The sequence below is a fragment of the Vicugna pacos genome, chromosome 15 (assembly GCF_048564905.1).
Source record: "Vicugna pacos chromosome 15, VicPac4, whole genome shotgun sequence".
Taxonomy (NCBI): Eukaryota; Metazoa; Chordata; class Mammalia; order Artiodactyla; family Camelidae; genus Vicugna; species Vicugna pacos.
Window position 1 is genome coordinate 11,276,126 of NC_133001.1, and position 124,289 is coordinate 11,400,414.

The 124,289-nt window shown below is 40.3% G+C and overlaps 1 protein-coding gene and 1 long non-coding RNA gene across 2 annotated transcripts; both read left to right on the forward strand.

Annotated features, from left to right (window-relative positions):
- Positions 1 to 4,482: 4,482 nt before the first annotated feature.
- On the forward strand, positions 4,483 to 97,164 carry DNAAF10 (dynein axonemal assembly factor 10). The gene is made up of 14 exons (XM_031675589.2): positions 4,483 to 4,662; positions 36,799 to 36,838; positions 52,766 to 52,942; positions 54,059 to 54,118; positions 55,141 to 55,325; positions 75,497 to 75,790; positions 76,146 to 76,385; positions 82,464 to 82,564; positions 84,766 to 84,896; positions 87,086 to 87,187; positions 89,987 to 90,102; positions 90,805 to 90,939; positions 92,111 to 92,208; positions 96,518 to 97,164. The coding sequence occupies exons 1-14, from the start codon at positions 4,624 to 4,626 to the stop codon at positions 96,723 to 96,725; spliced, it is 1,926 nt and encodes a 641-aa protein (XP_031531449.2). The 5' UTR covers positions 4,483 to 4,623; the 3' UTR covers positions 96,726 to 97,164.
- A 5,957-nt stretch (positions 97,165 to 103,121) lies between these two features.
- On the forward strand, positions 103,122 to 106,847 carry LOC140685856 (uncharacterized). The gene is made up of 3 exons (XR_012059289.1): positions 103,122 to 103,783; positions 105,140 to 105,326; positions 106,371 to 106,847. It is a non-coding gene; the product is annotated as an uncharacterized lncRNA (long non-coding RNA).
- Positions 106,848 to 124,289: the final 17,442 nt, after the last annotated feature.

Here is a 124,289-nt window from a genome sequence, read left to right on the forward strand (position 1 = left end):
CACAGAGAGAAAGAAAAATAGGATACAACTTTTTATGTAATTTTCCAGTAGTGTACGTACTTGATAGAGAAAAAACATAAAGCAATGTGTATCACACAAACAATTTTATTACCATATACATTGGATAGGCTATGAGTGCATCTAGTAGATATTGTAACAAAATAGCACACACAGTTGACCTTAGAGCATGTGACATTTTCAGGAGATATCTTCAGCTGTTTTCAGTTTCTGAAGATTTCATATTCAGTTGCATGTGTAGCTCACTATGCGGCTTTGGTGCAACATTTTCATACGTTCCATTCTTCTTCATTGAGGATGACTGACAGATCGGCTTTGCTTATCTTTAAAGTCAAATGAAGTTTTGAATGAATCGGATTCGCTATTCAACAGAAAACAGAGTAAGGAGCCACTGTCCAGTCAGCCTTAATTAACCCATATTCTGTAAGTAAAGAGTGGTTGGTAATTAACTCGATATTCAAACTTCCAATCTAACCATTGAATATGTATTTTATAATGTTCAGTATAGGAGAGATAGATTAATAATATGAAAAAAGTTCTTACTTAACTAGAAGGAGATTTATATATGAAAGGTATGAATTTTTTTTTTTACTGAAGTATAGTTGATTTACAATGTTGTGTTAGTTTCAAGTGGACAGCATAGTGATTCTGTTATACATACGTATATATCTATTCGTTTTCATATTCCTTTCCATTAGAGGTTAAACATCCATATGTTATTTTTTTCCCATGTGCAGAATGGGAAAATAATCTTTAAAAATGCCACAAAAAGAATCAAAAGTCAAACTACAAGCTTGAGAGACAGCGTCCTAACATAGGATAAGGGGATTATACACTTCACATACAAGATATTTTTATAAATCCCTACAAATGACACATTTCCCTAAGAAAAGCAGGCAATGGACAGGTACGTCACAGGGATATACTCTTGGCAGTTGAGTTAAAAGATCAAAACTTAAGAAAAATGTTCAATAGTGCCAATAAACCAAGAAAAACAAATTATGATGAGGTACCAGTTTTTTAAAAACCTACATTTAAACAAAATGTCAATACATCGTTCGTACAGCTATTGGCAAATGAGCACTGCTGGTGGGAGTCTACAATGATACAAACTTCCTTGAGAGTAATCTTGAGAGTAAAATTATATATTATAGAAAATCTTGAAAACATTTATACCTTTTGTTTCTATAATTCCACTACTATGAATGTATGCTACAAAAACAGAGATAGGCACAAAGATTTACTAAGATGTTTAACACACTGTTGTCTGTAATAGAAAAAGCTGAAAACAACCAAAATCAAAATTAAGTGATAGGAGATTCTTTAAATCAATTATGGCATACATTAACATTAATGAATTTATAAAAATTAAGAATTCTTGAAGAATATGTACAGATGTGGGAAATTGTTCCAAAATATTAAGTAGAAAAGTATGTTAAAGACAGTAGGTCCCAATTATATATATGATATATATTTAAATATATTACATATATATAAATTTTTTTTTGGTATATATACATAGAGGAAAGATTGGATACAATCTTTGGATACACATCCAGATATAAATAATGATTATCTCTTGCTGATACGATTACAGATGATTTGCCATTCTTCGTAATTTTCTGTATGTAAAACATTTTCCATAATAACCACATTATTGATGCAACAGTTCTCCTCCAACGGGCCCTTTACAATTAAGCTTTTCCATTTATGTCACTAAAAAGATCACCCAGTGTCCAGAGTCAGGCAAAAGAGAGAGCAGACTTGCTCAGAAGTGGACCGTTCAGAGTAGTTCCCTCTAGTGGAAACAATGGAGGTAAAGGACAGGTTACTAATGCGTAATATTGAGACTCAGTGCTCCTCACTCTCCACACACCCATCTAGAAAACGCCATACTACAATATGCCCCAGTTATGGTTTCCTGTGCCGCAAGGGTGTGGATTAGCCTTAATGGCACTATAATGACATCGCATTGCCTCCCTATGCCCAAGAAAAATCAGGGGGGACCTCGGAGATCTGCCATCCCAAAACAATTAATTCTTAGTAGCTGTGGGTAATAATCTGCAAAACATTGTTCTTTTTTCTAGGGATCAGCCTGTCCTGGTTTGGATACCTTTTCATATAGCAGATGGGTTAAGTCAAAGAATGGATTTTCTATGCCAAACCAAACTTCTCTTGCCAGTTTACTCATTTCCTTTCCTTTGGAAGCCCAGGTCTACCTTGAAAATTCCCCGATAAAAAAAAACTCGATGATTCAAGGAAGAGGATTCAGTCTGTTGCATGCTCAAAGTCCTGATTCAGCAGTAAGGAATGTTATTTTTAGATGGAATATAAAACTGAAACCCTGATCCCTTATTTATTAAAGCTCTCCTAGGAATCTTTGTGAGAGGACAGATTTAGAACTTTATCCTTTACACACTCTCTTAGTATTTTAAAATTTCTCTATAGTGTCCTGATTGCTACTTGAAATCTGTATTAACGCTGTGGGTAAAATATAGAAATCAGATTATAGTAAAAAATAAAAATCTTTAGTGAAAGCAAAGTAAATTAACTACTAATTCTATGCAGTTGCCAAACATTTTTATAAATAAATTTCAAATTGTCTATTATGTTGAAAAAGCCACATTAAACATTTTAATATAGAATATATGCATTTTTGTTGATAAAAGTACTGACAATATTCTTAAAATTTTTCGCTTTTCAGTCTCTCTCTAATATGTTCACAATGCATTTTTTCTGACATTAGCACAGTTTTGTTTGTTCAAATATGCTTTTCTGGGCCTTTTTTTTTTTTTTGAGTGTCTATTACACGTTTGTTCAAATGCCAAGGGCTCCTAAGCTAGTTTCACTTAACTTGTTATGTCTGAAATTCGCTCACCCTCCTAATAAACAAACAGTGTATTAGTGGTTGGTGAGGGATATTTTCAGGTAAAGGACCTAGATGAGTGTTGACTGATGGAACTTTTTGTGATGGCCAATATGGCAGCCACGAGGTATACAACTATCAAGCACTTGAAATGTAGCTACTGAGACAGAAAAACTGACTTTTAATTTTATTCAATTTTAATTGAAATGTAAACAGCTACCGTGGCTCATGGCTACCATATTACACAGCATAGATTTAGTCTTAAATGAGTATCCAAAATTCATACAGAAAAGGACTGGAGCCAGAGGTGGAGTCAGAACTAGGACCTCACCCTAGTGCAGAACATGTAGATGCTGTGAGTGTGTAAGTATGTAAGACAGTTAATAAGTATGACAACCAGGTCTTCTCAAGTACAATAATATATCTGCTTTACATTTAAATCATATTTTCTCTTATGTTTGGGTAAGTATTGTTTACACAGATGCTATAAGGTAAACATTCAGTGAATTAGTAAAATGGAAATACTATCAAAGTTCAAATAAATGGCTTTTTCTTTGTTTTCACTTGTATGTGCAAGAGGCCAAAGAAATAAGTAAGAATTCTAATTCAGAACCACTATTTCAAGACACACTCTAGGACATCTCAGTGGATACACATGAACGTAAACCAATTGCCTGCACGACTCCACCTGTTTTGGTCCCCTTGACCACACCGCTGGACCACTCCTTTCATTTTGAACCCCTCTCCTTCAGCTCCCTGAGCATCCGTGCTGGGTCTCCTGCCCTTCTGCTCAGTCCATTATCTTCTCTGTGACTTCTTTCTCTTTTGGCCACTTGAGTGTAGGTGTTACCTTTGGTTCTGCCCTTAGTCTGGCCCTATTGCTTCTATGCTGTCTGATTTCTGCCCTCTATCTCATGGTTTCAATTGTTATCTTCATGCAGATAATTACCCAAGTGACCCAATTTAATGTACTTATCATATGGAAAAATAACCAGCACAGAAATAGAAAGTTCATCATGTAAAGAGTGTAAATACATTGCCTTTAAAAACACTGGGTTTTTCCTTCAACACATGGAATTAGATATGGATTTTCGAGGTTCCAGAAAAATCTCAGGAAGTCTCATTACTCCTTTTCTTTTTGGCCCAGTATATAATATAGAAATAACTTACATAATTAACTTATCACATAGTTTTGGTGAACTTTTTCTAATTAAGAAGTATTTCTAATCTGTGTTGCATCTGAAAAGCAAATGATAGAGGATTTTATTTTGAACAGATTCAATGTTATTCATCCCCTTATGGGAATTAGGAAAGTTGCATGCAACTCATACTTAAAAAGTAGTTACGCTCAAAATTTAAAAAAAATTCCATCCAGTACTTGGTATACATTTTCCCCAAACTCATTAATTCATAAAGTCATATATTTCTAAGAGCATTGTTTTCTATCATGTTTTTAATAGCAAATATGCAGAGTTCCAACTACATTATAATTTAGGTAGGCTTTTGTAAGGAAGGCCATTGTTTACAGAACTCTTTGTAAAATGGTTTCTATGGAGAAATGAGTTTCCAAGATGGAACTTAGAATCCTTGGCTCATACCTCCACTGCTTAGCAAGACGGGAACTAGCCACTTCCCTGCTGTCTCAGGTGCCAAGGAACCTCCCCTCCACCACACCCTGGAGCAGGGGGCCGGCCCGCATCCTCGCTTTCTTCTCACTACAAAAAAGGACTCTGGGAAGGATGGCAAGCAACCTTAGTGCCTACTGCAATGGCAAAACGGTACAAAATAGTCTTTTCTGTTTTTTAAGGAGGGAGGTAATTAGGTTTTGTTTGTTTGTGATGGAGGTACTGGGGATTGAACCAGGACCTTGCGAATGCTAGGCACACACTCTACCCCTGAGCTATACCCTCTCCTCCAAAATATTCTTAAATCTGGGATTCCAGAACTTGGACATACACATTTTATCTAGGAGGAGAGGTAGATGTTTCCCCTAAACATGTACTAAAAAGGAACAGACATTACCGACAGTGGTTTAAATGGTTTCTCCTTTTTAATTGGCATTTTCTTCCCACATATGAGTATAAAATTAAACATGATTTCTCATTGACGTTAGTCAATACAGTCATGAATAAGAGTGGGTATTTTGGGGGTAATACTGCAGTGGAATGTTTTAAACAATTACAGAAACGGTCATTTATTTCTTCTGCCACTCTTAAAGATTAAGTGTAAGTAAATGCCAGTAATCAGGCCTTTAAGAATAAGGCAGATTTGTGGATATCACAATGACCTTGAAGGTCTACACATGATAAAACTTCCTGTGACACTTCTAACTTCTTAAAGATAATTGCAGAGACATTGAAGCCTAAGGCTGCCTATGGTTACACAGGACTGTAAACATTATTCTCTCTCTTTCTTAAAACTTTTCTTTCTTTCTTTTCTTTTCTACTTAGTAGCTTTATTACCATCTCTGGGTCCTTTTTCTTATCATGATGTAAGGGGGAACTTGAAGATTTCAATTTCCATCTCTGTTTTTAAGTTGACCCCCACATCGCTATTCCTTGCCACCCCGCACCTCCAGCTGCTGCTTGGGTGCTTCCACAGGGATATCTCACCAGCAACACAAATTGAGCATTTTAAAATCCAATCTCATCTCTTTTCACTCAACAGTCAAACTTCTCCCGACTTCTCTATTTTTCCCAATGCATCACTCTTTCCTGTCATCCAGATATAACTAGTCATCTTTTATTGCCACTTCTTCTTGTTCTTAACATTGGCTATATTGCACAGTGGGTCCATTTTTGCTTCATGTCTTTCCTGTTTACCTCATCCTCCTCTCGGCCATTGGTACATCTCATTACCTCATACCTGACCATTACCGATCTTGTAACTGTCGTCTCTGTCTTTAAGTGTCACTCCCTCCAGCTTACCTCCATAACTCTCCAACAGTCATCTTTTATTTGATAACTTTTCCAGGAAAAAATAATCCACTCATTAGATATGTCCTTTGCCTCCTCACTATTCTAATTACTTAAAGACATGTGTGCTTTTCACAGGACTATTTGGTACCTGTTCCTTCTCATATCAATCCTGACACCTAAACTTAAGGGGAAAAGGCAAAAAAGAGAATTTTTTTTATCATACTTTCTTTTTTTGGCCTTAGGAGAAAAATCTGGGTATTAGAGGTGCATTTTGGCTTTACCTCTTTCAATGGATCCAGATAGACTAATTCGTTTCAGTGTCAGAGATGAACCGGCTACATGTCTATGTATTAAGCAATATACACAAAGCCAGGAGAATGTAGGTGGTAAACTCTGGTAGATTTGTAGGATGGGAAGAAGCAAGTGAACTGGCCTTGTGTCTCCTGGTCTCATCACTCACATAGGCTAACCAATGTTTCACAGTACCTAGCTCTTGAATTTCTGATTTAGATTCACAATAGATATTTGTTGAATTATTACAGTCTGAATTGGCTCAAATCATGACAGAATTATGGGTTACTCTAAACCTACTGCATCCCATATAGCTCAAATTCCTTCCTAGTATTTAATCCTCAGTCAGTGTGATAATTTGATTTTCACTAAATATGCCCAAGGGACACACACACACACACACACACACACACACACACACACACAGAGTGATTATCTCTGCGAGGTGGAGTTGTGGGGGAGGAATTTTTTTTTAATATTGTACTTTAAAAAAATGAGCTTCTCAATTTCATGATGAAAAACTTATTAAAAATAATATACCTAGAACATGCAAGGCGACAATTTGCCTTGTTTTGGAATACCTATTAGCATCTCAATAGCAACATATCTAAGTCAAGCCTCTTAGATTAAATGGTGGAAGAAACGAAGTCATTTCTTGGCCTTTCCTTGACACATTCTGTGTGATACAGCTGGTCAGCAGCCTAAGTTACTTTTCCTTGTTGATCCTGACACAGAAACAAAGTAGTTCGTAAAGAAAAGGGCGGTTGCAGGGAGACCCAGGGCCCACCAGCCAAGCCTCGATTAGAAAAGATGAGTGTTTATCATACTGAGAAATAATTGGCACAGAAGAATAAAACTCTCACGTAAGGAGCTTTAACAGGCTGCCTTTAAAAACACTATGGCTTTCTATTAAACTACTCGAAAGGATTTGTCAACGAAGTTTATGACCACCCAGTGAACATTTCTTGCTCTCTCTCTCTGTCACACACACACACACAAAACACACGAAATTATCAAGATTTGAAAAGGAGTAGCTGGTTAAACCTGTTGCAAAATGTTTTCTTCATTATCTTCATCACACCTCGCCCGGCAGCTCTCCGCCCCTCGCCCCTTTTCACCAAACATAACTTTCCTCTTTAATGCTTTTCTGGACTCCATTTCGAACACTGGAGTCTGAATTTTCCGGGAATGATAATTGCCACCAAAGTAGATACAGCCCTTCTACACGGACAATTGAGCTGTCTTCAAATGTTTTTCAAAAACAAACACTGCCGCTCCGCGTCAAAAGGAAGCCTGGAGGGTTTAAGGAAAATACAGAGCTGGGTGCGAAAAGCTTTGCGGAGTGGAAGGCAGCCCCTCTACTCGGTGGTCCTGCGACTCCCCGCGCCTCAAGCTGCGGCGCAGCTCTGGCCCTCCTCCTGTCTTTCCGACCCGGACCTGACTGCCAGCCCACACTGAAGTGGGGGCCTGAGGGCGCAGCAGCGGGATGACAACAGTCTAGATGCGCCATGCATTCTGCAGGGGGTCCACGGCGATACACCTGTCTTCAAGTGCAAACCGATCCTCTCTAGCCCCACGGCTGGGATTTTCCCCTTTTTGGTGGGGAGTCTGGGTGGTTTCGACACCTCAAGGCCGCTATCTGCTCTCCTCCCCCGCGAAGCCCCCACTCCAGGGCCCGCGTCCCCCTCCGGCCGGTGCTCGCGCACCCTTTGCATTTCCTTCCTCCCAGGGCACCCTCGCATTTCCTCCTTCCCCTCCCGGCCCTGCCTCCCCTCCATCCCCTCCCATCCCCTCCCGCCTCCAGCCACAAGACAGGAAGGGCTCCACCACGCGACGTCACCGACGTCCGCGCCCCCGCCCCCGCGCTCCCCCCGCCCCGCACGCAGTGGGGCGGCCGGCGGAGGGGCGAACGTGGTCGGCGCGCTCGGCGCTCCCCAACCAGAGCTCGCCAGAGCGCCGCGGGTTCCCGGATGTGCGGCGCTCACGGAAGCCCCGCCCCCGCCGCCGGCTCCGCGCGCGCCCCCGCCCTCCGCCCCGCGCGCCGCTGCGCTCCGCTTTCCCCTCCCTCTCCCGCCCTCCCCCTTTTTCGTGCCTTGAGGTTGCGGGTCAGCGCGAGCCACTGCAGTGAGTCCGTCACGGCTCCAGCGCGGGCGCGAGCGCGAGGCTGCAGCCCCCGAGCCGCCTGGCCCCCTCTCCCCTTTCTCCTCGCCTCTCTGTCTGTCCCCCTCCTCGCCGTCTCTCCTCCCGCGCTCTCCGTCTCTGAATCTCGACGTTAATTTCTCTCCTGCCCGCCCGCTCCCGCCTGCCCCGTCACCCGGCCGGCGCGGTCCCCGCGGCGCCGCCTCCCCTCCCCCAGCCCGCACCCCCTCCCCCGCTGGCGTCCCGAGGGCCGCAGCCGCCCCAGCCCAGCGTAGCCCGGCCGCCGCCGCTGCTTCCTGCGGGAGCCCGTCTCAGCGCCGACACTCTCCTCCGCGCGAGCGAGCCGCCGACCGCCCAGCAAAATGGTGAGCCCTTGGCTTCCCCACGCACCATCCCTCCCCGCCCGCTGGTCCCAGGGGCAGGGGCGGGGGCGAGCCCGGACGCTCCTGGTCGGCTTCCCCCAGTGGAAAATTCGAGACCCGAAAGAGCCTTAGCGGCCCGGGGGCGCCGGCGGGGGCGGCGGGCGGCCGATTGACAGCATGGCGGGGGCCCCCGCGCCCGCCCCCGGGCCTCCGCGGGGCGCCCCTCCGCACCCTCCCCCCGCGCCCGCCGGGATTCCGCCCGGGCCTCGACCCCTGCTGCCCCGGCCGTCCGCCGGGGACTGTCCCCTGGTCGGCCCGCGTTACTTCCCTCCGGACTCTCCCCCACGTGGAGCCCCCGGCACCCCCAGACTCACTCAAGTTCGGAGAGATTCCGGAATCCTATGGAAATCATATGTGGCAAATGGCCTTTTATATAAGACCCACTTTCTCTTCGGAGCTGCTCTCTCTCCCACTCACGCTCTATTTTCAAGCGATGAGTCTTGGCAGGAATCCTGCCACTTACTTCCCCCTCTCCCGTTCGTGTTTATTTCATTGCTGTTTGCAACCTTACGGGTTTTTTTTTTTTTTCCGCTGCTGCTTTTCTCTCTGCAGTGGCGAACTGGAAAGGTCCAAGGTGTAGATTCATGAAAACATAGTTAAGTCGGTTCGTGAGAGACGGGGATACTTGTTTTTTAATGCTTACTTACAGCCTGAGGTTTTTCGTTTTCTTTGTTACCTTCCTAAGTCGCTCCTGGGCTGCTTGTTTTTGAATCATGGCGATTTAAATTTGTCTTTCCTTACCCTCACATTAATCCCTAGGTAGAATTCACTGCTGTAGTGTTTCAGACCGACGCTAGGGGTGTGTCTCCCGCCTCTGTCACCGTAGCCAAGAAATCAACGACGCCCTTTTAGCCTGTTACCTTACCGCTTCTCTTGCTCCGGGTAGCCGGTGTAGTTTCCTCTTCTGATCAAGAATTGTGTGCACGGTAGAAAAAGTTTGCAGTGCTTTTTCGTATGTATCAGGTATCCGAACATGTGATTCGGTGGCTCGGCTTTTTCTAAAAGGCTTTAAACAGTTGTCCGAAGATTTTTCGACAGATGGCTTGGCGTTGAGAAATTTCTTGCACCTTTTGATTGTGTCGTATTTCACCTTCTATGTAGAATTTAAGTATTTCAGAACAGCGCGGTGGGTGAGGGAACAGAGAAATTCTGTTGATTGCAACTTGAGATCAGTTTGGTGCGGTTGTGAGGGAAGAAAGTGAAATTAGTCAAGTCAGCTTGTATTTAAGATACAGGACAAATGATTAAGTGCACTTATTAGTGTACTTAAAATCCAGATTAAGAGCAGACTTCATAAATGAATACTGATTTTGATATGTAGAGGGTTTTTTTCCCTGTCAGCTTGGGAGGCACCCCAGAGACAATTTTGGCCTTCAGAGTCAAAACTTAAGCTTTTCCATGCTATTACAGAATCCAGGCTAGATCAGAGCCACTCATAGTACGGTCTCTCTCTCTCTTTTTGGACATAATCTTTTGAGTTATGAATTACACTATTAGGGCTTTAATAAAACTTCTTATACGTGTATCTTACCGGAAGGTCAGGATCTTGAAGATCTGTGTCCATTGCAGTGAATGGTTTTAACTGTGTTTATAAGTGATACATTTTGAGGAACAGTGGTCTAGCCTTGTTTATGTAGTATATAGGAGAATGATCTGGTTTCCAAATAGATTTTTTTTCCCCTGTGGTTCATCCTCCCAGCTCCCCACTCCCACCTTTTTTTTTTTGAACAACAGGCTGACTTTGGGAAATCCTCTTCTAGCTCGTAAATTTACCTTCCCAGTACTCAAATGTTTATTTATCTTTGAAAAATATTCTCAAATTACCATATGATTTTGTTTTCTAACAGGTCATTATTTCCCCCTTCTTTTCAGTTTCCTTTTTAGTATTTATTTTCTAATTCACTCTTGGCTCTTTTTTGCTACCGTCCCCTCAGTACCATTTCAGATCATAATTTGTGACAGCAGCTTCTCGACTTTAAGGACTATTTCGGTCTGCTGAATATAGCACTGGTTGGAAAATATCAAGACCATACCTATGGCTCAGTTGTGCCATATGGAATATTGATTAACTCAAATAAATTGGACTTTGGAGTGATCTGGTTTCACTTTTGTTAATTGAGCATATGGTTCTGAAAACTTTCACTCCCTTTGGAAAATCTTTATAACTCTTACTAGGTATCATGAAAATATTTAACGTTTTTATCAACAGATTTTAATTTATGAATATCAGTAATTAATTCAAGTAAGGGGAAAGTAAAAAGGCTTATAAGAATGAATTAAACCTATCAAGAATCTTTTTTGACAGGTATTAATTTTAGTTGCTACCTTAAAAGCATTCTTTTTTTTTATCCTCCAAGAGTTATGTCATTCCCTCCCTTCATCTCTATTTGAGTTTTAAACTGTTGAAGCAAGTGAGCTGAACATTATACATATGTATGTAAAAATTGAGTACTGAGCTCCTAAGAATTTTCTTTGAACCATTAATAGTCTGCTGTCTATGGTTAAACAAAGAAATAGACGTTTATTTGTTGAAATACCTAGAGAAAAAATTGTCACATACCTAGTTAGGTGCGTGTAGTTTTAGATAGGTACTTCAGTGTTACTGACATGCAGAGATAGAAAAAGAAAATAATAATGAAGTAGAATGTTTGGTTAGATCGGTCTTTGAGTAATTCCTGAAAGAGTGAATTTTGCAAAGGCATTTTTAGAAACTTTGAGTAATTCCTGAAAGAGTGAATTTTGCAAAGGCATTTTTAGAAACTTTGAGTAATTCCTGAAAGAGTGAATTTTGTAAAGGCATTTTTAGAAACATAGTTCTCTTTTCATGTATCAGATACAGTTTTTGCTGTTCTTAGTATAATTTAGAACTATGATCAGGTAATTTTCTATTTTTCTTGAAATAGGTAATACAGATTTTGTTCTGGATGCATATACATATATTGTGCATAAATAATTAGTTATTCTTTTAAATTTTATTTTTTTAGGGCAACCTTAGATTTCAGAAATGACCTTTTCATGTTTTTGTATTTTTAAGTTTTTTATTAAAATTATCTCCATGCCCATAAATAGAACCCAAAACACATTGCTGTCTACAATAACTGCACTTGGAGCTGTACACAGCATATTTTAGTTTAGATTCTGTGACCAAGAAGGGCTACTAAAAAAGGGGGGGGGACAAGAAACCTCTCTTATGGCCAACAGAATTAAAATTCACATCAGCCATGAGGTGAAAATTTCACCACTTATTATGTCCCATAGTGGATGAGAAAATTAAAAAGGTTCAGAGCACAAGGTAAAGAAGCTGACTAAGGGTCAGTCAGCAGTGAGGGGCAGACAAGTGTGGGAGGATCAGGCATGTGTCGAAAGGCAGCAGAAGTGCGCAGCAGTGAGACGTTGGCCTGGGCCAGGAGGACCGGGCAAGTCAGACAGACTGCGGGCCCAGAGGCTGGGCCAGCAGCGGGTCCGTTCCCATCAGCAAATACTTGCAGATTCCCTCCGCTCTTCACTGGTGACTGTGCTCGTCATGGAGCATACTGCGATGATTAAGGCAGGTCTCCTACCTTCATTTAAGGAGAGACTGTAAGACCAATGCCAGTAGGTGTGAAAAAAGTTAGCATGAGTTACCATATGAATGATAATCACAAAGCCGGGTAGAAATTGAGGAAAGAGCAAGATCAGCTTCATTTGGGATTAGGGAAAGTTTTAAGAAGGAGGTGACAATTGAGCTGGGTCTAAAAAGATTATTAGGATTGCCAGAGGCAGAGTTGGAAGCAGCTAGGAAAAGGTTCTTTAAATCCTAGAGCTAGGAAGAGAAGATACCTTTGGCGCACTGACACTTAAAATGTGGTTCCTGGACTGGCAGCATCAGCATCATCTGGGAACTTGTTAAGTCCCACCCTGGACCAGCTAAATCTGAAACTCTAGGAATGCAGCCAAGCGGTCTAGATTTGTATGTCTTCCAGGCAGTTCTGTTACATGCTGAATTTTAAGAACCATTGTTTAAAGAATAGCATGAAATGTATCTATTTAAATTTTAGTTGAGCATCTGTTGATATACCAGACACTGACTATACAAACAGAAGACATAATTGTAGTTTCCAAGGAGTTTAATCAAGTAGATAAACAAGACAGTTATTAAGCAGTGTGGTATGTGCTGTTAACAAACTAAACATGGGGTTCTGTAAGAGCACATGGCAGGGAAGAGACTTAATCCAAACTGGGGATGGAAAAGAGAGGTGAATGTCATTCAGAGAAAGCTTCCTGGAAGAGCTGGTGCCTGAGCTGAGTCTTAAAAGGGTGAGTATTAGCCAGCAGGAAAGGCAGTCTGGGTGGAAAGCTTTCTGTTTAAAGCCACTGAGGCACGGATACAGAGCATGGATGGAGGGTAGGGGATTAGGGCAGAATGGAGAGAGAAGGTGGTCAGGCAGAATGAGGCAAGATCGTAGAAGGGTTTGCATAGCATATGAAGGAATTAACATTTTTGGCCCTAAAGCCTGTGGGAAGGTACTGTTTTTAAGCCAGAGAATGGCATTGTGTCATTTACCTTTTGAGAGAAATCAATCTGATGGTCGTGTGGATAAAATAGGATAGATGGATCTAGACAAGGGGACCAGTTAAATTATTACAATAATGTGAGAAATAAGGACCTTAAAGAATGTAGTAACAGTGTGAATGGAGAGAAAGGGCCAGATATGAGGCATGTTTAGGAGGCAGAGGATAGGACTTGGTGACTTGGGTTATGGGGAAGGGGTGAGTCCTGCTGTGGCTTCTGGCATGGGTGACTGGGTAGGTAATAGTGTCATCCATTGAGCAAATATTTATTGAGTGCCTGTGGGATGCATGGGAAATGCTGTCCCGGTCTCAAGAAACTTCCAGTTTGCTGGGGTGACTTGTTTCATCTCTAGTGTTTCCTTATCATTTGGCAATTCATGCTTGGAATGTTGTGTTGCAAGAGTCTAAGTTCAGTAGGATCGAGTGCTGTGAAATATTAACAATGCCTGCTGCATAGACATCGTGGCCTAGGTGAGAGCAGCGGGAACCTGATAGCCTGGAAGTAGGAGGAGGCAGCATAAGCTTGAGCAGTGATTCTCACGATGTGGATCCCGAACTAGCAGCACAAGGATCATCCGGGACCTCGTTAGATGTACATTCTCTGATGGGGAGATGCCGGAGGAGAGGATTTGGAGGAGTGATGATTTCTGTTTTGGTCATGGTGAATTGAAAAGTAGTCATGGGCCATCTAGGTGGATATGGCCGACAGGTAATTGGAGAAATCTGGGTTTAGATGAAAGATTTGAGTGTTGTATGTATATGTTTTAGGTAGTAGTTGAAGCCATGAAACTGGATGAAATTCTGTTGAGAATATAAAATAAAAAGAGGACAAGCCCAAAATAACACTGCATTAAGGGGCAGGTGGAAGATGAGGAACCTGTGAATGTTGCCTGAGAATAAATAGCCAGAGAGACAGTTGGAAAATTAGCAGAGTGATGTCCTATTTGAAGGAATCAGCAGTGTCTAGATTTTGCAGAGCTCAGGAAAGAGAAGAAGATCGAAGTGTCTTTGGAGAGATCAGGAGAGTTTGGGGACTTGGCAATAGTACAGAAAATCGCCATTTTGTACTGGTAGCAAGGAAAGCCCGGATGCTGTGAGTTGAGGAATAAATGGGTGGCCAGAGATTGAGTGTAGACTGTTCCCTTAGCTTTGACTGGAGGGAGAGACGGTGCAAGTTAGAATACATTTAGGTTTGAGGAAAAATTTATTTTGGGAGTTAAGGGTACAAGCCAGGAAAGCAGGAGCAGTTGTAGATTCAAAGGGAAAGGATGAAATTGTTAATAGTTTGAGCCCCGGGGAGGTAGGAGGATGGAGGGAGGGAGGAAGGTATGAGCCTCCTTAGACAAGAAGAGAGGTTTTTCTCATCTATTAACATGGAAGAGAAGGAGACAAAAGTGAAAACTGTTATTGAGGCCATAATCTTTAAGACAGTAACTTCAGTTTAAGTCCTAGGTAATGAAAATAAGATTGCAAAGGAATGTCAACTCTGCAGAACCTTTGTCTTTGTCTTTTCATTGTTATATTCCGCATACTTGGTACATGATAGATGTTAAGCAGTGTTTGAAGAAGGAATGTGGAGGAGTAAGTGAAATAAAGGAGTAAGTGCTGAGGAGACGGTGGAGGCAACGAGTGCCAGTGCACTTTTTGAGACATTTATGGAAATAAGGACAAAGGAAGTTAATTCAAGTGGTTTACAGTTGGGGTTTTTAGAACAGGAGATACTCATTAGAGGAGAAGCCAGGAGAGGGAGCTGTGAGAAAGAGGATGATCAACGGAGTGAGCCCTCGAGGTGATAAAGGGAAAGGAGGGGCAGCAAAAAAGAGGGAAAAGTCCGGGTGAGGGGAGTAGGCTGTGGATGTTTTAATAATGAAGTTCAAACTAGATGGCTTAAAATCATCTCAATAAGAGAGATCTCGAGATAGTCTGAGGCAAGATCATCTGCTGAAGTTGAGACTGAGGCTGAGGCAGATGGGGTGAGGTTGAGGGTGAAGAGTTATGGAAAAGATTATAGTATCGATTTTGGAAGAGTTGATAGCAGGGTAGTAAGTAAATATTATTAAATAGTGGGTGGATCAGGAGATGACAACAGTGGATCAGTGACCCAGGAAGTTGATCTAGAAAAATAGGAGTTTTAATAAGAAAAGAGCTTAATATTTTGTCAGTCTTGGCATTGGTAACTTCTGATCAAATTGCACAGGTCTAAAAGGAACTATTTTCTGAGTTCGAGTTTTATTATAAGGACGACACGTAATCATAGAGGAACATTCTTAAAACTTTTTAAAAGTTCTAAACACACTATTAATACAATTACTTGAAAAAATAAAACCATAATGAAAGGTATAAAATGGAAAATAAGTCTTTCCTGGCCACCCTTTCTCCTTGTGTTGATCACTGTTAAATTTCTTGTATACTCTTCCAAGGAGGCTTTTTTTTTTTGTATGTGTGGGTTTTTTTTTAACCTATGCCAGTGTGTAGATTTATTAATCTTTTATAATGTAGTTTTTATTAAGATTACAAAGGTTGGACTTAAAGAGATTTTAATGATGTCATGCTGTAGGTTACTTATTCCGGTCAGTTTTATTCCAAGACTTTTAACCATATTTTAGACGTCAGCATTGAGTCAAAAACAAATCAGCATAATTTTTTAATCAGGTAGCAATTTCATGATGATTGATGTTGGTACTTCAGCAAGGGTCTGAACTATGACAGTATTATGAAATTACTCTTACGGAAAATAATGTATTACTAGAACATGTTTCTTACGTATTTTTGCCACTTAGCACCTTACTAAGTATTAACAAATGGGTGACAGTTTTCTTAAAAAGAAAACAACTTCGGAATGTAGTAGATAAGGCATCTTAATTTATCTCAAGCTTGCCAGGTTAAAATTTCTTCCTGACTTTTTACCCTTCCAAATAAACCTTTTCTTCAGCAGTCCAGATCCACTCTCTCCCTCTGAATTTGCTCCATGGACATCCCCAAACACCCCTTTTGTGATCATGAATTGACAGTAATTCTAGCTAGTCTATAGATGTGGTGCAGGGATAAAAGTTTGAAATGAAACGTGACTAGTCAACATGTCTGGGTTTGTCTTTGGTCTTTATAGTCATGGTCTATAAAAATATTTCAAACATTGGAAGATTTCTGTAGGAAATTCTTTACAATTTAGTACGGGTAATTCAACAAGTCATGGTTCTTACAGGTTACCTCCTCCGAGTTTTGTCCTGTCAGCTGAAGTCCTTTCTTGGAAGTACCATCGGGAGGGCCACGCCGTAGCCCTGTTGCTGCCCCAGCGAACATTTCTGTAAATGAGATGTCACTTTGACTCGTCGTTTGGGAGAATTATTAAAGTCATCTGTGCTCTAGCAAGGTCTCTTGACTTTTGTAAACAATGCAGAGAATTCGTTTTTATTTGTATGTCAGAATCAGGTATGCAGTTTAAAACCAAGGGACAAGAGAGTGAAGCATAGCAACTCACAAAGAGAATCAGACCTTTACCGTTGGCATTATTGGAACTATTGGCACTTTATTTGTCCTTTATCTGTCTAGTTTCAGAGATGGTTTTCTTTCATATCCTCCTTAGTGCGATGCCACAGTCTCCTATTATAGGCATGCAATTAGCTGGAATCCTCTAGTATCATCTGCTTGTAAGGCAGTCTTTACTAAAAATTAGAATGTCAGGAAAAACAAGTGCTAATAGGTAATAATGCAGTCTGTGATTTTATGTGTGCTTATGTTGTATCTATTTTCCTGACAAGTAGAATTTCATGAATTATAAACTAACTCAGAATTATCTTTTTCAAATAGTGAATTTATGAATGTATAGGCTTACTTCAGCTCTGCCTTCCTACCTAGCTGTCACTTTTTCTTTTTTAACCATCATGCTTGTGACTCATCTGTGTTTGCTCATTTTCTTGTTTTCCAGCCTACGACAGTCTAGATCTGTGGTGTCCAGTTCAGTAGCTGCTGGCAACATGTGGCTATTTAAAGTATAATTTGAATGAATCAAAATGAAATAAAATTGTGAATGCAGTTCTTCAGTCACAATGCCTGCAGGTGCCCAGTAGCTGCTTGCGGCTGGTGGTCCCTGCATTAGTGCGGATATATGGAGCGTTCCCATCATTGCATAAACGTCTGTTAGGTCGCGCTGAATGATTATGCATCACATGTCACTGCACCTTATCTTCTTGTGTTGGTAGTAATCTTCTAATTATCGGCCTGAGATTGGGAGTTGGCAAGATTTGACTTTAGATTCTGGTTCTGCCATTTACTAGCTATGTGACTTTGAACAAATACTGTAAACTCTCTAGACCTCATTTAGCAGATGTGTAAAATGGGAATCCCAGCACCTCAGATTGTGGTGACAGTAGAGAGTGTCTGGAAATCCAGCAAATACTCATGAAATGTATTTGGTTCTTCATTCTTCTTACTTGACTTCTTTGTAACATTGGACTTTGTTGGGAACTCTTCACGTTCTCTCCTTTTGTGTTTTGTAACGTTTCTGCTCGATGCTCCTCTGTCTCTCTGACCATTTTTAATCTTTGTTCTTCGCCCCTCATCTGGCTTTGGCCCACGGTCCTCTTAAATATGATTGTATCTTTCTCCTATTTAAACTCCTATTGTAGAGACTAAAATCCTTACCATAGCCCATAGATTTCATTGGCTCTGCTTAATTGTTTACTTCAGCTTCTTTCACGATGTTCTGCTTTCTCTCTGTATTGTCGCCCTTTCAACCTTGTTACATTTTAGGCAGCATTTATGCTATGTTTATTCTCCCATCTGTTTATTCTACTATGAGAGCCTTTTGCACAGGCTGTGTTTGGAAAGCCTCAGAAGTCCCTCAAGCAAGTAACTGGGTCTCCCACCCCTGGGCCAGGTCAGACCGTGTGCTTATGTTACACTCTTCTAGGACCTTTTATGTCTTTTGTGGCACGTGATTCATTCATTCTATAGGTGTTTGGTGGTTTTCTGTCTGCCCATGATACAATGTGGGTTTTATGAGAGTGGGCATCGTGGCTGCTCATTGCTGGCTGCCAGCATAGGCTCCTCCAGATGATCAGATTCAGTAAATACTTGTTGAATGAGTGAATCGAGTGAATGTATGAATTCTTTGTTAGTTCTCAAAGTTCCATCATCTCCTATGTGCCAAGATTCATATTTTCAGCCCACTTCTTTCACCTCTTCCCGAGTCCGCAGATCTGACTGCTTATTGAATATTTATCTAAATAAGGATGTCTGTAAGATACCTCAAATTCGGCATAATTGAAACCATGTTCATTATATCATTCTCATATTCATGCTTCGCTATTACCTAATTTTTCTTAATGGAAACAGTATTTGTCCATTCACTCCCATCTGAAAGCCTGGCCTACCTTTTACCCCGCTTCACTACTGCTGAAGTCTTAAGCAGTCCCCGGTCACAGAGGATAACACAGGAACGCTGCCTGACCTGGTTTGGGGATGGGAGGCTCACTCACTCACTCGAGGGACTTCTGCGGCTTTCCTGTCTGGCTCACATACTATCTATAAAGAGGAAAATGTATTTATGACGTTTCTAGCATATTAATGCTCCCTGCCATTGAAGAGTGGCAGCTGAATCAAAAACACACTAACGTAGCTGAAAGCAGTGAGCTCCTGAAGCATGCAGTCCTGTGTGCTCTCCATACACCGCACTCTTCCTCTCGGCTCATTTCAGCCATTTATCTATGTTGGAAGAATTTATTGCACATTTCCCCCCAGATGTTTGTGCATTTTTTCTTTGTTTTTGTAACTTAGCTTCAAATACCCTTTACATTTTTTTCTATTACAGTTAACTCTTGAACAGTATGGATCTATGAACTATGTGGATCTACTTACTTACACACTGATTTTTTTTTTTCAGTAAATACACGTACTATACGAGCTGGGGTTAGTTGAATCCGTGGATGTGGAACTGTGGATATGGAGGGCTGACTGTGTGGCGGGTCTTGGAACCAATCCGCACAGATACCCAGGGTTAACTGTACTTTGACCTGTGCCTTTAGAAAGTGCCATGCTTGTTAGTTACTTAGCACACCTTTAACTGCGTTAACATGCTTATTAGGAGTTTCACTGGTTTTGTTAGTGCGCTGGTTTGAGTTGCACAGGTGTTAGGTGTCTTTGTTACTGAGTCTGAGCTCCACTAAGGCTACTACTGAATCCAGTCTCCTACTGCTTGCTGGGTGCACAACAGACCAGTAAATCAAGAGATGAGGTGTTGGGGCAAGGGACAGTGCCTTTATTTGGAAAGTCAGCAGACGTAGAAGATGGTAGACTAGTGTCCCAAAGAACCATCTTACCCGAGTTAGAATTCAGGCTTTTAAAGTAAAAGGAGGGCGTGTGGCTGATTGTGCAAACTTGTTGGGGCTGGAATCCTTTGTTCTTGCAGCTGTCTGGCTAGATCTGGTCACAGTGCTCCTATAAACTTCCAACAAGACAAATGTTATTGTCTGTTCTGCAGCTTTTTATCTCTATATGAAAGGAAAAATGGTACACTTTTTAAAAAAATCAGATCCTTGAGAATGGACTACCCTGTATATTTCAGGCTACAGGCAACATTCTTAACTTGTAGCAAGAGTGATAGAATTCAAAAGTTAAGGCAAAAGAAACAGATCCAGTATGGAATCAGATTTGTTCTTCCCCATTACATCTTGATTCCAGCTATTTTCCTCAAGCCATGGTATTTTTAATGTGTAGCTTTTGTTTGTTTGTTTGTTTTTGTTGTTTGTTTTAATGTGTAGTTTTAAGAACATGAAGTTTTTCAGGAACATAAGTATCATGTAGTAAATGTGTCCTGTTGTTTAGCTCCCTAGCTGTCTCTTGAATCAGCTTCTTTATCCCCATTCCCACTGACATCATTGCAGTTCCATTTATTTCTCACCTGGACTATTTCTATAGCCTGCTTAATGCTTTGCTCTTTTTGCCCCCAGGTTCTTCTTCATTCTGTCTTCCATACTGCCACCAGAGTTTGTCTTCTGAAAAGGAAATCTAGTGTCACTACCTTATTTAAAAGTCAATGCCATATCTTCTAGAATTAAAAATTTAAACTCCTTTTGCTTGACATTCATGTTCTGATCATCATTTCAAGCCAGGCTTATGCTGTAACCAAGTCAAACCACTTGGTTTTCCAGTGCCACATTATTTTTCAGTTATTGGTGCCTTTGTAGGTATTTTTTCTTCCATCTGCTGTGTCCTTCCCCTTTCTCTGTCTGGCAAACATCAAGATCCTGTTCCAGTGGCATTTCCCACCTTTTACTCCCCACCCCCCCACCAGAAATTAATGGCCATTTGTAAGTAGCTTTCATTATACTACGTCCCCTATTTCCTTGTGTTTAGTTGCCTCCCCTCCTAGGCTGTGGGCTCCTCTAGGGCAGGGCGTGCGTTTTTATTCATGTCTGTAAAGCCAGCTCCTTGTGTAGTGTGTCATGGAATGTAAATGAAAATGCTGGATGGGTAGGTGGGCAGTTGTCCTTCTGGCTTGGGAAACCATCAGAGGGACGACTGAACCAAGTTGTGTCTGTCATCTAGGGCTAGAGAGGTCTTTGAAAGTCCTGTGAATAGACAGTTAGAAAGCACAAGTGTGTTAGGCACAAGGGGAAAGTTACCAAAAAGGAAGCTGCTGTTGATTCTGAAAGCTGTAGGACTTCTTTTACGCTTCAGGATTCTTTTTACATGTCTCAGTAAAGTGTCAGTTATATGTGAGAGTGTTACTTTCATTTGCTAAATGCTAAGTAAACTTTTTCATAAGTAGGTAAAACTCAATTTATAAATAACAGTTTTGTTTACTTAAGCTGATTTATCTTAACAGCTGCTAAGGGGGGCACTGTGACTCTAAATCTTTGATTTCTTAATTTAGCAAACATTTATGTTTACCTACTGCATATATCGAACATAGTGTTTGGTGCAGAGATGAAAGGAAAAAAGACATAACTCTAAAGACTTCACAACATAGATTGAGTCAGGCACATGGAGGGAAGATTTTAAATACAGTATGATGAGTGCTTCAGTGGGGCTTCTGCAAGGTGCTAGACTTCTTCTGGCCACTCTGCTTGCCAGCTTTGAACTTAACTAACATACAGCAGCTATTTGGACATTTTATTATTCATTTTGGTCACATTACTCCTCTAATAGAGAGTATACTATCAAGTAATTAAGTTCTGGAAAACTAATGTTATCATTTGTTGTTGAGTGTGTTACTTTTAACGACTTTTATTTGGTACTGTGAAATACACTGTGATGTGGTGGAACCAACATGGGATGTAGGATTGGAAGACCTCTGTTGAAGAGTTATGTGTGTATATATCGTAAAAGGGCCACAGGACTGCCTGAGTTGGCATTCTGGTGGTTACTGGGTAAGGTGGTTATCTAAGATGCCTGATAAAGTGCAAAATACTGTTCAAATTTTTAAAAACCAAACTACGGAAAACGAGTATGCAGCATTCTAGGTAGACCTAGGTTTCATAATCACTTCAGTATAATTTCTGTATGGCTCTGTTCAGTAGTGTCCCTGTTGACAAGGTAGAAAATGTATCAGAATGTTTTGGATCACAAGTGCCCTGCCAACTAAAAGTGGCTTAAATATTAAAGAATGTATTTTCACAAAACAAGAAGCCCAGAGCCAGAGGGTTAGCGGGCCGTTTGGCAGTTCAGCACTTTCATCAGAGATGTGGGTCTCGTTTGCTGTAAAGCTGTCTATGTCAGGAGAGGGCTGTGACAATTTCAGACTCCACCGTCTGGCTGGAGAAGGGCAGGGAACACTTCCTCGAGTGTCTGTACTAGAGAGGAAAAGCTTTCCTGCAAGACTCGTAAGAGGATTTTTTCCTTAGGTCTTGTATCCTCCATGTTTCTCACATACTGGAAAAAGACCAAGTTCCTTATTCTGGCAGTTAAGGTCTTAGAAACTGGCTAGCTTACTTTACATCACCCGAGGCTGGGCCTTATAGCAGTAGAAACCACCTCATCATTATTTTATTTGGTACTCTGAACAAGAGTCACAGATTTTTGATGGGAATGTTGGCAGTGGAAATTATATTTAGCTTCTGATGTTATACTGTACCTCTTCCCTCACCAATTCGTAGCCATTTCCCGGTGTTGTCAGCCTCTTAACACAAATACTTTCTGTACCTAGCTTACCATAACCAAAATTCTGCTTGCTTCCAAAGGATATCATCTGCCTTGCAGCCCTTTGAAGGGAAGGAAAGCTGTTCATTTTAAGTTAGTGTGGATGGGAGGTGTTGGCATTGTGTTGGACCAGGAGTTGGAAACCTGTCTGTAAAGGGCCAGAGGGTAAATACTTTAGCCTTTGTGCTCCTTTCAGTCTTTACTCAGCTCTGCCATTGTGATTTGAAGCAGCTATGGACAATATATAAATAAATGAGCATGGCTCTGTTCCAGTAAAACTTAACTTATAAATGCAGGTGGTGAATTCTTTCTAAAAGCACAAATGACAAAAGAAAAAGAATACATTGAACATCATCAAAATTAACTTTATGTTTCAAAGGACACCAAGAAAATGAAAAGACAACCATAGAATAGTAGAAAATTTTTGCAAATCATAGATATGATAATATACTTCTACCCAGAATACATAATGAATTTTTACAATGAACAATAAAAAGACAGTCCAGCTTAAAAAAAATGGACAAAGGATCTGGATAGACATTTCTCCAGAGGAGATAAACCAATGCCCAGGAAGCACATTAAAAGGTGCCCAACATCGCTAGTCATTAGGGAGATGCAAGTCAAACTACGGGTACCATTTCACACCCCCTCGCATGGCTATACTCGAAAGACCAGATAAGTATTGTTGAGGATGTAGAGAAATTGGAATGCTCTTGACATTGCTGATGGAAATGTAGGTTGTAGCTGCTTTAGAAAACAGTTCCTCAAGATGTTAAATGAGTTGCTTTAAGACCTAGTAATTTCATTCCTAAGTATATACTCACAAGAAGTAAAATAAAAAATGTAGATATAGATGTTCATAACAGCATTATTCATAATAGCCAAAAGAATGGAAATAGTCTAAATGTGCATTAACTGATGAATGGGTAAGTGGAATGTGGTATATCAATACAATGAAACATTATTTGGCAGTAAAAAGAAGTGAAGGATTGATTCTTGCTTCAAAGTATATGAGCCTTGAAAATATTCTGCTAAGTAAAAGAAGCCAGTGCAAAGGAACTGTATGATTCTATTAATATGTAATGTTCAGAATAGGCAACCATGCAAAGTAGATTAGTGATTACCTAGGGCTGGGGTGAAACAGGGAGATGGGAGTGACTGCCAGTGGATATGGGCTTTCTTTTGAGGGTGGTGAAAATGCTCTAAATTTAGGGGGGAGGGTAGAGCTCAGTAGTAGAGTGTGTGCTTAGCATGCAGGAGGTCTTGGGGTTCAATCCCCAGTACCTCCACTACAAATGAATAAATAAACCTAATCCCCCCAAAAAATAAGTTAAATAAGGGGAAAAAAGATAAATCTTAAAAAAAAAAAAGAGAAAATGCTCTAAAGTTAATTGTGGTAATGGCTGCATAGCTCTGTGAATGTACTGAACACCTTGAGTTGTACATTTTAGATAGATAAATTGTATGGTATATGAGTTTTATCTTAGTAAAGATATTATTTTTAAAATGCTTACAAAGCTATAGTAATCAAAACAGTATGGTATTGGCATAAAAACGGACACATAGATCAATGGAACAGAATAGCCCAGAAATAAACTCATGCATATATGGTCAACTAATTTATGATAAAGGAACCAAGTATGTAAAATGGGGAAAGTACAGTCTCTTTAATAAATGGTGTTGGGAAAACTGCACTGTTGTCTTACACTGTACACAGAAACTGACTCAGAATGAATTAAAGACTTGAACATAAGGCCTGAAATCATAAAATTCCTAGAAGAAAACATGAATGGTAAGCTCCTTGATATCAGTCTTGGTGGTGATGTTTTGAATGTGACACTGGAAAGAAAGGCAACAAAAGCAAAAATAAACAAGCGAGACTACATCAAACTAAAAAGCTTCTGCACAGTAAAGAAAACTCATCAACAAAATGAAAAAGAAACCTACCAAATGGGAGAAAATACTTGTAAATCATGTATCTGTTAAGGAGTTAACATCAAAAATAAAGAACTCATACAACTCAGTAGCAAAAAAAAAAAAGTCTGAATTAAAAATGGGCAGAGAATCTGAATCAACAATTTTCCAGAGAAGATACACTGATGGCCAACAGGCACATGAACAGATGCTCAGCATCTCTAATCGTCAGGGAGGTGCAAGTCAAAACCACAGTGAGACATTACCTTACCCTGGTTAGAGTGGCTGTTATCAAAAAGACGAGATAACAAGTGTTGACGAAGATTTGGAGGAAGGGGAACCCTTGGGCAGGTAGGAATGTAAATTGGTACAGCCTCTTTGGAAAACAATATGGAGGTTCCTCAAAAAACTAAAAGTAGAACTACCATATGATCCAGCAATTCCACTTTCTGACTGTTTATTCAAAGGAAGTGAAAAATAAACTAACTCAAAAAGATATATACAGCCCCATTCATTACAGCATTATTTACTGTAGTCAAGACATGGAAGCAACCTAAGTAGCCATCGATGGATGGATGGGTAAAGATACTGTGTTTATATGTATATTATATATAAACGTACACACATATGCAATAGAATATTAGCCATAAAAAAGAAGGAAATCTTGCCATTGGCAACAACCTGGATAAACTTTGAGGGCATTTTGCTAACTGAAATAAGTCAGAGAAAAACAAGTAGCGTATGATCTCACTTACATGTGGAACCTTAAAAACAAAAACAAAGCCCCAAAACCAAACGTACAGATAACATGTAACATTTGGTGTTTGCCGGAGGCAAGGAGTGGTGGGTGGGGAAAATGGGTAAATGTGTCAAAAGGTGTAAACTTCCAGTTATAAAATGTCATAGGGATGTAACGTACAGCATGGTAACTCGAGTTAATAATACGAGTTGCATGTTTGAAAGTTGGTGGGAGGGTAGATTGTAAAGGTTCTCACCACAAGGAAAAAAGTTTTGTAACACTGTATGGTGTTGAGTGCTAACTAGATTTACTGTGGTGATTGTTTTGCAATATATGCAAATATTGAATCATTATATTATACACCTGAAACTAATACAGTATTATATGTCAACTATATCTCAATTTAAAAAAATAGCCAAGAGGTGGTAGGCTTGATCTGTCCTGGGGTTATAGTTTCCTGATCCCTAATAAATTGTTACTGCTTATTTCCTCTGCAAAATCATTTTTCTTCTATTTGACTGAACCCTGCTTTATTTCTTCTCATTATTACCTGACATCGTTCTGGATACTCCAGTTTTTCATGCAGAATTTAAGTACCTCTGTTGTATTTTCCCTCTAGATTCCACTGTCACTTTGTCTTTATGTACACCCTTGCTCTACTTTCCCTTAACCCTCTCCAGTTACCATCCTGTGTATTTCCCTCTACTAAGACTGTGTTCTGTGGCCGTGGTCAAGGTGGTCTCTTACTACAATCCAGAAGTCTTCCACTGCTAGGACTTTATTTCCTCTGCTCTGAGATTATTTTTTTCGATTATAATTATTGGAAATGCTATGCCTTTAGGGTTTTCTGCTTTGTTTTGGTATTGCGTGTGTTTTGAAATTAACCAAATTAGTATTGTTACCTACAAGAAGCTGCTGGACAGTTTCCATAGAAAATACTTTATGTTCTCCATCCCTTTACTCCTCCTCTTCTCAGCTGTCCCCACCTATCTCGCACCCTCTTATTGTCATGTTTCTGTGATTGTTACTACTGTGTTAGATATATGAACAACACATTTTATGTTGCTATGCCAGGGTAAATTGGCGGTGACAAGCCACTTGAATTTAAGTGTTCTAAGATGCAATGAAAATGGTTTCACTAGTTTACTGCATCTCTTGTATAAGCAGAAAGGGTGTGACTTTATGACATGCTGGTAAGAATACTATGCTACCTGCATGTAAATCAGTGAAGTTAGAACACCCCCTCACACCATATACAAAAATAAACTCAAAATGGCTTAAAGACTTCAACATAAGACACTGTAAATCTCTTACAAGAGAACATAGGCGAAATATTATCTGACATAAATCCTAACAGTGTTCTCCTAGGACAGTCTACCCAGGCAATAGAAATAAAAGCAAAAATAAACAAATGGGACCTAATTAAACTTATAGGAATACTGTGGAAATTATACAAGTTCGAGCTCAGTTTGCTCTCTTCTACTACCAGCTGTGTGGTCTTGTGCAAGCTGCTTAACCATGGCACCCCTTTTTACCCAGAAGATGGTTTGGAGGATAAATGAGATGATGTATGTAAAGACCCTAACAGAGTACCCAGCACATAAATAAATTTTATATATATATATATATAGGTATTCCATAAAGTTAACTTTCAAAGCTTTTAAAGATTATGTTCTAGATCATCAGTTTTTACCTTTAAAACAGTTGATTAGAACTTAACAAAGTAGCGTTTATTGTGTTGCATGTTTAGTTTGAACTAAAGTAGTTACTGAAGTTTAGGTAAGTACATCTGAAATGTCTGAAGGATTTTAGAAGTTTATGTAAATTGCCTTAATTGGAAGAAAAGTAATTTTATTGTTAGAATAAAACTAGATAAGAAAGCCAGTGGGGTTTGTTTTGTTTTGTTTTCTGTGTCATGTGTCTGTTGCTACTCAAAAGATACCTTATACCTTTGGAAATGAAATTATATCCTTGAATATTTGGTTTTATTAATTGCTTTGAGTGTGTTAAGTATTTCAAAGATATCATTCTTACCTTTTTGGACAAATGCTCACTTTTGAGAGTTAGCTTAAATGTTGGGAGCCTCATTCCTGGAAACATTGTGGGTTGAAATAAAGAAGATTAATTGGCAAATGGACTGTATTTAAGGTTCATATACCAGTTGTTTGGAACTCAGTACATTTTTCCAAAGAAATAACAAAAAAGTTTACTTAAAGATTTACAGTGACATATTTTAATGATAATTCAGAAGTATTATTAAGTATTTTGTATGTATCATGAACTCAAGAATAGTGAAAAAACAAGTGCTTTGCTCTCACGGAGCTTGCCATGTAGTAACATAACATAATGGGAAACTGATCTCATATATGGTAACATCTCCTTTTTGCATTTAATTTAGGTGTTAGTTAAGATAGACTCTTTTCCCATTCACAACAGCAACAGTAGCTGTGGGACTACTCGGAATATATTTTTCTCTGAGGGAAACAGACCCAGAATAATGTGGTCCATCATTGTGCAATCATTTATAATACAAAAGTACTTACAATTGTATGTTATAGTAAATCAGCAGATCATTAAGAAAATTCCACCCCTTAAGATAATTTCAGAGATAGTTTTGTAGGGCGAGTTTTGGTAATTACTCTTAGTATAGCAGTCTGCATGACTTAGAGCTGTTACTGATCAAACTAAAATTATTCCTTGCTTTTAATAATATGACTCGTGTAAAGTCTGAACCTACCTCCCAAGATGGTAGTAATTGCTGTTTGTTCCCTTTGTGACTCTTTACTCCCTCAAATTTTTTCCTTATGTAATTTCTAGAACCATATAAGAATGTGATCTATAATAGAACCATAACACTACATATGTTCTCTTATAGTTTGTGAAAACATTACAGAATAATATAATTATGATAAAGCCATTAATAGAATATTAAATTACTAGAATAGAACCATATTCTACTGATTCTGTGTTTAATAATTTTCTTTGTTTTTCATGATTTTCTCGTCTAATTTTTTTTAAGTGTTAGTACTCTACTATTTTTCTTCTCATTTTCCAGTTTTTATGAACTCTTCCTTGAATGGGGAAGGCTACTATCTGTTTGCTGATAATTTCCGAAATTGTATCTCTAGTCATGATCTTTCCCCTGAGCCTCGGTTCTGTACTTGCTGGCTATGTCTAGCTGAATGTCCATAGACCCCCCCACAATTTCTAAATTGTTTGGGGGACCTGGGAATCTGCAGTGTTCATACTCTGATGATAGTTACCATATTGTATTATACATGGATGGGCATTTCCCCTTCCTCCTCGCTAATGTTTGTGTTAAAGGGTATAAATAGCAGATTCTTCATATGTAGAAAAGTACCTCAGAATATTAATAAAGCAATACATAAACAGCTACAAATTCATATAGTAGAAGTTGAAGTTACATTCAGACAGCTCAGTGAAAGAGTGATCAGATGTGTTACAAATTAGTCATAGTGTAAAATAGGAGATGAATAAATTAGACTGCATTAAAATTAAGAACTCTTCTTTATCAAATGATACCATTAAGCATTCTCCACTGAAGGGACCTAGGACTCCTTGGAGAAATAGCTGATTTCAGGACTGGGGCAGGGGAAGTACAATATGAGCCTAGAACATCTTGTGCCGGAAGGTAAGGAGGGCCCATAGAATGATGGGAATTTATTAAAATGACACAGGAACCAGCCTGAAGGGGAGGGACTCCCACTGGCCAAATGTGAGACAATTTAAATCAGATTAGGTAATGATGAAATAATTAACACCCATTGAAATAAAAGCTGTAAGTCCACGCTGAAATACATAAGTACATATAGAAATGGAGGAGAAAGAAAGTCCTTTCCCTACAGGAGAAAGCCAAGTGAAAAATGTTGAAGGAATGATGGAATTAGAAAACTACCATATGGCAATTGTATCAGTTACCTACTGCCCCGTAACAAATTACCCCAAAGTGTAGTGGCTTAAAATAACACACTTTTATTATTTCACATTTCTCTGGGCTTAACTGTGTTCTCTGCTTCATGGTCACTCAGAAGGCTGAAATGAAGGCATTAGCCTGGGATTTGTGGTCCCATCTGAATGCCTTATTGGGAAAGGATCTACATCCACAATCCTTCGCTGGTTGCTGGCAGCATTCAGTTCCCTGTGGGCTGCTGGCTGGAAGTCCCGCCAAGTTTCTTGTTATGTGGGGTTTCATGAAAGCGTGCAGGCCAAGAAGTTTGTAGACAGAGACTTGTCAGCAAGATAGAAGTCACCGCCTTCTGTAATCTAATTGCAAAGTGATATTGCCTTGATTTTGTTGTGCTCTGTTGGTTAAAAGCAAGTGCCACAAGGGAAGAGGATTATACCAGGCTGTGACTATCAGGAGGTGGGAGTCATCTTAGAGGCTGGCCATCCCAGCAGCTGTCATGATATAATTGACTCAGACAGGAGTCATCAGTGGATGTTAAAATGAGTGGGGGGGAGTTTGAAGAGTAACTCGGATATTTACATAGTCTAAAAACATCTTCCCACAAGATGCGGATTAAATGCAGAGGGGAAAGTGTAACTTCCCAGTGGAGCAATCTGGCTGACTTTATCTGAGTGATCCAAGTTAACATTACCAGTAATAGAAAAATCAACAGTACCTGCTTCCTAATGTCTGGGAAGAGCACGTTACCACCTCTGTAGTATTTTACCAGAAAGGCATAACCTGAATTTAATCATGAGGAAACATTAGGTAAACCTACTGAGGGACAGTCTTTGAAGTAACTGGCCAAATGTCAGTCATGAAGGACCTAAACAAACTGAAGAATTGTTCCGGTTTAAAGTGCACTAATGAGAGAAATGGCTGTTGAATACAGCACATGGTCCAGGATTATTTTTTCTATAAAGAATGCGCTTGGGATATATTTACATATTATGGAGTAATATAGACTATTGTTACGGAACCATAATAGAACATTAGAACAAGTAGAATCGATCCATAGTCTATTGGTTCTGTTCCTGTATTGGATTGTTAAGTATAAGTCACTTCTGCATAACTGAAGTTACGATGGATGATGGTTGTTTTAAGGGAAAACAAGCAAGTACTTAGGTGATTCATAAGCTGAACTGTCTTTTTCATAGAAGATCAAAATTTCTTGAAAACAACTGACAATCTGGTCATTCACACTTGAGTATTTGGCAGACATCATTTTCTCAAAAATGAGCTGTGAGCCTGTCACTTCAAGGAAGATGACAGGTGAAACATGAAAAAATAGAAAACCTCCCCAAAGAAATAGAAGATATAAAGATGTATCAAATGATAATTTTAGAACTGAAAACCATTCACTGATACAGTGGCACAGCGAGTGAATCAACAGCAGAACAAAACAAAGAGAAAAGAATCAGTAAACTGGAAGACAGAACAAAAGAAATTACCCAATAGAAATAGAAATAGGAAACAGACTGAAAAAAGTAATCCACAGAGCCTCAGGGAACTGTGGGATTATAAAAAATGACTTAACATTTGTGCCATTGGATTCCCAGGAGAGGAAGAAAGAGGACAATGTTGAAAAAGTACTTAAGGAAATAAGGGCTGAAAAATTTCCTGAACTTGGCAAAAATATAATCTATAGATTCAAGAAACTGAGTGAACATTAAACAAGATGAACGTATAAAAATCTACAGCAAGACACTGCAAAGCCAAGCTTTTAAAAACTAAAGACAGGTAAATGTTGAAACCAGCACAAGAAAAGTGACACTTGATATAGATGGGAAAAACAATTTAAATAACAGCTTTCTCATCAGAAACCATGGAAGTCAAGAGGAAATTACGCATTTTTTCAGTGCTGAAAGGAAAGAAATGCCAGCCCCAAACCCTGTATCCAGACAAGACATCCTTCTGGAATGAAAGAGAAAATAAGACATTCTCAGATGAAAGAAAATTAAGAGAATATGTTGTCACCTGTGCTGAGAGGGAAGTTTATAGTAGTAAGTGCATAGTTTAAAAATGAAGACTGAATCTTAAGTCAGTAATCTGTGCCCCTGCCTCATGAACCAAAAAGAAAAGGAATCTACCCAGGGAAGGAAATAAAGATAAAAGCAGAAATCATTGAAATTGAAAACAGAAAAACAATAGAAAAAAATCAGTGAGAGAAGGAGCTGGTTCTTCAAAAAGAGCAGTAAGTTGACAAACTTCTAGCAAGACAGAGAAGTAAAGTCAAAAACAAATGATCAGGATCAGGAGTAAGAGAGAAGGTGTCACCACAGACCCCGCAGGTACGAGAAAGATAAAAAGGGACTACTGTGAACAACTCTGTATACGTAAATTTGGCAACTTTGATGTGATGGACCAGTTTTTTGAAAAATACAAACCACCATACCTCACCCAATGTGAAATAAGTAACTTAAATAGCCCTATTATCTTAATGCAAAAATAAACACCGTACAAAAAAGATAAGTATAGATCAGTATTCTCCTATCAATGTAGATGCAAAAATCCTTGACAAAATATAAGCAACTATAATTAAGCGATATGCTTTAAAAAAAAAACAGCCATAAATGGTTCATTGCAGGGATGCAGGACTGCTTCACTATTTGAAAATCAACTAATATAATTCACCGTGTTACCATGCTAAAGAAGAATTATCACATGGGCATATCAGTTGATGGAGAAAAAGCATTTGATAAAATTCAGGACCCCTTTATGATTTGAGGGGGAAAAAAGAAACTAAGAAAAAGATATTTAGGGGGAATTCACTCAGTTTGGATAAGGAACAGTTATAAAAACCTACCTTATGCTTAGTGATATATTGGGAGACTCGGATTCATAAATGTCCAGTTATTAGAGAGCTTTAGATTTTCACTTTCCTTGCTGCTCGCTTTTTATAGTGAGTATCTGTTAAGCATTTATATGCACTTCAAATAAGCAAGCAGTACTTTAAAACTGAAATAATATTTATAGTTCACAAAGAGAGCTTGTAACCAAATAAGACAGTGCTGTCACCTCTTAAAGTCTGCTAGATAAAGATAAATGTCTAAATATTCTGACAGCATGCCCCTTGAAAATATTCTAAACTTTACAGTGTGCATCTATAAAATTTATTCTTATTCTCTCACATCTTGACACTTTTAAGATCAAAGTAACTCTAAACAATACGACATAAAAGAGATCCAAAAATATTTTCTTCATTTCTTTGCCAGGAAGTTTCTTCAGAAGATATTTCCCTACTCCTGATTTAATATATACTAAAATTGATAGTTGTAATAAAATTTTTAAAATTCTGAATAATGTCGACTTGAAGAAAAAGAATCTAGTGCCTTTATCTGCTGAAAGGCGAAGCTTGCCAGCTTCCCACAGTTAATATAATTGTTAAAACAAAATCAGGGGTTTTTCCTAGGACAGAAGTCACTGACCGCGTCAATAACTTCTAAAACAAATACTCTTTATTTTCAGAAGTATAAAACAAGTTTATAATCCCACAGTTCCCTGAGGCTCTGTGGATTATTTTTTCAGTCTATTTTCTTTCTATTGCTCAGACTGGGTAATTTCTTTTGCTCTGTCTTCCAGTTCACTGATTCTTTTCTCTGTTCTATTCTGCTGTTGAGTTCACTCATTGTGCTACTGTATCAGTTACTGGTTTTCAGGTCTACAATTACCATTCGATTTGTCTTTATATCCTCTGTTTCTTTGCTGAGGTTTTCTATTTTTTCATGTTTCACATGTCAGTAATTTTCTTTGAAGTGACAGGCTCACTGTTCAATGCACTGATGCTTAAAATTCCACTTAAACCAAGTTCCTTAAGGCTATCTAGCTTTTTACATGTACCTATAAAATGCTTCCTTGAATAAATTTAGGATAATGTTAAATCTGGCAAGGGATATCAAAAGACAATGAGACAATTGCCTTCATGGGCTTTAAAATCTGAGAAAGGGACTAAATAAAGGATGAAAGAATTATAATGGTCAAGATTACTATAAATAGTTTCTGGTTTCTCCTGAAACTGTAAGATTAATCTGAAAAATATGTATGAATTTGCTACCTAGAAATGCATATATATCTTGTAAAAACAAAAATCTGTGTAGCTTTTGAACTGTGAACAATAGTATGATAGGAAACTAATATTTTTTAAGTGATAAGATTTTTGTCTTTCTTAACTAGAGACTTAAATTTATGTGCTATGAAGCAATTCTATTAAATCTGGGGCTTCTTACTGAGTTTTAAAATTCAGCTTTATTGAGCTATAACTTTTCATATAATGAAGTACCAATTCTACATGTACATTTAATGTGTCTTGACAAATGTGTGTAGTTTTTTAAGCACCACCACAATCAAGATTCTGTCACCCCAAAATGCTACCTGGTACCCCTTTGCATTCACCCCCCTGCCACAACCCCAATCTTTAGGTAACTATTGTTTACCTTCATACATGGAATTTATGAATGGAATCTTGTGCCATGCAACTTTTTGTATCTGGCTTCTTTTACATAACATGGCTTTTGAGATTTGTTCATGTTGTGTGTGTCAGTAGTGTTCCCTGTTCATTACTGAGTAGTACCCCGTTGTTTGGCTACACTACGGCTTATCTGACAGTTGTTGAACATGTAGGTTGTTTCTTGTGTAGGCTGTTGACAGTGAAGCTTCTATGGACATAAGCCTTCGTGTGCACATGTTTTCATTTGAGGTCCTAACTAGCAATGTATAAAAATTTCAATTACTCTACATTTTCACCACCACTTGGTATGTCAGCATTTCTGTTTAGATACATATACTGTATGTCTGGGTGTTGGCTTTCTACTGCTGTGTAACAAATAACCATAAACCTAGTAGCTTAAAAGAGCACCTATTTATTATTTCATAGTACTGTAGGTCAGAAACTTAGCACAGGGTCTCCAGAGACCACAGGGCTGAAATCTAGATACCAGCCAGATGACATCAGCATCTGGAGGATTTGGGGAAGATTCTGTTTGCGAGCTCATTTAGGTTGTTGGCTGAATTCAGTTCTTTGCCATCTCCCTTGTGTTAAATTCTTCTCATGTTTTGAATCTCTGACTTCCCCTTTCCCCTTTCAGAAGGCTCTTAAGATTACAACAGGCCCATCTGAGCAATCTTATCCTAAGGTCAACTGATTTGGAACCTTAATTACACGTACAAAATCTCTGCAGCAGTCCCTAAATTAATGTTTGAATAAGTGGGAGAGAAATGTTTGTATACCAGGGGCTAGGAATTTCAGAAGGCCATCCTAGAATTCTATAGGACATAACCATTTGTTCTACATTTTCAGCAACACTTCGTATCTCAGGTTTCAAATTCATTCTTTCTTTCTTTCTTTCTTTCTTTCTTTCTTTCTTTCTTTCTTTCTTTCTTTCTTTCTTTCTTTCTTTCTTTCTTTCTATCTATCTATCTATCTATCTATCTATCTATCTATCTATCTACACTGAGGGATAACTACATATAAAAGGGTTCTGGGACACAGTGTGTTTGTGTCTGTGTGTGTGGCTTTCCTCTGTACATTCACAGAATTCTCAGTTGCCAGCTGGGTGTCCTACAGAATTCAACTCAATTCTGACAGTGTCTGTCTAGAGATAACATTAGATTGCACAGGTTAAGAGCTCAGTCCGGCAGGACCTTCCCTTCCTTGTTTAGATTCCAGTTGCAAGTTCAGGTTGTCACCTGAGGTTCTGACCAGCTAGTTATAGATTGGAGGTTCCAACAGCTCCCTCCTTGGGTTTGATTAATTTGTTGGTGCAGCTCTCAGAACTCAAGAGAACATTTTACTTACTAGATCACTGGCTTATTACAAAAGGATGCAACTCAGGAACAGCTAGATGGAAGAGATGCAAAGGGAGCTTCCACGCCCTCTCCAGGTGTTCCACTCTTCCTGCATCTCCATTGCTCACAAGCCCAGAAGCTCTCCATCCCGTCCTTTTGACTTTTTTTCTGGAAGCTTCATTACATGGGCATGATTGATTACATCACTGGCCATTGATGAATGGTTCAACCTTCAGCCACTCTCTCTCCCCCAGAGATTAGGTGATGGGACTGAAAGTTCCAGCCTCTGATCACATATGATTAGCTCTCCTGGCACCTAAACCCTATCATTAGGTCCTTGCCCAAAGTCACCTCATTAACATAACAAGGCACCTTTATAGCTCTCCTCACTTAAGAAATTCTGAGAAGCTCTGTGCTAGAAATGGATGAGGATGAAATACGTTTCCTATTATGTATCAGAATATATGTAGGAGTGTTACATCTTCCTAATGAACTGACTCTTTTAAAGTTATGGAATAGTCTTATTTATCCCTGGTAACATTCTTTTTTCTAGATTCTACGTGGGCCGTTATTACTAGCCAGTCTTTCTTTTGATTATTATTTGTGTGGTATATCTTTTTCTATCTTTTTAGAACTCCATCTCTGCTCATTAATAATGCCATTTTATTAATGTTTGCTACTTCTGTCTTTATTTTAATATGTATTTGGTATATAAAGTGACATAAAATTAGGTTAACCAGTTCTGGAAAATTATCTACTATAGTTTTCAAGGGAAAGACTAAGTATTGGCAACAAGGTAAGAACTGGAGATGCCAATTTACTGATAAACTTTTCTTAGACTTTACGTTTACTCAGAATAAGAGGTAATTTAAGAGTTTAAAGACTAGCCAGCCAGACTAAAATGGTATTTCAGGCTGTATTCAATAACTTCTTAGGATTTGTAAGTATATTCAAATATTTCAATGTTAATCCTGTTGTACACGTACTGCCAGACAGGGTCAAGTTTAGACAGACGGGGTGTGGGATGCGTGCTGTACTCAGTTTCATTACTGAACATTAAAAATTCAATTTGTATTACTTTAAATTCTGTAGACTTTTTTACAAGTTCTTGATTTTTACCTCATATGAGATTGTTATACTTGGAATTTTTACAGTCTTAGATTTAGAACTACTCCTGGTTCCATTAACCGAATGGTTGACCTACAAGCTACTTGACCGCCCTGGGCCCAGTCATCGAGAATTGTTCAGTGTAGACATTGGGTCAGGTCTGTAGTTCTTCTGGGGTATTTTTTCCTTAAGTAAAATTTTTGCAAAGTAGGAATTCAGGCAGATTATAGTAACTTAGAGTTTATCCATGAGCTAAGACTTCTCATGAAAAGAAAACTTTGGAGTCCAAGTGGCTGGCTGTCTTGCGTTGGGTCTACCTTCCTAGAAATATTTTTCCTGTTTCAGTTGCACACCACACAGAAAACTCTGTTTCATTGCAGGTATAAATAATAACAGGTCTTTGTTTTCTTAAAAGTTTTACAGTCTCAGGAAACTCTTCAATTAAATAGAGATGGCAGAGAGGGGAGGGTATAGCTTAAGTGGTGGAGTGCATGCCTAGCGTGCACAGGGTCCTGGGTTCAATCCCCAGTATCTCCTCTAAAAGTAAATTAAACCTAATGACCCCTCCCCCCCAAAAAAAAGAGATAGCAGGAGGAGCTTTATTCTGATCTCTACACAAAAATAAGTTCCTCTAGCAGGACAAGTTTAGAGTATTGACAGTCTCCAGTGTGTTAAAACTTGATACTCAGTATATCTAGGGCATTAATTTAAATCAGACGTTTGCATATGTCTTAAGTGGCAGAGCCACTTAAGGCCTGTTTGAGTCAACAGCTCTTTCTATCATATTGTAGTTTTTTTCTTATCAAAAAATATTTATAGATCCAGGCACATTAGTTTATGTCTTATTTCCCAGTGTTTTGTGACTCAAAGTATTTAAGTATAATCTTTTAAAAACATTTGTGCCAATTGTATGACTAATTATTGTCATTATTTTTTTTCTCCAGGGAAATGAGGCGAGTTATCCTTTGGAAATGTGCTCACACTGTAAGTCAAATATTCTTACCGAGAACTTCTTTTATTTTCCCATCTCTGTATATGTTTGTATGTAAATCACATATTTCTATACATCTGTATAGCAAAGTTAGTCCTTAACACTTTCAAATGGGTAGTGGATTTGACTTAAAGTCTTTATAAGTTGCCAGAATACGGAAATTTTTTTTATAAACCTCTTTATTGTTAGTATCTGTGCTATGTTGTAGTTACACACCGACCCTCAAATCTCAGTGGCTTCACCCAGCAGAAGTTTTTCAGATTAACAAAGCTTCAAGTAAACAGTTAACTTACTATAACTTGTGATTACGTAAAATAAAGTGCTTATTGGAGGCAAAACTGTGGTAGACTAAGGAGCTATTGGCACACCCTTCCAGGCAGAGTGAGGAGTGTAAGAAGTGGGGGTGGACTGATGATTTCTGACTGTCCTGGAGAACATGAAGAAAATGACAGTCTTGGGAATTCTTGAGTCAAGGATCAGAGGACCAGGGAGCTTAAATCATAACCAGAAGGTCTCTTGCGTGGAAGGACAGTGACGGGGAAAGAGGGAGGTCATGAGAATTGGAATGGGGCCCCTTGGTGAATTTGGATGCCGTGAGGTCCCAGGACTGCCCAGCCGTTCTGAGCCTCGCTTGCCTCTCCTGCCCTTCCTGTTCGGCGAGGCTGGTCCTGCCTTGTTTGCAGGCATCTGACCTTGTGATGCGGTGTCTCTTCTTTTCTGTCTCATGAAAGCCATTTCCCCGTTACCCTTGTTTCGTTAGTCTCCTTTGTTTTCCACAAACACGTGTCCGTTTCTTTCGTTCTCGTCAGCACCTCTGCTTGCCTGTGGGCTCTGGGTGAGCGGTCTCCCGCCAGCTCCTTAATGGCTGGCATCCTCTCGGCGTAGACATCCGCTCTGCGGAGGAGTTTTCCCTTCCTCTCTGCTCTCCTCAGGTTTCTCTCGATCATGGGTAGTGCCCTGTTTATTTTCTTTAGAGCAGTTCCCATAAGCTTAAGTTACTTGTTTATTAACCCACTTTCTCTTCCATTTTGTAACTTCTACAATTTTTTAAACTTTTTTTTTATGGTGACACTCTGGCCAGTAACCCACAATTCTGCCATCCCAGGTGCTATTTACACTTTATTTTACTCTTTCCTCCCAGGCTTTCCTTTATGAATTTCTTGTATAATTGTGATCACACGTAGATGTGTATTGCTGTTTTAAACATAAAGATAAAATGTTGAATCCAGCATATTAGAATGGACTGAAACCAAACCTGACTATGACTGTAGACCAGAGGCTGGTAAACTACCATCTGGCGACAGTTTTGTTAATAAAGTTTTATTGGAACACAGCCATGCCTGTTTGTTCACACATGGTCTATGGCTGTTTTGTGCTACCATGGCAGAGTTAAGTAGTTGCAACAGATCACGTGGTCCATGAAGCCTACAATGTTTACTGTATGAGCTCCTACAGAAGCAGTTTGCTGAATCTGTTACAGAGTGTAGCTGTCTTCTGGATTTGAGAACTGTCACTTCTGTTGCTGCCGAATCTCTCAAATATGGTCAGGATAAGAGTACTTACAGACTAATGCCGAGTGCTATCTAGATCTGATTCTTGTCTGTGTCACAGTTAATGTGTCAGGATGGTTTCTTTAGAATTGGAAGGGTTCTGCTCGGGACTGTGTCTTGCCGCTTGCTGTTCAGCCGGAGCCTGCGGCGTGATCCCCCCTCTGCCTGCTAGTGGGCAGGGAGGAGGTGTGCGCGTCTGTGAGTGGCTGGGATTCAGGCTGCAGACAGAGTTGGGGTGGGCTGTGTTGGGAGTACAACTCCTAACAGGAATGAGGTACCAGGAAGTTAGTTTTTGTCTCTTGGTCAAGAAACAGAGGTCCTAAGGGGACAGTACGTCCCAGGTTCTTACCGTCTGCTCTCTCTTTACATTTGGGACTAAGGATCATTTACCTGACTGCAAAGAAAAACATACCAGGGCAGAAGATAAGGTGGACGTTCCCTTTGGTACATCCAGGATGACAAAAGCCAAGTTTTTAAAAACAGGAAGTGTTGGAGTAGATTTCATACACTGGTAAAGCTGTTTCTTTCGATTTTATCTGCAGAACTTGGTAGGTCTTCTTTCTTATGACTTCATCTGTGCTTTGATGAGACTTGAGCCTTGTGAGTAAAGGTCTGTACTTGCCAGTGATTGTCCAGCTAGCTGTCAGGCAGTCTGAGTTCTGTGATCCAGTGTATGTGTAGTTTTCCTCTGTATCCTCTTTGGTTCACTAGAGTATATTATGCTTGTCTTTTATACATGATTTGGATGAATTTGAACTTATCCACATTAAAACTGCCACTTTTTTCCTACCCACACATTGTAGTAAATCTTTTTTGCTCATTTGCAAAACGTCTTTATTATTGGAAGAGTTAAGTGTTCTCTGTAAACAGTTGCTGTCGTCCCTAAAATGTGAAAACCAGTCTTGGAGGCACTTTGCTGTTTCTGCCTCCCTCTTCAGGTGCTGCCTTCCCGTCCCCTTGAGACCTAGCTCCAGAGTCCCTCTGAGTCCTCTGTGAGCTCCTGTGTTTGCCCAGCCTGCCAGAGTCCTCCCCACTCCAGTCTGTGTCCTCCCCACTTTCCAAGTTTCACTGTGTCTTTCATTCTTTTCATATTTACATTGTGATTTAAAAAAAAAAGGTAATCAGATTCTGAATTATATGCTGTAAAGTACTGTTTTCAGCCCTGTGACACACAGGTAAGTACCCACAGAGTGCTTACAGTCTGAAAATAAGAGCAGTGCATACATTTTTACGGTGGAGGTAAAACCATTATAAGACATAAAAGCAAAGGTTCCAAGGAGGGAAAATTACCTTTGGTTAAGAAAATTAAGATAAGCTTCGTGGAGGGGGTGATATTTGAAATTATTTTTGAAACCTACATTAAGATTTGAATGCTGATTAATTTTTTTTACCTGTCTGATTATTTGTCCCTTTCAATCTTCTCAAATTCCATCCAGATCTTCAACATTTTATCTCAACCGCTTGCATAATTCTTTCTACTGTGCTGCTTTTAATCAGTGATTATTATCTTCTAATTCTTAAGAAAACAGAGAACATTTATACGTGTTCACCTCGTCGCCTCCTCGCCCCCCGCCTCCCACATAAAGACATTTGGCCATCACCTCACTCGTGCTTAACTAACTCCTTGCTTTCAGTGTCAGAGTCTGGGTTCTGCCTCCCGTATTCGAGGTCAGCCTGTGCACTTAGGCCTTTGCTCTCGTCCCCTCTCATCACTAGGACCTTATTTTGTTGGCTTTTTCTGTTTTTTTTCCCTATGTCTTCAGCTTCTTCATCTTTCTTCAGTTTATTGACATAATCAACTCCCCTTTGATCCTGACCCTGCTCTATTGAAGCTTACTGTTAAGATCACTTTTAATTTATTGATACATTGCCTAATTGCTAAATCTGATGGATTCAAAAGTCATTTGTAGTGTTTGGGAAATCTTGAGCACTGATCATTTTAAATCAAGGAATTTATTAATAATGAACGTTTCAGGTGTAATGGTATTGTCATGGTTTGTATGTATATCTTAGAGATAGGTGATAACTACTGAACAGTGACAAGGCATGGTACGTCTGGGATTTTCTCTAAAATAATTGAAGCGACTGTGTAAATAGTATTTCTACTGTGTTAATCGTTGAAGCTGGGTGATAGGAATGTGGGATTCATTACACGGTCTCAACCTTTGGATGTGTTTGAAAGTTTCCTTTTATAAAGTTTTTTTTTCCCTTGAGTGGAAAAAAGAAGCAGGAAATAGCTGAGAGTAATATGAGGGAGAAATAATAATTTCATTATAGTTAAGTATGGCATGTAACACAGAAAGCTTCAGGGCTGTTAAGCTGACTTTCACCAGTAAAAGAATCGAGGTGTTGACAGTGCAGTGGACGTGCAGCGCCTGGCATCGCAGGTGCTGGATTACTACCTGTTGGCTGAAGAAGCTCGCTGGAGCTTGGAGCTGGACTGTACAGACAACTGGGTGGGGAATTTTAAAGGTTGTCTCTTAAAAAAAAAAAACAACAACAGTACTTACCCCAAACCCCATTTGTTTTCCTAAATAATAACAAGTAATATGACATTTAACACGTGCTGGGCAGTGTTCTAAGCACCTCCATACGTTACCCTTTCTCATCCTCACAGTAGCCTCGTGAGAGAGCGGTTGTTACTCTCCCCACTGTGTAGATGAGAAAACAGGCAGAGAGAAGGTCAGTAACTGGCCTCAGATCACGCAGCAGCTAGAAGAGTAACAAAGCCATGATCTGATCTCGGGCATGTTTTTAATCACAATACTCCAGTAATATATATTTTTAAAATTTCATTTATCTTGGGAGGCGGTAATTAGATTTATTTATTTATTTTTAGAGGAGATATTGGGAATTGAACCCAAGACCTTGTGCATGGTAAACAGGTACTCTGCCGCTGGAGCTGTACCTTCCAAGAGTCATATTTTTTTAATCACAATACTCAACAGCTTCTCTTATAGTAAACCTTACAACATTAGTGTTATGTTTGTCTCCATGAATCATTTTAGGTAAAACCGGACTTGTCTAGGACACGGTTAGGTATTCTCTGAGTTTTTTTTGCAGGGTAGGGGGATGGTCTCTCTCAATTCAGTGTTTGCTTTTTATTGAGTTAAATTATTCTTGTTCATTGTGACTTTTGTTTGTTGGCTAACCTGTCTGGACTGGGAAATGTATACTCTGTTGGGGTGATTTGCTTAAAGTTGAGACCGTGGTTGTAACTTGGCATGTCAGCTTGGAAAAGTGGCTGAGTGCGAGATACTCTGTTCGATAGGTTCCACGGAGGGAGGGCTAGATTGAAAGTCTGAGTGGAAAATGAGATTAATTGTTTTAATTTGATAAAACCGATAGAATTCTGAAGCGTTCCAATAAAATTGGTAAACATAGGGCCTATTTTGTAGACTGAATATAGATAAAAGACTTATTGAGTCTTTTATCTAAAAAGATTTCTGAGTTTTCTTTCATTAGAAGGTGACCCAAGAAGAGCTTGGCAGACTCTGAAGGAACGTTTCCTTTTGCAGAATGAAGTATCTGTAGAAACCTTGAAGATGTCTTTAGCCATTTGGACGCTGCTCTGATTTTGAGTAAACAGTCTCTTGTGCTAGCGGTTTTGTTTCGGGCTTGGGTATTTTCAAGGGATTTGAAAACCTAGAGATACTGACTTGTGCTGTTAATTTCTGCTCATGATCACATTGTCTCAGGGAGCTTACGTGTTTATATTCTTAGACTAGGGTTTTTCTTTGTTTTGAAAACAAGACTTTTTACTTTTTCACAGGAAAAGTTAATCTAAAGTTAATTTGATTTCCTCCTTCATTTCTGCGTTCCATTATGTTTCCTTGCTTATATGGACTAGTTTAACTCACTTTAATTTTTCGGCAATGTGTATTCTGTGGAGTAACTTTTGGTTTACTCCCAAATCCTTCTTCTTCATCTCAGAAATCTTTGGAGGAAACTGTTTTGATATCAAAATTTTATGTCATTAACTTTGAAATTGATTTGTATACTTGTTACTTTAGATTAAAATCTTCATAAACGTATCCCGTGATTCATGCTTCTTGAGCAATCTACCAGCCCTGATTTATCATTTACGTGGTGGTTAGTGATCCTGAGCTCTGATGTATCTCACCTAGTCCACTGAGGGCTGCTTGTATTCTGCTTTCTTTCAAGGAAGTTTGTTGCCAGGTGATGCAGTCCATGAACTTAACACCTAGGCTTGAAGTTGTTACCTTGTTTTGCTGTTATACATCTTTTTTTTTTTTAATCCCTGGATTGTCTACTATATTCTAAGTATTTCAGGTTTTTAGGTGAGTGGGCTTAATTAAGAAAAGTGAAGTGTTAGCTCTGCTTTCTTTATCTGTACTGTCAAAGTGTCATGGTAGCGCTTACAAATTTGTAGCTTCAGCAATGAAGTCCATGACGTAGAGTAATTTGATAGTCTAGTACAAATTTGAATAATTTTGTATCTAGTATATAGGGAAGACAGTTACTTCAACTGGTGGTGAAAAAGCTTCACTAGCCATTTAGCAAAAGTATAAATTGTTGGATCTCCCTCAGAATGTTAGAGCAAAAGATATGAAAAAACATACGAAAAAAAAACTTGGGGAACAAATACAGAGTGTAATAGCATCTGACTAAAAGACATCTTAGGAGATGTATTGGATAAAGTAGAAGCAAAAACAGTCAGTGAAATAGTAGGAGAAAATTTTCCTCACATGAAAAATCGAATGTTCTGATTGAAAGAGCATTCTGAGAGTCAAGAAGTTGGATGAAAAAAGATCTACACTTAGTATCAACGTCTTTTGTAATTTTAGAATTCCAAGAGTAAAAAGGAAACCCCAAAGTTAGCTGCTAGAGAGGGGAAAAGGTGACCTCAGAAGAATAAGTCAATTGGCATTGGATTTCTTAGCAGCAGCAATTCATTCAAAGTTCTGAGTTCCTAAATCCAGAATTTGATAGCAACCAAATGATTACTCAGGTGTGAGATCAACTTGAAGACATTTCCAGAAATTTAAGGACTTGAGAAATTTACCTTTCATAACTTCTTGAAAATGTACCCAGAAAAATGAAATGGAAGTTAGAGAAAGACGAACTGAGATCCAGGAAAGTAAATCTCTAAACCGCCAGTTAAAATCCCAGGATAACAGCTATGCCAGGGGCCGAGAGAGCAGGTGGTTCACATTAGAGCAAGAAGCAAGAGTTGTCTGTGGAAAAATGTCTTCAAGAAGAGAGTAAAAGCCAATATATAAATTATGTGCTGGAATTTCTTCATGTTAAGATGAAAGGCAAGTCGGTAAGAGAAAAACAAAAACAGAGACTGGGGCTGCAGTATTCCATTCTTGGCCATAAACCAGCCTGAGCTCTGGAGCAGCCAGAAATACGTCTTTTGATTAATTGGTGCTGGAAGTAAAGGAAGACTCCTGAATATGCATGGTTTTGTGGAAACATCATATCTGGGGGGAGTGGTACAAAGCTGAAGAAAAGTAAAGTAACATGTTTAAATGCAGCATGCGAGAGGGCTGGGTAAGGTACAGGGAAAGCGATGAGAAAGGAATACGACAGGTTGGGGCTGGATTTGACTCACAGAACAATGGAAATCTTTTGTGAGAGCTGCATCTTTTGAATAAGATACGTTACAGACGTACACAAAATACTTAGATTTAAAAAAATAAGCGTATGATTTTTAAGGCAGGGCTATTAATAACTTAGAAAACATGAAGATGTGTTTTTATGATCTTGTAAATATATGCTTTTTCATTAGTTTACTTAGTATTTTGATTGGAACCACAATATAGATAAAACCAAAAGGGGAAAACTACAGTACGATACAGTACACCTTCAGCAGGAAAAGCAGTGATAATCAAGTTGGAGAACAGCTTAGAAATAATGTGGTTTGATTTGTATCTACCTGGAGTGGAAATGTTCTTATTCCCTTTTCTCCACACTTAGCCCAGGAATGCAGGGTGAGGATCAGCGGTGTCTCGGCGCTCTTAGCCTGCCTTCTGCATTAACTCTTCAGATGGAACTAACATATGAAAAGAAATTATATCAGGAAGCGTTTCAGGAAACCCTGTTGCCCAGCTTGGCCATCGAGGTTCACAGCATCGAGCAGTTTACTGAGCTCTGTGGTCCTTTTCCTCATCTGGAATTTTTCACCTCCACAGTTCCTTCCAACTCTTTACATCACGTGGCTTATCTGTGACAGATTTTCTTCCAGAACTCAATGAGCTCTGAAAACAATTCTAAGAATGTATTTTCAGGATTAAGTGTGTAGCTTCTTTTATGACATTTTTGGACAGTACTCACTTGCCTGAGAAAGTTTTGATGTGCTGGATCATTTTGGGCCGTATCTTTTATATAAAGTAGGAGGAAGTTAGTGGTACCTAGCATTCACATTTTGAAAGAGCATTCTAGAAGAAAGAAAGCAAACACAATTACCAATATCAGTAAGAAAAGAATAACAAGGGAATATTATAAACAGTTCTGTGCCAATAAGTTATACACTTTGGATGAAATGGACAAATTCCTTGAAAAACAAATACAGGCAGACCTCATTTTATTGCACTTTATTGTGCTTCAGAGATACTATTTTTTATTTTATTTATTTATTTATTTTAAATGGAAGGTTTGTGGCAGCCTTGCATCAACAAGTCTGTTGAGGGGGTTGAGGGTATCGCTCAGCGGTAGCGAGCCTTTTGAACAAAATACCTGTATTTTTATATGGAGTTAAAGTTTACTCTTAACCATATTTATATACAAAACAACAACATGGATCATAAATTTAAACTTAAAAGCTGCAACTATAAGACTTCTAGAAGACACGGGAGAAAATCTTTACGACCAGGATAGGCGAAGATTTTTAATATATTTATAAAACATGAAGCATAAAAGAAAAAATGGGTTTCATCAGAATTGGAAGTTTTTGCTCTTTAAAGACAGCTTACAGACTGGGAGAAGATACTCGACATGCCTACGCCTGACAAAGGACTTGTGTCAATCAGCGTAGAGAATTGCACAACTCTCTTTAACACAAGCCACTTTTTAAAAAACGTAGAAGATTAGCAGTCACTTAACAAATGAAGGATACATGAATTGCTAATAATCATGTGAAAAAGATGCTCAGGATCATTCATCCTCAGAGAAATGCAGGTTGAAAGTGTAATCACGTAATGCTGCCTTCCACCAAGATGGCCAAACTTAAAAAGACTGACTGTACCTCAGGCTGGCAAGGGGGTGGAGCTGGGATTCTCATGTACTGCTGACGGGAGTGTAAGGTGGTGCACCGCTTCAGGAAACTTTCTAACAGTTTCTGAAAATTAGACATTGTATTACTCTGTGACCCAGTAATTCCAGGAACACATTTGTTTACGAAAAGACTAAGTAGAAGATTCTTAATAGCTTTATTCCTAATAGTCCCAAACAGGAGACAATAGGAATGTCTATTAACGGGTGATTTCATGAGCTGTGATGCAGCCGTACAATGGCATACCTACACTCCTGTGCTGTAAAACAGAAGCAGCTGACATGTGAAGCAGCTTGGATCAGTGTAAAACACTTGATGAGAAAAAGAAGATAGACACAGGAGGGCATATGTATGACCCCATATACATGGAATTCTAGACAGAATTTAGTTACAGAAGGCAGAACAGTGGTTGCCTAGGGTCGTGGTGGGGAGGAGGTGGGGCGTGATTGCGATTGACTGGAAAGGGCCGGGGAACATCTTGGGATGATAGAAATGTGCTTTTTGTCTTGATTATAGTGATGCTTAAATAGGTGTATACATTTGTCAAAACCTATAGAACTGTAGTAATGCATTTTTGGATTATCAGTTATTTCTCAAAGTTGGTTTAAATTTTTTTATAGCATTTTGATTACAGCTTGGTAATTCTTTTGTTGGTGTGCAGGTCTAACTTTTGCATATTTGATAATTAATACATTTTAAAGTATGTAATAATTATAATTTAGAAACACCAAAAGCACATGTTGCCACTTGCATTAGGAAATTATGATACACCCCTAAAATCTAGACCTTTCAAGTGGGTGGAAGTTTTTCGTTGGTAGGAAAAGACCCAGCACAAATGTCCATATTTCATAATAATCTTTTTTGATTCTCTCAATATTGGTAAGGTGTTTTTTGTGCTTTGTTCTGTCGTCAAATCATTGTGTGCAGAATATAAATATTAGAATGCTAGTTTATACCCAAGGTCATTAAAAATTTGGGCAGTTTTTGGAGCTGCTTATGCAGTTTTATCTGTGGTGGTCTCTACTGCGCCCCCTGGTGGTTTTTATTTCTTTCTTGTGATAACATTGGAGATGTTTTGTAGGAGATGGATTTTACAACAGACTTTAAAACTTAATCTTTATGCTGAAAAGCTACCCAATAGCTTCTGTTGACAGTGCTATAAGGCTTTATTCTTGTGGTGGTCTTTACAAGAGTTACTTGATACATGTTTCTCCATAAGTGATTTTATCCTGTCTGGTGGCTCTTTCCACAAAGCCTCTAAGATAGAGGTTCTGAGATCCCTAGTTAGGGATCTGTAGTTTTCATTTTATAGTGTAGTTCTAAATATCCTGCCATACAAAAGAGGCTGGGGAATCTCTTCTTAGAAATACATAGTTAGAATGGGACTGGAACATTTAAAATATGATGGCAGAAAATAAGGAAATGCTCAAAATGGGGATTATTGAAAAATCACACAGGAGCCAACTTCAGATAGTACGTAAGGAACAAAGCTGGAACAATTTGACTAATAAATAGTGACATTGGATTTAACCTATAAGATAGAATAAGGATCCCCCGGAGTCCATGCTGATATGAGTAATTGATAAAGAAATAAATGGGGGGAAAGGGCAATTTTTAGTTTCTGTTTTTTATCAGGAGCATTCCAGTTAATAACGTGGGGAGAAGAAAATCATTTTTAAGCAAGTACCACAGTAATAAAATTTTGCAAACAAAACCCACCAATGGATGCTAGAATTAGATCAGAGTTTGAGGATATTTGCACAGTCACAAAGTATACCCCCACCCCATAGGTTTTAACACAAAGGGAAAGATGGTGGATTCATAGTGGAGAAATCCGGCAGAAGCTGTGTTGGCCAAGTAAGCAAAAATAACATCACCAGTGAAGAGCCGTGTTGACATCATGAGCCCTTTGTGTGAGGCACTGAGAAGGTCACGTCATTTCTGTGGTTTCCTGCGCCCGATGCCCAAAAGCATTCTGATCGTGAGAAAGCACCAGCAAGCTCAGCCTGAGGGCCGTTTCGCAAAATCCTGGAGTAAAGGTTTCAAAGTCATGAAAGGCAAGGGAGGAATTAAGAGCTGTCACAAATTGGAGGAGACTAAAGAGAAACTACAAAAAAGTTGCAGAATTAATAGAGTTCCCAAATATCCCTCACCCAGCTTCCTCTGATGTAAACCTTTTGCAGACTTACAGTGCAGTTTATCAAAATCAAGAAATGAACATTTTTATAAAACTGTTCAACTATATTTTAGTGAAAACAGTGGTGACATTTGAAAGGTTTTCTTTTTCTTTTCCAGGATTCTATTCCAGATCCTACATTACGTTTAGTTGTGTCTTTGAAAATATTATTATTGCTAGATGGATTTGATCAGACTTTGTTTTTAAGTCATTAATGGACTACTAGGTAATAAATTATAAAGTGCTTATTAAAAAATTCGAGCAATAAAAAAAAGAATTTGAGCAATGGAGCAAGAGCCTTGCTGCTTGCTTGTTACTAGTATACAGTTACTAGGAATGGGCTAAAATTTGAGGGAAGTTTATTTCTCTACCATTTTGCTCATTTTCCTTTCACCTAAAAGAGCTTAGATATAAAATTGTTTTTCCTTTTAATCCTAACAGTGGAGCAGCAGCTCGGTGTGTGTACAGTCGTAACAGTACCTGGAGAGCCAGGGGCCTGCATCTCTTCCCTTCTGTTGGGCATCTCTTGTGTTCTTTTTTTCTAAATGAGAAAAAAATACATCTGTAATAAAGGGAGATGGTTAATGTTCTTCATCTGGGAGGACGCTGAGTGAACAAGCAACCTTCTATCTCTTAATATTAGATGCTGTGGTATTAATATGTCCAGTTGAAAATATTTACTTCAATTTCCTGTAGCAACACGAGCTCTCTAAAAGCAACTTCTTAATTCTTGTATGTGGTGATATTAGGAAGATTCTTGAAATCACTTGTTAAAATGAGTAACCATGTAGATTTCACATTTATTCCCAAGTAGACTCAGGAAGCGTTGATCTGGGTTAGGTCTCAACAGTTTAATTTGGTGTTTTCTGGGTAAACGTAATAATAACTGTATTTTATAAACTCAGGCTAAGAGATCTGAGTTCTTAATATCTTGAACTTCAGAGACATATGTATATGTGACTTGATAAGATTATCTGTTACAGTGCTTTGTCTATTTAAATTAAATATGTAGGCATTTTCACCTACTAAAAAAGACAGTGCTCCCAAAGGTATCCTTACACAAAGTGGAAAAATAACTTGCATTTCAACTTGGCAAAACATAGAAAAAAGTATCTCTGAGTCACAAGATGAGTCAAGAGGGTGAGGTTTGTTTGTTTTTCCTTGTTCATCTGTTTTAAGAGAATATGATCCCAAGCAGTAGGGAGAGTCTTTGATGAATGTTGGTGCCCAAAGTTGGAATTTGTTCTTTAATATTCAACTTGGACTAAGTGCAGATCTGAAGTATTTAATGGTGCTGCCAGGATGGGTTTGATCTGCTTCAAAGATCTGTGCCTGATTTGTAGGAGGTGGGTAAGTGCTGCTGTTTCAGGAACTGAGCCCCTACTTCAGGGGTGCGTGTGACCCTGCAGCACAGCTCGTTTACCGTCCTGCCAAGTGGGAGCGCTGAGAAACTGCTTCTCTGGAGGTAGTAACGACCAGATAAGTCCCTTTGTTCCATACCTAAAAGGACTATTTGCTTTCTTAGCTCTTGGCTTTAAAAAATAAACATGGTATTGCCTTCCAAGCTAGCCATTTTAAAACACTATCATTATTTAGGCACTGATTCCTCCGGATATTCAGCTAGCCTTCACTGGATCACCAGTACTGGGTAATCTAGACTGTGTCTTAACTCATCGCCGAATCCAGGCTGGAAGCCAGGGACAGGAAGGGGTGGTTGGAGAACAGATGCTGCCTCCTCTCAAACCACACTGGCTTCTTAAAGCAGCTCCGGGTGAGCTCTGGCTGCGTGGGCTACGTGACAGTGGTGACAGGTAGAGCGATGAGACTGGAACTCGAGCCTCCTCCTCATCCCTCAGGGGCCTTTGCAAGCCAGCGGTTGTCAGGTGAAGGTGCAGGCTCTGGCACGTTGCTTTGCCTTGGAGGAAGGTTTTAGCTATTTACCCAGAATGGGTATCAACTATTTTATATTGTTGCATAAGATATTTACAGCAAGAGAAAGTGAATGGATTTGAAATGTTGCTTTAAGGGTTTTTGCCAGAGAGTGAGTTAATGAGATTCGTAAGTACAGGGTATGCAGTTAATAATCTCCCCTTTTTAAATCAGGGAAAAACTGATGGGGGTCTCGAATGGGGAGTTCAAGAGGAGAAAGATGGAAATTTAAGTTGAGGCTAATATTGTTAAGGGCTTTATACTTTTTATCCTGTTTGCATTAAGAAGCCACAAGAAGTTTTTTAAGCACAAGACGTAGCAATTTGGCTGACTGTGCCTTTGAGAAAGATTCCTGTTGGCAGTTTTAAGAAGGGTGGATTGAACCAGGTGTATTTATTTGATGATTTATGACTCATCTATTATTTGTGATACTCATTCTTTCATTATGACTGTGGAGTGCTGTCTTCTGGGTCAGTGGGGTTTTCCAGGTAATTGAAACGTAATCCTTCAAGCACCTCAGTTTGAAAATACATTATGTAACTTTCTAAACTGTACTCATGTCCCAGCTTCCCTAAACAGAACCTGTCAGATAGTTTCCGTAAATATTACGGTACTACTTGCTGCCTTCCCTCTTTTTCATTAATGGTACACTCCGGAGCTGTTGCCACGTGCGACGGTCCCGGTTCGCCCGGGTCCTGTTGGAGGAGACGTTGTCTTTCCCTTTCTACCCGCGATCTGCATTAGGCACCCATCGTGTTCAGTTTCTTCATCACCTTTTCTGGTTCTGTGGTTGCAAACTAAGGCAAAACTAAAGATTGCTAGAAGAAAACAGGTAACTAATCCTTCCTTGGTATGTTGTAAAACTAAGGCAGGCATGCAGGAAGGTAGCTCTTCAGCAAAATCAAGGAGCTCTGAGAGACTTCTGAAGGGTTTGATGAGTGGTGTCTAGTTAGGTAAGTAGAGTTTACTTTAAATACTGATGATATTTTGATCAATAGGTTTTATATCCAAAATGCTTAGAATTAACACTCATTTAAAACATCTATTGAACCCCTGTTACATGCGGTGCACAGAACACCAGTGAAAGTCATGGGCTCTGCCCTGAGGTGGGGAGACATGTAAATAAATGAGGTGAAAAGCATTCGTGGGACAGAATTTTTTTTCCCTCCAAAAGTAAGGGTATCTAATTTCATAACAGAAAATAGGAAAGGTTTGTTTGAACAGTTTGCTTTTATCGTCTATTCCATTAAAGAAGGATGAATGCTCTATGCAGTTGGTGTTATCATGAAATGTATGTTTGAATTTTGAATTGGATTATTATAAATAAATGTATATTTTGCTTGAATATTCTTTGAAGTGGTGTCCATATGAATCATTGAATTAATTGTAAAGGTACTTACGCTGTAATATAACACGTGCATTTCTGAAAAACCTTGCGTGCTGCAAAGTCACATGTCTGGGAAAAACGTGGAGAGGGTGGACCACTCGTTATCCAGCTTTGTAACGGTGCTAATGCAGACAGTAGTGGTCTTGAAAATCACGAGCACGAATCACCTCTGGCGTTTGTAGTTAAGACCGTTACTGTTCACTTCCTAACCTTAAACTGGGGTTCGTGTTTCCTGTCTTGAGGTACAGGTTCTTGAGGGCATCTGTTTCAGCAGAAACTAATTTTGTAAAAATTAAGTAATGGGCCAGGGTATAGTCGCCTTTATTAATCGCTTTTGGTGGGGGCGATAGAAGGAGGGGAGGGAGACAAGGGAAATCATCATGGAAGCTTGTTTGGTTGCAGCCCAAGTTTTCACCAGATAAGGTGAAGCCTTTAGGTTCCTGAAGCCACTAAACTTGCTGTTCTTGTCTCTAAGGAAAGCATTTGTTGTTTTCACCTTTTATTCCTTAAGGTTTTCATAGTTTACTAAGACTTTCTGTGTAATTTGAGAAAATGTGCCCCTGATCCCTTCCTGGCATACTGGGGACCAGTGACACTTCCATGCTCTGCGGACGTCACTCCCTTCTTCATCAGTTGCGTGGGAACTGATTCATCTTAGAGCAGCGTCTTATAATTGTACGGACTATACTCTAGGAGTGCAGATAATTATAGTTCTTATTCCATTTTGACATAATAGTTTTATATTCAAGAAATATATACTTTAACTTTGAAGTTTTTATGGTGAGGATGCCATCTATTTGAACTTTTAAAACAGTTTACAGTTTTAGTCCCTAATATTGTGGGCCACAGTACATATATACTCATGGGCAATGTAACATTTGACTTGTTAAATTTTTTAAGTTGGTGGTTGTATTTAAATTTTTAACATATTTGTATTTCTGTTAAGCCATGGTCAAAATTATATGAATTAACCATATTTTAAAGAAATGATAACAGTAGTAGAATTTAGAAGATGAAGAAACCTTTTTCAAGAATGCATATGAGACCTGGTACTGAATTTTTACATACTGATTACAAACTAATACAAACTTTTCTTAAGTTGTTTAGTTATTTTGTTTCTCTTTTAAAGCATTGAAAAGTGAATTTTGTTAGCTGTGATTCTTGCAGTTAAAAAAAAAAATTCCAGGTTTCATTTGCTCATACTTGCAAAGAATATCTCTGGAAGAATATTCAAGAAACTGGCAACATTGGAGGGAGGCTATGTTCAAATTTGGAACCGTGAACTACGTTAAAATTGAAAAAGATACGTGAAAATCAGAGTGCTCTGGTACATAACAGAGAATGAGTCAGCCTGCCTGGTAAGAACCACCTGACTTCCGTGATCAGCTTAGCATGGTCAATCCTGTAATATCTTGGTGGTCAGCATACAGTTGGTGTATATTATGGCAGGTGCAGGCAGACAAAAGGGTAACCTAAAATACATATTTATGTTATATTTTCTTTGTTATAAGAAAGTAATCAACAGTAAATGTGACTCTTAATGAAATTGGAAATTAAACTATTGGGTAACTGCTGAATTTTTTCCTGATGATTATCATAAAATAATTTGGTAAATCTTGCTACCTCTTTGTTTGCTTTTAGTTGATGCTGATGAAATTAAAAGGCTAGGAAAGAGATTTAAGAAGCTCGATTTGGACAATTCTGGGTCTTTGAGTGTGGAAGAGTTCATGTCTCTGCCTGAGTTACAACAAAATCCCCTAGTACAGCGAGTAATAGATATATTCGACACAGACGGGAATGGAGAAGTAGACTTTAAAGGTAAGAAAGTCGTTTTTTTAAAGCTACAAGTTAGCCAATCTGTGAGTAGTCTTGCAGCTCTATATATGAAAATGTCTGAAAAATTTAGTTTTTCTTGAATGTCTTTACATTATTGGTGATCAGATTATAATAATAGACTACGTTAAAACCTCATAATCTGTGGTATATGAACCTTAATGAACTAACAGAGAGATCGTTTACTTTTTGGTTCATAAGTGATTAAATTGTCCTTTAAGGTAATTTAAAAATGGGATTTACTATTCCTTTTGTTCTTAGAAAATCAGTCTTTTTTGTTGTTGCTCAATTTCCTCTTTTTTTTTTTTTTAGAAAATCAGTCTCACTTTAGGAAAACTTAGCATATTAGAAGCTGCATTTTTAAGGAAACCTTAAAGAATGAGACTTACACTTGAGCCAGCAATAAAAAATAACCTGTAGTCATCAGGATCTGAGCATTATCGTAGGAAGGATTAATTTAGTTAATCTAGATTTTACAAAGACACTTGGTAGTGCTTGTGCTAATATTAACGTGCTACATAATTTTACATTTGATTCTATAAAGTAAACAAATATTTCATTTCACTAGGGAATCAACAGATTTTGTTATTTTAGTTTTAGGAATGAATTATAAATGAGGGTATGGGTATGTAAGACTGGTTATGATTTAGTGTTTAGCAGGCAGCAAAGAAGAATGACCCTTTGTCACAAAACTTCCAATAGTTTATTTAAATTATTCTCAATTTTGGAACCAGAAATCCAAAAAACTTTTTTTTCTGGCGAAACAACGTTAATCTTTTCTTAAAGTCCCTTTTTATAGTCATACTCCAGGAAGAAGGAGTTAAATAGCCTAAAGGAAATAATGTTTTTGAGTGTTATGCTCTGTCGTAGTTAATGAATAAATATTTGTTCAAAATGACTTTACTTTAGAGAACTCTAAGTTCAAACTGAAAAAATAGAACTTTGTTGAAGTTCCAAATTTGGCTTTTTCGAACTTTTGCAGCAAGAAAATATCCTTTTGTGGGCATCTAGGGTGTTTTGGTTTGTATATGGGTGTGTATGTGTTTTTCTTTGTAAAAAAATGAAACTTCTGATTTGTAAACTTCTTTTATCTTTCTTCAGAGTTCATTGAGGGAGTCTCTCAATTCAGTGTCAAAGGAGATAAAGAACAGAAGTTGAGGTGTAAGTGTTTCTCTTCTCTGCATTCATTCTCCCTCTTAGGTCACTGCATTATGACCTCTCTCTGTACTACAATATAACCTCCTTTTAAGATACTTTAAAAGATGTCTTTTATTCTAGATCCTTAGTAGACATGACAGAAATTTTACATTCTGGAGAAAATCCTTTTAGGACGTTTGCAACTAGTATTTTTTTTTAACGATGTGTCATTGTTGCTTTTAATTGGATTAAAGGAAGATAGAATTTCCTTTTACTGAAAACAGCCATATAAACTACATGTCTTGGGTAAGAGATTTTTTTTTAATTGAAATACAGTTGATGTACAGTATTTTGTAAGGTACAGGTGTTCAGTATGGTGATTCATAATTTTAAAGTTTATACTCCATTTATAGTTCCTATAAAATATTGGCATGAAAGTGACTAGAGATGCTCTAATGTGATTAGGGCAAATTCACTGATACTCACTGTATTCAAAAATATTTAGCCAGAAGTCCACTATTTTGGTTTACATAGGCTGCCTCTGTTATAGTGAACATCTGATGTCTTTAAAAAATACTCAGCTCTTAACCAGAGAGGTGCATTTACTAACAGTTCTCTGGGGCATAGGATACATGCAGCATCCTTTGCAATGAACTCTTGATATAAACGAGGTAACAGCAGTAGCAGCTGCTGCCTCTGGTTGTGCATTACCTCAGTCAGTGCTCTGAAGACCCTGGGGGGCGGGGACAGTTGTTAGCCCCGATTTTATATGTACAGAAACTGAAGTTCGGAAAGTGAAATGACTTACCTCTAGGTTACACTAATCGGACCAAGCAGTCTTGAATCCATAGCCCATAGACTCTTAACTATTTTCACCTAAAGGCAACATCTCTGTGTAGAAAGGAACCGCCCTCACAGTTATAAGTCTAAGTGTTTGACAACATACGGTTTTCTTTCTGATTGAAAGTATTCATTTGTGGTTGCCTTATAATTGCCATTGATTTTCTTTACTCTTGTTTTTTTTTTTTTCCTTACTCTTTTTTTAGTTGCTTTCCGTATCTATGACATGGATAAAGATGGCTATATTTCCAATGGGGAACTCTTCCAGGTGCTGAAGATGATGGTGGGGAACAATCTGAAAGACACACAGTTACAGCAGATCGTAGACAAAACCATAATAAATGCAGATAAGGATGGAGATGGAAGAATATCCTTTGAAGAATTCTGTGCTGTGAGTACAGAGCTGGGTCTTCACAGTGTCGTTTCATAAAAACATTTTTAAAACCACTTAATAGAGAATTCCTTATAGTTATTTTGCCCTAGAAATTTGTATATTTGATTTTGCCTACAGCCCCATATTCAGTTTTGAAATATTCTTTGTTGTAATTGTTAATAATTACCAATTTTTATTATTCTCAAGAAGTAATATTCTCAGCGACTGTCTGATAAAGTGCCATGAAAATGGTACTAGTAACTTTTACATGTTGTTGGTGTAGTGTCCCAAATTAACAACTGATTTATTTGAAAATACTTTTTTTTTTTTTTGGAAAACACTTTTGTGGGAAATATATGTTCATGAGTTTTGGCTAGGAATCCAGAGGCCGGGCTTCATGCGGATGACAGCCATGGAGTCGCTGTCCGCTCTGGCCTCGGCAGCTAGGTGTCGCCCAGCTCCTTTTCTAAGCTGGTGGTGGGTAGGTCTTGTGATCTGGGGCAAGGGCTCTGCGGAGGCAGAGGTGGGGACGACAGTTCTGGGAAGCCCTGGGCAGCAGCTCGAGGTGGGAACTGGGGCAGCGGCTTAGCTCCCAGTTCACTGCTTCTCCTCCTTACTCCTGGCCTGGAGGCACAGGCACTAACTTTTTCATGCATTATAAGGAGTTTTAACTGCATGCTGGAGATACTAGAGAATCCGGAGAAGCGGCAAAGACAAAGAAAAAGCTTTGCAAATTTTCAGTCACCACCAGATGCTTCTATAGGAAGATTTTTTCCTCCTGTTCCTTTCATTTTTTATTTAAACCACACAAGGGAAAACGAATGACTCTGGTTGTATAAGGACCTAAGAAGCTACTTTGGCATTTAGGTAGACATTCACACTATCCTGTAAGTATCTTCTTTCATCGCAAGGGAATCCTATCTTTGCATTTTGTTTCAAAAAATAGGTGGTGCTCTAGTCTAAAGGACAGGCTAGGTCTTTTTGGAAGAGGGTTAGACAGGCTGGAGTCTGCACCTTGGAACCACTGCCTGGTGGTACTGCTGCCCCAGGGGCTTCTTACCCCTTCCGGCTTCCTCCTTCACCATCACTGACCGTCACTGAGGGCCTCCCATGCGCTGGCATCAGATTGTGTGTGACATGAGGCCTGACTCGGAGTGGCATTATAGATGGCAGCCAGTTTTCAGACGAAGGGGAAAAAAATTTCAAGCCTTGAGGGAACAAAACAAAAATGGAAGACTCTTTGGCTGGAGTGAAATGGGGATGTATACAAGTGAAGACTACTTACACTTAGTAAATATAAAATGTAACTTAAAATTGCATGTGGATCACTTACCAGTGGAAGGAAATTAAAGTGCGTCTTTAGGTATAGAAATGATGCTGTTTACACTGGAGGCGTAAGCTAAGCTTTGAGATGGTTTTTCAGTATTTCTGATAAATTGCATTTAGTTCTGTTTTTGGAGAGCATAGTTGAGGAAGGAAGAAAGATGTTTGTTTTGTGTTTTAAACCAACTTTTTTGACCATTGAGCAAGCCTATACCTTTGGCTCTTTGAGTTCTCTTTATTCTGATTTCTTAAGCTGTCACGGTGAAAGAGAATGGAAATGTTACTTTAAAAGATCACATACTATATACCTACTTTAACATTTTTGGAATTCTTTATCTTGCAAAAATATTATAAATGATTCATGACAGGATTAAAGTTGGTGGGTTGAACACGTATTTATTTTTGCTTCCTCTCAAAACTCCACTGAAATTAAATAGATTAAAAAGAAAGGGTACAAATCCACAAGGACCAGGTGAAGAGCAGGGAGGACAGTAACTAGATGTGGTGGCTGCTGAAGCTGAACGGCTAACTGCTTTAGCAGACAGGACGGAAGTTCTAAGCTGTCAGCTCGGAAAGCTGAGAAACGTTACAATGCAGAACCCCTGAGAGGCTCAGGAAGGTGATGTAAGGTAGCTGAGAATGGGAATGAGAGTGAGGCTGACAGAAGAGCTGCTGAGAGAGAGAGAGAGGAGAGAGAGAGAGACAGAGAGAGAGTGTGTGTGTGTGTGTGTGTGTGTGTGTGTGTTAGGTGAAGAGCATTTCAACACCTCCAGCCATCTTCTTCCCTGACCTGATGCCCTGGCAGCTGGACGTAACCCCTCCAGGCAAGAGGTGGGGAAAGCCCTCTGTGGGAACTCTGATCTCCAGAAGTGGTCCTGCCAGATCCCTCACAGTGAGGCCCGCGGTTAGCATCCCCACGAGGTATGTGGGATCACCAGACATTCAAGGCAAACCTCTTAACGTTGATTACAGAGGTGAAAACAAGCCTGAAAAAGAAGCTTAGAGAAGCAGGCTATGCAAAGCCAGTAAACACTTTAAAAGTAAAACAAAGATGTCATTATTATCCTCAAGCATACGGTACATTGAATCTTTGAAAGAAAAATTGGATGATATATATACAAGAGCTCTTGGAAATTAAAATTTTGAGGTTCATTCTAGGAGGTCTTAACACCTCAGTGCTAGGGTTCCAGAAAGAAAATGGAGGGAAGGAAGTCATCAGAAATGAATCAAGAAAATACCTCAGAATCAAAAATAATGAGTTTCCTTGATCAGAAGGACTTACTGAGAACCCAGCATAGTATATAAAGGTAATCTGGGCTTAGGCACATTGTCAAGAAATTTTAAAACAAAGAGGTGGTTCTACAGACTTCCAGAGAGCTAAGTTGGAGGGGCCGGAGGAGGCTTCATACGAAGATTCGAGAATCCGTATGGCGGCACATTCCTTCGTTAGCGGAGTTGGAAACTAGAGACAGGGGAGCACTGTCTTTACAGTTCTGGGGGCATCTGTTTCCAAAGGGAACTTTCAGTAGACTCAGTTACACTAGATGGTAGAAATAAAGACATCTTCAGGTTTGCAAGGCCTCCCTGTTTTGGAAACTACTGGAGGATGTGCTCCCACTGTATTAAGCTTTTAAGTCAAGAAAGAAGATAATGTGGAATCCAGGAAGCAGAGGGCCCAGCATGAGAGATGGGGTCTCCAGGATGATGGGGACGGGGATCTGCAGGTGACAGGCGTGGACTGGAGCAGGCTGGAAAGCTCGGAGTGATTTCAAAATAATAAAATTGATAGAAGTACATAATATATTTGAATGTATTTAGAATAGAGGTTTAGGGTTGAATTAATAATAAATACTCAGAACACCAGCAAAGACAAAGATCAGAGGGTTATTAACTGTAGCAAAACAAACATGCAGGAAAGAAAAAGTAATCCTAGTACACGGTTCTATTCTGCTATAAGGAGTATTTTATATAGTCATAAATAAAATGCTGAATTTCTGTCAGATCAAAAAAAAAATACAGCTATTTGAAGTGTGAGAGAGGTGGGAAGTATCTGGGATAGGAGATGGAAGGGAGAGATTGTGTGAAAGTTAAATCTTCACCTTACGTGGTGAGAAGTCAGTGGATAATGCCTAAGCTTTAAATCTGAGAAAAAGCAATGCAGGAATGTTATTTGGAGACCGTAGGTAAATACTGAAAATTACAGAAGATTCTGGATAATTGCATCTAGGTAAAAAGAAACAGAGAGTGAGGGCAGGGTAGCAAACTGCACCTTTCATAGCAGGAGTTGTAGAACTAGTTGGTTGTTTAAGCTTTACTTTTCAAATAAAAACTAAATGTTTACAAATAATTATTACAGACACAAGTATACTCAACAGCATGGATTCATCTCGCATACATAATGCTGAGTGAGACAAGCCAGATGCGAAAAGCTTCATTTACAACGTATAAAACAGATCAAGCTAACCCATGGTGTTAAACTCTTGCTAATGACTGCCTGTGTGTCGTGGCCTGGCCAGAGGGAGGTGGCCGGTGCGGGGTGGGGGCCGTGGGAGAGCCCTGACGACGCCCTGGGTGCTGGTCACTTGGGTGTTCAGTCTGAAAATTCATCGTGCTGTGAACATTCAGGATGGACTGACTTTCTCTGTGTAGGTTATACTTCAAACTTTCAGAGTGCCCTGTCGTTATCCACTGAGCTGTCTGTAACAACCTGCGTGTGTTGACTCTGGGAAGAGAATGGGCAGAGAATTTTATTCATCGGGTACTTTTTGGTACCTTCTAGGACAGACCGACAGTGAAGCTCATACTTGGTTTTTTACATTTTTTATGGGAACATCTGGTTACCATTTAACATTAAATGACTAAGGGCCATGTCGGCCTGCTAAAGAGTGGGCCAGATCCTGCCTGTGGCTGGCTTTGTATGTTCTTGAGCTAAGAAAGTTTTTTACATGTTAAAATGTTGTTTAAAAAAAAAGTAGAAGAAAATTTAAGAGAAACTCTACGTGGCCTACAAAGCTTTAAATATCCTACCTGGCCCTTGACAGAAAATTTTGCGAGCCCTTGTGCTAGAACACAAAAAGATGCCTGTTATCCTGGGAGAGAGAAGCTGTGAGAATTCCACTAGAAGGCAATGCAAGCTTAAAAAACAGCAGCAGCTTCTGGAAATGGCTAAAGTAGTAGGTTTTTTTTTTTTTTAAACTGTAGTTTTGATAAGGTGGTTAGACTAGTAAAAAGGAGTTCCTGGGACGTGGTCAAGTGTGATTTGTTCCGTCTGTTGCAGGTTGTAGGCGGCCTAGACATCCACAAAAAGATGGTGGTAGACGTGTGACTCTTCTTTAAAGAGTACCGCCCAACACTTTTGCTTTCTTCTCCATCTCTGAAGATCTGCTCAAGATGTCCAGCAATGCTCTCTGTGTATTTAAATGGAAGTATTTTTCTCTGTGAAGCCACATTTTCCAACATGAGCCTCATAAAGCCAACTGTTATTGAACTCTTATCCTCTCAATAACTCAGTGTGTAGCACTTTAAGGTCTGAAGGACAGCACCATGAAAGGAGCATATCAATGTGGTGAAGAAAGGGAAGGGGTTGGCTTTTTAATTTATTTTTCTTCATCTTTTATAACAAGAAAGTATCTATATATACATATGTAAATATTTATATATAGATATATGTAGCTTTCTATATGTGTAGTAGGTTGGCTTTAATTTAATATACTTGATTCAGAAACAGAAAATGATAGAGTACAAAAGTGCCAAGCAGAACATCAGACACCCTTACTTTTATTTCACACCGTTTTGTGTGTAGGTGGAAGACTGTACAATGTGAGCCGGGGGTCAGGCCAGCTGATTTCTTTCTCCTGCGCTTTCTCCTTTGAGAGATTGACAAAGCATTTGTTAACATCTTATCATTTACCTTGATGACTTTTTTGTAACCGAGGAGTGTGTAGCTTTATTTATACCTGCGGTATCCTCCCCGGGACTGGGCCTCACCGCCGAGCGGCTGTCACCGCGTCTCTGCTGGGGGAGGGCGTGTGGCCGGCGCCACCGCCGGGAGCCCGCTCCTGTCCGCTCCCAGCGTGGCTGCGCGGAGCGTGCGGCCGCTTCATCCTGTCACTTCACGGCTAGGAGCCATCACATGCTTAGATGTCCCCGAGTGAGCGTAGCTTAGTTGTGATTTGATTCGTAAAGGACAGAAGCTGTCCGAGGCAATCCTGATTTATCTTAGACAACAACTTTTATAATAAGAGTTCCTGAAGTAATCATGGAACTGCTTAGGATGTCTGTTTATTTGTTTCATTACATGGATGGCAAATTGTCATTAAGCTTACGTTTGAGCCAGAAATTTCCCTTCTGTGTTTCAAGAGACTTGCAGCTAATCTGAAAAACTGGTGATACTTACCATGCATGTATCTCCGTTCACCCACATATGCTTAAGGCTTGCGGGAGAAACCTTAGTAATCTGTATGCCACAAAAGAGCAAAATTATGCCCGAACTGATCCCTCTTACATTTCTTTACCACAAGGCATAGGGAGAGTGCATGGGGGTTTTCTTGATTTGCCCGCATATGTAACAGGTGACATCATAAATGTGTGTGACATAAAAGTAGTGAGCCGTGCTCCACCACTTGGTACCATCCCTTCCCTCTTCTGCAAAGGTACTGTTGGCTGGAAGACGACATTCTGGTTAGCTTTGTAGAACTGTAGTCTTTCCCTGTAGACTTTTCTAGGAAACTGGTTTTCTCATCACGAGTGGGGAAGGGCAGGTCGGATCAAGGTGAAAGAACGTCACCCTGGGCACACCCGCCTGCCCGCGCTGTTCCTTCAACTGAGTGCTGCACGCCGTGGGCTCTGTCTGGGAGAGAAGTCCCGGTGCTTGGTGTCCTTGCATGACATGGAGTTTTGCATGTAGATCGATTTCAAATGTACCTCTTGTTTACATAATTTGCATAATTTTAAAACGTAATGTTGCCAAACTTTGGAAATGTTCATGTTCAGACTGAAAATCTCCACTACACGTAACTTTCTTCCTCTGGATCAGTACGTGGCTTATAACCCCAGCCAGTGGTTTGATCTGTTCCAGTGTCAACTGCCATGTGCTCTGCTTCAAGGGGGGACTAGTCTTTTGTGAATTTTTTGTACATAAGTATTTGTTACAAATATTTTAGCAAATGCTTTCTATTTCTCTTGCTTGTGCATATCTTGGCTGGCGTTACAGAAAAATAGTGCAAACATTATTTCCTTACTGGGGAATGGGGTTTTCTTTCTTTTTTTTAGCGTGTGTGGGTGGGTGGGGGAGGGATGGTTTATGTTGAATGTTTAGTTTTTCTTCTGCATGAAACATCATGTTGTGGGATCTTTAGAAAACTTCATACTGTATGAATAAGAAAATAAAATATTTGAAACTTGGTTGAGTGTATTCACAGTGGTCTTTTGGCTTCCCTCCGTCATTGAGGATAGGCCTTTGTCTTTCTTTTGGATTTCTTAAAACTGATCAGTTGACATCTGATCCTTGACTGTAAGCCATGAGTAAGACAAGTGTGCTTTGTCACTGGGTGCAAACACAAGTTTGCATGACCTGCGGAGCCCAGCCTCTCGCCATTCTCCATTCTCCCTCCCTCTGCCCCAGCCACCTTGGCCTCCTTGCGCTCCCAGGAGCCTCTGGCTTCCTTCCCCCATCAGCTTTGCACTGCGTCTTCCGCAGGGGATGTGCCCCAGCCGCCCCAGCCAATGCTCCCAAGGCTTCTAGCGATGTCCTGGCTCAGCAGGAACTCTCCCGGCCCCCCCGTTGAAACATGCCAGTACACCCGATTCTCCTTTATCCCACTTGGTTTTCTTCCGTAGCACTGATCTCTTCTGACATGATTTATTTCAGTATTTTCATATTTGTCTTCCCCGGTTATTAAATGAAAGCTCCCCAAGGGCAGGGATTTCTGTCCCTTGCTCACTGACAGACTTGTCTAGAATTCTACCTAGCTCTTAAGTGTTTGCTCAGTAAATAATGACTTAGGTAATGAGACAGCTTGTTTATACAGGTTGTGGTTTTACATTAAATTCTATTCAGCACTTTGTCATTCTTCATAAAAGGTAAAAATCAGTACTCTTTGGAGTCATTCATTCCACAGCCTTGCAGGATTCCTTCTCCGTGCTGAGCACTGCAGTGCATACTTGAGATTCTTGTACGGAGGAGAGACGTTCCTGACCCAGATGAGTTACGGGTTGCTGGGGGTGTTCATACCCACAACACCCGTATTGTCAGGTATGCGCTTGTTCCGAGGCACTGTGTTCTTTGGCTCTAGATCATCCTAAGAGTATAGATTAGTTAAGCTAAACTAATAGATACATTTAAGCCCTAGGTCTCCCTATCCTTACCCAGTTCTAGGGGTCTTAAGAGGAGAAAAGATGACTTAAAATGAAGCAGTAATCTGCAGAATGGGAGAACATATCTGTAAACCACATACCTGGTAAGACACTGCTGTCTAGAATATATAAAGAACTTCAACCCCAAAACAAAAAATCCCACCTGATTAAAAAATGGGCAAAGGACTTGAACAGACATTGTCTCCAAAGAAGACACACAAATGGCCAACAGCACGTCTATAGTAACGCAAATAAAACCCACAAGATACCACTTCATACCCATTAGCTTTGCTGTTAGCAAAATAAAAGTGTTGGTAAGGAGATGGGGAAATTGGAACCCTTGTGCACTGCTGGTGGGGATGTCAAATGGTAGTCATTGTAGGAAATGGTACAATAGTTTCTCAAAATATTAAACACAGAATTACCATATGACCCAGCAATTCCATTTCTGGGTACATACCCAAGAGAAGTGACAATCGGGGCTAGAACAGACATTTGTACACCCATGTTCACAGTGGCATTATTCACAATAGCCAAAAGTGTCCATGACAGATGAACGGATAGTCAAAATGTGGTCTATACATACAATGGCTTAGTAGTCAGTAATGAAATTTTGACAAATGTTATTAACATGGATGAACCTTGAAGACATGCTAAGAAAAATAAGCCACTCACAAAAGAACAAATACTGTATTACTCTATTTACATGTAAGTTCTTGGGAGTTGTCAAATTCATAGGCAAAGTAGAATGGTGGTTGCCAAGGGCCTGGAGGAGGGGGAAATAGGGAGTTAGTGTTGAATGGGAACAGCATCACCTGGGAAAGGGAGAAGTTCCGGAGATGAAAGGTGGCGGATGGTTGCACAGTGACGTTAATGTACGTAACACTGAGCTGTACACTTTGAAGTGGTTACAACAGTGAATCGTGTATATTTTACCAGTTGAAAAGAGCAGACAGGATGGCAGAAAAAGTGTCAATCTTTCTGGATACTTTCCAGGACTTACCACAAAGAAATGGTGTTCAGGCTCATATGTCTTCAAACAATCCTCAGTCTTCAAAACTCCCCAGATGCTCTGAAGCCTCTGGTTACACTGGCTCACATTTACACTCGAGTCCATCGCCACATTAGCCTCTCACTTCCCTTGGGCGTTATCAATCTCAAATTAGTGAGTCCTTGCTCTCCCAAACCTCCCGAAGATTACTGGTGTCTCTGACCACATGAGAAATTAACACTTCTATAGTACAAGTATTTTGCAAGTTGTAGGAAGGTTCCAGACGCTGTCACCGTACACTTTCAATTGTCTGACACTAAGTGTGCTGTCCTATGGCTCTGGAATCAAGAAAATAAGGTCTTTCGCAGGTGCTCAATGAACATGAGCTTTCCTGTGCGCTATCTTCCTTGTAGGGAGGTAGCATGAGGGCTGGAGCCCAAATCTGCTGGAGTGAGTAGGGGAAAACGCCAAGTTCTCTTCCCTCATCAGTCACTGAAGAGCTAAGAAAATACTCCCCTTTCATGCGCATCCCCCAGCCAACTTATCCATAAATATGTAAATAAACTATTATCTGATATGTCAAAAATTGTACTAGATTCTGAGCATGCAAAGATCAGAGGCTTTAAGGTAGGAAGCAGACACAAAAATAACCCCTGTGTAGCATGACAAATGGCACAGAAACACAGGTAAGCATGGCCAATGTATCTGGTGTTAGACTTAGTGTCCGGGCCTTAGACTTTCAAGAAGTGCTCTGATCCAGTGAAGGTCGGCTACTGCTGACGCAGTCAGCCATCACTTCTCTCTCTTCATCATTCCCGTGCCAAGAATTCGTTGGGTTTCCTCTAACACTGTTTCCCTTTCAAGTAGTACTGATTCCCTGGGGGACAGCAAGAAATGACCGACCAGGGAGAGGCCCAAACTCAAATCAGTACAAGTTCAGTATTGCAAATTTGAGCAACTGCCAGAGAAATGTATGTGCCTTCTTGTATTACCAATAGTTCTCTAATTATGTACGAAGTCTTCAAAAGGAAATAAATACAGATATGAAATCATGACTTCACTTTAGCATAGATAACAAAACCCAAGTTTTCCCAGTCAAAATTATGCCTTCCTTAAAAGTCAACACAAAACATCTATGGTTACCTGGCAGTGGTTCATTTCAGTCCAAGGGATGAAAACCGTGGACCCTTCCTCAGGAAGGTACACCCTAGGCAGTCACAATTTTGAACATCATCCCGGGCAAAGCAGGGGGTGGGCAAGCACCTCCCGAAGCCTGTGCAGACTCCAGAGTACGTCCCAACAAATCCCTCCTGTTCCTAAAGTCGAAAGACTTGATACCGTCGTACACACACTCCACGCCGCCGTGTCGCTGAAAGAGAAAACATGACCGCCGGGAGACCTTTCCTGCAGTTTCCCATCGAATTCCCACTGTCAGATGGACGCGTAACCCCAGTGCAGGGTACCAGCCAGTCTGGGACGGTGGCGCACGGAACTGACAGGAGGGAAACGGCAGCTACTTATTAAGAATACTTTCTCTAGTTCTTCCCCGTACTTTCTAATACTCTCATCACTCAAGTTGAAAAGTTTTGGCCCACGGTCACAGAGATGGATAAGAGAACACAGGAGCACAACCACAGTTTAATGAAGTGAGTTCCATTCATTAAAAAGATGCAGACACTTGTTTCTATTACAGGTTTTCAGAATATCGTTTTCTTGGGGGTAAAAACATTCTTTTATTACATACTACACAGAAAAATAGCCCCAACCCTGGTAAGGTCAGGCTGCTTTCATTACATTCCTGTTTAAAAAATAAAACTCTTTCCTCACGTCAACCTTGTGATGTAGCCTTAAATTTTAAGTTTACCAACTGCAAAAACAGGAATAAAGATTAGCGTTTTTTGGTCCACAGAGTGTATCCGAACTGCTGCTTCTGACCTGATTCTAACGGATTCACACCCCACCCAGTATTAAGGGTCACGATTCAGAGAGGTTTTCTGGGATAATTCTTTTAATTACAACTCATAGAGAATAAATGTTTATAAACTTATAAAAAGTTATATATTTATAAATAAAAACCTTAGATATTGATACTGACCTGTTTTTTTAAAATAAGAAGTTTCTCTCCAAATGAGAGAATTATAAACTGCAAATCTGCTACATGTGATTTAAAATGGAAAAAATGATAAATTATACTTAATGTCTAGTAATGGTACTCATGGCTGAAAAGCTCTTCACGTGGTGCCTGGTGACCACTTGTAGAGAGTAAGGCCTTTTTCTCTAGAGTCCAAAGACAAGATGGAAAGTCTGATTTGAAGTCAGAATCGGTCTGCTGCTCTGCTGGCCACAGCGCGGATGTTGCCATATACCTTTGATGGAGGATTTCCTGCAGAAGAAGATAAAAAAACTTATTTATACAAATACACTCACACATAGAGAGGCTACATGGAAAATGGTCTACAACTCCAAAAAGGACAGGACATTTTCCACTGGACCTACCTTAAATCAACAAAGAACCATAAAGGAAACTATACACAAATGTTCCCCCTAAAACATTTTAAATCCTAAGAGCCAAAGGCACCGAGTTGTCAAAATATTTCCCAAAGCAGCCGGTCAGCCAGACCCCGGCCCGGGGCAGACCCCAGGCGTTTCCTGAGCAACCCCTGTGGCTCCGGTTAGAAGTGACTGCGCTTTGCGGTTTGAAAGTGGGACGAAGTGGGTCAACTAAGATGACCGATGCTGACCAGCAGCTCCCTTTCGGTTGGACCTGATACAGTGCTGTCTGCTACTCTGACTGGCTCTCCTGTGCACTTCATCAGGGGAAAGTGGTGAAGCCACAATCTAACTCAGTAAACCCTTTCTCTTGGATTTAAGTGGAGCCAAGAGAAGATGGAATACAAGCAAAAACACTCCTCCTTTTCCTCTGGACCCACACCTGCCAACCCCCAAGAGTTTCTCCTTGCTTCCTCTAAATGTCACCCTGACCCTAAAATGATTTGCAAACGTGATCTGAGTTCTGAAATTCTCTGTTCTTTTCTCTTGGAGGAAACCACAAAGGGGGAAGCTGCTGTTACCCAGGATGAGGTTGCAAATGGCAGTCCTAGCCATCTTGATGTTTTGGAAGGAACCAAGGATGTGCACTTTCCTGCAAGAGATAAAGTGAGACAAGTCAGCAACAGACGGCATTTCCTTAACTAAGCCCCGTATTCTGGAAATTCTGCAAACTCTGCAAACTCCTAACAGATACAGATCCCTAAATAAAGGCGGTGATGATGGTTGCATAACTCTGTAAATACACTAAAAACCACTCTGAAAGGGAGAAGTTTGATATGTGAATTACATCCCAATAAAAAATTATGAGAAAAGACATAAAAAATAAAAACACAAACACTAAGTTCTTTCAGAATCTTGGTGAACAAGGGCTCCCCTCCAGGGAGTGCTCCCCACGTGCCGAGCCTCACACACACACGCCCGTTTAATCCTCGCCGAGCTCTGTTAGGCCCAAGTTATTCCCACTTTACAGATGAGGAAAAACGTATCTGAGAAACCAAAAAACCTGTCCAAGATGAAACGCGTGGTGCTGGGATATGATTTCCAACAGAATTGTACTTAATTAAAACATAGCTGGATTTCAACTGGAGAGCTTTCAAAAGACTGAGCTTCCTCATTGCTCACTGAGGGTCACCAAGACCCTGTTAACGGGCACTCCTTGCCGCATGGCTCAAGTCACACTGACAATGCAGCATTTTGCTTTTCTGAGCCCATCTTCCAAAATACCAGTCAACTCAGTAGTAAACTGACCCTGAAGTCTGCAGTGGGAGCATCAAGCAGAACCTCTCCCCACGCAGGCTCGGGCATTTCTGAAACTGGGGTAGAAGTGAGATGAGAAACAAGAGGATTAGGTAAAGTCTGTTGAAGATGATCCCCCGATTCCCCCCCCCACTTTGTGCAACCAGGCAAGCACCCAACCACCCCTCTGGAACTCTGGTAAAGTGAAGGGGGGGTTGCTCCCTGGGGAAGCCCCAGGAGCGCCAGGCCCAGCTGCAGTAGGGGCGCCGTGGTGAAAACTGGGGCAACGCCAAGCAAACGTGCACAGTGAACACTAAGGCTTCCAACTGTCTTCCATCGCTGGGCTCCGTAAGTCTGCCAGCAGAGAGACTGGAGCATACTGCTCTGGGGAACCTGACCTGCTCATAAGAAAGACTCAAGATACTGACATCAGGGGGGGCTTCCCCAAAGCAACAGGCTGGCGATCACCCGAGGTGAAGCCTCCCATCCACCAGCCACCCCCCACCAGCCCCCACGCGCCGTGAGCCCAGGGCTGCTCTTCTGCTCTTGACGGCCCACGCTTACCCGTGACGCCCACACCGAGGAACCAGGATCTAATATAAAAGAGTAGAAGCCACAACCAGTGAGGGGAAGAAAGCATTAGAAAAACGGGAACAGCAGGGAGAAAAGAATAAAAACAACAAAGACAAAACCGATGATATTAGAAAAGCAATTTTCACACACTCCTGACTCCTGGACAGGATGTTAAGACAACTGAACAGCAGGGTTAGAAGATGGAGTCACCAAAGGGAATTCTGAAGGGAAATGATTTCCAACAGAACTGTAAGCCTGGCCGGACCAGCAGACACCTCCAGAACTCGGGCTCAAAAAGTGTACTTCCTACGATGGGCTAGCCCCCGGACTACGTGTGCCGCCAGAACAGGGAGGGTGCGGGACAGAGAGCCAAGGACCAAGGGCTTCCGACATTGAAGGGGCAGAGGTGAAAGGAGAAGCCGGGATGGCCGCTGTGTGCGGACCGAGGGTAGGTCCCAGAGCTTCTGGAAGAGAAGGCTCCAGGAGAGGTTCCGGAACTGCTTCATGCACCCGAGTCCACCAAGCAAAGACACAGACAGTGCACAGCTTTCTACTGAATGAGTACGCTGAAATATTAACAGAGCACACAGAGACACTAAAAATGATTGTGAAAACAAAGTTGCAAAGGACAGATTAAATAATCACAGTATGCCGCCTGGCTCAGCCTCAGCCGTTACCACTCTAAGTGCCGACTGCATACTCAGGTAACACTGAGCATGGGTCGAACAAAACCCACGGTGAACGGGGAGGGCGGGGAGGAGTAGGCAAACTGGACTGTTAGAAGGGGCTGAGTATGGGGGTGACAAGGGCAGAGGACTGGAAAAGCTAAATCTTCATCTTTCATGGGTGAAAGGCAACAGTGAATCTGAGAAAAAAAAATGAAGCTGGTATCTGAAGACATTTGGAAATATGAAGATGAAGAATTTTTTAAAATTAGCTAAAAGAGCTGAACTTGAAGAGTAGAAACCCCCTCTGGGAGGGGTGGCTATGGACAGGGGGCATCTCTGGGTTTTTCAAATATGTGTATGTCTAACTGATAAAAACAAAATTCTTTGAAAGAGAGCAGGCAAGATGAGGAAACAGAGACAGCAAGAGCACGTAAGTAACACAACCATCACAGCAATGTTGCTGGAAAGGAGAGTCGGTCTCAGGATGTAGAGGCAACACTACTTCCCATCAGATACACTGAACGTCTCCAGAACAGATCGTGTTCAGCTTCACATCGTGTTCACATCACACTGTATTTTTACCAGATTATTAGCAACTCATCAAAAATGACATTTATAGATGCGCAACAGTCCAGCTCATGGCTAATTGTAATTAATACACATCTTGGAACATGTCGATTTGCAATTAAAGTCTGTGCATGTCTTACAGCAAGAACTACAAGACAGTACGTCTTTGCCTGTACACGGCAATGACAAAAACCTACTGCTAACATGCAACAAAGTGGAGAAACGGGAAACTGCACGCTAATGAAAAGAAGCTCCCCAGTACCTCCATTTAAATAAATGAACAAACCTAATTACAACCCCCCCAAAAGGACCCATAAAATACACTCTATTTAAAAAAAAAAAGAAGAAGAAAAAGCCAGACATCAAAGACTACATACTGTGTATTACCACTTATATGAATTTCTAGAAAAGGCAGAACCACGGTGACAGAAAAACCAGTGACTGCCTGGGACTGGGGTGGGACTGAAAGACGGACAAGGTGGAATCACAGGACTAACAGAGTATTTGCCAGAAACTCACAGATTTTAAACAGGTGAATTTTACTGGATGTGAATCAAACTGCAATAAAGCTACTTAAAAAGATTAGTTTAACTAGTACATGTTATGTTAAGCCTTAGATATATAAATTTTAAGTCGTGAATTTAATGTAATGTACTACCCATAATTTGACTAGCAAATCAGTTACATTTTTAAACTTCTAAATTCACAAGAGCTTTTAGGGCTGTATTTGATATTTTAAAATGCGGTACACGTTTCAAAATTTTTGACATTTCTAGTTCAAACAGGCTTTTCCCATGGCTCCATAGTCCCAACTCCAGGCTCAAGTCATAGAAGGTCAAAATTATCACACAGCTGTCTTCAGGCAGACGGGGCCACCCATGGAGTGTTAACAGTTTAATACTTAAAGTATAAAAAATTTGTCTAAAATTTAGATTCCAAATAATAGTGAGCCCCTCCGTTTACAGCAAAGATGAGATGATTTTTGAGTAAAATTACTGCTGGCTTCAGTAGCAGGCGGGTCCCTCCTCCTCCCAAGCCCACCGCTTGGTTTCCCAACTTCCCGGCATTATATAATCTGAGCCATCTGCCAGTCACCCGGCCTGGCAATGGGGCAGCGTCAGCATCGGACATAGAAGAGTAATCCCAGCTTGACTTCCTGCACCCTTATTATAATCCCGTATCATCTTATATATGTTCACATATAACCGCCCTCCCGTTTTCACCCAACGTGCGATTCTTGCCTTTCTTTTGTGAAAGGCCTTTACATATGTGTGTGTGTTTATATATACATACACACTTGCATATATACACATATATAAATCTTTGTTAAGGGAAGCCTCACAATGGCATTTAACACACTCCTCGCTCTCCTCTACTGATTTAATAGATTCCCAAGATACTATTCAAATCTTCACCTGTCATGTAATTTCTTTTAATAGTGATTCTAACCATCTCCTTCATTGCTAACTGAGAAAAAAGTGGTAACTTCTAAGATTTTTTCAACTAACTTAATCTGCTTTCAAAGTAGGCAACTACTTACTCATCCAGAACCACATACTGGCATTTAATGGCAACATGATACATAAAACACAACACTTAGGACTTTCTGAAACCACTAAAAGATCACATACAGATATGACAAAAATTTTCTCAGGATCACATACTTACACATCAGCCAAGACTATCCGCGTCCGGGTCACATTCTCTATGGTGAACTTGGTTTTTCCTCCTTTGCCAGCAATTCTTCCTATTGCCCTCGACAGGTGATCTCCCTTTAAGGGCTTCACTAAATGAGAAACATGAAACCTCAAGATGGAAGCCATTCCAGCACCACCCACTTCCACAAAAAGTTTTACAATATTTTACAATACCATTTAAAAGAGCCAAGACATGGAAGCAACATAAATGTCCATTGACAGAGGACTAGATAAAGAAGCTGTGGTGTATTTATACAATGGAATACTACTCAGCCATAAAAATAACAATGTCATTTGCAGCAACATAGATGGACCTAGAGATTATCATGCTAAGTGAAGTAAGTCAGATAAAGAAAGATAAATATCAGATAATATCACTTATATGTGGAATCTAAAAAAGAAATGATACAAGTCTTATTTACAAACCAAGAATAGACTCACAGACACAGAAAACAAACAATAGTTACCAAGGGAAAAGGGCAGGGGAGGAATAAATTAGGAGCCTGGGATTAACAGATACACACTACTATATATAAAATAGCTAAGCCACAAGTTACTGTATAGCACCAGGAACTACATTCAATTTCTTGTAATAACATAAAATAGAAAAGAATCTGAAAAAAAAGTATGTATATGTATAACTGAATCACTTTGCTGTACACCTGAAACTAACACTGTAAATCAACTATATATACTTCAATAAAATAATTCTTTTAAAAAGCTTAATCATTAACCACATTTCTCTACTAAAAGACAGAAAATACGCATTTTTTAAAAAGCTGCAAATAATACAGCTCAATTGGTTATTGGAAAGCTAAGAGTCACACACAATACAGTCGGCAATACAAAAGCACTGTCTAGTATTCCACAAAAGACCAGCACACACTCACCGTCTGTAATTTCAAAAGATTCTAGGAAGAGGTCATCCAACCTGATGAGGGCAAGTGCATCCTACAATACAGAAATAAATACTGTGAAGCCCTGCCACTCGGGCCCCTGCAAATGAGTGTTCAGCTACCATTCACAAACTGCAGAAGCAGAAAATGCAAACTGAAAAAAAAAAAAAGCCCCAGTCCATTGAAACATTCACATGGCATATTTTTCAAGCCCCCACTTCAGATGAGATCACTCACCTCCACCTGAAACCCAAGAATAAAGGCTTTTACAAAATCAGCTGCTTTCGTCAGAGCGCTAACATCCTTGGTTTCTTTACAGGTCTGTTAAAAAAAAAAAAGGCACCAATTATAGTGGGAATGAAAAACGGTAAAATCCTAACAAACGACTAAGATTGACCTTTCCCACTACTATAATTGCCTTCACCACCACCCATCCCCAGTATATCCTCTACAACCCAGTTTTTGGTGAGGTAAGCACTGTGCTTAATTTTCAAAACAATACTCTGCTGGCTCCAGCGCTGGGCAGTGCTCCTCAAAGGCTGTCAAATGGCTAATCTGACTCTGGCGTTACTTCCTCTGACACAGCCCAGTCGCCCCCATTCTGTAGGACCTCCGACCTCAGCCCATCCCCACCCAAGCTGGCCCTCTTCTCTCCTTCAGTGCGGTCTCCCTGGGAGTCCTGATCTAACTCCCTGACCTCAACCATCATTCGTGTGCCGATGCTTCTTTCCCACAGCAACAACTCTAGTCCTAATTACTAAGACTGGTTTAAGCAGGGATCCTGCCCTCGAAGAGTTTATCTGAGAATCACAGAAACAGGAGGTGCCATTCATAAAATGCCCATCCCTGTAAATGATGTGCACTACAAAGGCGCTTGACACTCTACGGCTCCAACTGGCATGTCAACCTAAAAATACAAACACTTCTATATTTGAGGAAACTCCAGTACCAAAAGGTGAAGAAGTACCAAAATGTGAACACGGGTCTGACTCCAAAACCATCACTTCTCCTCTCCCACACAGACTCACGGTAGAGTTGAGGAGAGCCCATATTTGACAGCTTTGAAACCATACAGGGCTGTCTAATGGCACATTTCAAACTAGATCCCAGTCCCAATTCTATCTGTGACCTCAGGCAAGTCCCACAAATGCCCTAGATCTTAAGTTTTCTCATCTGTAAGATAAGAAGATCCTAAGAGGTCCCTACCAGTAGCAATGACTTTGGCCAGGATACTCCTTGGCCAGTTTCCTCACATCTCTAAAATGGGGTACATCATCTACCTCCTAGGGCTGCCCTAAAGACCAAAATGATGCATGCCCGCCAAAGCACCACTATGGGTCTAGCATACAGCAGTGGCAACAAATGGCAGTGGAATCCAAACTGGTAGTGCTGCAGTACATAAGACAGTTAAGGACAATAGCAGTTGAGGCTGAAGACATGACTGAAAAGTGGACTGTAAAGGAGAAAGAACCTGACATAGTGAAGTCAGCCAGAAAGAGAAAGAAAAATATCTTATGATATCACTTATATGCAGAATCTAAAAAAATGACACAAATGGACTTATTTACAAAACAAAACAGACTCACAGACATAGAAAACAAATTCATGGTTATTGGGAGGGAACTTGGGGGTAGAGATAAATTGGGAGTTTGGGATTTGCAGATACTACTATACATAAAATAGATAAACTGCAAGGTCCTACTGTATAGCACAGGGAACTATATTCATATCTTATAATAGCCTATAATGAAAAAGAATACAAAGAAGAACATATATATATGTACGACTAAATCACTATGCTGTACACCAGAAATTAACATAACATTGTAAACCGACTATACTTCAGTTAAAAAAAAAAAAAGAACTTGAAATAGGCCCTGAAAGATGATGAAATTGAGATAGGAAGGAAAAGGGAGCAGGGAGGAGGGGGCCTTCTTCAGAGAGCAAATCAGTTCGTAAGTAGGGACATAAATAAATGTTCTAAGAGATGGTGAGAGAACTTGGGAATGAGACACCTGCTTCAAAGGCAAACTCAGTCAAAACCTTAACTTTCATCTTTCAGAGATGAAGATACCAAGATATCATAATAAAAGCAGTGTGGTCTAGGAAGATTAATCTGGCTCTGGCACAGAGGATGGAGTCCTGAAAGGAAATTTAAAATAACAAAGGAAAGGAAACTTAAAATGAAAAAAAGATGTTTTAGCACTAAACCACAAAAACCTGAGTGAGAGGGGCAGTAGGAACCAAAAGGGGTCCTACTGTCAAGTTCTGTGTTTTAAACCTCACCAACTATTTAGGCCAGTGCCTCTCTCTGCTTTATTCCATCATTCCAGTCTTTCAGCAGAGATGAGTTTATACCAGTCATGGTAATGAATCCTTAAAAAGGAAGCTATAATTATTTTGGTTATCGATTCTGATACAAACTTGGCACCCAGAAAAAGAAACCCAAAGTCAACTAATTTTAATTGCCTAACTCTTAAGCTGACATCATGGAATGAATAAATATATAAATATATTTATATATAAATTAAATTTATTCTCAAAATAATACTCCCTCCCTCAAAAAAAAAAACCCATCAAAGTATAAAATGTCTGTATGGTAGAAAATACTCTGCTTATTTACATACTTCCGTTTATGACAAACCCTTTATTAAAACTTTTCTCAGACAACACAGAATATTATTAAAACATTCACAGATAAAGCCAGTACTGTGGTACACCCTCAGGCCCAACTTATGAATTCAACTAATATCGAAATTGAATGCAGATTTTGAAGGCATTTGAGAGGTTCAAACATTATTATTAAAAAGCTGCAAGAAAATCATTGAACAAAATAAGGCCTATTAAAGAAAGCCTATTTATGCCTTTTCATCTCTGGAGGAGAGAGAAACCGCAGCATATTTGAAAATGGTTAACATTCTCCTTACCCTGATTTCTACATTCCTAGATTTCAGGTTAAAGCGTATCTGAAGTCCCAAATGTTCTACAATAGGAGTAAATATCTTCATCCAGTTCTCTTTTAACGGTGTGTATCTGTTAGCTGGGACTGGAATTTTCCTGGTTTCTTCTTTCCCACCCTACAATAAAACAAAACACAACTCAGGAGTGGTCTGGAGGGATGGGGGTGAGGGGTGGGGGTGGAGATGTACAATGACAGCTGATCCACAAAAAGTCTGCTTTAACTGAACGAATTAAACTTCAAGAGAGTCAGGCTCTAAGAGCTTCACGCCAGGAGCTTCAACATCACCCAGAGGCCACCGGCTTGACCTGCCTCTCGCCCCTGCCCGGTTCCTGTCCCTCCGTCCCCGCCAGTACCAAGAATCCATCCCCGGAGAGGGGCGGGAAGACGGGCCTCTTCGCCGGCCGGGCCTCCTCGGTGTCCATGCGGCCCGCGTCCCCGCCCTCCCCAGGCGTGGACAGCTGCTCGGCCTGCCGTTTCTTCGCCCGCCGACCACCTTTGCGGGTGACCTCGGTAAAGCCGTCCTCGGCCAAAGGGCTCTGTGACTCCATCTCGGTTTCCATCCTCAGGAATCTTCGGCCCCTGCACAGGCTTCCGTCTGGAACACGTGCGGGGCTGCACTACGCAGGCGCACCCCGCAGGACCCAGCGTTTGCCAACCAGCCCCAGGGCTCCGCCTTTTTTCCTAAGACGTCCCACGCAGGGGGCCTGAAGCCGGATTTTGTGTGTTTGTCGGGGAGGGAGATAGGCTGTCCTCAAATGTGCCTGATTCTTACAGGCTCCCTCCGGCCCCTTCGCAGCCAAAACGTTTTGTAATCTCTAATCTGTGTATGTACGAAAGGCAATAGTAAAGGCGATAAACAAATTTGTGCCGTCGATGAAGAAAAATCTTGTGTGCCGTCAGTAGCGCATCTGGCACTATCGGAGACACCTAAAGCCCACTCGCTAGGGCGTCAGAGGGCGCGTACGGCAAGCGGGAGGGACAAACTGTCTTTACTGTTCGGTGTCTGTGGTTTCCAGGTTAGCGTTTTGTTAGGGAAAGGGTGTGCCCCTTAGAAGAAGCGAAATCAGTCAACTGGACCATGTCGGCCTTCGAGAAGCCTCAGATCATCGCCCATATCCAGAAAGGCCTCAACTACACGGTGTTTGACTGTAAGTGGGTGCCCTGCAGCGCCAAATTTGTGACCATGGGCAACTTCGCCCGGGGCACCGGCGTCATTCAGCTGTACGAGATCCAGCACGGGGACCTAAAGCTGCTTCGGGAGGTGGGTGCCGGGTCGACACTGCCCAGTTCCAAGGCCTGGGACTGCCGTCTGGGGCGAGTGAGGATCCGGGGCGGGAGGGTGTCGGCATTTCTTTTTGCCGACGCCTTCGTCCAGCGTCTCGCCATAGCACAGCTCGAGCTGGGCGGGAGTAGCGAAGCGGTTCGCAGATTGAGGAAAACTTCCGATGTAAAACGCTTTGGCCCGAGTCCTGAATTGTCGACGGGCTTGTTCATCCACGCCCTGAAGTCCCTTCCTCTAGCTACCGCCAGCCACCCTCGCTGTCCAGCGCAAGGTCTCTGGAAGTGACGCTACGGCTGTGTGTATGAATTCGAGGCCCTTCTGGACAGTGCGCGGTTGTTTTAACAGGCACAAGTTAGTAAAATGCTTTTTCGTACAAACAGAGCCAAAGCAGGCACCAGGATGCCTGCAGTGTAATTGGAGGAGACAACTAACACATCTGTTCTTTCAACGAGTATCAGTTTATTGCCTGGTATTCCCATGCATGTAAATAACAATGTCCCCCGTACCATGGAGTTTTTTTTCTAGTGGGAGAGGGAATCAGTTAAATAATCAAACCAATGATACGTAAATACAAACTGAGATGAATTTTCTAACATAAAGGAACACGGTTCTATGAGAGTAAAACAAAACAAAACCAGATTTGGGGGTGAGTAGAAGCTAACTTAGGCCAAACTAGGAGTTGACATTTCTAGAGGAAACAGCATAGGTGGAAGCTTAGCGATGGGAGAGAGGTTATTTCCTTTAGAAACAAAAAGAGTAGTAAACAGGGACCAGACGTTGCAAGATCTATAGGTCATTTAAAAGAGTTATGTCTTTTTTTTTTCCTAAGAAAAATGGGACGTTAATGAAGGGTTTTAACTGGGATGTGGCAAGATCAGATTTACAAATTTTGTAAAGATACTAAGGAACGAATTGGAGAATAACAACATTAACTAACATTTTTATGCCTGGGTACAGTTTTTTAAAATGCCTTGATTTGTGTTGCCTTTTGAAAAAGAACGATCCTTCATACTCAGAGGTTTAGAGTTGTAATAGACTACAGGGACGTCTGTAATTCCAGGGACCAAAAGCTATGGAGAGAATCTGCTTGGAGCAGTTAGGAGTTAAACTGGTAGGTAAAGGATGAATACAGTTTCGATAGGAAAGCTTAAATGAGAAGGAAAGTCAAACCCCATCCCACTTTAAATTTTATAAATGCCAGTTTTCTTGTTCAGTTTGTCTTCTTTACTCCTAAACATGGCTTGTTCTTTTCTACCTTTTCTTGTGTTGCTCATCACTGAGCCCCGAGTCACTTGTTTGTATTCTAAGGTCCAGTTCAGAATATTTGATTAATGATGTCCCATCCTGATCCCTACACAAGGTAACTTCTCTTTATGTTGCATTCCTGTGATACTTACTGTGTCATAAATATATCATTCTGTCCCATGTATCTCTAATTAGATCATGAGCTCCTGGAGAGTAAAGGCATGTCTTTCTTTAGAGGGGTAAGGAGCAGCTGCTCAATAAACTACTTGTTAAATGAGTAAATTCATGTCTGCGAAAGGATATAACTTGGAACTTTGAAATACTGGTTTATTGATCATTAGTTGATTGGGGTCAGGAGTTTGAACCAATAAGAAACACTCGAATTGTGCAAAGAAACTTAAAGATGAAGCATTTGGAATGAATACCAATCAAAGCTCAACCAGAGCTTCTAAAGACTTGTGAGTTTTCTTTATATACGGCTACATGACTTGTGTACATTTCAGGAGTACACTTGTTCTGTAATGAGAAATAGTGCTCTTTGTCTCTTTTAGAGATTCTGGAGGAGTCTAGGAGGGTTTTTTTGTTTTTTTTTTTAATAATTTTGCTTTTTAACAAAAGTAATGTGTGTTCATGATAGAACATACCAAAAATATAGATAGGAAAGAGAAGAAAATTAGCATCACCCATAATCTCAACCGTAGGAGTAACCACTTTGTGTACTTTCACCTGTATCTTTTGGCTCTTCTCTTTTTCTACCATAAACTGTCTGTTGAGAACCTGTTATTTCAAGGTACTATGCTAAAGAAGGACCAAAGATATTTGAACGATGAGTCCCTCCTCCTAAAGAGCCTACTGTCTGGAGAGAGGATAAAACAAATGCACAAATTTAAGAGCTTGCATTGTATTTGGCTGGGATGATGCAATGGGAAAGAATATAGATTAAGTACAATCTCAGTGATTCTCAACTCTTACTGTGCATCAGGGTCACCTGAGTGTGTATGGTTGCTGTTGTGTGTGTGTGTGTGTGTGTGTGTGTGTGTTTTAAAATATTCATGCCTTTGTCCCACCCCAAGAAATTCTGAAGCACTGGGGCTCTTGCTTCTAAACTAGAGTGAAACCTGGACATCAGTATTTTTCAAACTTCCACCAGGCGATTCTGATGAGGACTAGGATTGACTACCATTGGGCTGGATGAATTACTTATTAAAATATGATGAAATCTACTTGATTATATCCTCGTGGAACTACCTCAAGTCATGTGCTCCAGAGCCCGTGCATCCAGGATAAAAAGGAAGAAAGCAAATGGGTCTTCGTTGATGCCTCCTTATCTTGTTACAAAGGGATAGACATGGGATGGGGGCAGGGCCTTGGTATACAGTTGAGCAGTTTGTTATGCTGCACACAGGGGTCTGGCCAAGGGTTCGGGTGGGAGCTGAAATCCGTCTTTCTCTTTAGGCCCTGCAGGTGTGAGACTTCCATCAGCCTCTAGAGGGCACCGTTTTTTTCTAATTGGCCCAAAGGACTACGGGTGGCCCTGAAAAGTGGAATCACAACTGGGGATGTCTACACTTTAAAAAATTAGTAGTAAGCTAATAAAGTTCTGCTTTTTCAGCCTCTGTCTCGCTGAATTCGCCGCTTGTTAGCATTTGGTTGACTAAACCTTTAGTGTTAATTAAGTAGTGCCAGGATGTGGAGGAGGAGATACTGACAAGCTGTACTAGACCCACCCACAGGCAGAACAGAAATAGCTCCCTGGGAATTATCCGTCATGGGCTTCCTTTATCACGCTGACTCAGCATGGCAAAGAGAACCAAGAGCTAGGTCAAATCTGCCCATCACTGATGGTCATCTTCAGTACCACACAGCCGAAATTACCTAATATATACTGATTTTCTTTGTGGAACAAATTTTGCAAAATAGATCTTTATTATTATTTTTTCTAACCAATCAGTTTTCTATCAAGAAAAATTTTAAGTGTCCGCTGAATTCTTTTCATCTTTTCTTTTCCCAAGGTAAAGCATTTAACAGGCAGGGAGGGAGCCCTTTTATCAACTATAAAAAATTAGCTTCACTCCAGCGGCCTCTCTCAATTTAGCTACTACTGTGACTTCAATGACTGTCTAAGGGAAGCGCAAATACCTCTGCTTTTTAAAGTCCATTTAGCACAGCTCAGCCCTTCTGAGCAAAGTGCAACCCTAGCTGAGGTGCAGATAACAAGCTGTTTATGCATTTGAGTTTGTTTTTCAATACATTTTACACATTTTGAGTTTAATTTGATCACTAGTACCTATAAATCTGTTTCTTTGATAGAAGGAGAAAAGAACGTGAGTGAAGCATAAACACCATGGATTTACATCTTGTAAAGACATGAATGGGGGTAAAAACCAAAGGACCCAAGTCAGAAAGTAGGCTTGATTCAGGCCTGTACCATTGACCTTTTGCACTGTTTCAGACTTTTTCATTATTGCTGTAGTTGTTATGGTGATCTGTGATCAGTGATCTTTGATGTTACTCTTGTAATTGTTTGGGAGCGCCACAAGCCATGCCCGGATAAGATTGAAAACTTAATTAGTAAGTGTTGAACGTGTTCTGTTTGCTCCACTGCCCAGTCCCTTTCCCCATCTCTCTCCCTGTCCTCGGGCCTCCACATTCCCTGAGACACAACAGTGTCTAAATTAGCCCTGTAATGGTCTCTTAAGTGTTCAAGTAAAACATGTCTCTCACTTCAAATCAAAAACTAGGAATACTGAAGCTTAGGGAGGAAGGCGCGTTGAGAGCTGAGCTAGGCCAAAAGCTAGGCCTCTTGTACCAAACAGTTAGCCAAGCTGTGAGTGCAAAGGAGTTCTTGAAGGAAATTAAAAGTGCTGTTCCAGTGAACACACAAATGGTAAGAAAGTGAGACAGCCTTATTACTGATACAAATAAAGTTTTAGTGGTCTGGATAGAAGATCAAGCCAGCCACAGCATTCCCTTAAGCCAAAGCCTGATCCACAGGAAAGCACTAACTCTGTTCAGTTCTCTGAAGGCGAGGAAGCTGCAGAGGGCAAGTCTGAAGCTAGCTTGGGTTGGTGTATGCGGTTTCAGGAAAGAGGCTGTTTCCATAACATCAAACTGCAAGGAAAGCAGAGGTGCTGGTGTGGATGCTGCGACAAGTTCTCCAGCTCCAGCTAAGAGCACGGATGAAGGTGGCCACACTCAACAACAGATTTTCATGTAGATGAAACAAACAGCCTTCTGTGGAAGAAGACGCCATCCAAGACTTTCATAGCTGGAGAGGGGAAGTCAGTGCCTGGCTTCCAAGCTTCAAAGGACAGGCTGCCTCTCTGGGTGTAATGCAACTGGTGGCTTTAATTTTAATCAAAGCCAATGCTTGTAGACCATTCCAACAATCCTAGGGCCCTTAAGAAATACGTGAAATCTATTCTGGCTGTGCTCTATCAATGGAACAACAAAGCAAACAGCACGTCTGTTTATAACATGGTTTACTGAATATTTTAAGCCCACTGTTTTGAGACCTACCACTCAGGAAGAAAGTGGCTTTCAGAGGACTCCTGCTCATTGGCAGTGCACCTGGTCACCCAGAGCTCTGATGGAAATGGACAAGGATATTCATGGTCTCATGCCTGCTAACACAGCGTCCATTCTGCAGCCCACTGATCAAGGAATAATTTCGACTATCATGACTTAAGAAACACGTTTTGTATGGCTATAGCTGCCACAAATAGTGGTTCTTCTGATGGATCTGGGCAGAGTCAATTGAAAACCTTCTGGAAAGGATTCACCCTTCTAGATGCCATTAAGGGCATTCATAACTCATGGGAAGGGGTCAAAATATCAACATGGAAGAAGTTAATTCCAGTCCTCATGAATGACTTTGAGGGGTTCAGGACTTCAGTGGAGGAAGTAACTGCAGATGTGGTATAAATACCAGGAGAACCAGAATTAGAAGTGGAGCCTGAAGATGTGACTGAACTGCTGCCATCTCTTGAGAAAACGGATGAGGAGCTGCTTCTTACGGATGAGCAAGCAAAGTGGCTTCTTGAGGTAGAATCTGCTCCTGGTGAAGGTGCCGTGAAGATTGTTGAAAATGACAGTAAGGCATTTAGAGCATGACATAAACTTGGTTGATAAAGCAGCGGCAGGTTTCCAAAGGATGGACTCCGATTTTGAAAGAAATTCCTCTGTGGGTAAAATTCTAACAGCACCGCACGCTACAGAGAAATTGTTTGTGGAAGGAAGAGTCAGGCAAACTAGCAAACTGCACCGTTGTCTTATTTTAAGAAGTTGCTGCAGCCACCCCAGTCTTCAGCAGCCACCACCCTGATGAGTCAGCAGCCATCAGCATCGAGGCGAGACCCTCCAACAGCAGAGAGAGAACTACTCGCAGAACGGTTAGATGGTGGTCAGCTTTTTTAGCAATAAAGTATTTTTAATTACGGTCTGTACATTTTTTTAGACATAACGCTGTTGCACATTAAACAGACTACAGTATATGTAGACATAACTTTTAGATGCACTGAGAAACCCAAAAATTCATGTGACTCACTTTATTGTAATACTTGCTTTGTTGTGGTAGTCTGGAACCGAACTTACAGATATCTCTGAGGTCTGCCTGTACTTTCAAACAATACAAAAATGACTAAAGGAAAAGCATAATAATTTTTATCAGAGAACATTTTAATTGCCTTTTTTATTGTGTGCCTTATTTAATATCCAAAATAGAGCGATAGAATATGGAAATCTAGAATATCATGGCTTATAAATAGCTGCTTACATAAATAACATACCCTCTCTTCCCTCCCTTGCATCAAGATCGAAAAAGCCAAACCCATTAAATGTGGAACATTTGGTGCAACATCTTTACAGCAGAGATACTTAGCTACTGGAGATTTTGCTGGAAACCTTCATATATGGTAAGGTTATTTTATCAGCAATAAGACACGAAATAAGCAGTTTCTTAGATTATCACTCTTGTTACACTTCCTCTGAAAGAATTCTAATTTTAAAATGTTTCTTTCCCTGTTAAATTTAAACTATTTGTAAGAATGTGACAATTATTTTTTAATGTATATTTCTGACTTCATGCTCAAAACCCATTTGAAAATACTAACCTATTTTTCTTTAGATATTTTGGGTAATGTTACCAATATTTATTTCCACAGTGCTGTTTGGGGCTAGCATTTAATACACATACTTGTAAATAAAGGGCTATTCTCCACCTTAGAAGATACAATATATAAAAATGCTCATGTATAACACTGAAAAATTAGATATTGTTTACATTTCAAGAAGAAGTTTGGCATTACAGAATGACACACTGTTTTAATTTTTAACATAGAACTTCCAATTCATTAATTTTAAAAAAATGCTTTAACATCTGAGCACAACTTTTTAGGAACACATATGTTGAGTGAATCAAGATAAACAAACTAAATAAATAATTTTGTTAAAAAAGACAAAAGTAAGTTTAAAAAAAAAAAAACCTGTTTTGAATGAGCAAAATCACAACTGTGCCCAGTGCCTTTAATTTTCTTGTTTTACCTAGAGTTATTTTTTCATATTTAAAGAGTTGAATGAATTGAAATTCCTCTCTAATTACTTTTCAAGAATATCTCTTAATCATTTAAAGTAAACAGTAATGGTCTAGAGGAACTGTCTTCCCTAGCTCATGTCTTCTATTGTGACCTTTCTTGAGTCTCACTTAGAATCTGCTGCTTTGTAATTAAGTGACTTCGATAGACTTACCTGTCTTAGAAGCACAGTATAACACAGAATGAAGCTTTTAGTCCACCTTGCTTTAACTGCTTGATTATCAGTTTAGCATTTATATTAGATGCGTTAGTTTTTACCCTGCTATGTCACACACTTTCAAAGACCTTGGGAGAGAGACAAGTCTGAATGTTATTTTTTAAAAACAAATATATTTCAGCCCAAGAATATGCAACAAATACAAACTGTTGACTATTTTCCTAATAGAGCTTCCCAGTACAGCACAGGTGTTACTGTCTTATTTTCATTGGTAAGTCTTACAATTTCACATTAAAAGAAGTGATATTTCAAAGTCTGTGACAACAGTCAAATAGTTATTTTAAGTAGAACCTCAGTCCTGTTTAGTCTCTTGATGCTTTCACAATTATACTGCAAAGATAAACATCATCTCTAAGCTAGGGTGAATTTCTCAAATTTTGGTTTGAGAGATTTTACTAATAAATCTGGGCCCAGCAATAAATTGGGATCACATGTCATAAAGAAGTACATTCATTAAGAAGAGAAAGTGTAAGTTATTAAAAACTGACTTGTTAAAGAGAAATGTGGATAGAGGCTCCAACAGAAAAGCCAAAGGGGGTGGGAGAGGATGAAGGGAGGAAAGAAAAGCATTTATTAGCATAACCTACCTGAGCCATTCACACAGCCACACACAGGAGTCGGTATTTCCTGCATTCCCTTCATGTAACTGACCTAGAATTAGACAAACTTCAGCCAGTTTGACTGTTAAACATTTATTGTGTCCAGCATGAGGATAAACTAAAAAAAAGTAACTGGATGAAAATTAGTCTGGAGTTCAGTGAGAAAATAATACGTTATTAAGGAAGAATTGTATACAGAGCAAACACTACTCATATTTTATCCCTCAAAAGATGCCAAGATCAAACTGCCAAGGCTGACTTTGGGAATGTTCCACATCACTTTGAACTTGCTCTCTGCCTAAAGCAGTGACTACCAGACCTCAGTGGGCCAGAGTCAGCAGGCTTGGGGCCCCATCCCGGAGACACGTAGGCATTATGTCTGGGGAGGAGCCCCTGAACCTGCGCTCACTGACAAGCGCCCCTGCTGATCACGTGCGGAGGCCCCAGGTAATCGGTCCTCTTTGAGGCCCACTGAGTGAAGTGGGCTCAGGAGTTAGAACTCCAAGTTGAATGATGACAGCTCTCGTTGGGGGCTGAAAGAAGCTAAAGTCCATGGAGAGGAAAGTTTGGAAGTAAACGTATAAATGACCTTAGTTGCAGAACCCTTATTTGTAAACAAAAATCTCCATATGCCACGCATTCTTAAATTTGAGTTGCGTACTAATCACTTGGGACACGTGTAAGTAAGAAACTGTTCTGTTGTTTAGGAATTTGGAAGCTCCAGAGATCCCAGTCTATTCTGTAAAGGGCCATAAGGAAATTATAAATACTATAGATGGTGTAGGTGGACTGGGAATCGGGGAAGGAGCACCTGAAATTGTGACTGGCAGCCGAGATGGTGAGTCAGAATATTCCGTGTATTTTGAATTTTTTTTAGATTAAGTTTCTGTGCAACAGTGTTTTCTCTCTATGTGGAAATCTTCCTCAGTGCTTGCTCCCCGAAACCTAACATTCTGGCTTTTTGACAGGTATGCTTGACTGCATGTCCCTCAACCGCATCAGACTTTGGGGTATTTCGAGCTAGAGGCGTAGCACTTACTGCTTTTATTTTGAGCTGGGTCAACTATTAACAGCCATAGTTTCCTGTGAACCTTGAGGATTTAAAGTTTCTCTACAGGTTTTTGAGACAGCTGATGATATCATGTAGGTGGCAGCTTTCATTTTCTTTTTTTAAAAAGCAGAATGAGTACTTGAGAAAATTATCTTATTGGCAGCTGGTTGAACAGTGAAGTTCTGTGGTCTTTCCGCTGAGAAATGTGCACGATGTTCCAAGATCACCAATTTTGCCTTTCCCGACGACAGTAATTAACAAAGGACAGGTCTTTGGTGTCCAGTCGCTGTTCGGAATGACTGTAGCAGAGTCAGAATTTTTGTTGCTTCGCAGGGGATGCATAAGTGATCTGGAACCTATTAATGGTTTGCCTAGTTTTTTAATGGCCGCTCAAAACCATGTGGGAATTGTTTTAAAAGAAAAGTGGGATTTAATTTTAATTAGTCAAGAGCAGCTGTGTTTTGGAAATCAAACATTTTTTCCAATCGTAAAAACAATATGGAATATAGAAGGAAAAATAACACTCCGTCTACCACACCAGCATGTCTGTTAGGTTTGTTTTCCTTTCCAAGCTTAGATACAATTTGACATGTGTTATCAGTGTTAACATGATTTTGTTTCCTAACTTTTTCCTTTAATGTTTCGCTGTGTGTAAACACTGCTGTTTCTGTGTGGTTTTCATAATTACCATTTAAATTACTGTATAATATTCCACCCCATGGATGTCTCACAGTGTCTCTAACCATGCCTCTGTTAATAAGCCTTCAGTTTTTGTTTATTATTTTGGGAGAGTGACTTAAAAATAATGAAGAAGTAAGTATCATCACGTATGGAACTTTTTTTGGAATAACCATCCTTTATCATTTAAAAAAGTTGTCAAACTTTCCAAAGTACCTATTTACCTTACAAGCTACAGTAGATGAGGTGGATTTCCAGTCTACCCTACCAGCTTTCATTCCTTCCCCCCGCCCCGCTAATTTTATAGATAAAAATAATATTCTGTTCCAATTTGTGTTTCTATATTTACTAGTTAATTTTGCTTTGTGAATTGTCTGTTTATGTTCTTGGCTCATTTAACTATTACAAACTTAACATGAATGTTAATTTGTATGAACCCTGTTGGATAATATAATAACTCTTGTCACATTTGTAGGAAATTTATTTCTCCTTGAAGCGGCCATTTTAATGACCAGTTTTATTTTATCCTTGGCAATAAACCTAGTGGAATATCTCATCTCCTCATTTCCTGCATTTATTATCCTTTTTAAGGATTTTTGTACCCTTTCCCTATTCTCTCTTAGGTACTTGCTTTTTAGCCATTTTATTCCATGTCTTTGTGTTTCTCAAGAGTCAGTGACACTAGTTAGTAGTTCTGTAATTTGCATTAAAAATGAGGGCATTGAAATTAAATTGAGAAGAATTATTTATTACTTTTATTAAATCTTTCCCTCTTCTCTAGTGCCATGGGAAAGTTAAACTTAATAGTATATGAAATGGTATTCTGAACCCCATATAATAAATCATAGGTGTTAAAATTATTCATCTGTAAAAGAAAAATGCCAATGATTATATGGGTAGAAAGGAAAAAACATTAAAATGGCACTATTTATTTATTCTAAATATTTATTCTAAATAAATAGTACATTGGTTTTAGGCTTAAGCCAAGAAAATAAGGCACAATTTGAATCCCATAACATTCGTGTTTGCCTTGTCCAGCATACCTTGTTGTGACTTGGGAACAGGTGTTGGCTTTTAAGTGTACCGATTAATTTGGAAGTAATGTCGGACAGTAACATGGGTTCTATCTCTGATATTAAGTACAGCTTGCCCAATTAGAAGTCAGAGACATGCAAATATTTTTCAGATAGAACATCTGTAATATCTCCATGTACATAGAAAGCCGTATGAAGAGAATGCAGGAAAGAAATGTCATCACTCACTATTGAATTTTGCCAACTCACTCTTGTTCCTGTCAGGAACCGTGAAGGTGTGGGACCCGAGGCAAAAAGATGATCCTGTTGCTAATATGGAACCAGTACAAGGAGAAAACAGGAGAGACTGCTGGACCGTGGCATTTGGTAAATTACCGAACAACTCTTGCATTTGAAGTATCAGATTGTAGAAAGCGCAGGTCTTCAAGAAAGTCCAGTTAGGTCTTTGTGATCTGTTCTGTGGGTTATGCTGACAGTTTTTGAGGCAAATAGACTTGATGATTCATGGCAGCCTCTGGGGCTTGGGTTTGAATCCTCACTGTGCTACTTACTGGCTGTGTGACCTTGGGCAAGTTACCCAGCTTCTCTGTTTTTTGGTTGCTTCATTTATAAAATGGAAGGAATACTAGAATGTACTCAATAGTGTTGTTATGAGGATTCAGTCAATACTTGTAAAGTGCCTAGAATTGTGCTTAGATATTAAGTGCTCAAAACTATTTGCTATTACGTACTTCTGCTTAACCTGATAATATTGACCTAGTTTAGAACCAAGTGCCATTAGTGAAACTAAATAGAGCCTCAGATGCAAATGGTACCCTGACAAACCTCACACTGTACTCTACCCAGAGTATGTTTATTTTCTAGAAAATAGTTATACCGTTACAAAATTCTTACAAATTTGATAACTTAAAATGAATATTGATCTTGTAGGACTAATTGATGCTTGCCCTTGTATCACTTGTTGAGCACCAAAATTATAATTATTTTTGGTAATAAAAGAGATGGGCCATATTTCTTTTTAAATCTTTCTTTTTTTCCCTTTTTCTTAGTATATCCCAGTGTAGATAACAGACATTAAAAATAGGATTTAACAATGTAAGTGAACTGTTTAGCTTCTTATGTTATTTTTAAATTGGATTGTTATTTAATCAGAGGAAAATTTTAGATTTCTAATTTTAACAATAAGTGGGGGAGTATAGCTCAGCGGTTGAGCACATGCTTAGCATACACAACGTACTGGGGTCAATAAAAATAAATAAATAAACCCCATTACCTCTCCCACCCAAATTAATTAATTAATTACTGTCCAGGAATTATGTGTGTGCAGATTATAAGCAATAATATAAACTTAAGACATGCACACTTGGGGAGAAATTTTAGAATTAGTGTTTAGAATCATCATCTAAACATTTATATAATAATTAAAAAGTACTTAACTTTGGGTCCATTAAAGGCTTTTTATCATTGATCTAAGGAACATAAGTGCAATTTTAAATATAGGACATTAAATTTAAAGAAAAGACATTTATCCATTGATTTGACAGTTTTGTTTTTTTTTTTAATAAATGATAAGTATGTGCATAGCTGTGGTCATTAACAAAGGTGAAACAGACATATTCTAGCCTCAAGCAGCTTGTGGTTTTGGTCGGGAGGGTATAGCTCAGTGGTAGAGTGTGTGCTTAGCATGCACGAGGTCCTGGGTTCAACCCCCAGTGCCTCCATTATAAAATAATAAATAAATAAATAACCCCCCCCACCAAAAAAAAGAAGTTTTAATAAAGGGGACATGTTGTCTACATTAGTTACAGTACAAGGTGGGAGTGATAAAAGACCACAGAGGATGGTAAGTGGAGAAGGAATTCCGAGGGAGAGATGACTGGAGAGGAAGAACACACTGACCTCAGACCAAGGGTGTATAGGATTTCAACCACTGAGATTGAAGGAGAGTTCAAGCATTGGGAGGAAAGTGTGTAGAAGAAATGGTGGTCGGAATATCCTGAAAGATGGCGCAGGGTCCCGGCCAGAGGTGTTTACATAGGCTGCCGGTAGTGGTAAACCTTTGCAGGCTTTTGCAAGGATGAGGTATGATGAGAGCTTTAGGAAAACTAGACTGGTATTGTGGAGGGGGAGAGATGAGCGGCACGGGGAACACGATTCCAGAGCTCTTTGCAGTATCCCAGGAAACAGAGGTCAGAAGCAATGAGAATACAGCCAGGGCAGGGCAGGAGAGTCCGATTCAGAAGATAATTCTGCGGCAAAATAAGTGCACCGTGGCAAGGATGAGGAACAAGGGAAAGGATTAGGTCTAAGGGGGCTGAATTTTGAGGCTGATTGTGAGGTGAGTGATGTTATTAATTGAAAAAGTGCCACAGAGAATACGATGGTTTGTAAAGGAAGATGGTGAGTAGTTTTAGACATCATGGGTTTCAGATGCTGTTGTGCCATCTTGGTGGACCTACAGTGGAAACGCAGGGCTGGAGTTTATAAGAAAGAGGGAGTTGCAGGCAGCAGAGAAGAAAGGTGTTGGGTAAGATGCCCACATCACGTGGCACAGTTACAGGGGCTTCCTTCTCAGTTCACATTTTCCTCAATAAGACGTACTCTGGAAAAAAATCCTTGGATCTGTGCAGGATGCATTTAATCGTGCATTACAGATTTACTTTGGGTGTGATCATCCACACAGATAAAAACGTATCACAGTGCGCTCCAACTTATCTGAGGTTTCCTTGCAAAGATGAGATAATATTTTGCAAAATAAATACATTTAAAGTGGTTTCTGTTTGCATTCAGTATAGCTACCGCCAAGCAGAGCTATGGAAGCATAGGTGGTATTTATTCAGCCAGACCCTGCTGTGTTTGAACTGTAGTTGGCCTGTTAGTCTTTGCAGATACAGTACAGAGAGACTACTTGCTTTCAACTTAAAATCCAATACACACTTTGACATATCCCTTGAGTGTAGAATCTCAGCTAATGGGCTTTTGCTTTTAAACAGCCTTAGATACCAAATCAGTGACCCCGATGTCCTGTTGGGATTGGCAAAAAGAGATTCTCCCCAGTGTGATTTCTTCATCTGCTTAGTACAAGTTACACGTTTGGTAGGTTTTTTCTTGCAGCCTTCGAATCAGCATTTATAAAGATCTGAAATGTTGTGTGTTGGTTTCCAGGCAATGCTTATAATCAGGAGGAACGTGTTGTCTGCGCTGGCTATGACAACGGAGATATCAAACTGTTTGATCTCAGAAGTATGTCATTGCGGTGGGAGACAAACATAAAAAATGGGGTAATGTACGATTGGATTCTTTTGAGTTTCTCTGAATGTATTTTCCATCTACCTCTGACCTACTACAAAAGGAAAGCGCCTCTCATAACTCACCTCAGTGAAACCCCTCAGTCGGTAGTTCTTAACCTTTTGGGCCTGTGAAGTCCTTTGAGGATGTAATAAAAATCGGGGGTCCTCTCTTCAGAAAAGGAATACACACTCAGATGTGGTGTGACAGTGCCCGGTGAGTCACCAGCCTGTGGCCCAGCCGCGGACCCCTCCGGGCCACACAGTGTGCTAGTGGAATGAGCTAGCAAGAGGTCTGTTTCTGCTAATATTAGAAAGCCTGAAATTGTAATAGGCTCCCAGATACTTTCGGATTTTTAGTTCCTGAGTTGCACCCCTTTAGTGAAGAATGTGATCTCCTCCTGCTTTCTAAAGTCAGCCTTGACTTAACTTTATAAAATAATGACATAATAACAGTAAAAAGTTAAATTATGACTTTCCAGATGCATTTACTGGATCGGGGAACTCTAGATGGTTTTGTGGATCTTATTAACCAAGAAGAAATTTTTACCATTAAAAATATTTGATGTATTGATTTGAAAGATAAAATTATTTTTTTTAAAATGCTTTCACATGAGCTGATAATTTTAAGGTGGTTCTACTTAGTTTGAAAAAACCTCTTGAATAATAATCATCAGACCTATTCTCTGTTTTCAGGTATGTAGCTTGGAGTTTGACAGAAAAGACATAAGCATGAATAAGTTAGTGGCTACGTCCCTGGAAGGAAAGTTTCACGTTTTTGACATGAGAACACAGCACCCAACCAAAGGCTTCGCTTCTGTTTCAGAAAAGGTAAACATGAGGCAAACGCCCTTCTATGAAGCACAGTGTTCACAGCTTGTTTTGGACTAATAAATAGGATGAGTCACCAAGTTCCTGCCAGGTTTTTACATGCAGGGAGCTATTTTTAATATATTCTTGTAGGATCTTGACAAGTTTTTCTGTGCAAAGAGTACTTCCCCAACATTGATCAGTTTTAGACTTTTTGACACTAATAAAGGCCTCAGTTGGCTCTGACACTTACTTTGAAGTGTAGACGCGATCACAAGAAAACGAGCTGATTTAGGAATTTAAGCAGCAAAACCTAGCCTAGTGTTTCCTAGGAATTTATAATATTTGTATTAATACCTAATTAGCATAATGTTAATTATATACAAATATATCTATATATACATTATGTCGTTTATCACATTTTACTTCATACTGCAGTGTGATATACTAAATGAGATGATTCAAGTGCTAAGCACTGTGATTGGTACATAGTAGGTACTCAGAAGTTTCTTCATTCATTCATACATACATACATATGTACGTACATACACACGTACATACATACATGCATACATACATGCATACGTTGCCTTGTTCCAAATAGTATTTGAGGTAGCTTAGAGGGAAATGTGTGGTATTACAACATTAGAAAAACTGATGAAGAAAGGGCAAATGGAAAATGAAATTGATGTCTAGAGTAAGGGGACTGGACAAAATTCATGCTGAAACATCGTGTCATTTGCAAGAGATGGGTTGGAAATGTGACTTTGAGCTTCCCTGATTATAAAAATAAAGCAAAAGTGGAGTTGGGTAGGAGCTCAGTGGTGGAGCGCATGCTCAGCATGCACGAGGTCCTGGGTTCAACCCCTAGTACCTCCATTAAAATAAAGAGAGAGAGGGAGAGGGAGGGAGCGAGGAAGGAAGGAAGGAAATAAAAATAAAGAAAAATAAGTCCATAAAGATTAAAACATAAGTTGCTCAGGAAATAAAAATTCACTCCCTTGCTCCCTTTCCATCCATCATGGAGTCAGCAACACTTCTCAGACCTTCTGATTTTGTCTTATTTTATTATTAAAATAATTATTGTTGCATGTAAGTTACTGTCATTACCTGGTGAACTAAATTCTTAGAGGACAGTCTGTATTTATCATAAAAACGGACACATGCCTCGTGTGCCTCTTGTTCTGTTCAGGCTCACAAGTCGACCGTGTGGCAGGTCCGGCACCTGCCGCAGAACAGGGAGCTTTTCCTGACAGCCGGGGGCGCCGGCGGCCTGCACCTCTGGAAGTAGTAAGTCTCTCCCACTGCGCGTTGCTCCTTTTTAAGTTACTTGTGGGCGTCAAGTAGGACTAGATTGAACTCTCTTAGTCTGTTTTCCCTCCTTCCACTTAGTTCATTTTGATCATGGCATTACGTAAGTATTACTTTCTAAGCATTTTTTAAAACTAACATTTTATTTATTTCTTTATTTTTATTTTTTAACGTAAAATTTTTTATTTGGGGGAGAACAAATTAATTTGAACACTCTGATTTCTTACACTTTCACCCAGGTCTACACTAGCAAAGAATGAAGGTTTAGTGTAATTTTCCAAATGAACCTGATAAAAGAATCTTTAGTTTGAAATACACAGAGCCAAAAATATCTTGGGATTTGAGCATCTTCTTAAATGACACTGAAGCAAGTTCTTTATGAGTGCACTAACATATACTCATTTTATACTTCATAAATATTAACCTCCTTTTGACACATCAAATCTGTTATTTTGTGGTGTCTTCCATATATTAGAGGAGCTCGTGAATAATTTTTTTCAGAGTTGAAGTCATGGTTTTTGCTGTTTCTTTTTTTAAAAACAGGAAAACTTTGACCAAAGGCTTCTGTGAAATATCATTTGCTCATTACTTCTCTATTTATTAGCTCCTTCTAGAAGCTAGTAGGGGTTCTGAAAAACAGGGCTACCAATTGGAAAGTACTCGTTAAAGCATTTAAGGATATAGCGGACAGAAAAACCGAGTGAGAGCTTTAGATCAGAACTGCCCAGTTTCTGTGAGTGAGAAGCAGAGGAAAGGTTTGAGGTGCTCTGGGAGAATGCCTGGTAGGTAGATCACTGGGAAATTTCCCTTTTCCTGGCAACTTTGCCTGCTGTCCTTCCCTGGTTCTTCCAACCCCAGTCTCCACGCTGCTTTCGGCTCTGCTGGTCCGCTCAGTTGAGCCCCGCAGCGGCTAATCACTGCCCTGCCTGATGGCCAGACGCTTCAGGCTGCCTACTTGAAGAACTAGGCCCAGTTTGCTGGGTAACCCACATCCGGAGCAGCAGCCCGTGTGGTGTGCAGATGTGTTCACTGCTAGATTTTTGACCACAGTGGATTTAGTCACTGTCAGTAAAGTTGGGTCTGTGTGCAGTTGGAAATCTGAAGTTTATCTGAATATGAACTTTAATTCTGACCATAACAGATATCTAATCTACAAATTGGGCTGGAACTTTGCTGTCAAGTATTGCACCACAAAGGAGAAGTATTTATTGAGCACCCAACCAAGAGTTCTTAGAGGAACTCATCTAGTTAGTTAGAAGTTGTGGGGGATTTTGTGTTTTGAATGAATGGACAATAAGCTAATTTTGGGATGTGTGTTTGAAATACGCATATACATTCTTAAAACTTTTTTGAATTTATTTTTTATTGAAGTACAGTTGATTTATAATACTATATTAATTTCAAGTATATAGCATTCTGATTCAGTGTTTTTATAGATTATACTCCATTAAAAGTTACCATAGGATAATCTCTGTAATTCCCTTGTTGCTTATCTATTTTGTACATAATAGTTTGTATCTCTTAATCCTATCCCCCCATCTTGCCCCTGCCCACCTTCTCTCTCTCTGGTAACCACCAGTTTATTTTCTGTATCTGTAAGTCCATTTCTGTTATGCTATTACACATTAGTTTGTTTCATTTTTTAGATTCCATACATAAGTAATATCATACATTATTTGTCTTTCTGTCTCTGATTTATGTCATTAAGCAAAATACTCTCTCAGTCTGTCCACATTGCTGCAAATGGCAGAATTTCCCTCTTTTTTACAGCTCAGTAATACTCCATTGTGTATGGGTGTGTGTGAGCGTGTATATATCACATTTTCTTTATTCTTTTGTCTGTTGATGGACACTTGGGTTGCTTCTGTATCTTGGCTATTGTAAATAGTGTTGCTATGAACACTGGGTTGCATGTATCTTTTCAAATTAATGTTTTCATTTTTTCTGATACATACCCAGGAGTGAAACTGCTGATCATACTACAGTAGTTCTATTTTTAGTTTTTTGAGGAAACTCCACACTGTTTTCTTTAGTGGCTAAATCAATTTACATTCTCAACAGTAGTATACAAGGGTTCCCTTTTCTCCACATCCTCACCACCATTTCTTATTTGTGGACTTTTTTTTTTTTAATAAAAGTACATTCAGTTACAATGTGTCAATTTCTGGTGTACAGCACAATGTCCCAGTCATGCATATTATTTGTAGACTTTTTGATGGTGTCCATTCTGACAGGTAGGAAGTGGTATCTTGTTGTTTTGATTTGCATTTCTCTAATAATTAGTGATGTTGAATATCTTTTCATGTGCCTGTTAGCCATCTGTAGGTCTTCTAAGTTTAATTAGGTCCCAAAAATTTTTGTTTATTTTTGCTTTTATTTCTTTTATAAGACAGATCCAAAAAAAAATACTGCTACAATTTATGTCAGTGTGTTCTGCCTATGTTCTCTTCCAGCAGTTTTATGGTTTCAGGTCTTAGATTTAGGTTTTTGATTCATTTTGAGTTTGTTTTTTGTATGTGGTGTGAGGAAATGTTTTAATCTCATTGGTTCACATGTAGCTGTCCAGTTTTCCCAGCACCACTTATTGAAGAGACTGTCACTTCCCCATTGTACATTCTTGCTTCCTTTGTCATAAATAAGTTGACCACATGTATGTGGACTCATTTCTGGGCTTAGTCTTCTGTTCCCTTGATCCGTGTGTCTGTTTTGTGCCTGTACCATACTGTTTTTTGATTATTGTACTTTTATAGTACAGTCTGAAGTCCGATACCTCCAGCTTTGTTCTTTTTTGTTCTTTTTTCTTAGGATTGCTTTGGTAGTTCAGGGTTTTTTTGTGATTCCACATGAGTTTTAGAATTATTTGTTCTAATTCTGTGCAAAATGTCATGGGTATTTTAATAGGGAGTGCATTAAATCTGTAGATAGGTAGTATAGCCATTTTAACAATATTAATTCTTCCAATCCAAGAGCATGGGATAGTATCTTCCCATTTTTTTATATCATCTTCAATTTCTTTTATCAGTATTTTATAGTTTTTAAGTATAGAGTATAGGCCTTTTGCTTCCTTGGTTAAATTTATTCCTAGGTATTTTATTCTTCCTGATGCAATTTTAAACAGGATTTTTTTTTCTACTTTCTATTTCTGATAGTTCATTATTAGTATGTGAAAATGCAACAGATTTCTGTGTATTAATCTTGTAGCTTGCAACTGAATTCACTTATTCCTTCTAATAGTTTTGGGGCAGAGACTTTAGGTTCTTTCTGTATAAAGCTGTCTTGTCATCTGCAAATAGTGACAGTTTCATTTCTTCCCCTTGGGATGCCTTTTCTGTCTTTTTCTGGTCTGAAGGCTGTGGCTGGGACTTCCAATACTGTATTAAATAGAAGTGGTAAGAGCGAGCATCCTTGTCTTATTCCTGAAATTAGAGGAAGGGCTTCAGCTTTTCATGGTTGAGTATTACGTAGGCTCTGCTCCCAAGTTGTTTCCTGCGCCTTAAACTCTTGGCCTTTATTATACCTTCTGAAGTAAAGGCAGTGTTACAGTTGATCCCTAACAGGCTCTAAAAGGTCTTCTGAGGAGCAGTATCCCCGTATTTCATTAGAAACAAGCCCCATGGGGGAGGGCTATTTCTTCCTTCCCTCTCTCAAATCTAGACCAAATGATATTTATGAAGAGCCTTCAGCTCTTTGTATTTCATAAATTTATATCTTCAGCTGATAGAAAATCAGATGTTCTGTTTTCTTTTTTGAAGCAATGATGTTAAGGCTAAAATCTCCTCCCAGCAGCGCCTTCCCATAGCAATGGTACGCAGAATGTCCTTAGGCTCGAGGGAACTCTGGGATTGGAAATCGGTGTCAGGTCTCTGTCCGGAAGTGTTTAGATGAGGTTGTACAAATGTTACTTGTAAGGTAAAAGGTTACTTGTGGTGCCCAGCAATCCAAATCTAGAGAATCACAATAAAAGAAGATTAAGATCACCAAGTGAATTTATTACAGAATGCTAGATCAACCTAGAACTTTCATTGTAAAAGAGAAAATAACAACTCATGCTGAATAGAAATAATGTTTAAACTTTTTTAGTAGAACTAATGCTTTTTTGTGAGATTTTTGGCGGTTGGGATTGAGGTTGAAACACTGTCTGCTTATCAACTCAACATTAGAAAGATTCCTTAACCAAGTCCAGTAAGCAGGTGAGAAATACAAATAGTCACTGGAGTATATGTATAAAAATAAAATGAGAAATACTCAGATGTATCTCCTCTTACCAGCGCTTTGATCTTGTTTTCAGTGAATACCCGATTCAGCGGTCAAAGAAAGATTCCGAGGGTGTAGAGATGGGAGTTGCGGGCTCGGTCAGCCTTCTGCAAAATGTTACATTGTCCACTCAGCCCATCTCAAGTTTGGACTGGAGTCCAGACAAGAGGGGTCTCTGCATCTGTAGTTCATTTGATCAAATGGTAAGAGTGCTGATTGTTACAAAACTCCAGAAAATTTGACCTGAAGACTTTGGACTGGAAACCTTCCAGAGGAACACTCACAGAATTTGGAATATGTTCTGGGGTCCTCTGACTCTCACTGAACAAAGCTGGATTTGATCGATGGAAAAGGCCCCAGATGCAGACCTCCAGCCCAGCCTTTCTCTGGGTGGGAAATGCCAAGCTATGTGTCCGGGGACCTGACTGGCCACTGGTTTGCGCCTCGGTCTCCAGCTCCAACACTGTTCCTCTCTCCTCTATCTCTAAGTAAAAGTTGAAACTTTTCTATATTTAAACATTTAAAATTTTCAGCATCCTGAGTTCCTTATTCTGTAATAACACTTCTGTTGTATTTTGGTATTTGCAGTGTTGTGGTAGTGACTTCAGTTGGTTTAAAATAGTTTGCCTTGGTAAAACCTCTGTGAATTTAACCTTCATAAATAAATACACTTTTGAGAGATTTCAGTGTCCGTAAGTTTCTGTAAAGAATATTAATTTATAAAATACCAAAATGGTATGGTCAGCCTAGATTTGGGTCACTGGTCACTGTTTTCAGCAGTGTAACTCATAAAATGAAATACTGTGATTTACAAAGACCTCTTTTTTTTAACTTAAAAACCAGGAGTTAAATTCTTGAGACTTTTCGGTTGTTGGCTGTGATGAGTGATGTTGAGCTGTACAGGATTGTGGGGCTTTTGTAACCTTGTTTTTTGTCAATTTTTTTAGTTTATTTTATGAGTAAATTTCATTTCATTGTAAATTTTGTAGAACCTTTGATTCTTTTAATAGTAATAAAGCCAACACATCACTTTTTTTGCTTTGTAAATGCTTAATAAGTACCTCTTAAGTCACTTTGTTTCTCTGATGCCCAGCATGTCCATAGCTAAACTCAGGAATCAACTTCATTGCCCTTTCATTAAGTCTTCCTGCTCCCCCTGCCCCATTCAAGAGACAGAGCCCCCAGAACGCTCGTACTATGTAAAACTCATGTGATTTCAGGGGTTCTTGGAAAGCCACTTGTTTGGAATATTACATTCAGAAAATTAAACATTTTTTTAAATCCCCAAAATGTTTACCAAACAATGCTGTGGACATAATTAGGAAAGTAAAAATTAAACTGAACTTAATAAAACCTATCCCTGATGGGTTTTGTTTTTAATTTTCAAAGAAAAAATGAGAAATTTGTGAAATTCTTTTAGGACACTTACATTTGGTGCTGTAATTAGAGGTTTTAGTCAAGACCAATGAATACTTGTGTTTCATTATGTCTAAGATGTACTGATTTTGATGTTATCTTAGGCCTCTGAGAAAAGTGTTGCCGATGAAACTGATACAGTGCTTTCTTATCAGTTAGCATTCTTTAATATTCACTGAATGTTCTTTTAAACTTATTTAGGTACAGGTTTTTTTCAGTATATATCACTCTTGTGCATCCCTAGAAAAGAAAATATATACAAAATAAATTTGGTTTGGTATTCCTCAAATTTCATTCTGTTCGAAGTCTGATCCTTCTAAATCACTTTTTGAATTGAGTCATTAATGTTCTTTCTATTCCTTCTAATATTGTCCTTTGTACCATAAAAATTGTTGGTGATGCAACAGTTCTCGAAAACATGCTTCTCTGTTGTCTGTAGGTTTTTCTTTCCATCAACTGACATTTATTCTACAAGTTTTGGTGCACACATGCTAGCCATGACTGCTGTCACCATCACTGCCTGGCTTACTGCCTTTGGTTCAGTTGTCTGTTGCTGTGTAACAAAGCAGTGCAAAACTTAGTATCTTAAAACAGTAAAAGCATTTACTTCACTTAGAAATCTGTGGTTTGGGTAGGGCTCAGCAGGGGAGATTCTTCTGTGCTCTTTGCAAGTCAATCAGTCTGTCCTACTCGGGGCTGGAGGACCTGCTCCCAAGGTGGCACTCACAGGGCTTGCAAGATGGTGCTGGCTGTCAGCTGAGACCTCTGCCAAGGCCTGACACCCAGGCCGGGGTGTCCTCAACATGGTGGCTGGGTTCCGAGAACGAGCATCCCCAAAGAGAAGGCCAGGTAGAAGCAGTATCATTTTTAATGGCCTAGCATCATGACTCATTTAGCATCACTTCTGCCACACTCCATTACATTAGTTAAGGGGGTCGGACCCCCCACAACTGTCTCCACCAGTTCCAAGGGAGGAGACATAAACTCCACTTCTGGATGGGGGCTTAAGTTAGGTTCTGGAAGGGCATGTGAGACTGAAATACTATGTCCATTTTTGGAAAGTACAATCTGGCACAGTGATTAAAAGAGGCATCCCAATTTCAAAGATGTGAAAATGGGGGATAGGAGGCATGTGCATGAACTGAAAGAACTGAGGAAAGACAGAACTTGTAATGCAGCTACCCCATCCCACTCGTCTGCTTCCACCCCTCCCTGCCCCTAAGCTACTGCAGACATTACTAATCAATCATGATGCTCCTTTTCTCTTGAGCCTCAGAAGCTTTATCTAACTCTACCGATAGCCACTCCTTACTGTTGGCAGGTGAACCCAAACTTATTTACTGTCCTGAGCCTGGAGAGTGATACCCACCTCCTGGACCAGGCATCATCACCTTAGCAGAGGCCCCCTTGATTCTCAGCTTTGTTGTGAGTGTGGAATTAGAGACTTTGAAAGCCTTTAGAAAGAACTCACCTGGGCCTCAATGAAGCCTTAGAAAACCACCTCAGAACAGTGAGTCTTGGATACTGGGATGATCCTGGAACGAGCCACAGGAGGGTGAAAGTAGATTTATTCAGGGAGATGCACAGTCCATAGACCAAGTGCAGTCCATCTCAGAAGGCCAGAGAGGCCACGAGGTGTGAGGGTGGGTGGTAGTTTTAAAGTAAAAGCAGATACTCCATAGACAGTGTGGGCTGTCTCACCCAGAAGGGAGAGGCCGCAAGGTGCGGGTTTGTTTTTATGGGCTCGGTAACTTGATATGCTAACAAGCGGCAGAATTATTCCAACTACTTAGGGGAAGGGATGGAGATTCCCAGGAACTGGGTTACTGCCCACTTTTTGACCTTTTATGGTCAGCCTTGAAACTGTCAAGGCGCCTGTGGGAATGTCATTTCCCATGCTAATATCTTACAATGAGCGCATAATGAAGCCCAAGATATACTGGGAGTTGACTTTTCTTCCATGTTGGTGCTAATTGCTGCTTCATTCCTTGAATGGCTATGTCCTGCCCCCTTCCTTCCTGTCTCAATACTGCAATCTGCATTCCGGTGCTATGGCTAGTTTGGAAAATAAGTAGGCCATTGGCTGTTAGCTATGTCTAAAAAGGACGGGATGGTGATTTCTGCCAGGAAGCACCCATCCATGAATGTCTTGCCACCCTCATCGTGTTGTACAGCCCCACCTCAATTCTCTGGATGACATCAGGCTGCCAGGCCCCTATCTGCATGGAGCTCTCCCTCAGGGCTGGGCTGGACCCAGCAGTCCTGACAGGCCCTGTACTAAGTCTCTGTAAGGGCCTGATGCTGTTCCTGAGAGAGCTTGGGTCACAGGGCACATGCTGTCAGATCTGTTGAGACCTGCTGACTAAAGTTCTGTCCCTCATCCAGTCTTCTGAGGCATTGGGGCTGCTAGAGAATGTCCCCTTCCCACTCCATCCCACACCCCTGAACACCGCCAGGAGTGGTGAGAAATTCTTTGGCCCGTGGATGCCCCCCTCCATCTTCCCTCCAGGGCCAGATTGAACAAGCGGCGGCACAAAATCTCTGTTTTATCTAGACCCTGTGGATCTGTGACACTGTGTAGGGAGCTCAAGGGAAAAGAACCTGCTGATCCTCAACCTCAAACCAGGAAAGTGATCCTTCATCAGAACAGCACAGAGGGAGCAGATGCAGCCTGGCCTTACAATGCCACAGCCATTAATGCAGTGTCCACAGGTTTCGCATGTTTTGTATCAAACATCAGGCTTAAATGGAGGCAGAGGATTTTGACTTTGTGTTCTTAAATCATAAAGGGAAATTCAGAATAAACACAACCTCTGCTCCCAGGGAAACAATGGATATTAGAAATAGCGATGGCTGTGACCAAATACAGCTGCATTTATACAATAGTGCTGGAGCAATTTCCATGAAGGATTTTTTAACAATTGAACTTTGCTTATGGTATCTTGATCCAGCTCCATCCTGAAAGATAAAACCAGATTACCCAGCAGTGTTCTTCAGACAACGTTCAATGAGTGTTGATTGGTGATAAAAAAAAATTATGACATAATGACAAAATGAATCATTAGAAATTCCATCTTCTTTCTGTTTTCTCAAGGCATCTCTATTGATTGGGACTAAGTACAGCTGCAGGTAACTGAGAACACAAAATATTTGTATTTCTCTTTCTATGAAATTTTAGGTAGGCAGTCCAGGCTGCTGTGGTCACTCCACAATGATGAGAGGCCCATCTCTCTCTGTCTTGTTTCTCCAACCCTCCTCATGATGTATCTTTCACCTCATCACCCAATGTGGCTGCTGTGGCTCCAACCATCACAACACATTTCAGCCATCAGGAAAGTAATACCCTGTCACTTTAAAGAACACCACCTCTACTTTCATCCCATTACCCATGGTTTGGTCAAGTGGCTATACCTACCAGAGTTAAGGCTGAGAAACAGACTTTATTCTGTGCAATGACATACTGAATTGACAGCTGGGAGCTCTGGTACAAGGAAAACAGGAAAATGGGTATTAGGAGACATAAATGGATTCTACCACATGTGACAGATTCTACTACATGTGATAGTCAAGCATAAAGTCCCCCTGGATAAATTCTCCCATGAGATAAAAACTACTAGTGATCAATTCATGCTGCTTTAGGTTGCATCTGGCACCCAACAGGCCCTGTGGTTTCTCCTTCAGGTGGCATAGACAAGACACAGTGGATCACCTGTTTTCCTGATCTGTTGAATTACTTTTATTATCCTTTATGTATGTACATTATGTACTTCAATGGAAGTCCAGCCCAGTACAAAAATATGAAAGAGAAATCCCCCCTGAAAAAAATCTAACTAATCTCCTGTCCTAAATTTCTTTTCTTGGGAATTTATTTTTACTCAATAACAATTTACTTCAAATTCTAAGCAAGATTTCCATCCAGGGTCAGTCCAAACACACAACCAGTAGAACATGAATGAATATTTTACCTCGTGCTTTTCTATAAATTCACAAAAGAAATTTGAAGGGTAAATAATTATGATTCAGTGTGTATTGGTACCTGCCTAAAATCATGTTTTCAGTGAATGAGGTGGACAAATTTTGTATTTATATAGAAAAAATAAATTGTTTCTTTTAATTTGTCCATCACACAAAATGATTTCATCCTTTCTCTGCAGGAGAACAGCCAAAAGGTTTCTTGCAAATACTTCCGACTATCAGTTGTCTCAAGGCATTATCACATGTGCCTCTTCACAACTTTCAGTGAATTGTCTTTCCCCTGGGAAGGGGGCACTCTCACTTAAGGCTGTGCTGTCTGAATCCCAGGCCTTTGCTGTAACTAACTGCCCTGTGGCGTACTGCCCCCTTGTGGGAGAATGTTGGCATTGCAGGCTTTAAACCCCAAGAAAATGGATTTTGCCTTTCAAATGCAACTGGAAAAATCTTCACTGTTCAATTCACATTAGGCACACAAGTCACACTGGACCTTGAGAAGAAATTATACTACAGAAATTAATCCCCTAGATGCGATTGTGTTTATTAAAAAATGACTTTGTATATAACACTGCATAGAATGCCTATGTTTTACACAAAGGGTTTATTAGTCAAAAGTTATATAACCAGCTTTATTATAGTCAACCTTATTTTTAGTGCACCGTGAAAACTGACTTCCAAGGGGAAACATTTGGGTTTATAAAAAGTGAGCAATTATCTCATTAAGTAAATAAACCATATATGCCCCCACCGCCCACCACCAATTCATTCTGTAAGTTCTGATTGTAATGTGAAGTATGTCTTAAAGTAAGGATTTCCTCAGGCCATTACTCAACTTCCGGCAAACTTTCTAGAATTTTCCCCCACCTTCCTTGCTCGGGATTGGCATGGGATATAGTCCTTGTTTTCGCAGGCTATTTCTGCGTGAACAAGCCGACGAGCAGGAGGCCTCCCGGGCCCGGTTTGGGCGCGGGGACCACAGCCAAAACACGCACACCAAACCAGCAGTGGGGTCAAAGACTCATGGTTCTCCCCCACGCCGGAGGCCGGAGACACATTTCCTGCTCCTCACTTTAAGTCTTCCACTTCTCTTTAGCTCACACTCGGCCTTCTGTAGCAAATCGGAACGTCTCCTGTGGAAGAACATCAGAAGCCGCTGACCCAATCCATCCATTTGGGGAAAGACGCGGTGCTGCGGCTCCGACTTCCGACTTCCGGTCCGGAGCTCTTCTCCCGGCACCGCCCACACTCCACTCTCGCGAGAAGCAGGGTGTGAGGTCAGGCGCGTAACTACCACCACGGGTCAGAGAGGATGCGGGTGAGCCTCTGAGCCATCAGGAGTAAGGGGTGCAGAGGCTTGGCTCTCACTGCCCTGCAGATAAACAGGAGTTTGATCTGGGCCCGCACGTGCCTTACCTGGTGGGAGAGAACATTCCCACTGGGAGGGAGTCTGCGCCTGCGGTCAGCGCGCTGTCGGAGCTGGTCCTCCCCGCCACTCAGCAAGGGCTCCGGAACAGCAGATGCGGGGAAGCTGTTACCACCCGCCCAAGGGTCCCTGAACTCCTGGCAGATCACAGGCCGAGAGGACAGATCCAGAAGTCTCAGAAGGGGAGTCCTGGTGGCCACAGTCCCTGCTCATCCACAAGGAGGCATCAGGCATGCTCTGGATTTTCCAAATCTGCTCAGTAAAGCTTCTTAGGAGAAACGTCAGAAGCCTCATTCTCTTCCTCACTGTTCAGACTGCTGAAGCTGAAGAGAGCCGTGAAGAGTGAGCCCCGAGGGGAAACCATGAGCTTGTCTCTAGGGAGACTTGACCGAGATAACGTTAAGAAAGATAGTATCGACAATGATAGCAGCTAATATGTATGGAGCACTCACTATGTGGCAGGCACTATCCTCTGTTTCCATCTCTACAGTAAGTTGCTCAGTCCTCACCACAAAACTTTGAAGTCACTACTACTGTTGTGGACATTTGCAATGAAGGAATAGGCTTCAAGCGGTTAGGAGCCTTGTCCAAAGCCCCATGGCCAGGAAGCAGGAGATACAAAAGTAGAAGCGTGGTTTGGCCATCTCTAGAATCCAAACTCTTTGTTTTTAAATTGAAGTATAGTTGATTTAAAATGTTGTGTTAGTTTCAGGTGTACAGCAAAGTGATTCAGATATATATGTATATATACATGTGTATATATACACACACACACATATACTTTGTCAGATTCTTTTCCGTTATAGGTTATTACAAGATACTGAATATAATTCCCTGTGCTATACAGTAGGACCTTGTTGTTGTTATCTGTTTTGTGTATAGTAGTGTGTATCTGCAAATCCCGAATTCCCAGTTTATCCCTCCCTTCCCCTCTCATAACCACAAGTTTGTTTTCTATGTTTTCTTTCTGTTTTGTAAAGTTCATTTGAATCATTTTTTTAGATTGGACATGTAAGTATTATCATACGGTACTTTTCTTTCTCTGTCCGACTTCATTTAATACAATCATCTCTAGATCCATCCGTGTTTCTGCAAATAGCATTATTTCATTCTTTCTTATGGCTGAGTAGTATTCCATTGCATAAATACACCATAACCTCTTTATCCATTCATATATCAATGGACATTTTGGTTGTTTCCATGTCTTGGCTATTGTAAATAGTGCTGCTATGAACATTGGGGTACAAGTGTCTTTCTGGATTAAGGTTCCCTCTGTATATTCGCCCAGCAGTGGGATTGCTGGATCATATGGTAAGTCTATTTTTAGTCTTTTGAGGAATCTCCATACTGTTTTCCACAGTGGCTGCACCAAACTGCCTTCCCACCAACAGTGTAAGAGGGTTCCCTTTTCTCCACAGCCTCTCTAGCATTTATCACTTGTGGACTTTTTTTTTTTTTTCTATTTGTGGACTTTTGAATGAAAGCATTTGAAATATGGCGAGCATACAAACAATTCTTAATTAAATTAAATTTAAATTTGAAGAGTTACACATGACCAATGGCTATCATATTCGACAATGTAGTTCTGGAGTATAAACCTCAAGACTGAATTGAGAAGAGGCAGCTAGCCTCTTGAGCTCTCATGCGCTGCCCTGGCTTTGGTGGGAGGGTGGGTGGAGCATAATTTTTCAGGCAAATCTCTTAGCAGTGGATAGTCACAGGGTTGAGGGGTGTGGGGGGTAGGTACTCGCCAAGTAGAGGGGATGAGGCACTAGCACGCCCCCTACAGGTTACAGGATGATCAACCGGGTCATCCTGACATCCTATTTTCATCCCACTTTGTAGATTTTCCAAGAACTGAATTATAGCCATTGAATAACCTGAAGCCAACAATTGGCCATTGACTTCATACAACAGGACAACATTACCAGTTCCCAGAGCTGCTGGTTTCTCTCCCGCCTCATTCTCAAATCGTCCCTGGCAATTCTTCTACTGATTTGCTGTTCCCGAGAGGAGGGTCATGATGTTCTGCGTAAGTAGACAGAGGAATCTTTTCTGGGGGCTTCTGATTATTAGTTATTTCAGCCTTAGAGAGGAAATTTCTTTCATTTTACACTGTCTACTACAATCTTGGAGATTGTTAGCCGAACAGCTCTAAAAAGGAAAAAAAAAACTTTGCCCTTTCTACACTAAAGTGTCATAGACATGAAGTTATAAATGAGGAAACCCAGGTTCATGTTTTATTTATACCTATTATACTTGATTTATGGTGTTGAAAAACACATTCAGCTTAATTTATGCAGGAATTAACTTTGGTAGAGATTAATTTAGGATCTATGGCCCCTTCCTAAAATATATCATCTCTATTCATAATCTTGGCTTGTGGACAGAGATGATAGTGAGTTAAAAAAAAAAAAAAGAAAGAAACCATAAACAAAACCAAAAACCTTCCAAAGGCAAATACTTTAAGTCCTTAAAATGAGGATAACAGATGGTTTTAAAATTAGAATCCCTTGGATTTCACTGACAGAAACAGAATTTAGAATTAACCTAGTGGTCTTTTCCACTGAGTTTGGACATTCAGTAAAGAGTTTTATATGAAAATACATAAAACAGAAAAAAACCCCAAAAAACAGGACCTTGCTACACAGTAATGCTTAAAAATAAGGAATTAAGAACTCTTAAATATTTAACTAGTAATATTCTTATGTTATCTTTGTCACATCTTTATAGACTACCAGGCGGATGTGTGTGTGTGTGTGTGTGTATGTGTGTGTATGTGTGTGTTAGGAGCAGAAATGGATGGGAAGGAGAGGAAAAAAAAAAAAGGGGAAAAATAAAAAACCCAAAGGGAAGAACAAAATACAGCTTGGAGCCTCCGGAGAGTCAAGGGAAAAGCGGGCAATAGATGTCATGCCGAACGCAAAAAACATACTAGTTTACCAGGAGGAATTAATTTTGGTTTTGTTTCAGATAATTGTCTTTATTTAAGAAAGCTGTCTTTATTAAAAAAAACAAAAACAAAAACAAACAAATAACATAGTTGAGGGTCTCTTTTTTCTTTTTCTTTTCTTAGACCCTCACAACTTTAGTACCGACTGAGGTGAGTCACCTGCTGACGCTAGCAGCCTGGCCCCAGCTGACAGCTGTATTTGTAACCCCTGGCTCTAAGGATGCTGTTCAGAGGTCATCACACCTGCCTCTTTCTGTTTTTCGTTTTTGTTTTTGTTTTTTAGACTGTGGATTTCTTTTTTTTTTTTTTTTTTTTTGCCTCTTCTGTTGAAGCCTCAGGCAGGTAGAGAAGGGGACAACTCATTTTGTTGTCAGATGACACCCCCTTTCCCCGGCGATTAGTGTTTCTTTTTTTTCTGAGCCTCTGGCACTGTCATCACCCAGCCTCCAGCCAGCGCCCAGAACTCCAGGCCATCTCTGGTTATGGGCCGGGGTACCACAGGAGAGTGTCTGGGGAGAGGATTCCAAAAAGGCCTCTCTCGTAGGTGGGGTCCTGTCAGTTTTTACTGGTTAAAAAAAAATAAATACAGGAGCATCCTTCCTGGCTTTGTGTTTTACTGGACAGAAGCAGAGAGTATCTAATATTAAGTCATCGTCCTGTAGCTTATGGGACCAGGGAGTAATTCTGGTTTGTTTGCTCTTCGACTGTGTCCTTGGCGGCTGCATGATTTAGTTCTGAAAAGGAGAACAAATCTCTCTCTTTCACCAGCCCTCCACGAAGAGCAAGGCGGAAAGCTTAGTCAAGTGTGCAAATCTCTACTGTGAGCTTCTCTGCCACGTCTGGGGGAACCACTGGCCCTTGAAAGCTGTCACAGACAGAGAAGAAGCGAGGTTATAACATGATTGGACACGGAGTTTTCCAGGCCCCACTCAGAAATGTGGACAGTGCGGCTTTCAAGGCACCATTTCAGGAGATTAAGATTTGAAATTGTGTTGCTTTATCTTAATGTTTTTCTTTCTCAGGCTTTTCTTAGGCCTCGCCGTGGAGTTCTGTTCCCCACCACCACCTCCCACCCAGTGTACATACGAAGGTTTGCAACGCTTCATGCTTGAAGACTTGAGGCAAATGGAATAAATTCAATGTGCCCGACTTCCTAGTCCTTGGCTCCACGTGCATTTGCTTGCTGTGAAGAGACGAGCATGTGAGGAAAACATATTCCTGCTGGAGGAATGGCTCCTTCTCATACATAATCGCTCTTTTTGATTTGTCCTTTGTGTCTTACCAGAGGAGATTATGAAAGAGGCTGGCTCCGTGGCTCCAAGGCCTCTCAGCCTCAGCTCTGTGGGATGGGCCTCATCTCCAGGCCTCCTTGCCTCCATCCCAGTTTCACTAGCAGCAACAGCTGGGCTGACACCACCTCCCCCGCACTCTTCTCAACTCCCTCACTTTCCCTGAGCTTCTTACAGGCCTGGAGCCCCTGGGCTTTTGGCTGCTGAAACAAAAGCTAAAAGAAACCTGCTTAGCTCCGCTCTCACTGTGCTGAAACACCTCCATGGCCAGGGCACAAATTCTTCCACTTCCTGTCCTGTGGCAGCTGGAGCCGCTGGCCTCAGATCCCTGGCTTAAGGGTCTTGGAGAAGTTGAGACCAAACTCTGGGTCCCAAAGGGACGAGCAGGTTCAACCCCAGCCCAGCTGCTTCTGTTTCCTGAGAAGTGTGAATGAAAAATGTTGCTTGTCACAGCAGCACGCAAAGGATGCTGCAGCCATCAAGCCAGCAGCCACTACCCCAGCCCCCTCCCCACTCCACCACGGTGAGCCCTGAGGGAACTCAGGTTGGACACAAACAGTCCAAGCCCTCAGCCCCTGCAGCCCCCCACAACAGTGTACCCTGAGAGGACTCAGGATGGGAAAGAGCAGGAAGCTGGCCCCAGATGGCTAAGGTGCACATCCAAGGAGTGATTTCAATGAGCCCAGACTCTTGCATCTTTTCATACATAGAAAAGCGCTAAATTCCTCAACTTGAGATGTCTGGTTTTCTTAAATTAACAGTGATCTTTTGAGAGGAGGGTATAGCTCAGTGGTACAGTGAATGCTTAGCATGCGTGAGGTCCTGGGTTCAATTCCCAGCACCTCCATTAAATAAATAAATAAACACAATTACCTCCCCCACAAAAACAAAAAAACAACAACCCAGTTTTTGATTTCCAACTCCTGTACATCCTGGCCCTTCCCTCACCTCTTCAGAGCAGTCCCTCAGAACGACTCAGAGGCGGCCTCCCAGGCGTAAGTCCTCAGCAAGTCTGCCAAATAAAACAGAAGTCTCAACTTTTAGATTCTGCATTTTTTTTTCAGTCAACAGGTTGAACTCCTGAATAAAGAATTAAAAATCTTACTGGGAATAAATATTGAGCTTACCTACTGATAGCAATGATGTAACGCGTTGCTGGGGCCATCAGTCAGATCTTAGCAGTCTCACTGGCCTGTGTGTTAGCAGAAGAAAAGATGCTGCTCTGGTGTGATGCTGAGGGCTTTGACCCTCCTGGCCCCAGCCTTTCTTTCCAAGTTCATCTTTTCCTCCCTTTGCACAATTCCTTGTCTTTGCCTTTCCGAAGTCTCTTCCCCGTTCCCTGCACCCACACAGCCAAGCCGAGGGCGTTCTCACTGCCTGGGAGGCGTCCTCCTCTCTCCACTCTCTGGAACCGTCTTACTATCCATTCTTCATGGTCCCCATCAAGTTCTGTCTAGCCCCATTGTTCTAGCTCCCCAAACAAGATGAATCCTATCCTTCTCTGAACTCTAATTTGTATGCTACTAGAGCATATGTTGTGTTATAATTATTTCTTCATTAGTGTCACTCTGCTAAGTCATGTATGCTTTCAAGGGGGAGACCAAAGTTAAACCGAGTTGCTTTGTCGTCCATTAAATGAAATGAAAAGTCTGAGATATGCCTGTACCATCTCAGGATCTGGTAGGAGTTTATAAAAGGTGGGAGGGAATGAAAGTGGAGAATCTCTGTCTCCGTTACCCATGTTGCATGCTCACACACACACACACACACATATATATACACATACACGCGCATAGATACATAGAGCTATTTACTGTATACCATGTACTGCACTAGGCAATTTTACATGGATATTTCAATTTAACCCTCACAAGGACTCGTTTTAGAGGCAAGGAAAGAGAAATGATTAAGAATGTAAGTGATTTGCCCAAGGTCATGTAGCTAGTAATGAGAGCATAAATTCACATTCGGGAAAGTCTGACTGCAGAGCCCCAGACTTCATTTGTTATTATTAGTGACCTCCCTTTATCACATCAGAAACAGACAGCTGTCATTTCTTGGCTGCCTGCCTCCTACCTGAGAAGCTGAAAAGCCCAGCCTTTGTCCCAGCCTCCCTTGCAGCTAGACTGTAGGCAGGTGACCTGTGCTTGACTAAACAGATGCATCTGCTAGTGATGTTGAATTGGGAGCTGGTGACATAAAGAGGCAGAGACAGTGGAGAAGCTAGAGGTGCCAAGGAAGCAGTCGCAGGGGTAGCACCACCCGAAGCCCAGTGTCTCTGGACAGCCTGCAGCATCCATTCTTCAGTGGGGGGTCAGCGGTGGCAGTTTCCTCAGTAGGTGGGTTGGGTGATGTGTTTTAGCTGGGTCCACCTGTGGCGAGCATCCCTTGTTTGGGCTCCTTGTCCAGCCTGGTCCCAAGCCCACTGGGAACTTCTTAAACTATTTAACAACTCATTGGCAAATACTTTTTTTCTGCTTAATCAACTGGAATTAGTTTCTGTTGCTTGCAGACTACAACCTTGACTGGTATAATATAGAAACTCATTATCTTCAATACAGGTTGGTTTTCACATACATCATTCCCACTTGGAAGGAAAAACACATATGTACCCAGAATTGTATGAATGTTCAACAGAGTGGAGGGTGAAGGTGGAAGACTGTGGATCATTGGCAACAATTCTTAGCTCATCCGTCTGATTACCTGTTCATGACTCACATTGTTGTCTGCATGGCTGACTACAGAACTTTTCAGTGTGTTGTTACAAAACTGGTATCCAGAAGTGGATTTTTACCTTCCAAATATAATTTGACTTCCAAGTCTAATGCTGGGCTTTAAAATTTTTATAATGAATTTGGCCTTTGAATAATAAGAAAGAAAAAGATTTTACTAAACATCTTTTCTGCTATTATAAACAAAATGGCTTCCCCAAATTGTAGTACTTACAAAACTAAGATCACAGAGGAGGTTGAATTGCTGAATTGTTTAATGTAATTTGACTCATTAGAGGCTTAGCTTCTGAGATGGAAGACGATAGGATAGCTTGCAAAAAGGTTCCTGATAAATTCCAAGATGAAATTCACTTTGAAGAGAGTGAAATGTGGTTGGTGGGTAACTAATCTCTCTGGTCTAATGCAATGAGGGAGTGGAATTTGCAGTTTGGCAAAGGGGTTATAATTACAAGGCATCTCTGAACTTCTGGAAGAAGCTACTGCTTCAGATGGCCAAGTGGTCGACAGGGATGTCAAATGTGAGACAGGAATAAACCTTAGAGAGGCCAGGGGTTTGACCTTGGTAAGTCTAGACACGCTAACGTGATTATCATCACTCTAATCAGGTTATAAAGTAAACACACTATACAAAGCAAAGAGTCTCTTGGGGTTGTTATTTAGAGGATGATGAAAAGCTGCTTTCTGTCTCTACTGAGAACACAATGGGAAGAAATGGGGTGGTTTGCAGCATGAAGGACTTTGGTAAGATCCGTGGCTCTCAACCCAGGGTGATCTGACAACGACCTGGCAATGAGGGGGTTGAGAGGGTGCTACTGTTTTCTAGTGGGTGGAAGCCTGGGATGCTGCTAAACATCCTACCATGCACAGGACAAACCCCCACAACGGAGAATTATCTGGGCCCAAGATGCCAATAGTGCCAAGGCTGAGAAAGCCTGGGTTAGATGTGAGAAGGAAATGTTTGAATCCGAAGTTATATAAATATTGGAATGGGTTTACACATCCAGGGTGCATAATTTAAGTGTCAAAAACCTCAGTAATCAAGATAAATTATACTGAAAAAAAATTAGTGCAAAAAATCCATGATGAACAGTGTATCTAAATTATTTTTAATTAATTAATTTATTTTAATTGAAGTATTGTTGAGCGACAATGTTGTGTTAGTTTCAGGTGTACAGCAAAGTGATTCAGTTATACACAAACATACATACTCTTTTTCAGATTCTTTTCCACTACAGGTTATGACAAGATAGTAAATATAGTTCCCTGTGCTATATAGGAAGTTCTTATTTATTCAAACTTTTAAATAAAGACAGGACCCAACAAGAGACAGGATTTGGGTTGAGGAATTTAATATATTATTTATTTTAATTACTGAGATTTGGGGCACCTCCCTTAAATTTTGTGCCTCAGTCCCCTCACCCTAGTCCTGGCCTGTTGGATTATCAAGGGTATGGAATCATTTCAGCTAAAAGGTTATTTGATGTGATTATTACTAAGCTGGGGGTAGTTAAGCCTGGTGGAGGTGAGAGAGGTCTTTTCCAGCTCCAGAATTTTAGATTTTGGTGACGACATTAGACAGGGAAGCAACGCTGGTGTTAAGCTGCATGGACTTCTGTGACACAGATTTTTAATGTCTCCGATTTATAGTCTGACCTCAATTAACCAAGATCATCCTCATCACAAAATGCAATGTGTGAACGGCATCCCAAAGAAATATGTGGCATTAACTGTGGTCGTTAGCAACCCTCTTCTGTTGCAAATTTCCCTACCAGAAAAATAACCATTGTGTGATTTTTTTTTTTCCTTTTTACTATTCCTCCTTCTCACGCTCTCCTCTCCCCAGTTCCACTTCGCTGCATAAACCAACTTACTATTCTTTTCTGGGATCCATTGATATTGACATTATTCTACATTACTTGCCCCTTTGTTCCCTAAAACACCTTAGACGGAATTTTGTGTGTGTGGTGGGGGTGGAGGGGGAGGGTTTAAAATATTTTCCCTTCTAACAGGCTTGGGGAAAATAGTCTGTCTATATCTAATGACTAAGTTTATGTATGTAGGTTTGAGAGTACTTACAACCTAATGCTGACGCCCTCAGAAAGGCAAGATGAAAGTTTCCAAGCTAATTTACTATCCTGGGCAGGGCAAGATAGACAGTTATAAAAAATTACAGTAATATTCCTAATTAGGAGAAATGTGGTCTTGGATCCGTACTAGAACAAACACTCTAACCATTATAGATTGCCTTCCATTAATTTCCCCGGTTTCCGTCTATGTGCGGCTCGCCCGTGAGAGTACCTGCATTCAGCAAATGTACTCGTGCATAAAGTAACTGGATATGGGACCCACCGCCTCCCCACATCCTGTCCCTTAATCTAACTGACGTATGTACAATTCCTTTTGATCTATGCTAACCATCCTTATCTCAATGCAGATCTCAACTTCCTATCTGTTACTTTAAAAAATGCTTTAATCAGAGGGTAGTGACAAGTTGGGTTGAATTATAGGGTTTGGGTTTAGGGAAATTTTTTTCATTCTGTTAGAAACAAAGCAACATCAAACTTCATTCCAACCCCTTAGTCATTGCTATTTTGATGAGCCATTTTGTGTTCATTGCTCAAAAAAAAAAAAACGGACAAAAAGAAAAGAAAGAACTAAGGAACTAAATGGTAGATGGATTGATGAAGAAGAATTTTAATTGAATTTGAACTGAAAGCTGCTCATAGCCAAATGTTTTTTTCTCTTTTTCCCTTGTTCTTTTTCTTTTCCTTTTCTTTTTTTCCTCTCGGTCTAGGGTGAATGGAAGTTCATGTTTAAGCAAAGGATGTACTGAATTGTCTAGGACTTGAGACTGAGCTGCCTGAATGTGTACTTTGCTGCAGAAAATCCACCAGGAGAGGGCAGCAGAGAGCACGGAGTGGAGACTGCTGTCGGCGGGCAGAAGTCCTGCTGCCCCTTTGGGACCGTGCATTTTGACCCAGGAAGGGTCACAGGATCTAAATTACATATATGTACCTAGGTTCTCCAATTCACAAAATGGTGAAGAAAATGCTTAAAGGTTCCTTTGTAATAAACAGTTTACATGAACATTAGATTTCCTATTGTGGGCTTCCTACTGTCTTGTGGCAGAAAAGAAATTATGTCCCCAGAAAATTTTAGTTAGATCTTCAGAAAGAAGAGCAAATGGGACAAGTGGGATGCTGTTCTCTCTTCTGTATCCCTGCTCTCTAAGCAGATGTTTGTTACTCCACCTATTTGATACAATGTTAACAAACATAAACTAAACAAATGAAGGAATAAGTGAATGAATCAGGTCATTGCAAATGGTAAGGATTCTTTTATAAAACTCTGGGCTTGGTCATGCACAAAGTATGAGTCAGGAGGTTAAAATGTGTTTTTTACCGTGGTTTCGAGCTAATCACTGCTGAGATGAGAGTGGCATACAACACTTTAAACAGAATGCTATGACTACTACACAGGCTGTTACTCCATTACTGGAGACGTGTAAGTTCAAGGTTCAAAGATTTTCCTTTTTATCACGCTGCTTCTTGTGTTGCAACAGAACTTCAGCTATGCAAAGACAACTCCCTCCATTGTACTACTGTGTCTGCTTTTGGGCATGTTTGAAATTCTTCCTAATAAAAAATGTTTTAAAAACCTCCCATCCACTGCACCAATTTATTGCTCCTAGTAAATAAATCAGGGAGTGTCTCTTATGTCTAATGCTTTGAGGCAAACCCTTTACACAGCATCTGGGCCATCTCAGTGCTCCCAAGGGTGCTATGTCTGAAGTTGCATCTTCTGTTCATGTCTGTTTCTAATTACGTCTGGAGGATCCGTTACCATAGGAAACCAGCACCTTCTCCATATACCTCACAGAATGCTTCCATTGACAGCGGCTGACAAAAAAAAAAAAGCCCAAAAAAACCCATCTGTAGTAAACGATCATTTAGAGGTTGCCTCTTATTAATACTCATGTTCTTCTCCTTTATAGGTATCAGTAGAAACTCAAGGGAGACTGGACCTCCCCTTCACAGGACCCTGTCCACAAGGTGTGCTCCATGCCTCATCACCCTCCACAGCAGACCCAGGTTGCTTGGTACTGTCAGCCTCACCGTACAAGCGAGAACTGAGGCAGCTGAAGTTCTGACCCCATCAACTCTGGTGAGAAGCACCAATGGCAGACCAAAATACGGTTAAGAACTTTGCAAGGAAATGAAGAGCTGTGTGCCTACAGATGGTGATGGGATGACAGGCACCGCCTGCTCTGAGAAGATGCTCGTGATGCTGGAGTCCTCAGGTCGGTCTGCCAGGAGGTAGAAGTTACCTTCCTTTTTGGGAGTGGGGAGGTAATTAGGTTTATTCATTTAGATAGAGGTACTGGGGATTGAACTCAGGACCTCATGCATGCTAAGCATGCGCTCTACCACTGAGCTATACCCTCCTCCAGAGAAGCTCCCTTCGTTACTCTGGGTTTCATACAAATGCCATCTCCTTTGGTGGGGCCTCAGAGTGCTGCAGAAGAGGATCTTTATCTTCAGAAATGATGCTTCAGCAAGTGCTAGATTTGTGAGGATGACCAATTTGCCCCAGTTTGCCTGGGACTGTCTCATTTTCAGAGTCAAAGCCCCGCATCCGGAGAGCCCCGTCGGTCTCCAGCAAATTGAGATGGTGGGGTTCCAACAGGGCTCTGTAAAAGTTCGTTGGTTGGATTCTGACAGATCACATTGATATGAGTCTCATGAAATACACCAAGTCATTGCATAGACATCGGATACGTAAAGGAAATAAAGTTGCATATTGTCAACAGCTCCTCTCCCACGGAAGAGACCGAGATTCCGGGAGTTGGCTTCGGGAGTGGTAAAATGCAGCTGCCGCAGCTCATGCTGGCAAATCAACATAATGTCTGGGCCCCTCTAAATACAAGAAAATGCTGTTTCTTTCCATAGCTCAGCTCTGCTCCAATAACCTCACTATTCCTATTTGAACACAAGTAAGTCAGATAAACACATAGAACTTAATTTTGTGTTACACACGCTATTAGATAAAAGCAGAAAGCGATCATTTCATAAGATGGGGTGGGGCAGGGGGAGCCATCTCCACCTGACATTATAGTAGCATTAGCTTGGAAAAATGATCTGGGACCAAGAAGAGAATACTCTGGGTTTAGTTCAAAACCACTGAGTCCAGCCGTTAATAATGGATTGCTTTATGCAGTCTATTCTTCCTGTTGCCCTTAGTATGAAGTCCTCAGCATCTCTACAAAGCGCGAAAAAGTATTTGGAACTATTTGGGACAGTGGAGTCATTGAATAAAGCAAAAATGAGAAAGGGTAGAAAAAGAAAAACGCGCCAGGATTGGAAAGTTAAAAAACAGGGACAGAAAATGTGGGGAAATAAAACAAATTTCAGTTTAGTATTGTTAATACATCTTTTTAAAAAAAAACTACTTCAAGCCTGAGTTATTGTAGCCCAGGATTATTTAGTCCAGACAACACTCAATAGTAAATACAGGCTGATTTTTATAGTAACTCATTCAGCATCGGTGTCTGTGTCATTTTCTTCATGACTGCTTCTACTACGCTATTTTGAGTCCCCAAATAACAGTTTAAGCTTCAAGCCTTTCAATTGGCTTTAAATAATTTTTCAGACAGGCAAAAAGGTTTGTCTTGCTGAAAACATCTCCCCCTTTAGTTTTAAGAGTTATCTGTATCAGGGAGAGACATTATCTACATCCTGAAACCAAAAAGAACTCATGTCTGTTAAAATATGATGAGCATATTCTGTCACAGCTCACTTAAATACCCTGTGTTTTGTGAGTCTCAAAGTGGGGTCTGGAATGAGCAGTATCAGTGTCACCTGGGCACCTGCCAGGAATGAAAATTCACAGCTCCCCACCCCAGACCTGCTGAATCATAAACTCTGGGGGGAAGGGGAGAGGGAACAGCCATCTGTATTGCAGCGAATGCTCCCAGTAATTCTGATGCACGCACAAGTTCTAGAATCACTGTGTTCGTGTATCCACAGTGGTAGTTTTATTGCCTAGCCACATCATTTTATCACATGGATACGCTTTACCAACCAGGCCAGCTATATGCTAAAAAGTTCACCCAGTCTTCAAAGATTGATCACACCTTGCCTGAAGCTGGCTCTGGTGCCACTGGAGATCTGCAACCTGCAGAATAGTTCTAGCACGTGGGTCCTACTTGCAATCACTATTAAATTCTTAACTTACTAAGGATTCTTTTTTTTTTAATTTCAAAATTTATTGAGATATAACTGACATTTAAAGTGTACAACATCCTATTTGGGCCACCAGTGTAGCCTACAAGGCAATAGTTACTGTATTAATTTCCTAGGGGTATGCCACAAACTGGGTGGCTTAAACTGGGTGGTGAGAACTTTGCCTCATAGTTTTGAAGGCCAGAAGTCCAAGATCAAGACATTGGAAGTGTCGGTTCCTCCTGAGGACTGTGAGGGAGAGTCTATTCCCTGTCTCCCTCCTCCTGTATGGTGGTTTGCTGGTCATCTTTGGTCTTCCTGATTCCCACCTTCTCCCTGCATGTGTCTCTGTCTCTGTGTCCCAATTTTCCCCATTTTACAAGGACACCAATCATACTGAGTTAGGGCCCACCCTAAGGATCTCCTCTTAGCTTGGTCATCTACAAAGATCCTATTATCAAATAAGGTTACATTTGTAGGTACTGGGGGTTAGGATGGCAGCATCTTCTGAGGGTGACGTACCTCAACCTGTAACAGCTGTTTACAAATCAACGTAGAGGTGTAGGATTTGGCCTCATGGCTGTGGTCATCTCAGTGCGTTCCTGTCTTCCTTAAGCTGTAAGTATTTGGACTCTGGCCTGTCTTTTCTGCCTATTATGTTATCCTGGTCTAGGTCAGGTTCTACAGTATAAGCACAACTGAACTGATTTGGTTTGAGGCAAACATTTAGACAGAGGAAAGACAAACATGTACTTGCGATTCAGCTGAACTATTCATCCATTGATTCACATTAAGGATTTAAAGTAAAGACCACCTATTTAGAATGATGATTTTATCTAAAATACTGTGTCTGCAGCTGCAGTTACATTTACAAAGTCTATTTTTGAGACTTCTGAAGCTCTAATAGCCATATTTGCTACCAATGTCTCAGTTTTTAGTAAAAATTATTTTTATTAATACAATTTTACTTTCCTTTTCAGAGTGGAAATCTTCTAAAGGCTGACTTTCCCCCAATCCACTTATTTTTAAATGGAATATTTTATTTATTCTAAAATTTTCTAATGAAAGAGATAAGATTTCTTTTTCTTTTTTTTTTTTTTTTGTAGGGGTAGAGGGAAGGTAATAAAGTTTTTAATTAGTTTTTAATGGAGGTACTGGGAATTGAACCCAGGACCTTGTGTATGCTAAGCACACACTCTACCATTGAGCTATACCCTCCCTCGAGATATTTTTAATGGATTAAACTATATCTGCCTTTTTGCTTTGTATTTCTTAATTTTAAAATGATATCACATTTTCACAGAATATTTGGAAAATAGAATAAAAATTTAGCCAAATGCCATTACCTTATATAACTATATGTATTTTTTCTGAAATACTATACACGTTACATTGCGATGCACCAACTGAAGGCAACATTGTTTTTCCCTTTCATGAAATAGGTGTGCTTCTTTCTGCCAACAACTTTGTTAGGATAACACTCCCACTATATTTTTGTTCCTTGTGAGGAACATGATGCCGGATTTCTTTCTTTATATTAACCAGTTTACACGTTTCTTAGCCTTTCCTTTATATAATAGGTAAAAAGATGAATCTACTCATCCATTAGCGGATCAACGACCAGATAGGGTTATAGTGATGTACCAAGCTCTGGAAAAGAAATTAGAGAGGGAGAAAAGGGGGCACTGTCCTTAAGAACTGACATCTAGTTGGGGAGTTTACAAAAAGTGTCAGATTTGAATGCAGATCAAACTCCCTACTGTGTTTATCAGCACATTACACTCCTATGCCGCCTCCTCTGAGCTGCAATTAGATGACTGCAGCTAAAGACCAGAGACACTGATGAAAGTGAGAGACAAAAGGAAACAACAGAGGCGTCAGACTGGGGAGGGTCCCCCCAGCCCCTGTGTGTTGGCTGCCAAGGGAGAGATTCAGCGAGACTTGATCTCTCTGAGATTTTTGCTCTTAAGGCTGACAGGCGCTTGGGGAAATGTCATGAAAATAATACAGTGAGATGCTATTTATTATGTAATATGAAAGGAACAAATTGATATAAGACATCAAAGCAGAGATTTGGGGGAGGGGGAGGATACAGCTCATGGGTAGAGGACATGCTTAGCAGGGACAACATCCTGGGTTCCATCCCCAGTACTGCCATTTAAAATAAATAAATGAATAAATAAACCTAATTACCTCCCCCTGCAAAAACACAAAAAATTAGGAAAAGGACGAACAGGGAGGTGATAGAGCTCATGCTCAATGGTAGAGCACATGTTTAGCAGGTGAGGTCCTGGGTTCAATCTCTGGTACGCCATTTAAAAAAAAAAAGACAAACAAACATAAAAAACCCAAAAAACCAAAAAACCAGATTCCTCTACATTGGAATTAAAGAAACACACATCAAGGACGCTTGCTAATGAAAGTGTGAAATTTCCGCTACCGGCCCTGTAAGGCAAGGTGAAGCAAACAACCACGCAACACTCTACCCATCTTTCCTGTTAAATACTTAGTTTCTGAACGTGGGGAATGATTAATGTTGTTGATGGGATTAAGCCAATTTTGGTAATTTGGATTTCCAAGCCCATTATCTCTTGTATCCTGATGCAACTATTTCACCCTAGGGACACGGGTTTTGCGGAAGATTTACCCCAAAATGGGGCCCTTTCCACGGAGCTATTTATTTTCCAATTAGCAGAAGTCACAGCATAGAGCAAGTCCAAAATAGCGCAAATTACCACAAATGCCTCTGCTCAAACACCTCCAGTCTTGTTTGAGTCCAGGATACTTGTTTCCACGTTTTTGTTTATTTTGTTAGCATAAACAGGTTTTTGAGTTTATTTGGATAATTTTTTTTTTCACTTTCAACGTTCTTTTTGCCTATAGGGGCTTAGCTTTTCTTTGGAAAAGGGCAGGACTCAGCACCTCTTCAAATATTCATTGTGATGTAGAATCCTATAAATTAATCTGTGTGATAAGGGCTGTTGCGGTTTGAGTTTCCAGCATGGGCATTCCGGGTTCCCATCATATTGAAGACACTGGGGTTGACCTGCAGTCTTTGCTTGGTTATTCCCCGGAAGGTCTTGGCTTTGCCTCTCGTGAGGCTTTCCTCTGAATTCATCCTTTGGTTGGCTTTTGTCTCTACTTACTGGGAGGGAGCCTCAATGTTACTGGAATTTCTCAAGTGGTAGGAGTGTCTTTGATGATCATGGTGGGCCCTTCAGACCTCTCTGGAGTTTATGCTAATGAGGTGACTCACGACGGGTCCCTGGAGAGTTTCAGGATGAGGGTAGGCCCAGCTGGAAAGATCAACCATGTGATTAGAGGGTTGGGGTTCTGAACCAGGCCATATAAGTAGCATATTAGCCTCCCTCCAATGAGGGAGGAGAACTGGAGATGGAGTTCAGTAATGAGGCCAGTGATTCAGTCACTCCTGTCTATGCAATGAAACCCCAATAAAAACTCTGAACACCTGGACCTCGGGTGACTTCCCTGTTGCTGATACACATGGATGTGCTGGGAGGGTGCTCTGTCTTGAGGGCACAAAGTGCTTGTAGCTGAGACCCTCTCTGATCTTGCCCTATGTGTCTCTTCATGTGGCCGGTCCTGATTTGGATCCTTTATAATAAAACTGTCATCATAACACTTTCCTGGCTTCTGTCAGTTGATTCTAGTGAGTTATTGAGCCTGAGAAGGTAGTAGAAACCTCCAAACTTGTGGCCAGTTTGTCAGAAATGCAGTGGCTAGAAAACCCAGGAGCTTGGGCTGATGTCTGAGGTGAGGGGAGTCTGCTGAGAACTGTGTCCTTAGCCTGGGAAATCTGATCTGCCTCGGGGTAGTTAGGGTCAGAACTGCATTGCAATGAGGACTTAATTTTTTAATATCTTTAATAGAAGTGGAAGAATTTCTTATGTGTACATAAGAACCCATGAGAACACATAACCTGGTCAGTTGTCCAAATGATTTTCCTCTTGAGATTGTTTTTATGGTAGATTTCCAGGTCCAAATAAACAGTTTTGTTCTGTTTGGTTTTTTCAGTATATTGAAATGCAGTGTGACAGTCTATTAAAGGCATTATTTAATCCAGCCATTGTTTCAACAGGTTTGGGCTTATAACTAGCTAGGTTATTTTTAGTTCTTACATAGAAATGAAATGATGAGGTCTTTTAAACAACCACTTGCAGAACTTGGACACTAAAGGCCTAAGAGATGAGAACACCACAGAACCACAGAGAAAAACAGGACATGTTGCTGAAGGTCCCCTAGTGACAAAGATGCAAGGGTGGTACCGAGGTGGACACATCAACTTGCTTTGGAAACTTCAGAGGAGGAGAGACAAGTATTGCAAAGCATCTTCATGTTTCTCACCATATAGAGTCTTAGAAGCCTTAGCATATATAGTAGATGCTCAATAAATGAGATGCCATGGGTAAGGCCCTTAGAGGTTATGTAAGCCTTGATGGGCATCCATGTGTAAGATTCTAGTTGCTTGCCGGTAGGTACTTTATGTAGTTTATTAAACTTCAAGGACTGGCAGCTGGGAGACAGGGATTATGCTTCTGAAACATGTATTTACATTTTCTGTTTCAAATTAGTGCTTTAAGTATTGAGACTTCCAACATGGCCCCCGTCTCAATGGGTAGTGAGTACAGGGCAAAGTCAAGTCTTTCTTTCTATTGAGAAGGTCCCTTCCTACCCCTTGAAGAACAGTGAAGAAATCCTGAGTAGAGAGGGTTTTGCTGGGACCAAGACAGAGCAACTATCAAATGTGAGAGGTGGAAAAAAAAGTTCAAATCCGAATACTTACTAACTGGTGAACACACTCATTTAAGGTCAGAAGGATCTTACGGCTTTCCTTTATTTTTTTCTCCTTAAAAATGACATCCCCGTTTAATTACAGAATTATTAATTTTAAAAAGGAGCCGATATTGGAAATGGTAGCCTGAAACTGTTTATCTGTTGCTTATATTAAAAAAAAATAGCATAGTATGATGACTCCCCATGTGCTCATCATGTAGTTGTGTGAACTTCAGCCATGAGGTCTGAAGCCATGTTGCCCTAGGAAGCAAAGACAAATGGAAAAGTGTTCACTGAAATAGGAAAGATGAGATCCTTTGTGAAGAAATGAGACACTCCAACATTTCTTCAGGTGTGTCTCTCTCCTGTCTGAATCAGCTATGCTGTTTCCTAGCCTTCAAAAGGCAGTTGTGAAACTCCTTTAAATGTGGCTCTCGCTTCTCGGTGGTCCACTGACTTCAGTGAGAGCTTTCCCAGCTACTCCTCCCTGGAGGGGGTGAGAGAGAGGAACCAGGGGACAAGTTGGGAGACAGAGCTTTAGAATTTTCCTTCAGCCTCAGAGGATCTGCTGGGGCAAACAAAAGAAATGATTCATCCCCAACTATGGAACAAGAAGAAACTCCAGGTTAAGGTGTGTTTAATGGCGCTGTTAACCCTGAGTGAGCAACAGCCGGAAACACTTGCATTTTCACCCTCAGGGCTGGCTCACCCACTGGGCATGTGAGGTTGTCATCATGGCCTCATAAAACACACCCAATTGTCTCTTATTCCTTAATTAACATCTTGTAAAGTTGATAATATGATTCTGATGGAAGCAAATCAGAAATGAGTTGGCACTTTTATCTGCAGACACCAAAGCTTCCTAGGGAGCTTATGGAATAGTGAGTAGGAAGGGAATACACGAAGACAAAGCACAAATACTGTTATCAGGAGCTCCTTTAAACCTTTAAAGAAGAAAATGACAAAGTAAATGCAAATGTGTGCTGTCAACGGGAAGGAATCTTAGCTCTACGATCCTTTAATCAGTTTCAGCTCCTTAGCATAAGACTGGCTGTGTATAGAATGTCCGTGTCCTGCCTGTGTTTTCCCCTAGGAATTTTGAGTATGTGGTCTTAACAGTAGAGATGGTGATGGCATCAATGGCTCATCCTCTAGGAACACCTACTCTGGGTTTCAAGGTAGAAAAGTCTCACCATCTGGGCATTCTCTGGCATGCAACTGGCAGCAATACTCAGGCACGCACCTGGAAGGCTTAAATGTTCGAATCAGGAGTCATAGGAGAAAAAAGTGCTGTGAAGGAAAAGAATAGGGGAGTACAGTGGAGGCAAAAAGAAGAGGGGAAGGTGCTCCTAAAGGTAAATTTGAAAGTAAGCATCATACGAGGGGGGACTTTGTTCACTGCTCTACCTAGAATGTGTAGAATAGAGTCTAGTATTTAATAGGGACTTGGTAAATATTTGTTGATTAAATTATGGGATTGCAGGGCTACTGTGGTATTGATGGTTAGATGTATGGTGGTTCAGGAGGTGTGCCCCTCAGATCTCCCTTTAAGAAGGAATTAACCATTTGGTTGCAGAAGTGCAGTTAACTGAGAGCTGCCAGCTGGCAGCAACTCTAGGCTCTGTCTCATTCTTTAAGCTGAAGCCATGCTCTTGCCAATAACTGAACACAGAGGTAAAGGTGGGTGCTAGTGTCTGGCTATTTCTGCCCCGTGTGGTCTGCTCTGAGGGGCACTCTTTGCTGTGGAACTCACCTTTGGGTTGGTGAGAGACTGTCAGATGTCCATCATGGTCTGAGGCTTTCTGCTCAACCCTGTTTCCTTCCTCTTTATCTTTCAGAGACATTCCTACATCCCCCACACTCCCAAACACCTTGTGCTCCTAACTCCATTTCAGCGTTTGCTTCCCAAGGACCTAAACCACACAAGATGTGACAATTTGCCTTGAAGCCTCATTCTCACTTTGGTGCAGGATGAACGGTCAGGTTCTGAGTTATTCTGATATTCTGATATTTCAGTCCTCCCAGGTCTCAATAGTCTTTGTGGTAAGTTTAAGCAACAACTCTCAAGGACAGTGCTACTCAAAGTGTAGTCTGTGAACTTGTGCCAAACCTTGAATTATTTATCATTACCTGTCCACAATGAATGCAGAAATTGAGAATAATCATTAAAAAGCTTTAGGACCATATAGCATCACTCCAACAACCAAGATCAGTGAATTGGGTTTCTAGAATAGTGTATAGCTTAGTTTGCATGTTGTTGAACTCACATTGTGAGTTGCACGTTGTGTGAATTGTGTACTGGTCATGCGTAGTAGGACCGTATTGCAACTTGTGGTATTTTAAGGTTAGTTTGTGATTGTGACTCTAGCAATGTATAAAATTTGGAATCCATTTCTTTCATTAAGAGATAATTTAATTATAAGGATAACTTTAAAGGATAAATTGTTGGAACTGACGATGACGGATTGAAGAATTCTGAAAATGTCATCATTGGTTTTATTCTAGATAAAAGTTAAAAAATGAATATTCTTAGCTTGCAGCAATTGCTATGAAAATTCCTCTTCCCATCAACTTCCCTTTGTGAGACTAGTTTCTCTACTGAGTGTGAAAACAAAACAGAGGAACAGTTTAGACACCACCCTCAACCAGAAACCTTGTCTTTAATCCCACTAGATTATAGTAGCAAACCAGAAAAGCTCATTTGCCCTTAAAACATTTTAGCTATTGACACACACGGTGTTTGTTCAAAGTGCTTCGATAGGCATTTAATACATGGAATCGCTTTTTCATGCGTAACTTTTTGTTAAATTACAATTGGGGAATAATGAAGTCAGGAATGTAGAACGGATACTCTTAGTCGTTCAATGAACACTACGTACAGCCTTCGCAATTTTTCTCATGTTAGTTTTGATTGTATTTATTGAAATGTAGTTTTATGTTTATTGAAATAATTAGAAATCTGGGCTTGCATTTTGCCTATTCTCCCCTCACCCCATTTTCCAGCCA

Coding starts and splice junctions, on each gene's coding strand:
- DNAAF10 (XM_031675589.2), top strand. CDS start 4,624: ATGGCAAGCAACCTTAGTGCCTACTGCAATGGCAAAACG. Junction 76,386..82,463: donor ACCTAAAGCTGCTTCGGGAG/GTGGGTGCCGGG, acceptor CCTTGCATCAAG/ATCGAAAAAGCCAAACCCAT. Junction 92,209..96,517: donor GGCCTGCACCTCTGGAAGTA/GTAAGTCTCTCC, acceptor TCTTGTTTTCAG/TGAATACCCGATTCAGCGGT.